We start from the raw sequence: 144,179 nt of genomic DNA on the forward strand, positions 1-144,179 counted from the left end.
GGCCCCAGTTATGTGCACAGTGAGTGGCCCCAGTTATCTGCACAGTGAGTGGCCCCAGTTATCTGCACAGTGAGAGGCCCCAGTTATCTGCACAGTGAGTGGCCCCAGTTATGTGCACAGTGAGTGGCCCCAGTTATCTGCACAGTGAGTGGCCCCAGTTATGTGCACAGTGAGTGGCCCCAGTTATGTGCACAGTGAGTGGCCCCAGTTATCTGCACAGTGAGTGGCCCCAGTTATGTGCACAGTGAGTGGCCCCAGTTATGTGCACAGTGAGTGGCCCCAGTTATGTGCACAGTGAGTGGCCCCAGTTATGTGCACAGTGAGTGGCCCCAGTTATCTGCACAGTGAGAGGCCCCAGTTATGTGCACAGTGAGTGGCCCCAGTTATCTGCACAGTGAGTGGCCCCAGTTATGTGCACAGTGAGTGGCTCCAGTTATGTGCACAGTGAGTGGCCCCAGTTATCTGCACAGTGAGTGGCCCCAGTTATGTGCACAGTGAGTGGCCCCAGTTATGTGCACAGTGAGTGGCCCCAGTTATGTGCACAGTGAGTGGCCCCAGTTATCTGCACAGTGAGAGGCCCCAGTTATGTGCACAGTGAGTGGCCCCAGTTATGCTGCACAGTGAGTGGCCCCAGCTTTGCTGCACAGTAAGTGGCCCCAGTTATGTGCACAGTGAGTGGCCCCAGTTATCTGCACAGTGAGTGCCCCCATCATGTTGCTGCTGCCGCTGCCTCCCTTACAAAAAAAAACAAAAACCTGTATGCTCACCTCAGTCGCTGCCCCCTGCTCATCAGCGTTGCGCTCTGCAGTAACTGTGCAGGCAGAGAGCAATAGCGCCCTCTGACCTGAATGTCACAGCAGAGGACGCAAGACAGCAGAGTGCAGGGACAGGTGAATATGCCTCCCAACCCCCCCTTCATACTCACCGGGTCCTGGCGCTTGTCTCTGCAGCTCCCCTGCTTGTTGTTCCATGTTGTCGGCGCTGCTCTCTTCCTGGTTCAGCGGTCACGTGGTACCCGCTCATTAAATATGCGCATATTTAATGAGCGGGTAGCATTTGACAGCTGAAGCAGGAAGAGAGCAGCGCCGACAACGTCGAACAAGCAGGGGAGCTGCAGAGAAGGGTGAGTATGATCTGACACCCCCGCTCCCCCTCCCCCGCCGATCACCCCCGGTATATGACTCGTGTATAAGCCGAGAGGGGGACTTTCAGCCCAAAAAAATGGGCTGAAAATCTCGACTTATACACGAGTATATACGGTATATTATTTGAGTTCTTTAGGGAGGTCTGCTATGTTTCCCATGGTGCGTGGGTTATTTTAATGCACTACTGAGCGCTGTTTTGTCCAGGTTCTGTTTACTTGTCCTGATAAAGATACATATAATTTTTTTTATATTGGATCTGTGGTCGTCTATTAGTGGTTTTCCACTCTCCCTTTTTCATATTTGTCTTTAGCGACTGATCTATATTTAGGTCTTACACAACAGAGGAGGCATCTTGGTGTAATTTATTATGCCAGGAATGTGTCCTCCTGGTCTGATTGTGTTTATGAGTATCTTGCTTTCTGTCTGCCGTACAAGTAGAGTTCATAGGAACATCTGACAGGAGGGACTCCAGTGTAACTCAGTACTGAGAGTACTTCACTATAGGCGCAAAAGGGAGACGTTCAGAGAAGGCATATGTTGGCGGAGTGTTGGAACAGAGTACTCCATCATGCCTGGAGGTTGGCTGAGCCCCTGACCTGAAGGACACAGCACGGATGCGGGCACCTGTATGCACAACAGACTGTGAGTAAAGCTTTGGAATACATGCCCTGGTGTCCTCCGCTTATTCCTGTGCCAACACACTCAGCACTGCTACATCTCCATGCTTAACACCACACCGCTCTCCTCTCCTCACGATCTCTCCATCTACACTGCCCTGGGACTACAGCCCTACCTGTGGAGGGCCACACCATCATTGCTGCACCACCCCATCTGTCCCAGAGGATCTGTCTGCAGCGTCAGGTTAACATCTTCATTGCCGAACACCACAGGTGGCGTCACGAATCATTCACTCATAAACTTTTATCATCACCATCCACTCTATTCCCCTTTTACAATGGACGCCCAGGGCCACGGACTGGATCACAGCTACCGTACAACTCCCATTGAAATCCACCGGGCCCGGCTCCGAGCACCCCACAGCCCTGTACGGGGCGATCCACTAACAGTGCACAGCTGAGAACCTTAATGCAGGAAAGCTTCCAGGAGCTCTCACCTGAGCAGATTAACGCCTGCCCTGCTAAAATAAACTTGCACCATTTAATATGAAGGTGAAGTACTTCTAATTAGTGCAGGAATATGAGAAATCAGACGCTGCGGTCTTCTGGCTCCTCTCTGTCATGGTAAACCCGTGACACTTACACTGCCAGCACCTATTGTAACCAGCAGCGATCAGAGCCAGTTGAAAAGTCTGGTGGAGGAGTGATAAAGCTATGAGGCTGTTGTTTTAGGGATCAGACTTGACTCCTGAGTCACAGTGAATGGAAATCTTAGTGCTTCAGCACAAGCAATTGTGGACACCAGCTTTGTGGGAACAGTTGGCCTTGTTGTGGCCCCCATGACTGTGCCCAAAGCACAAGGTCCATGGTAGGGGAAGATTGCTGTAGAACATGATCAGCCATATAGAGCATGGACCTCAGCCCCATCCAACAATTAAACCAGAGATTGTGAGCCAGGCCTCCCCCAACATCAGGGTCTGACCCCACAAATGCTCTTCTGGATGAAGGGGAAAAAATTCCCACCGACAACACAAAATCTTATAGAAATCCTATCTATAATAGCGGGAGCCATATTCTATCTGCAGAGAGGGGACCAAATGGGATGTCAAAAGCTGCTGTAGGAATGTGGATGGTGCCCAATCCCTTTGTCCATTGTGTTGTGCACTTTATATACTTCCTTACATTCAGTGCCGCACACACAGTTGTCCTGGATACTAAAAAGAGCATGCAATTAGGAGCAACTTAAAATTGAGCTGCGTGAGGCAATGCAAATAATGAAGGGCAAGTTGAGACTAACGATAAAAAAATAACAACTTTTGTGTTGGGTGTGACTGGAGACTAAACCTGGGACACAAAGAACATCAAGAAATATACAGTACTTGTCTATGAAACTAGTGAAAGTTTATATTTTCAGCTTTCTATGACATATGACAGACTAAAAAGTCACAGACACACAGTCCTGATCAGGAAATCCTGGCAGATACTTATTTCAAAGGAACAGTCTCTGACTTGTAAGCTCCTTAAAGTCTTTTCCCAGAAGGAAACGAGATTCCAATTTCAGGCACTTTTCTACAGAATGAAAGCTCTTGGGACGAGGGTCTTTATTTTCTATTCTAAATGTGCGTTTGAATTTTTCATGATGACAAACCTCACAGTATAAAGGAAAGCTCCCACCGTACTGAGGACTACATGAACCATGGAGACAAGGGGCTCAATAATTGGAGGCAGAAGCAAAAACACAGTTCTTCATGTGAACCAGAAAAGTAAGAGTGGGTGATTAGAAAGTTTGGAATAAGATTTAGAGGATAAAAAAGTTTAAATAGAAAAATAGTTATTGCCAAGGCTCATCCTCCTGGAATATGGAGAACTTTTCACTGAAATACTACAAATACGGGACTCCCCTTAATTTACTATTAGGTATTCTTTCCAAAATGTCAAAGAACCAATCATTAGCAAAAGTAAAGACAAAGTTGTTTTTTCATGAAATCTTTTATGTTCATTGTTACCAGTTTTGGAAAAGCATACAATAATAAACTGCCTCTATGTGCAAAATATAACTACTATAATACTGCCCCCTATGTACAAGAATATAACTACTATAATACTGCCTCCTATGTACAAGAATATAACTACTATAATACTGCCCCTATGTACAAGAATATAACTACTATAATAATGTCCCTGTGTACAAGAATATAACTACTATAATACTGCCCCTATGTACAAAAATATAACTACTATAATACTGCCCCCTACGTACAAGAATATAACTACTATAATACTGCCCCTATGTACAAGAATATAACTACTATAATACTGCTCCTATGTACAAGAATATAACTACTATAATACTGCTCCTTATATACAAGAATATAACTACTATAATACTGCCCCTATGTACAAGAATATAACTACTATAATACTGCTCCTATGTACAAGAATATAACTACTATAATACTTCTCCTATGTACAAGAATATAACTACTATAATACTGCTCCTATGTACAAGAATATAACTACTATAATACTGTCCCTATGTACAAGAATATAACTACTATAATACTGCTCCTATGTACAAGAAGATAACTACTAAAACACTGCCCCTATGTACAAGAATATAACTACTATAATACTGCCCCTATGTACAAGAATATAACTACTATAATACTGCTCCTATGTACAAGAAGATAACTACTAAAACACTGCCCCTATGTACAAGAATATAACTACTATAATACTGCCCCATGTACAAGAAGATAACTACTAAAACACTGCCCCTATGTACAAGAATATAACTACTATAATACTGCCCCTATGTACAAGAATATAACTACTATAATACTGCCCCTATGTACAAGAAGATAACTACTAAAACACTGCCCCTATGTACAAGAATATAACTACTATAATACTGCCCCTATGTACAGGAATATAACTACTATAATACTGCTCCTATGTACAAGAATATAACTACTATAATACTGCCCCATGTACAAGAAGATAACTACTAAAACACTGCTCCCTATGTACAAGAATATAACTACTATAATACTGCCCCTATGTACAAGAAGATAACTACTATACAGTTGTGGCCAAAAGTATTGACACCCCTGCAATTCTGTCAGATAATACTCAGTTTCTTCCTGAAAATGAGTGCAAACACAAATTCTTTGGTATTATTATCTTCATTTAATTTGTCTTAAATGAAAAAACACAAAAAGAATTGTCCTAAAGCCAAATTGGATATAATTCCACACCAAACATAAAAAAGAGGGTGGACAAAAGTATTGGCACTGTTCGAAAAGTCATGTGATGCTTCTGTAATTTGTGTAATTAACAGCACCTGTAACTTACCTGTGGCACCTAACAGGTGTTGGCAATAACTAAATCACACTTGCAGCCAGTTGACATGGATTAAAGTTGACTCAACCTCTGTCCTGTGTCCTTGTGTGCACCACATTGAGCATGGAGAAAAGAAAGAAGACCAAAGAACTGTCTGAGGACTTGAGAAACCAAATTGTGAGGAAGCATGAGCTATCTCAAGGCTACAAGTCCATCTCCAAAGACCTGAATGTTCCTGTGTCTACCGTGCACAGTGTCATCAAGAAGTGTAAAGCCCATGGCACTGTGGCTAACCTCCCTAGATGTGGACGGAGAAGAAAAATTGACAAGAGATTTCAACGCAAGATTGTGTGGATGTTGGATAAAGAACCTCGACTAACATCCAAACAAGTTCAAGCTGCCCTGCAGTCCGAGGGTACAACAGTGTCAACCCGTACTATCCGTCGGCGTCTGAATGAAAAGGGACTGTATGGTAGGAGACCCAGGAAGACCCCACTTCTTACCCCGAGACATAAAAAAGCCAGGCTGGAGTTTGCCAAAACTTACCTGAAAAAGCCTAAAACGTTTTGGAAGAATGTTCTCTGGTCAGATGAAACAAAAGTAGAGCTTTTTGGGCAAAGGCATCAACATAGAGTTTACAGGAGAAAAAAAGAGGCATTCAAAGAAAAGAACACGGTCCCTACAGTCAAACATGGCGGAGGTTCCCTGATGTTTTGGCGTTGCTTTGCTGCCTCTGGCACTGGACTGCTTGACAGTGTGCATGGCATTATGAAGTCAGAAGACTACCAACAAATTTTGCAGCATAATGTAGGGCCCAGTGTGAGAAAGCTGGGTCTCCCACAGAGGTCATGGGTCTTCCAGCAGGACAATGACCCAAAACACACTTCAAAAAAAACACTAGGAAATGGTTTGAGAGAAAGCACTGGAGACTTCTAAGGTGGCCAGCAATGAGTCCAGACCTGAATTCCATAGAACACCTGTGGAGAGATCTAAAAATGGCAGTTTGGAGAAGGCACCCTTCAAATATCAGGGACCTGGAGCAGTTTGCCAAAGAAGAATGGTCTAAAATTCCAGCAGAGCATTGTAAGAAACTCATTGATGGTTACCGGAAGCGGTTGGTCGCAGTTATTTTGGCTAAAGGTTGTGCAACTAAGTATTAGGCTGAGGGTGCCAATACTTTTGTCTGACCCATTTTTGGAGTTTTGTGTGAAATGATCAATGTTTTGCTTTTTGCTTCATTCTCTTTTGTGTTTTTTCAGTTAAGACAAATTAAATGAAGATAATAATACCAAAGAATTTGTTTGCAATCATTTTCAGGAAGAAACTGAGTATTATCTGACAGAATTGCAGGGGTGTCAATACTTTTGGCCACAACTGTAACACTGCCCCTGCGTACAGGAATATAAGTATTATAATACTGCTCCTATGTACAAGAATATAACTACTATAATACTGCCCCTATGTACAAGAATATAACTACTATAATACTGCCCCTATGTACAAGAATATAACTACTATAATACTGCTCCTATGTACAAGAATATAACTACTATAATACTGCCCCTATATACAAGAATATAACTACTATAATACTGCTCCTATGTACAAGAATATAACTACTATAATACTGCTCCTATGTACAAGAATATAACTACTATAATACTGCCCCTATATACAAGAATATAACTACTATAATACTGCCCCTATGTACAAGAATATAACTACTATAATACTGCCCCCTATGTACAAGAATATAACTACTATAATACTGCCCCTATGTACAAGAATATAACTACTATAATACTGCCCCTATGAACAAGAATATAACTACTATAATACTGCCCCTATGTACAAGAATAAAACTACTATAATACTGCTCCTATGTACAAGAATATAGCTACTATAATACTGCCCCCTATGTACAAGAATATAACTACTATAATACTGCCCCTATATACAAGAATATAACTACTATAATACTGCCCCTATATACAAGAATATAACTACTATAATACTGCCCCTATGTACAAGAATATAACTACTATAATACTGCCCCTATATACAAGAATATAACTACTATAATACTGCCCCCTATGTACAAGAATATAACTACTATAATACTGCCCCTATGTACAAGAATATAACTGCTATAATACTGCTCCTATGTACAAGAATATAGCTACTATAATACTGCCCCCTATGTACAAGAATATAACTACTATAATACTGCCCCTATGTACAAGAATATAGCTACTATAATACTGCCCCCTATGTACAAGAATATAACTACTATAATACTGCCCCTATATACAAGAATATAACTACTATAATATTGCCCCTATATACAAGAATATAACTACTATAATACTGCCCCTATGTACAAGAATATAACTACTATAATACTGCCCCTATATACAAGAATATAACTACTATAATACTGCCCCCTATGTACAAGAATATAACTACTATAATACTGCCCCTATGTACAAGAATATAACTGCTATAATACTGCTCCTATGTACAAGAATATAACTACTACTAGATAGAGGCCCGATGCTATCGCATCGGGAGGGTGGTAATGTCATGATGGGGGCAGGCTTTGCAGCATTGAGAATCTCTCCTCCCCATGTACTCACCCACCTATCCACTCTCTCTTTCCCCATGTGCTGACTTCTCCTGTCTGTGCTCTCTTCTTTGACCTGTCTACCCCATGTGCTATCCCCCTTTTCTGCTGTCTCTCTCCTTCCTGTGCTGTCCCATTTGAGCTGTCTCCCCACTGTGCTCTGTCTCTCTCACCCCTGTGTCTGACCGTGTACAAAACATACCACAGCTCCTGGGCAGGGGAGGAAGCAAAAGACAATACTGACATTACAGCAGGGGATCGCAGAGGATACATTTTGTGAGGTAAAATATTGCTTAAAAACAGTCAGTGAAATATTTTACCTCACGAAATGTATCCTCTGCGATCTCCTGCTGTAATGTCAGTATTGTCTTTTGCTTCCTCCCCTGCCCAGGAGATGTGGTATGCTCTGTACACGGTCAGACACAGACAATTTTTAAAATGAAATTTCGTTCATGGGAAAATTTAGGTTCTTTCTGTTACTGAATTTTACTGAGTAAAGTAAGATAAGATATTTTTTTTTCTTTAATGCACCGGAAAATATCCTGAAAGTTCGATGTCTGAAAAAGATTTAACACTAGTTGGAAATCTGCTTTGTGAATGTGACAACAGACTGAGAGGAGCGTCTCCGGATGGGGATTTGGAAGCTGAGACGATCAAAGCTGATTGAAATGATAATACAAAAGCAACTCCCAATTCTCTGCTATATACAGGATCGCGGTGTGGCTGGTAGAAGTCTGCATGCACAATACAGCACTAGATAATGCCAGTGTGACCAGAGGGTATCGTACCAGATCTGCTGAAAATATTCACAGTATCACTGACGTTCTGAAAGTGATCTGCACCCAAATGGACAAGATAAGAAAGCTCTTTTGCTACTTCTGTCCTGCTTTTTCTTCTGCCTCCTTGGCTGCTTCTCCTTCTTCATGACTGTTTGCTCCTCTCTTGCTGATTCTTGTTTACACCTCTTTGGCTGTTCCTCATGGTCTCTCCCTCTTCTGCCACCTCTTATGCTGATTCCCCTCATTCTAATTGGTCCCCCCCCTTGCATGGCTGTACCCCATCTCCTTCATCACTTTTCATTGTTCCCTGCTTTTGGCAGCCCCCTTCTCCTTTCTGATTTCTATCGTCTTGGATCCAGAAACTGATCATGTCTCTCCGTGTTACCCTCATTGTCTTTGACTGTTTCTACCTAATTGACTGCTCCTCCTTCTCCCTTTCTCCGTTTTCTCACACTTGACTGTGTGGCGCCCCCAGGAGTATGGTCGCCACAATGGCTTTGCCTTCCTCCTGGGAGGGTGATGTCATGCTTGGAGGCAATGAAGGGTCTCTCGAGCAGTTAACCATGTCATGCAACACAGTTCCCACTCCAGGCCAGCAGAGGGAGCTCTGAACCAGAATTGGGGGAGGAGTGCTCTCTGAGGGCCAGGAGGGGAAATTAGTTAGTTAGTGTGAGGAGGGCAACGTGTGTAGACGTGTGGAGAGAAGCTGGAGATTGAGCTGAGGATAGAGAGCTCCCTCTCAGTGATAGCTCATGATCTGGAGCCTAGTCTCCACGGTTGTACGGATACTGAAGGTCCTGCAACAGAAACCAGAGGAATAGGAAGCTTTAAATGCTTTATTCCCAACTAAGACTCGGAGGCACAACAGCGAAGGGTGAGCCAAGAGAGGTAGAGGGCTACAGCTGTCTGCCATGCGAGGTAGTTCTAAGAGAAGATAAGAAGGAGGAACTTCAGTGTAACACTGTACTGCATGTACCTCAAGCCAGCGCTAGGAAGGAGACTACACAACCCATCTGATAGAGAGATCCCTGAGTTGCTTCCAGGCTAGCCAGCTCCTGTGCCATCTGTAAACAGGACCCTGGACTGTGTTTGCCAAGTAAAGGTAAAGAAACTGCACCCTGTTGTGTCCTTGTCTCCTTCCTGCAACATCCTCAGCACTGCTACATCTCTGTGCCAAACACTGCACCCTCTTCCTAAATATTCCGCTACACTGCCCAGGGACCAGCAGCCCTACCTGTGGAGGGCTACACCATCATTGCTGCACCACACCATCTGTCCCAGAGGATCTGTCTGCAGCGTCGGCTTAACACCTCCCTTGCCCAACACCACAGGTGGCATCACAAATCACTTATAAACTTTATTCCTAACTCAACCCCTTTTACATGGGCGCCCAGGGCCATGGACCGGGTCACCACTGCTGTGACATTCCCCTCTGTGAGACCGGCCCGGAACCGAGTACCCCACAACCCTGGGAGGGCGACCCAACTGTTTTATTTCTGAAACCCTGTAAGGGGGTGAAGAAGAAGAAGAGTCTAAAAGGGGTTACCTTTCCTGCTCCGTATCTGGAATCACCTAGCCAGACAGCAAGGTTGCCGGTGGGAAGACATTTGGGCCTAGACCAACTGGACCATGTGACCATGTAGGGCTGTGACAAGAGAGGAGGGGTGCTGGATAGAAAGCTGTGCAGGGAAAGGGCGCCAAAGGAGAGTGTGCCATGCACAGAGCAGAGCACACCAGACAGAGAGCAGGCTTCAGCACCGCGCTCCCAGAGAGAGAGAACCCCGGGTCAAGGGACTGAGTCTGAAGAACGAGGCATTTAGAGCACCGCATGTGAGTACGTGGACCTGATAGCCTCCGTGAGTAGAGGAGACTTTCCCCCTGACAGTGCAGAGACAGTGACACGAGAGCACAGTCCTGGGGACCGCAGTGACAAGCCGGGGCCGCTGAGTGTGGTAATGAGACTTCCCAGTGTGTGCAACATCATTCCTGCAGAGAGACAGACGGTGTATCTTACAGAGACTCAGAGCAGGGGAGACTCAGGTTCTCAGGGTCTCCCTACTCCTTGCTTTAACCCCTGAGGTCCCAACTTCATTCAGAGGAGAGACTGTAGAGACTTCAAGCGCTGCTGTTGTCGGTGCCAACGTGGGAGGAGACCCTTCAATCAAGCTTTCCCTGTACTGATAAGTTGCAATTACCTCAGTTTTAACCATTTCAACACCTGCAAAACTGTCTTATTTCTTTCTACTGTTCCTTTGTGTTATATGACTGTTTTCTACTGTCACATTTATCCTCCTTCTGCTCCTCCCTGCGTGAAGAGAAAAATCCCTGTAAATAAACCTTTAACTCTTGGTCTGTCTCAGATCCGTGGCGACATCCTCAGTACCTGCAGTTTATTACAATCCCTCTCTGTCAGACTGTGCTTTCTTCTCCCTGACTCCGCCTCTCTGACTAGTCCCCTTTTCTCTGATGATTCTTTCTGCCAGATGCTCTTGCTTCTCCCTTTCTTCTCCTCCTCCCCCTGACAGTTTACTCTTCACTTTGATGACCGTGACTGCTCCTCCTCCCTGTCTACTTCTCACTCTTTACTGTTCATTATTCTTTCTGGTGACCCTGTCTACCAAGCTGTGCCTCCCTGACTGTTTCCCCTTTTCACCTATGGCTCTTCTTTCCAGGCCGCCTCCTCTCCCTGATTAGTTCCCTTTCTTTGTATTTATCTCTCCTGCCTGATAATTTCTCCTTCTTGAAAACTTCTGATTGCATCTTGCTTTTTCTTCTTTGCTCATGGTTTCCTCTTTCTCTCTCTGAAACATTTCCCCTCTTGGCTGGTCCTCCTTCTCCTTGACTGTTTCCACCTCTGTGACTGCTTCTCCTTTTTCCTGGCTTTTTTTTTCTACATCTTGGCTGTTCCAAGACAGGTCAAGAGTCGAAACGAAGATGTCAGACCATTCTTCAGGTCCAAAGGAGTAAGACAAAGTAAAGACTAAGATTAATGCACGGGTTGACTCCCTTCATTCACAGACGAATGTTCTTTTTTAGGTTGCCCAGAATGGACTGGTTGTCATACAGAACTAAGGCCGCCTGTGGTGCTGCATTGGGGTTAGGTGAATGAAGGACTCCATACTTATTAGAGGAAGGTTGGCATTACCCTGATTTTGGTGGGACCAATTGACTATCGCATGTGTATAGGGTCTCCCTAAATAAGTAATGTTGAGGGTAATAAAGATGAGGCATGTTGAATTTCCAACTTCCCCACCCTTTGTTTTTATGGGATAGGAGCCGCAGCCAAAGCTGGCAGTGTCATACTCCATTTTTTTTTCCATTAAAAACACTAGGATGCTCAGACAAACATGTTACTCACCTGCCCTGGCTCAAGCTCTGAGCTCTCCATCTGACCTGCTTCTTCTACTCTTGTGCATGTCAGTGCATACATCTGAGTTTGTGCATTTAGTATACAGTTGTGGCCAAAAGTATTGACACCCCTGCAATTCTGTCAGATAATACTCAGTTTCTTCCTGAAAATGATTGCAAACACAAATTCTTTGGTATTATCTTCATTTAATTTGTCTTAAATGAAAAAAACACAAAAAGAATTGTCCTAAAGCCAAATTGGATATAATTCCACACCAAACATAAAAAAGAGGGTGGACAAAAGTATTGGCACTGTTCGAAAAATCATGTGATGCTTCTCTAATTTGTGTAATTAACAGCACCTGTAACTTACCTGTGGCACCTAACAGGTGTTGGCAATAACTAAATCACACTTGCAGCCAGTTGACATGGATTAAAGTTGACTCAACCTCTGTCCTGTGTCCTTGTGTGTACCACATTGAGCATGGAGAAAAGAAAGAAGACCAAAGAACTGTCTGAGGACTTGAGAAACCAAAATGTGAGGAAGCATGAGCAATCTCAAGGCTACAAGTCCATCTCCAAAGACCTGAATGTTCCTGTGTCTACCGTGTGCAGTGTCATCAAGAAGTGTAAAGCCCATGGCACTGTGGCTAACCTCCCTAGATGTGGACGGAAAAGAAAAATTGACAAGAGATTTCAACCCAAGATTGTGCGGATGTTGGATAAAGAATCTCGACTAACATCCAAACAAGTTCAAGCTGCCCTGCAGTCCGAGGGTACCACAGTGTCAACCCGTACTATCCGTCAGCATCTGAATGAAAAGGGACTGTATGGTAGGAGACCCAGGAAGACCCCACTTCTTACCCCGAGACATAAAAAAGCCAGGCTGGAGTTTGCCAAAACTTACCTGAAAAAGCCTAAAACGTTTTGGAAGAATGTTCTCTGGTCAGATGAGACAAAAGTAGAGCTTTTTAGGCAAAGGCATCAACATAGAGTTTACAGGAGAAAAAAGAGGCATTCAAAGAAAAGAACACAGTCCCTACAGTCAAACATGGCGGAGGTTCCCTGATGTTTTGGGGTTGCTTTGCTGCCTCTGGCACTGGACTGCTTGACCGTGTGCATGGCTTAAGAAGTCAGAAGACTACCAACAAATTTTGCAGCATAATGTAGGGCCCAGTGTGAGAAAGCTGGGTCTCCCTCAGAGGTCATGGGTCTTCCAGCAGGACAATGACCCAAAACACACTTCAAAAACCACTAGAAAATGGTTTGAGAGAAAGCACTGGAGACTTCTAAGGTGGCCAGCAATGAGTCCAGACCTGAATCCTATAGAACACCTGTGGAGAGATCTAAAAATGGCAGTTTGGAGAAGGCACCCTTCAAATATCAGGGACCTGGAGCAGTTTGCCAAAGAAGAATGGTCTAAAATTCCAGCAGAGCATTGTAAGAAACTCATTGATGGTTACCGGAAGCGGTTGGTCGCAGTTATTTTGGATAAAGGTTGTGCAACTAAGTATTAGACTGAGGGCGCCAATACTTTTGTCTTGCCCATTTTTGGAGTTTTGTGTGAAATGATCAATGATTTGCTTTTTGCTTCATTCTCTTTTGTGTTTTTTTCATTTAAGACAAATTAAATGAAGATAATAATACCAAAGAATTTGTGTTTGCAATCATTTTCAGGAAGAAACTCAGTATTATCTGACAGAATTGCAGAGGTGTCAATACTTTTGGCCACAACTGTACATAGGAATGCTCAGGCGATGGCTCGCCACATGAGTATTCAGGTAATTGGCATGATAGTCACTAGTGGAGTTTTAACACTGGAATCTGCTACATATTGGGTGAGTTTTCTGACACTTTTTAATATGTATCTTCACTGGACTCTGCTATCCTGACATTTCCTACTCTGTATCTCCACTGGGCTCTGCTATCCTGACATTTTCAACTCTGTATCTTCACTGGGCTCTGCTATCTTGACATTTTCTGCTCTCAATCTTCACTGGGCTCTGCTATCATGACACTTCCTACTCTGTATCTTCACTGGGCTCTGCTATCTTGACATTTTCTGCTCTCAATCTTCCCTGGGCTCTGCTATCATGACATTTCCTACTCTGTATCTTCACTGGGCTCTGCTATCCTGACATTATTTACTCTGTCTTCACTGGGCTCTGCTATCCTGACATTTTTTACTCTGTCTTCACTGGGCTCTGCTATCCTGACATTTTCTGCTCTGTATATTCACTGGGCTCTGCTATCTTGATATTTTTTACTCTGCATCTTCACTGGGCTCTGCTATGCTGACATTTTTTACTCTGTATCTTCACTGGGCTCTGCTATGCTGACATTTTTTACTCTATATCTTCACTGGGCTCTGCTATCCTGACATTTTCTACTCTGTATATTCACTGGGCTCTGCTATCTTGACATTTTTTACTCTGCATCTTCACTGGGCTCTGCTATGCTGACATTTTGTACTCTGTATATTCACTGGGTTCTGCTGTCTTCACATTTTCCACTCTGCATCTTCACTGGGCTCTTCTATCCTGTATCTTCTAACATATAAAACTTTACATTTTCATTGTGATCTGCTTCATCACCTCTAGTGAGTCTCTTGACATACCAGGCTCTGCTGCACCATTTCTTTCTGCTCCAACATGATGCCACCTGACTTATCCGAATCTGCTGCACCATTTCACCCTGCAGCATTACTTCTGTCACATTAGTGAGTCTCAGACTTCCTTGTCGTTTTCTACTCTACGCTTCCAAGATGCCATCCGATCTCGTCAGCCTTCGCGTTTTCCATCAGCACCAACGTCATCTGTCTATGCCGCTTTATCTGAACTGAGGGCTTCATGAATCTGCCGCACCGGATGAAGACTGACAGAATTGAATGGGCGTGTGGATGAAATGCAAGTTACTTAGATAGTATCACTTTGAGAACCTCGATTGTTTGGCCAACTGTTTTTTTATCTCTTATTCATTAGCTAACAAATGGTGTTTAAAGGTAAACGTTCACTTTAAGGCATCCGCACCATTGCTGCACCTGTATGTCATCTGCATAAGGGGATAAGGAGCCACCAGAGTCATCCTCATAACTACTTTATGCTGCAGATCCTTAGGGAAGAAAATCCAAGTAAATCCCTCACTTATGATGCATTCTCCACTACTGTAAGACCCTATAGATATAATGTTGAGATGACGCACATCTGCCATAATGCCCATGAAATATATATATTCACCCTCTGAATATTTCAAGAACTCTACTTAGATATTGTTTTGTCATCTTCACTCAAGTTAATTTTCCTTTCCATGACAATCTGTGAGGATAAACACATCTGCCTTCAGCTTGTCATTCGGACGCACGATGAATTATACATTCCCACTAAACTTATGTCCGAAAAAGTCATTCACGGATTTCAGCTTCAGCGTAATTGCTCAGTGGGAGGACAGGAAAAAGTAGTAAGTAGAAAACACAAGAGAGGAGGCGGAGGAAGGGAGAAGTAGTGGTAGGGGTCAGGGTTACTAGTAAAAAAAAAATATGAAGCTGGAATAAGTATTTTCTTGGTGATGTATGAATTTATGGTGAAGCGTAAAACATTAAAAAATAATAAATATAAAAAGTGATACATGTTCTGATAAATACTTAATATTATGATAAATAATAATAAATATTTGTTTACTGTTCATACAAAATGTAACATATGTTAAACTGGAGTCATTTATTAATAATTCTATACCGAGCAGATATTGCTGTTACATACTGATTAGAGTTGAGCGAAACGGGTCGGTCAAATTCATAAGTCGGCGACTTTCGCTAAAGTCGGGTTTCATGAAACGAAACCCGACCATAGCGTGAGGTCGGTCATGAGGTCGGCGACCAGAGCGCCAAAGTCGCGTTTCAAATGATGCTTCCAGCGCCCTTTTTCAGCCAATGATGGAGGACGCACACTGTGGGCAACGCGATGACATAGGCATCGGTCACCACCATCTTTGAGAAGGGCATGCAAGTGATTGGCTGGCTTTGTGTGGCGTCACAGGGGCTATAAAAGCTGCTGATTCTGTAGGGAGAGCGTTAGGCAGGGAAGAAGAACAAAAAAACTGCTTCTGCTGTTAGCGATTTCCACTGTACAACACAACACTTTGTGTGCAGTGACGGGGAGGATATATTTTTGTGCATCAGCTCTGTTGGTTATTAGGCTGCCTTATAAGGCTCCCTGATAGCTGCATTGCTGTTTGCACACTGCTGTGCAAACTGCTTTTTTAAAAACAAAAATACTTTTCTTCCTCTTTTCAGCACAGTTACCAAGCGTTCATTTTTCCACACTTTTGTGTGCAGCAGTCCTGCTTATTAGGCTGCCTGCTGCCATACTTGGACTGAGAGCATCATTGTCAGCCTCCTAAAATCTCTAGGGAGATTCAAATTCTCCCCAATACCATATACACACCTTGTACTTTGTCATACACCAGCCAATTTCAGCCTGTTCAATTGAGGTGTAATCTATAGTGGGCCTGAGATAATAGTTCAGCCTCCTAAAATCTCTAGGGAGATTCAAATTCTCCCCAATACCATATATACACCTTGTACTTTGTCATACACCAGCCAATTTCAGCCTGTTCAATTGAGGTGTAATCTATAGTGGGCCTGAGATAATAGTTCAGCCTCCTAAAATCTCTAGGGAAATTCAAATTCTCCCCAATACTATATACACCTTGTACTTTGTTTTACAGTACCATATAGCCGGTGGTATTTTGGGTATATTTTCCTAAAAATGAGTAAGTATGGTGGAAGAGGCCATGGAAGTGGGCGGGGGTTGCCAGCTGGTACTGATGCTGGTTGTGGTGCATCTGCTGGTAGTGACAAAAGCACAATAGCACCTAAGGCAGGAGGTGTTGAGCCTGCGTTATTGTCTGGCTCCACAAGGCCTCGAAGGCTACCTTTTCTGGGAGTAGGTTAACCGCTTTTAAAGCCGGAGCATCAGGAACTGCTTTTGGCTTACATTGCCGAAACAGACTCCAGCTAATATGCCCTCCTCTTCTGAAGTTTCAAAAAATGCAAGCACTGAGTCATCAAGTGCTGGCTCCTGGTCAGGAAGAACCCCTTTCCTTGTGTCCTTCACCCCCACCAAAAGTGAATGATGCAGCAGGCCACACTTCACATTAGTCCATGTAGCTCTTTCTCACATACCATGCCTGGGTTATCAAGTCAAATCGTGAATTCCCCAGTCCAAGATGAATCTGACATGGAGTGCACTGATGCACAGCCACTGCTAGATTTTTCTGCTGGTACATTCACTCAGAGCACTACATTGTCCTCGCAGTGTACTGAGCCACAATCTGTGTGGATCGCCAGCCCGGGAAGTGGGGTTAATCGGTACCGGGCCGGTGTGTCAGAGGGATGAGTCACGGTGGTGGTGACCCGGTCCGTGGGCCTGGGCGTCCATGCAAAGGGATGAAAAACGCTTATAGGTGAATGATACGTGACGCCACCTGTGGTTTCTGATCAGATTGACCCGCGCTGCAGTGTCGCTTCTCTGGGACAGATGTTGTGGTGCAGCCAAGATGTAGAAGCCCTGCACAGGTATGGCCGTAGTCGCAGCCAGATGAAAGAGTTGGTAGATGGTGTGCAGTGCAGGATGTAGCATAGCCGTGCGCCAGGCGCAGGAGAAAGATGACAGACACAGTCGTGCAGTTCCTTTACCTGTACTTGGTAAGTGCCGTCCAGGACCCAGAGTACAGATGGAGAAGGAGTTGGTCAGCCTGGAAGCAAATTAGGAATTCTCTCTCTGCAGATAGGTAGTGTGGCCTCCGTTCTAGCACTGATCTGAGGTACTCGCAGTACTGAGTTCAATGAAGTGCCCCCTGTTGACACTATTTTGGAACTTTCTCGTATGGCAGGCAGCCGTAGCCTTTTCCTTCTGGCTCACACATGTCGCTGCTGGGGCCTCCGAGCCTTAGTTGGGAACAGAGCATTTACAGCTGCTACTTCCTCCGGTTTCTGCTGCAGGACCGTCAGTGTCCCTACAAACTCGAAGACCGGAATCCGGACCATGCGCTCCAGCTAGGAGTGAGCCTTAACTTTGCTCATCCTCCAGCTCCCCTTCTCATGTCCACACACTTCCCCTTCCCTTCACAGACTGCCCTAAGTTCCCTCCTCAAGACCACAGAGAGCAGCTCCTCAGCAGTCAGGTTCAGAGGTCTCCCTGCTGGCCTGGAGTGGGAACTGTGTTGTGTGTTGGTTTAACTGCTAGAGAGATCCTTCATTGCTCCCAAGCATGACATCACACTCCCTAGGAGGAAGGTAATGCCACAGTGGCGACCGTACTCCTGGGGGCGCCACAAGTGCACTGAGGCCCAGCCACTGCTAGATGATGCTGCTGGTACATTGACCCAGACCACTACATTCCCCTCACACTCTACACAGCCAGAATCCGACCATGATCAAACTCAGGTGCCCCTTCCCGCATACTATACCACCTTACACGGTAACAAAGAGGACGGTGCAGATGAAAGTGCAGGTTCCTTGAGCAGGTGAGGGGGGCATACTCATGGGCGACGGCACTGGCACAGGGCCCCTCATAGTGCGCAAAAGTGTCTCTGCCGGTGGGAGGGCCACCCGCCGTCAGACACACCGCCGTATTATGAGGGGCCCTCTGCCAGTGCCGTCGCCAACGAGTGGGACCCCCTGCTTGCTCAGGATCACAGCGCTTGCAAAGTTGAAATACTTACCTCTCCCTGCTCCACCGCCGTGACGTCTTCCGCATTTCCTGACCGTGACATTCTGGTCAGAGAGCGCGATGACATCACGTCTGTACGCCCTCTACCTAAACAGTCCAAGTGCAGAGAGATGGAAGATGGGGATGACGAGGAGTGCAGACTAGTACAGGGATTCCCTAGCGAGGAGACTTATTTAATTGTTTTAAAGGTTGGGAGCAATTTTTGGGGAGCACTATACTCTGGAGAATGATATATGTGGCCCACCATACACTGGAGCATTCCAAAGGTGGACATCAGACACTGGAGCAGCATTTACAGGGCCCATTATACACTGTGTTCCAAATTATTATGCAAATGATATTTTTCTCTGATTTTCCTAAATAGTCGGTACAAATGACAGTCAGTCTAATAAAAGTCATCACCGGTTAGAGTATACATCAAATTTTATTGAAGAAACCTCCCAATGATAACAGTATAATCTCCAAAATGAATAAAAACTCAAATTGCAGTGTTCCAAATTATTAGGCACAGTAGAATTTCTAAACATTTGATATGTTTTAAAGAACTGAAAATGCTCATTTGTGGAATTTGCAGCATTAGGAGGTCACATTCACTGAACAAAAAGGATATTTTGGAGTTAAATAGCTTAGCAGGCCAAGTTACATGTTAACATAGGAACCCTTCTTTGATATCACCTTCACAATTCTTGCATCCATTGAAATTGTGAGTTTTTGGAGAGTTTCTGCTTGTATTTCTTTGCATGAAGTCAGAATAGCCTCCCAGAACTGCTGTTTTGATGTGAGCTGCCTCCCACCCTCATAGATCTTTTTCTTGATGATACTCCAAAGGTTCTCTATAGGGTTGAGGTCAGGGGAAGATGGTGGCCACACCATGAGTTTATCTCTTTTTATGCCCATAGCAGCCAATGACTCAGAGGTATTCTTTGCAGCCTGAGATGGTGCATTGTCATGCATGAAGAGGATTTTGCTCCTGTAGTCACATTTCTGCTTTTTATACCATGGAAGACAGCTGTCAGTCAGAAACTCGATATACTTTGCAGAGGTCATTTTCACACCTTCAGGAACCTTAAAGGGCCCTACCAGCTGTTTCCCCATGATTCTGGCCCAAAACATGACTCCTCCACCTCCTTGCTGACGTCGCAGCCTTGTTGGGACATAGTGGCCATCCACCAACCATCCACTACTCCATCCATCTGGACCATCCAGGGTTGCTCGACACTCATCAGTAAACAAGACTGTTTGAAAATTAGTCTTCATGTATGTCTGGGGCCACTGCAACCATTTCTGCTTGTGAACACTTTAGGGGTGGCCGAATAGTAGATTTATGCACCACAGCATGCCTTTGAAGGATCCTACACCTTGAGGTTCGAGGGACTCCAGAGGCACCAGCAGCTTTAACCCCTTCATGACCCAGCCTATTTTGACCTTAATGACCTGGCCATTTTTTGCAATTCTGACCAATGTCCCTTTATGAGGTAATAACTCACGAACGCTTCAATGCATCCTAGCGATTCCGAGAATGTTTTTTCGTGACATATTGGGCTTCATGATAGTGGTATATTTAGGTCGATAATTTTTGCGTTTATTTGTGAAAAAAATGGAAATTTGGCAAAAATTTTGAAAATTTTGCAATTTTCAAATTTTGAATTTTTATTCTGTTAAACCAGAGAGTTATGTGACACAAAATAGTTAATAAATAACATTTCCCACATGTCTACTTTACATCAGCACAATTTTGGAAACATTTTTTTTCGTTAGGAAGTTATAAGGGTTAAAAGTTGACCAGCAATTTCTCATTTTTACAACAAAATTTACAAAACCATTTTTTTTAGGGACCACCTCACATTTGAAGTCACTTTGAGGGGTCTATATGGCAGAAAATACCCAAAAGTGTCACCATTCTAAAAACTGCACCCCTCAAGCTACTCAAAACTACATTCAAGAAGATTATTAACCCTTCAGGTGCTTCACAGGAACTAAAGCAACATGGAATGAAAAAATGGACATTTTAATTTTTCCAACCAAAATTTTATTTTAGCATCAGTTTTTTCATTTTCACATGGGTAACAGGATAAAATGTATCCTAAAATTTGTTGGGCAATTTCTCCTGAGTACACTGATACCTCATATGTGGTCATAAACCACTGTTTGGGCGCACGGCAGGGCTCAGAAGGCAAGGAGCGCCATTTTACTTTTTGAATGTAAAATATGCTTGAATGTTTAGCGGTTGCCATGTCTTGTTTTAAGAGTACCTGTGTGCCTAAACATTGGAGCTCCCCCACAAGTGAGCCCATTTTGGAAACTAGACCCTCCAAGGAACTTATCTAGATGCATAGTATGCACTTTGAACCCCCAGGTGCTTCACAAATTGATCTGTAAAAAAAAAAGTACTTTTTTTTTTCACAAAAATTTTATTTGGCCTCAGTTTTTTCATTTTCACATGGGCAACAGGATAAAATGGATCCTAAAATTTGTTGGGCAATTTCTCCTGAGTACATCAATATCTCATATGTGGTCATAAACCACTGTTTGGGCGCATCGTAAGGCCCGGAAGGGAAGGAGCGCCATGTGACTTTTTGATTGGAAAATTAGCTCCAATCGTTAGCGGACACCATGTCGCATTTGGAGAGCCCCTGTGTGCCTAGACATTGGAGCTCCCCCACAAGTGACCCCATTTTGGAAACTAGACCCCTGAAGGAACTTATCTAGATGTGTGGTGAGCACTTTGAACCCCCAAGTGCTTCACAGAAGTTTATAACGCAGAGCAGTGAAAATAAAAAAATAATTTTTTTTTCCTCAAAAATGATTTTTTAGCCCGCAATTTTTTATTTTCCCAAGGGTAACAGGATAAATTGGACCCCAAAAGTTGTTGTCCAGTTTGTCCTGAGTACACTGGTACCCCATATGTGGGGGAAAACCACTGTTTGAGAGCACGGCATGACTCAGAAGGGAAGGAGCGTCATTTGACTTTTTGAATGGAAAATTAGCTCCAATCGTTAGCGGACACCATGTTGTGTTTGCAGAGCCCCTGTGTGCGTAAACTTTGGAGCTCCCCCACAAATGACCCCATTTTGGAAACTAGACCCCTTAAGGAACTTATCTAGATGCATAGTGAGCACTTTGAACCCCCAGGTGCTACACAGAAGTTTATAACGCAGAGTCGTTAAAATAAAAATATTTTTTTTCCCTCAAAAAATAAATTTTTAGCCTGCTATTTTTTATTTTCACAAAGGTAACAGGATAAATTGGACCCCAAAAGTTGTTGTCCAGTTTGTCCTGAGTACGCTGGTACCCCATATATGGGGGGGACCACTGTTTGGGCACACGTTGGGGCTCGGAAGGGAAGTAGTGACGCTTTGAAATGCCGACTTGATGGAATGGTCTGTGGGCGTCATGTTACGTTTGCAGAGCCCCTGATGTACCTAAACAGTGGAAACCCCCCACAAGTGACCCCATTTTGGAAACTAGACCCCCCAAGGAACTTATCTAGATGTGTGGTCAGCACGTTGAACCCCCAAGTGCTTCACAGAAGATTATAACGCAGAACCGTGAAAATAAAAAATCTTTTTTTTTCCACAAAAATAATTATTTTAGCCCCCATTTTTTTATTTTCCCAAGGGTAACAGGAGAAATTAGACCCCCAAAGTTGTTGTGCAATTTTTCCTGAGTACCCTGATACCCCATAAGTGGGGGTACACCACTGTTTGGGCACACGTCGGGGCTCGAAATGGAGGGAGCACCGTTTGACTTTTTGAACGCAAAATTGGCTGGAATAAATGGTGGCTCCATGTCGCGTTTGGAGAGCCCCCGATGTGCCTAAACAGTGGAAACCCCTCAATTCTATCTCCAACCCTAACGCCAACACACCCCTAACCCTAATCCCAACCCTAATCATAACCCTAACCACAACCCTAATCCCAACACACCCCTAACGAAATCCCAACTCTAACCCTAACCACAAGCCTAACCGTAATCCCAACCCCAACCCTAATCCCAATTCCAACCCTAACCCTAAATTCAACCCTAACCCTAAATTCAACCCTAACCCTTAGTCCAACCCTAACCCTTAGTCCAACCCTAACCCTTAGTCCAACCCTAACCCCTAGTCCAACCCTAACCCCTAGTCCAACCCTAACCCCTAGTCCAACCCTAACCCTTAGTCCAACCCTAACCCTAACCCTAACCCTAGCCCTAACCCTAGCCCTAGCCCTAACCCTAGCCCTGGACCTAACCCTAATGGAAAAAAAAATATATATATTTTATTATTTGTCCCTACCTATGGGGGTGATAAGTGGGGCGGTGATTTATTTTTTATTTATTTTGATCACTATGAAAGTTTATCATAGTGATCAAAATAAATGAATGAATCTGCAGCATTGCAGATTCGATTCGGCGCACTGCGCATGCGCCCGCCATCTTGCAAGATGGCGGCGCCCATGACGCTGGACGGCAGGACACCGGGACGGATAGCGGGAGATCAGAGGCACAAAGGAGGGTGAGGGGGTGATCGGAGGGTGAGAGGGGATGATCGGAGGGCTGGGGGGGCGGAGGGAAGGCGGGGGGGCAGATCATGACGGCGGCTGCCGATCGGTGCCGTCAGAAGGTGGCGGCAGCCGATCGGTGCCGTCAGTCGGTGTGGGGGGGTCGGGTCTCGGTGTCCAGCCATGTCCGATGCTATTTCAGCATCGGCCATGGCTGGATTGTAATATTTCACCAATTTTCATTGGTGAAATATTACAATCGCTCTGATTGGCAGTTTCACTTTTAACAGCCAATCAGAGCGATCGTAGGCACGTGGGGGCTAAGCCACACCCCCAGGTGTTAACTCTGAAGGGTCCTTTGTGTGCGGGTCGGGTGACCTTTCAGTGACCCCGGTCACCCGACCCGCAGGGGGGCTATTTATAGCATGACGCCTACGTAGGCGTCATAGGTCGTTTGGGGCGGGCACTGATTTTCATGACGCCTACGTAGGCGTCATAGGTCATGAAGGGGTTAAATATCTGTTTGCTGGTTTGTAATGGCTTTTTAGCAGCCAATCTCTTAATCCAATGAACTTGCCTGGCAGAAACCTTCCTCATTCTGCCTTTATCAGCACAAACATGTCTGTGCTCAGAATCAACCACAAATCTCTTAACAGTACAATGATCATGTTTAAATTTTTGGGAAATATCTAATGTTTTCATCTCTTGACCAAGGCATTGCACTATTTGATGCTTTTCAGCAGCAGAGAGATCCTTTTTATTTCCTAAATTCCTTGAAACCTGTGCCCTGCTTAATAATGTGGAACATCATTCTTAAGTAGCTTTCCTTTAATTGAGCTTACCTGGTAAACTAATTATCATAGGCATTTGAGATTGATTTCAGTGATCCAAAGAGCCCTGATACACAATACCATCTATGAGTTTATTTGATAAACAAAAAATTACATCTTTATGACACTTAAATCCAATTTGCATAATAATTTGGAACACAGTGTACACTAGAGCATTAGAAATGGGGCCCATTATATATATGGAGCATTATTTGGGCACATATGACACTGGAGCATCATCCATGGGGCCCATCATATACTAGAGCATTGCCAATGGGTCAGATTATATATGGAGCATTATTTGGACCAATCGTACACTAGAGCATCATCCGTGAGGCCCATCATATGCTGGAGCTTTCCAAATGGGGGACATCAGACACTGGAGCAGCATTTACAGGGCCCATTATACACTGGAGCATTAGAAATGGGGCCCATTATATATGGAGCATTATTTGGGCCCATAAGACAGTGGAGGTTCATCCATGGGGACCAACATATACTGTAGCATTATGTGGAGCTCATCATATACTGTTTCAAACCTTATATGGGACCAATGATTCTGTATGGAGAAATAGATGGGCCTCATTACTCTGTATGGCGCACTATGCGGTGGCCATAATACTGTATGGAGTAATATACTGTCCATTTTTGGAGCTATTGGAGAATTTAAAATGGATATCAGTCATGTGATGTAAGAAGTGAAGTATTTTTCATTGCACTATACTGTGATTTCTCTGCCGTATCAGAGGATCATGAATTGTGGCACGTGTTAAAGGAGCCCAGGGACACTCTTTGGCCCTGGGCCCACAAAAATCTGGAGCCAGCACTATCCCCCCCCACAACTTTAGCCAAATAACCCCCAGTTTTCAATGCCGAACTATTATTATAATGTAAATTAAGGTTGACAAGCTTAAGTAATAAGAATTGATGTGTTTGGCATTAAAATGGGCATTGTAGGTGTGTTTCCTGGCCTCCACTCCCTGCCGACCTTGGTTCCCCATTGACTTGCATTGGGTTTTGTGTTTCAGTAGGCCTCCGACTTTTCACGGTAATTGGCCGATTGCGTTCGACCCGACTTTTGCGAAAGTCGGGTTTCATGAAACCGACTCGACCCGAAAAAAGGTAAAGTCGCTCATCTCTAATACTGATGGCAGTCCTACAGTCACATACTGGTTATGGTGCCCACTGTTGTTACATACAGTTGTGGCCAAAAGTATTGACACCCCTGCAGTTCTGTCAGATAATACTCAGTTTCTTCCTGAAAATGATTGCAAACACAAATTCTTTGGTATTATTATCTTCATTTAATTTGTCTTAAATGAAAAAAACACAAAAGAGAACGATGCAAAAAGCAAAACATTGATCATTTCACACAAAACTCCAAAAATGGGCAGGACAAAAGTATTGGCACCCTCAGCCTAATACTTGGTTGCACAACCTTTAGCCAAAATAACTGCGACCAGCCACTTCCGGTAACCATCAATGAGTTTCTTACAATGCTCTGCTGGAATTTTAGACCATTTCTTCTTTGGCAAACTGCTCCAGGTCCCTGATATTTGAAGGGTGCCTTCTCCAAACTGCCATTTTTAGATCTCTCCACAGGTGTTCTATGGGATTCAGGTCTGGACTCATTGCTGGCCACCTTAGAAGTCTCCAGTGCTTTCTCTCAAACCATTTTCTAGGGCTTTTGGAAGTGTGTTTTGGGTCATTGTCCTGCTGGAAGACCCATGACCTCTGAGGGAGACCCAGCTTTCTCACACTGGGCCCTACATTATGCTGCAAAATTTGTTGGTAGTCTTCAGACTTCATAATGCCATGCACACGGTCAAGCAGTCCAGTGCCAGAGGCAGCAAAGCAACCCCAAAACATCAGGGAACCTCCGCCATGTTTGACTGTAGGGACAGTGTTCTTTATGCCCCTTTTTTATTCTCCTGTAAACTCTATGTTGATGCATTTGCCCAAAAAGCTCTACTTTTGTCTCATGTGACCAGAGAACATTCTTCCAAAACGTTTTAGGCGTTTTTACAGGTAAGTTTTGGCAAACTCCAGCCTGGCTTTTTTATGTCTTGGGGTAAGAAGTGGGGTCTTCCTGGGTCTCCTACCATACAGTCCCTTTTCATTCAGATGCCGACGGATAGTACTGGTTGACACTGTTGTACCCTCGGACTGCAGGGCAGCTTGAACTTGTTTGGACGTTAGTCGTGGTTCTTTATCCAACATCCGCACAATCCTGTGTTGAAATCTCTGGTCAATTTTTCTTTTCCGTCCACATCTAGGGAGGTTAGCCACAGTGCCATGGGCTTTAAACTTCTTGATGACATTGCGCATGGTAGACACAGGAACATTCAGGTCTTTGGAGATGGACTTGTAGCCTTGAGATTGCTCATGCTTCCTCACAATTTGGTTTCTCAAGTCCTCAGACAGTTCTTTGGTCTTCTTTCTTTTCTCCATGCTCAATGTGGTACACACAAGGACACAGGACAGAGGTGGAGCCAACTTTAATCCATGTCAACTGGCTGCAAGTGTGATTTAGTTATTGCCAACACCTGTTAGGTGCCACAGGTAAGTTACAGGTGCTGTTAATTACACAAATTAGAGAAGCATCACATGATTTTTTGAACAGTGCTAATACTTTTGTCCACCCTCTTTTTTATGTTTGGTGTGGAATTATATCCAATTTGGCTTTAGGACAATTCTTTTTGTGTTTTTCATTTCAGACTAATTAAATGAAGATAATAATACCAAAGAATTTGTGTTTGCAATCATTTTCAGGAAGAAGCTGAGTATTATCTGACAAAATTGCAGGGGTGGCAATACTTTTGGCCACAACTGTACAAGTGCTTCTCTCAAAATTAGAATATCATCAAAAAGTTAATTTATTTCACTTCTTCAATATAAATAGTGAAACTCCTATATTCTATAGAGTCATTACACACAGAGTGATCTAATCCACGTGTTTATTTCTGGTAATGTTGATGATTATGGCTTACAGCCAATGAAAACCCAAAAGTCATTATCTCAGTAAATTAGAATAATTAACAATAAACACCTGTAAAGGCTCCTAAGGGTTTATAAAGGTCCCTGAGTCTGTTTCAGTGGCTCCACAATCATGGGGAAGACTGCTGACCTGACAGATGTCCAGAAGGCAGTCACTGACACACTCCACAAGGAGGGGAAGCTACAAAAGGTCATTGCTAAAGAAGCCGGCTGTTCACAGAGGGCTGGATCCAAGAATATTATTGGAAAGTGGAGTGGAAGGAAAAAGTGTGGTAGAAAAAGGTGCACAAGCGACCGGGATAACCGCAGCCTGGAAAGGATTGTTAAGAAAAAGGTCATTCAATAATGTGGGGGAGATTCACAAGGAGTGGACTGCTACTGGAGTCATTGCTTCACACCACACAGAGACGTATCCAGGACATGGGCGACAAGTGTCACATTCCTTGTGTCAGCCACTCATGACAGCGCCAGAAGCGTCTTACCTGGGCCAAGGAGAAAAAGAAACGGACTGTTGTCAGTGGTCCAAGGTGTTGTTTTCAGATGAAAGTAAACTTTGCATTTCATTTGCAAATCGCGGTCCCAGAGTCTGGAGGAAGAGTGGAGAGGCCACAATCCAAGCTGCTGGAGGTCTAGTGTGAAGTCTCCACAATCAGTGATGGTTTGGGGAGCCAAGTCATAACAATAATAATAATAATAATAATCTTTATTTATACAGCACCAACATATTCCGCAGCGCTTTACAGTTGAACAGTTTCAAACACAACAGTCATAAGTAACAACGTTAACAATACAATAATTAAAGCGAAATAAGACGACCCTGCTCGTGAGAGCTTACAATCTACAATGAGGTGGGGGAGACACAAAGCACAGGTTTGTATTTACAATGATTTATTTACAATGATGGTCCAGCCATCTTCAGGGGGTGCGGGATAGATGGAGATAGTGAATGGGCAACACACTCACACAAGCATAAAATGACTTTGATTACTGAATGTGATAGGCCGCTCTGAACAAATGTGTTTTGAGCGAGCGCCTAAAGCTATGCAAATTGTGGATGGTCCTAATATCTTGGGGTAGAGCATTCCAGAGGATTGGCGCAGCACGGGAGAAGTCTTGGAGTCGGGAGTGGGAGGTACGGATTAGGGCAGAGGTTAGTCGAAAGTCATTTGCAGAGCGCAGTGGTCAGTTAGGCCGATAGAATGAAATGAGGGAGGAGATGTAAGGGGGTGCCGCACTGTGGATAGCTTTGTGGGTGAGAACAAGTACTTTGAATTGTATCCTGTAATGAATGGGCAGCCAGTGTAACAACTGGCGAAGAGCGGATGCGTCCGAGAAATGATTAGCCTGATGGACAACCCTGGCTGCTGCATTAAGGATGGACTGGAGAGGGGAGAGTCGAGTGAGGGGGAGGCCAATTAATAGAGCATTACAGTAGTCCAGGCGGGAGTGGATCAGGGCGACAGTGAGGGTTTTTGTTATTTCCATGGTGAGAAAAGGGCGGATTCTAGAGATGTTCTTTAGGTGTAAGCGGCACGAGCGGGCAAGAGATTGTATATGGGAGGTGATGGAGAGATCGGAGTCAAACATAACGCCCAGACAGCGCACCAAATGATTTATAACAATGAATTAGCAGACACATGTCATCTGCTGGTGTAGGTCCACTGTGTTTTATCAAGACCAAAGCCAGCACAGCTGTCTACCGGGACATTTTAGGGCACTTCATGTTTCCCTCTGCCAACAAGCTTTATGGAGATAGACATTTCATTGTCCAGCAGGACTTGGCCCCTGTCCACACTGCTAAAAGTACCAATACCTGGTGTACACACAACAGTGTCACTGAGCTTGATTGGCCGCAAACTTGCCTGACCTTAACCCCATAGAGAATCTATGGAGTATTGTCAAGAGGAAGATGAGACACCAGACCCAACAATGCAGACGAGCTGAAGGCTCCTATCAAAGCCACCTGGGCTTCCATAACCCCTCAGCAGTGCCACAGGCTGATCGCCTCCATGCCACGCCGCATTGATGCAGTAATTGATGCCAAAGGAGCCTCGACCAACTATTGAGTGCATTTACTGAGCATACATTTCAGTAGGACAACATTTCAGAATTTACAATCATTTTTCAAGCTGATGTTATAAAGTATTCTAATTTACTGAGATAATGACTTTTGGGTTTTCACTGGCTGTAAGCCATAATCATCAACATTAACAGAAATAAACACATGAAATAGATCACTCTGTGTGTAATGACTCTATAGAATGTAGGAGAGTCACTTTTTGTATTGAAGAACTGAAATTAACTTTTTAATGGTAGTCTATTTTTGTGATAAGCACCTGCACTTGTTATGGCGCCCCCTACTGTTACATTCTTGTTTTATTGCCTCCTGCTGTTACATACTTGTTATGGCGCCCCCTGCTGTTACATACTTTTTATGGAGCCCCCTGCTATTACAAACTTGCTGTCCCTCTCAGAATGTCCAGCACTGATGGTAACACACTCTCAGTAGCTAACTCCTATTTTTACTGACCCCGAGTCATTTTTGCTACTGGTGCCGGAGGATGTTTTATCTACATCCAAGAAAAATAGTCATATTATACTGATCAAAGTTTGTTTATAGTGGCTTCAGTTTTTCTCGGAGATGGCGAGAAAGAAAAAGTCTTTCCACCTTCTCCTTTCTGTCAGTCTGTGAAAATCGGATCATACTCGAGTGTCATCCGAGTGCAGTCCAATTCTTTTTCATGGACCCATAGACTTGCATTGCCGATCGTGATCCAACATTCGGATCCAAATTGAATACGTCTCTGTATTTTTTTCCTTGGACTACTCGGTCCGAGGAAAAAATTGGACATTTGCACAGTTGATGAGTGAATATATTCAATTCTGCTTAAAAATTCACATTGGTGAAAATGCAGATTGAGCAAAATGGCGCTGCTGGTTGTCATTTTTTTTTAATTGTAAAGGGCCATGAAAAGGTTAAAAAATAAAAAAAAAACTTGATACTCGTCTCACCACTGTCTTCCCTGGTTCCTGTGCTTCTTACCGTCACCCGTACGGTCCTTGTTGCATCTTCTGATTGCCGCTGCTTGGGACGGTTCGGCACAGGTATGGTCATGGCCCCATGACCCTTTTCACGTGGGATTTCAGCGATGATGGTGTTCAGAAGATGTGAAGAGGAGCAGAGGGGCTGGAGAGGTGAGTGGTGAGATGAGTATAAGGATTTTTTTATTTTTTACATTTTAAGTTTATGAAGCTCCCAGGTCTGGAGACAATAATAGACCATAATAAGGTAAAATCAATTAGTGGAGAATAACATCTCTGTGAATCAAATTTCCCATGCAAATCATGGAGCAGTTATTGGAGTGCAAGAACCTGTGCAGGACTCCCCTCAGAGGAACGTAGTCTTGACCTTAGTCTTGCCTCTGGATTTTTGACTTCTCCTCAATCTTCTGATGTTGCATTTGTACAATTCCCTGGCTCAAAAAACCCTGAACATTCTCCCAGATACAACCTTTGCCTTTATCCTTGAATTCGTCACTGTTTCGGTTCCAGACATTACCACCATGCTATCCTCTTGGTGACTACAGCGTCGGACTGGAGCACCTTGGGCCCACCAGAGAAAATCATGCTTGAGGCCCACTATGTAGCTACATAGAAATAAATACAAGACCACCAATTGTGTGGTAAAACACGCTAATATCAGGGTATAATATAAGGTAGTACACATCTTAATTATGTAGCAGGGGTTGGGGTAGAATCATAGAGGGGTAGCCCCCTCATAAGATACAATGTTGCCCCCTCATAGAATATAATGTAGACCCCCTCATAAAATATAATGCAGCCCCCTCTCATAGAATATAATGCAGCACCCCACAAAATATAATGCAACCCCCTCATAAGGTATAACTCAGTCCCCACCATAGAATATAATGTAGCACCCTCATAGGGTATAATGCAGCCCCCTCATATAGTATAATGCATCCCCACCACAGAATATAACGCAGCCCCCATTGAGTCTACTGTAGCCCCCTCATAGGGCATAATGCTGCCTCCCTCATATAGTATGATGTAGCCCCCCAGAATATAATGTACTCCCCTGAGAGAATAATGCAGCCCCACCATAGAATATAATGCAGCCCCCCATAGAGTATACTTTAGCCCCCTCATATAGTATGATGTAGCCACCAGAATATAATGTAGTCCCCGGAGAATAATGCAGTCCCCCCACAGAATAGCCCCCTCATAAAGTATAATGCAGCCCCTCTCCACCCCCATCATTGTCCTCATCACCACCTCCATCATTGCCTTCTCCCCCACCACCCCTATCATTCTCCCCCACCACTCCCATCACTGCCCATTTCACCACCTCAATCATTGTCTCCTCCCCCACCACCATCATTGTCCATTTCATCACTCCATCATTGCCTCCCCCACCACCATCATTGCCCACTTCATCACCTCCATCATTGCCTCCTCCACCACCATCATTGCCAATCACCTCCATCATTGCTCCTCACCATTATTGTCCATCATCTCCATCATTGCCTCCTCCACCACCATCATTGCCAATCACGTCCATCATTGCCCCCACCATCATTGCCAATCACCTCCATCATTGCCTCCCCAATCACTATCATTGCCCATCACCTCCTTCATTGCCTCCCCCACCATCATCATTGCCCATCACCTCCATCATTGCCTCCCCCCACCACCATCTTTGCCCATTTCATCACCTCCTTCATTGCCTCCCCCACCATCATTGCCTCCCCCACCTCCATCATTGCCCATCAGCTCCATCATTGCCCATCTCCTCATCATTGTCTCCCCCACCATCATTGCCTCCCCCACCACCCTTGCCCATCACCTCGATCATTGCCTCCCCCCACCGCCATCATTGCCCATCACTTCCATCATTGCCTTCCCCCACCAATATCATTGTCCTTCCCCACCCCTCTCTCCCACACACACACAGCACTGCATCACTTTCTCACACTCACTCACAAAGCACCGCACCACATACACACACGCAGGCACACAGACACACAGCACAGCTCACCTCCCCGCAGCAGCAGCACTTCCTCGCTGGCAGCTTTCTGTCTTAGACAGCGTGCTGGATGATGACATCATCCAGCTGTGCTGTCTCGGACAGGAAGCGCTGGGCCGGAAGCAGGTGAGTTGGAGGATGGCACTCTCATCTGCAGACTGCAGTGCACACACAGGCACGCTGTGCACAGCTCACTGCTTAGAAGCCGGCAGTAGCAGCAGGTCATGTGAAAGAGCTGCCGCGCAGCTGCACCCTTTACATCATTTCCATAGCTTACTCTCTGCTGCCGGCTATAGAATAGAGTGTGCACTGCTCAATGCACACTTTGCAGGGCAGGAGCTGGGGCTGGGAGCGGGGCCCACTGGAGGATTCTCCGGTGTCCCAATGCCTCAGTCCGACCCTGGGTGACTATCCCGGAGAACATAGCTTTGTATTTTGACCAGTAAAGTAGATTATTATTATTATTTATTTATACATACATTGCATCCTTGCGAAAGTTTCTGGGTTAAGAATTAGTCAATTCTTTAGGTTCCACACTCCAAGGGTAGGATGGCATCAACTGAAATTTGTTCTAAGGAGAGAACTTTAAAAGGGTAGTTCCATTTTCTGGGGAAAAATGCAAAAAAAAGGAACTTTGCAATTTATCTCTTTTTCAAAATCCTGTCTATTCTTTGACGCATGGAACCTGGTACTTACAAACTCTTTGCTGTAAAACTTGCAAGCATTGCTCTGAAGTTGGCTGGGTCCTTGGATCTGGCCAGCTTCACTGTCCTTCCAAATGCCACTTGCAGCTTCCAAGAGCTTACAAACATGAGGAGAACCCTGCTTCCCCCCACCCAGGGCCAGTAAGAAGCCATGAAGTTAGGGAGCGATGTGCTCCTGAAGACCGTAGTTGAGTCAACCCCTCTAACATTTTCCAATAATGTGCTTTTGTAAATGTAAAACAACAAATCGACACCCTGAGGGTGATCTCCTCTCATGGCCGATAAACCATTTCTGGAGAATATCCGCTTTACATTTCATTGCAGAAAATTTTGGTTGATTTTTTGAAATGCAGCAAAAATCATGTTTTCCATGAACCATCTGATTTGGGAACTTTATTATGTTTTTCTCTTTTTTTATAATATGCACATGGTAAATAGTAATATCAATGGACATCCAACTTGACCTTCAAGTTTCCGTGACCACAACATCCGAGAAGAGCTGTGGAAGTAAAAGCAGCTAGCCTAAAGCAATGAGGAACATAGTCAACAGCAGGTCAATACCGCAGATCGGATTTCCTCGGTGGCTTTCGAGCCGGCGATAAACACTTCTCAGATGTTTCCAGCAAACGTCTTGGGTGAAGCTATTGCATCTCAGCCATTTTGCAGATAAGGCACACTTGACTTGACTCCTTCGACTTGATTCTTTGCCTTGATAAATCGAATGCAGAAGTTTTTCCCCCGTTTCTCCAGAAGTTTAAAGCTGTTTATCGAACGTAGCTTCTAAAAATACCGGGTTACATCAATCCACGCTCTGCCGACAAAACTTCTCGCAATGATAGGACCATTAAGGTAATGAGCTAGAATGAGTATCTAAGGCAAGTCAATATAATCCAAGTACGGAGAAAGTTTTAAATGTCTCAGATCAGTTTTATTGCCTGGTTAATGTTTAAAATAACTATGCCCCAGTGGATTCTCCTACGACAGATGGGATGGGAGTAGGAGGGAGCGCTGGAGGTTAACGCTCGGTGATCAATATTGTAAGGGGAAGTAAACTTCTGCTCAAAAATGGAGATTTCTCAATTTCAGTGGATTAAGCTGCAAATAATGGTCTGAAAAAAAGTAACACATTTTTTATTTAGGAAGAAATATGTGAAAAAAAAGCAATTCCAAAGAAATTTTTTGGGTTCACATGTTACATTTATTCTGGATTTATCCCAAAAATGTACTGACTTTTTTTATGTATTACTACTTTTGCATTGCCCTCTTAAGAGAAGATGACTAGAACTCTAGTGCCACCTATTAGGGCTAGCAAACCTAAGGCTATGTGCCCGCGTTAGCGTTTTTAAACATTCAGAAAACCGGACTCCTTCCCAGAAACCGCGCGTTTTATTTCCGCGCGTTTTTCTTGCGATTTTTGCACAAAAACGGCGCGTTTTTGATGCGTTTTTTCCCGCGCGGTTTCTGGAAAACTTGGAAACATCGAAAAAGGTGGACCTATGCAGAAAATAATGAGCATGCTGCGTTTTTAGCCGCTAAGCGTTTTCTGAGCGGAAAAAAACGCATGCATTGGCATAAAAAGCCAAAAATGCATTAAATTGAATGGGAAACTTATTTTAAGCGTTTCTGAAGTGTCTGATCCGGCACAAATGCTTCAAAAATGCTTAAAAAAAGCAATGTGGGCACACAGCCTCAAAGTCCATATATACCCTTTAATGAGCCTTAACATATGACTTAGGATAAGGAGCCAAACCAGATATTTGTAAGGCTCCTTACACTGGCTTGGCACTCTTCACAAGGAGAGACATTACAACTTAGACCCTCCAGTCACAAACTTTTCATTCAGCCAATCAGATCTCTTGCTTTGCACTGATGAGGGGCAGAAATCTAGAAACACGTATCTACAAATGGATTGTCTGGTTTGGCTTCTTATTCTAAGTCTTGTGATAAGGCTTGTTAAAAGGTTGATATTCACTTTTAGGATTGCTTCTTCTCTGAAGAAGCTATTTGCATATTTATTTTCTTAAAGGGAATCTGTCACTGGAAGTTGCAGGCATATGTAAATGCACTGGGCCCGGTCCGATGGGCGGTGTTTCTTTTTTTTTCTCCACCCCATCCGTGGCCTCGGTCCACACTCTTCTCCGGTATTCTTCTCCATCGTTTGCGCATACGCAAAGCAATCTTGCTTCACGTACACTATGTCCTGGAAGTATTTTGCTGTGTTCCGGGACATAGTGTACCGGTGCATGCGCAGTAATGATTTTCCGCTTTGCCCGCAGTTGGGAAAAGCATACTGCGCGTGCATGAAGCAAGATTGCTTTGTGCACGCGCGAACGATGGAGAAGAATACCGGAGAAGAGCGTGGACGGGGGCCATGGATGGGGTGGAGAAAAAAAGAAACACCGCCCATCGGACCGGACCCAGGCCATTTAAATAGGCCTGCAACTTCCGGTGACAGATTCCCTTTGAAGGAGCATTGCATGGCCAATAAGTCTCCTGACACCATCATGTCACTCTCCACATTGAGAAATCTTCCCCCTTCGAGTACTTTAGAATTGTAATACTTCTTTAAAAAGTTTGGATTTAAGACAACTTGCAGTTTTTATTTGCTTTCATATGGGTGTATATAGAAGATATTGATTTAAAGAATTCTTAGGAATAAATTCTTGGACTTTTTAGGTGCGCTGCCAGACAGATTTCATATCCAAACAAGGTTAATGAATTAACCCTTTATTCCCTACGCGTTTCGAAGTATAACACTTCTTCCTCAGGGGATGACATATGAGTACAGAGAGTTGTCTCCAGATTTATACATTCACGATGCAAACTTGGCGCCATAAAAGACATGTGATGCGCCACAGAGGTCAAAGATCAAAACAATTAAAATGTCAGAAAAAGTCAAAATCATCTCATCTATGGTTGATAAAATCAATTATACCTTTATTTTATTTTGCAGGTAATCTAAAATTGGAATTAAAAAAAGAAAAAAAAGAAGAAAGAAAAAAAGATAAAAGAATTAAAAAGTGAACCTGCGTTGTGAGGAAAATGAAAGGACCACAGTCCAATGCTCACACCATTAAGTCCAAGAATTTATTCCTAAGAATCCTTGTTGCGGTCACCGATGTGGACCGTTGGACGTGCAGCAGGCTGACATACCGACTATACAGGCTTTACTCTCTCTTGGAAAGGGTGAGTATAAAAACCTTTTTATCATATACGGTTTACCCAGATAAGACCCTATTGCGCTCTTGTTTCAACCTATAGTGTGTACAAGATTGATTTAAAGAAGACATGTCACCAGGACAAAGGTGGTCAATAAGTGCTCTTATTTTTTTGCAGTCGCTGCTAAAAAAATTAAAAAAATGATGCAAATGAAAAGAACCATGCCATGAAATGAACTTGATATCTGGATAAACAAACAGCCTTAAAAGGGGGCAACTTTTTTATGTTCATTACCCTCCCAAAAATGGAATAAAATTAAAGAGGACCTTTCACCAAGTCAGATGTGTCAAGTTTTTATTCTAAATTTTTTACTGTTGTTCCCTGAGTATTTTTTTTTTATCTTTTATTCTCTCTATATCCATCATAGAAAAATATTCAGAATTGAGAGTCCTCAGTGGTTGATACCTTTTAATGGCGAACTGAAAAGATGGTCGTAGGGAAGGTGACCTGACGGACGGACGGACTAGTCAGAGTGAAGAAGGAAAGGTTTGCACAGTGTAGGTAGGTGTCGGCTATTATAGTGGGGAAACAGCTAGGAAAGTGTAGTGGACGTGCAGTACCTGGGGTTGACCATTAGATGGCAGGGAGGAGTGTGAGCAAAGGACTTGACAACAGCTTAGGGCTTTAGAAACCGTTGGTCATGGGGGGCGGAGCTACAGTGACAGGGGACCGGGAGAGCTATAAATACTGAGGGAGGGTTCCAGAAGGTTCCAGTCCCCAGGGGGAGCTCCAGTGACAGGAGGACTGCGACAGTCTGTGCGATGTGAGGTGAATCCAAACCAGGGGGACTGAGGAGAGAGAACGTCAGGGGGGTGGTCCTGACAGGAAGAACCGCAGAAGGGACGAGGCAGAGGGTGTGGGACACCGTATTTGACACGACGACTGATCAGTGGAAGCGCTGTTGGTTTACGGGCCTAAGGCGGCCACAGTGACGGACCTGTCAGGAGCGTCGACGAGTGAGGAGGGGATGGTGTGTGCAGACACGTCCCTAGTATAAACTACGGTGTGAGAAGTGGCTCTGGAAACGGAGGGCCGACAAGGGAAGCTAAGTAAAGTGTATTGCTTTGGAGTGCGGTATACTGTGGAGGCTGTCAAGTGGACGGCCAGAGAATAAAGCTTGGACCTGTTGCACCCAGAATCTGCCTCCATCGTATCTCTGTACGTCTCTGCGCGGTATAACGAGGGATCACCCCCCTAGTCCGGCCCACCATCTCTACATGGTAACACATTGCAGCTTTCCAGACTACTCAGGTCTCTTCATCAGGTAAAGACTAATACGACATCTGAAGAGTGACATATTTATACACAAAACAGCACAGAAAAAATGCAATTTCTATGCTGTATTGTGCATAAATATGTGACTCTTCAGATGTTGTATTAGTCTTTGCCTGATGAAGAGACCTGAGTAGTCTGGAAAGCTGCAATGTGTTACCATCTTTTCAGTTCGCCATTAAAAGGTATCAACTACTGAGGACTCTCAATTCTGAATATTCTTCTATCTACTGGCTAACAAGGTACAAAGATATACATCTTTCCTGTATCCATCATATGGTTTTTATTTAGTGTGTCCAATATTCTATGAATTATTTATTGGGTAATTATGCAGAGCAGCCTTAAATACACCCCAGAGATCGATGGATCACCACCTCCTATATAAAAGCCATAAAAATTAGAAGTAAATAAAAAGGCCCCTATCTCCAAAACTGTATGGTGGATTAGAAAAAAAAAAGATGAGGATTTAATACTAGAGAGAGGATTGGACCGTCCCGATTGGGTGCACCTTGTCAGATTATTTTGATTAAAAAAAAGCGTAAAAGTAAAGTAAACTAAGTTCCCTATGTTATTTACATGTACTATTACTATTTACTTACTATAAAGGTACTGTATATGCTCATTTTTTTTCTGTTGTTTTGACATAGAAAGAAAAAATCAAAACCAAAAAAATGAATATTCAGGGAAGCAGCAGAAATAAAATAAATGCGTAAAGTGGCCACTTTAGTGAAAGGTCTTTTTTAATTTCACTCCTTGTTGGGTGGGTGTTGAGCATAAAAGCAGCATTTATATCCTCTTTTTAAGGCAGTTAATTCAAATAACATTTTAATTTTGCGGCAACATTAACATTTGCATCATTTTTTAAAATTTGTTTAGTACTTTCTTCATTGTTGCCTTTTATATATTTCTAAACACATTATGGGATCTGATACCATCACTTCTATAGTCCGCTGCTTTACTTCTGTAATGTAGTTCATTGTGCTTGTCAGTATCAGACCTTTGGAAGACCTGGCAGCCTTCATCAGGCCCCTGACAACCACAGCAACCTATTGGCCCCCACAGTTGTTCCGTCTTCTTACACGTGTAACGGTGAGCAATCTGACAGACAGCATTAACCTACTCTGTCTTCCAAAACAACTAGACTTTTTTCTGTAGTCTAACTTGTTTATTGGCCAACAGATGGATACACAGAACTGAAATGTAAAAATGTGGTAAAACTACAAGAATACAAATAACAGGTATAAGTATTGAGCTGAGAATATCATATAACTATGACATTTATAATTAAGAGTGAAAACACACAAGATGGAGCTTGTACATGTGAACACACGACCTAGTAACAATCACCGTCTGATTTAACAACAGTTCTGTATAACACAATACCACAGAACTGAGATTGTTCCCTTACTTTGTCCGAGATAATGGAGATCAAGTAAGATAATGCAGGAAACAATACTCACATATCTGGATACCTTCTGTATCAAAAGGACCTATACCAAGCATGCTTTAATCTCTCCCACAATGTAACGGACTGCTTTACAGAAAAACAACATGTAATACAATTAAACGTCACCAGCTGGCGTTAATACCACATTAGATGTCACTATCAGAGTATTACACCTTATTAAACTGACAACATGCAAATTGCCTCTTCAGAGAGGACTTAAACTCCATAGCGCCACCTGTTGGAAGCAGCAATCCTATATGTCATTATCAACCATTTAATGAGCCGTGAAACGTGACTTAGGATAAAAGCCAAATTAGAATCTCAATTTGTAGACACGGTGTTTTGGGGTATTGCTCCTCATCAGTGCAAAGTATGAGAATAGTTTTGGCTAGGTCAGAGGCTCTGGACTGAGGTCTAAGGGCTAATATTTCTTCTTTTGGAGCGTAACATACCGGCTCTGGCATGTCAAGGTAAGGAGGCTTATTCGCTGTGCAGTGATCCTCTGGGAAATGTAATATGTAAATTGCCTCTTAAGAGAGGAAAAGCACTTGAACTCTATTGTGCCACCTTTTGGAAGCAGCAGTAATTTAACCTCACATTTTTTTCCCTAATGGGCAGAACAATTTTCACATGTCAGAGGGGATTTCTGGCCACTTTAAATTATTTTCAAAACTATTTAGAATAATGTCCAGTAATAAAATAAATAATCCATTTTTTATTGATTGCTGGCTGCTCCAGTTTTAATGCTTTCAGAGTCCCTAATTGTTCTTTGTGCATTCTGCTTCACCCTAAACATTCATGTGACTGCTGCAGCCAATCACTGACATGTTAGTCATTGCTCCAGACAGTTATTGGCTGCATTGCTCACATGTTGCCAAAGCAGGGAGTACAGAGACTTTCCAATTCACCTGGATGGACCTAAGACGGATGCAGCCAATTATTGTCTTCAGTAGTGGCCAACATGCCAACACTATAGCCATTGATTGGCTGCAGCAGTCATATATCTATCCAGAGGGAGAAGTATGTAGAATGGTCGGCAAGAGACCTGACGTGGATTTAATTGTGAGCAGTGGGAAATGGGATAAGCTAGCAATAGCGTTGTTGCTTTTATTATTTTGCACTATTTTAAGCATTTTTTTTATTTAAAGTGGGCAAAGTCCCTCTAAGATCAGGGTCTGCAAAAAATGCATTAAGTGATCTTCAAATTAACACATCAATAAAGTAGCATTTATTAACCCCTTAACCCCCAAGGGTGGTTTGCACGTTCATGACCGGGCCAATTTTTACAATTCTGACCACTGTCCCTTTATGACGTTATAACTCTGAAACGCTTCCATGGATCCCAGTGATTCTGACACTGTTTTCTTGTGACATATTGTACTTCATGTTAGTCGTAACATTTCATTCATATAACTTGCATTTATTTGTGAAAAAAAACGAAATTCGGCAAAAATTTTGAAAACTTCGCAATTTTCCAAATTTGAATTTTTATGTCCTTAAATCACACAAAAAACTTAATAAATAACATTTCCCACATGTTTACTTTACATCAGCACAATTTTGCAACCAAAATTTTTTTTTTGTTAGGAAGTTATAAGGGTTAAAAATTGACCAGCGATTTCTCATCTTTGCAACACCATTTTATTTTTACGGACCACATCACATTTGAAGCCACTTTGAGGGGTCTATATGATAGAAAATACTCAAAAGTGACATCATTCTAAAAACTGCACCCCTCAAGGTGCTCAAAACCACATTCAAGAAGTTTATTAACCCTTCAGGTGCGTCACAGGAATTTTTTGAATATTTAAAAAAAAATGAACATTTAACTTTTTTTCACAAAAAAAAACTTCTGGTTCAATTTTTTTTATTTTACTAAGGGTAACAGGAAAAATTGGACTGCAAAAGTTATTGTGCAATTTGTCCTGAGTACGCTGATACCTGATATGTGGGGGGGAACCACTGTTTCGGCGCATGGCAGATCTCAGAAGGGAAGGAGCGCCATTTGACTTTTTCAATGCAAAATTGGCTGGAATTCAGATCGGACGCCATGTCGCGTTTGGAGAGCCCCTGATGTACCTAAACAGTGGAAACCCCCACAAGTGACCCCATTTTTGAAACTATACCCCCCAAGGAACTTATCTAGATGTGTGGTGAGAACTTTGAACCCACAAGGGCTTCACAGAAGTTTATAACGTACAGCGGTACAATTAAAAAATCATATTTTTTCCACAAAAATGATCTTTTCACCCCCAATTTTTATTTTTCCTAGGGTAACAGGACCCTAAAAGTTATTTTGCAATTTGTCCTGAGTACGCTGATACCCCATATGTGGGTGTAAATGACTATTTGGGTGCATAGCAGAGCTCGGAAGGGAAGCAGCGCCATTTGACGTTTTTGGCTGGAATTGAGATCGGACATCATGTCGCGATTGGAAAACCCCTGATGTACCAAAACAGTGGAAACCCCCCACAAATGACACCATTTTGGAAACTAGACCCCCCAGGGAACTTATCTAGATGTTTGGTGAGAACTTTGAACCCCCAAGGGCGTCACAGAAGTTTATAACATACAGCCGTACAATTAAAAAATCATATTTTTTCCACAAAAATGATCTTTTCACCCTCAATTCTTATTTTTCCAAGGGTAACAGGACCATAAAAGTTATTGTGCAATTTGTCCTGAGTAAGCTGATACCCCATATGTGGGTGTAAATGACTATTTGGGTGCATGGCAGAGCTCGGAAGGGAATCAGCGCCATTTGACATTTTTGACTGGAAGTGAGATCTGACACCATGTCGCAATTGGAAAACCCCTGATGTACCAAAACAGTGGAAATCCCCCACAAATGACACCATTTTGGAAACTAGACCCCCCAGGGAACTTATCTAGATGTTTGGTGAGAACTTTGAACCCCCAAGGGCGTCACAGAAGTTTATAACATACAGCCGTACAATTAAAAAATCATATTTTTTCCACAAAAATGATCTTTTCACCCTCAATTCTTATTTTTCCAAGGGTAACAGGACCATAAAAGTTATTGTGCAATTTGTCCTGAGTAAGCTGATACCCCATATGTGGGTGTAAATGACTATTTGGGTGCATGGCAGAGCTCGGAAGGGAATCAGCGCCATTTGACATTTTTGACTGGAAGTGAGATCTGACACCATGTCGCAATTGGAAAACCCCTGATGTACCAAAACAGTGGAAATCCCCCACAAATGACACCATTTTGGAAACTAGACCCCCCCAAGGAACTTATCTAGATGTGTGGTGAGCACTTTGAACCCCCCAGTGCTTCACAGAAGTTTATAACGCCCGGGCGTGAAAATAAAAAAATCGTATTTTTTCCACAAACATGATCAATTAGTCTCCAATTTTTTTATTTTCCCAAGGGTAACAGGAGAAATTGGACCCCAAAAGTTGTTGTCCAATTTGTCCTGAGTACGCTGATACCTCATATGTGGGAGAAAACTACTGTATGGGCACACGTCGGGGCTCGGAAGGGAAGTAGTGACGTTTTGGAATGCAGACTTTGATGGATTGGTCTGCGCGTGTCATGTGCGTTTGGAGTGCCCCTGATGTACCTAAACTATTGAAACTCCCCACAAGTGACCCCATTTTGGAAACTAGACCCCCCACAGAACCTATCTAGATGTGTGGTGAGCACTTTTAACCCCCAAGTGCTTCACAGAAGTTTATAACGCCTGGGCGTGAAAATAAAAAAATCATTTTTTTCCACAAAAATGATATTTTTGCCCCCAATTTTATATTTTCCTAAGGGTAACGGGAGAAATTGGACCACAAAAGTTGTTTTGCAATTTGTCCTGAGTAGGCTCATACCCCATATGTGGGGGTAAACCACTGTTTGGGCGCATGGCAGAGCTTGGAAGGGAAGGAGCACCATTTGACTTTTTCAACGCAGAATTGGCTCGAATTGAGATCAGACGCCATGTTGCATTTGGAGAGCCCCTGATGTGCCCAAACAGTGGAAACCCCCAATTATAACTCCAACCCTAACCCCAACACACCCCTAACCCTAGCCCTAACCCTAGCCCTAACCCTAGCCCTAACCCTAATGGGAAAATGGAAATAAATACATTTTTTTTATTTTATTATTTTTCCCTAACTAAGGGGGTGATAACGGGGGGTTTGATTTACTATTTATGGCGGTTTTTATGTTTGGCGGCTGTCACACACTAAAAGACGTTTTTATTGTAAAAATAGGTTTTGCATCACCACATATTGAGAGCTATAATTTTTCCGTATTTTGACCCACTGAGTCATGTGAGGTCTTATTTTTTGCGAGACGATTTGACGTTTTCATTGGTACCATTTTCGGGCACGTGACATTTTTTGATCGTCTTTTATTCCGATTTTTGGGACGCAGAATGAACAAAAACCAGCGTTTCATGAATTTCTTTTGGGGGGGTGCGTTTACACCGTTCCGCGTGCAGTAAAATTGATAACGCGATTTTATTCTTCGGGTCAGTACGGTTGCAGCGATACCTCATTTAGGTTGTTTTTTTATGTTTTGTCGGTTTTATGCAATGAAAACTATTTTATATAAAAAAATAATTATTTTTGCATCGCTTTATTCTGCGAGCTATAACTTTTTTATTTTTTCACTGATGATGCTGTGTGTTGGCTCGTTTTTTGCGGGACAAGCTGGCGTTTTCAGCGGTACCATGGATATTTATATACGTTTTTTTGATCGCGTGTTATTGCACTTTTTGTTCAGTGGTATGATAATAAATCATTATTTTTTGCTTTGTTTTTTATTTTTATTTTTTAAAGGGTTCGCTAAAGGGTTAACTAATGGGACAGTTTTGTAGGGCAGGTCTTTATGGACGCGGAGATATCTAATATGTGTACTTTTATTGTTTGTTTTTTTATTTTCAAAAAAATGAATTTATTGGGGAATATTTTTTTTTTTTTTACTAATTTATTTAGCGATTTTTTTAAAATTATTTTTACACTTTTTTTTTTTTTTTAACTTTATTACTTTGTCCCAGGTGTGACATCACTGTCCTGTGAGAGATCGCTGATCTGTCACAGGCACTGCTGCAGACTTCCTCATGCCTGCGCTTTGCAGGCAGTGAGGAAGTCAGCTCCCTACAGGCCCCCGAAGGTCCTCGTCGCCATCTTGGTTCCAGGGGCCTGTAGGGAAAGAGCCCCCCGCAGCAGCGCTGCACATTACGCTGCCATGGGGGGCTCAGGGAAGCAGGGAGGGAGCCCCCTCCCTGCCGATGCTTCCCTTTAACCCCCGGTACACCGCGATCGTGTTTGATCACGGTGTACAAGGGGTTAGCATGTCGGGGGCAGTCCGTGACTGCCCATGACACATTGTGCCGGGTGTCAGCTGACCCCCGGCCGCGATCAGCGGCGCTCACCACGTGAGTACCGCTGATCGCTATGACGTACTATCCTGTCCCTGGGAATTAAGTCCCAGGGCACATGGACGGGATAGTACGTCTGATGGCAGAAAGGGGTTAAGACATCAGTAACCAATTAAGTCCGATGATAATTCCAGGGGCCCATTTTCCTTGCTGCCCGTCCCAGCACATGATTAATCATAATCTTTATTTTTATATAGCACCAACATATTCCGCAGCACTTTACACACATTATCATCACTGTCCCTGATGGGGCTCACAAACTAAATTCCCTATTAGTATGTCTTTGGAGTGGGGAGGAAACCGGAGAACCCGGAGGAAACCTACGCAAACACAGGGAGAAGATACAAACTCCTTGCAGATGTTGTCCTTGGTGGGATTTGAACCCAGGTCCCCAGCGCTTCAAGGCTGCAGTGCTAACCACTGAGCCACTATGGGGAGGAGGACTCCCAGACAATGACTGGGCCGGAACCCAGGGGACCGCCATCAGGGTTCCTGAAGGAACAACACTGGGGGGACAGCAAAGGGAGACTCACGACTGAAGGTGTCAGGGCAACAGGGGGCGGGGCGAGGACAAAGGGAGGAGGGGGCACGCTCAGGTGGCAGTTGGCTGAGAGTGTGACAGGACGAGAGAAGCCGAGTGACTTAGAGAGAGACGGGGTGACGAGTGGGGTGCGTTAGGGGCACCGTCAGGAGTATGTGAGAAGAAAGCTACGCACTCACCGACAAGAGAAACGTGAGAAACTTTTACCGGAGGCCGCTCCCCGCCCACGGTCGCACACAGCCACGCCCGCGGTCCCCCGCCCTTTTGAGACAGGTCCGTTACCTCAAGTCGCCGCTGCGACGACACGTAAAATGGCTGCAGCGGCCTGGACACTGCCCCCCTGTCTCCTTCCTCAGCTGCGGCCCTGCCATCACCAGCCTCAGTGGATGCCAACTCACCATAGGCGGCAATAGAGGCCCACGTCCCGTCTACAAGGGGACCCTGAGCAGAGGCCGGCCGAACGTCATTTGGGGAACTGAGTCATCACTGCACTGTGAGACGAGAGCCAGTAAAAGACGTCCTGAAAGCCCCACCAGCACAGAGTCTTCAGGGCCTGTTGTGCCCCATCAGCACAGAGTCTTCAGGGCCTGTTGTGCCCCACCAGCACAGAGTCTTCAGGGCCTGTTGTGCCCCACCAGCACAGACACTTCAGGGCCTGTTGTGCCCCACCAGCACAGATCCTTCAGGGCCTGTTGTGCCCCATCAGCACAGTTTCTTCAGGGCCTGTCAAGCTCAAATCATCCCGGGACAACGAGACGTCAAGGCAGCCGCATTCAGCGACCTCTAAGCGGCCGCACCTGTGAACCCGACCGACGTCTGGAAAGATAAGTGAACTATAGGAAATAAGGACCCATAGTTTGTGCCATACGTGGCCTTCGACGCCCGCACTAGCTGGGTTAGTCACATTGAATATAAGAAAAGTATTGTTTATTTTGTTGACTCCCTGCGAGGACAGATTGTTGTTACCCCTGTTACTTGTTCAGCATAGCCCCAGTGGCTCCAAGTTATAAAAGTTGATTTCACAAGTCATACCTTGTCTCGTGTCTCGTCACTGCATCCTGAGAACCTGCTCATCACTACTCTTGGCGTAGTCGGCAGGATCCAGTCTCCGAGCACGGACAGTGGTGCCCCCGATCAGGGTGGAGCTGTCAACTCCACAAGTAATGAGGGTCCCCGCTCTAGCATTTCATTGGGGGCCATGCTGAACAACCTGCCTAGATTTTCCGGGTCTGATACTATGCTATGGAGCTGGACAGAGCGGATGCGGTGGCTCTTTCGGATGCACCCAATGACCCCTGATCTGGAAGCCAAGGGGCATTCATGGCACTCGACGGGGAGGTGCAGTGGTCAGTGATGTTGAAACCTCCGGGGCACCGCAACACTTTTGAAAAAATGTTATAGATAGTAGAACAGACCCATGGGGACCCTACTAATGTGGGAGATTTAAGAACCCGTTTGTTTAGTCGGATGCAGGCAGAGGGGGAGACGACCACTCAGTACATGAATGTCCTCCAAGAATTGCATATGGTTATTGAAAGAAAGGACGGGGTAGGGGTAGGACTTGTTGACATTACCCTACGTGACCTACTGGTGACTGGTTTGCGAGATCCATTAATAAAGCAGGCATTGCGGGAGCAGATCAGAATGAATCCCCGAATAGACTATTCAGAGGTGGGAAGTCAGGCACGGGTTCGAGAGCAAGAGCAGGGGATGGCGGTCCCCATGGGGAAGGTCCGAGGTGTGGAGGCCTCTGCAAACGCAGTCGAGGAGCCTCAGTGGGTGGAGAAGAAGCAAGAGTTAAAAAATATTAAGGGCAAGTTGGCCGAATTAAAGAGAAGGACCGAGACCGGGACTGGACGACCTAGTTTTAGCCCCGGCCCCTGGGGATCACGCTCCCCGCGGGGTGGTCAGCCTACACAGGCCCGGTGTTTTGAGTGTGGAGAATCAAGCCACTTCGCCCGAGAGTGTCCGCGGCGTGGGAGATACCCACCCCGGCGGCCATTAAACTAAAGGGCTCCGGGCTGGGGGGACGCCGCTCGGAGCCGAAAACCACAAATAGGGGTGGTAGAAGTCCCAAAGATTTGGTAGCAAAGTGTCCGGTGGTATGGGCAGAAGTGGAGGGCTGGGCCGTCCGGTGTCTGGTGGACACGTGGTCACAAGTAACCACCATGCCCGCAACGTACTTTCAACAAAACTTCCCGGAGACAGCAAGACCTCAGTGGGGGCCCATGAACAGACTAATAGCCGCCAACCAACTGCCGTTCCCGGTTGCCAAGGTAATGTGGGTGCAGGTGCATTGTGCGGTAAATCCCTTGGTCACAGAGGGGTGGTGCTAACTCAAGGAAAAGCAGATCAACGGCACCCCATCACCCTAGGCATGAATATTTTATGAGAGTTCGGCAACTTACTACTAAATGATACCACACAGAAGATTTTGAAGCAGTGGGGTTCTCGCACAGCTCAGGGACAGGTATTCCAGCAGCTGGTGCGAGGTGTGCGGTTGCATCAGGACTGCCAGGAGGGCGAGGCTCTGGGCAAGGTCATCGCGTCAGCAGCGCCCCTGCTTGTGCTACCTCCTGGACAGACTGTGGTGGCCATGCCAATTTGAGCCCCAATACCTTTGGAGGGTGTGGAGGTGCAGGTGGAGCCGTGTCACTCGGATCGCTTACCTCCTGGCATACTGGTGGCCCGTTCTCTGGCTACGGTGCAAAAAGGAACTGTCCTGGTACGCTGCGTTAACCTTAAAGACCGAGACACGCTTCTGAAAGCATGGACTGAACTTGCCAAACTAGTGAGGCCTTTAGAAGAAGTGCTGCCAGCTCTGGCGGTTCAATTGCGAGTACACCCCGAGGATCCTTGGGAAGTAACAATTCGAACCTTACAGGCCCACGAAGTCTCGGCACAGGAAAAGGGTCGAAATATTTTGGAGCAGATGCGAGCCGAGCTTTCTGGGTTAACTGCAGCCCAACTCTCACAGATAAAAACAGATAAAAACATTGCTTGGACAGTACCATGATGTATTTGCTAGTCATGAGGACAATTTTGACTTAACCACCGACATCAGTCATGAAATCCCCACAGCGGGAGCGGCCCCTATCTGGGAACGATATCGTTAGATTCCGCCACAACTCTATCAAGAGTTGAAAACTTTGCTGGCCCAGATGCTGCGAAAAGGGGTGATACGGGAAAGTCAAAGCCCCTGGGTGGCTCCAATCGTGTTGGTCCGGAAGAAAGATGGTACACTACGACTCTGTGTGGATTATCGTTAACTGAATGCTTGCACTATTAAAGACTCAAACCCACTGCCCCGCATAGAAGAATCCCTGTCCGCCATGGGGTAGGCAACATATTTTTCGACCCTGGATTTGGCCAGTGGGTACTGGCAGGTGCCCATGTCAGAAGAAGATAGAGCCAAGACGGCGTTCATATTGCCCATGGGACTGTTTGAGTTTAATCGAATGCCGTTTGGGCTGGCCAATGCCCCCGGGACCTTTCAGCGATTGATGGAGCGGTGTCTGGAAGATCTCAATTTTGAGGCCACGTTGAGCTACCTGGACGACATCTTTGTCTATGCCGCCACCTTCGAGGACCACCTAAAGCGGTTGGGACAGGTACTCAGCCGGTTGCAAAAGTACGGGTTGAAGGTGAAGCCTCAGAAATGCCACCTATTTCGCTCCCAGATTGAGTATCTGGGTTATGTCATTTCGGCAGAGGGTGTGAGGCCATCCCGGGAGTAGGTTGCTGCTATCCAGGAATGGCCTACCCCCGAGACGGTAAAAGATGTGCGGGCTTTTCTGGGGTTAGCCGGATATTACCGTCGTTTCGTAAAGAATTTTGCATGTCGAGCTCGAGCCCTGCACGACCTGCTGAAGGGGGCTCTCGCTGGGGCCAATGGGCGAAGAATCCAGTGGCAACACCCTCCGAGACCTCAAGGCTGCGCTCTCGGATGCCCCAGTGTTGGCTTATGCAGATTTCTCACAACCGTTCATCTTGCACACTGACGGGGGTCTTCACGGGCTGGGGGCTGTGTTGTCGCAGGTTCAAGATGGTCAGGAGAGGGTGATCGCATATGGGAGCCACTCAATCCATGACTCTGAGCGTAATCCTGACAATTACAGCTCCTTCAAGCTCGAACTCCTCTCTGTGGTGTGGGCCATGACGGAGAGATTCGCAGAGTACCTAGCGGGCTCCGAGGTGGTGGTGCGAACTGACAACAACCCGCTGGCTCATTTGGAAAATGCCAAATTGGGGGCTCTGGAACAGCGATGTGTGGCCCGGACGGCGAAGTACAATTATAAGATTATCTACAAAAGAGGGGCCGAGAATGTCCATACAGACGCCCTCCCCAGGATACGACATACAACTCAGGACAGAACCACACACAACTCCAGGACAGAACCGAGACGAAGAATTAGAAGGAGATGAAATACTGTTCGCTTTTACTGCTGCCGTGCTCACAACTGACAATAAAAAAAATATCTTTCCCCGAGACCCCAAGGGGCATGTTAGAACAATCCCGGGAAAAGTGGATACAACAACAACAAGAAAATGAAGAGGTTGGCCTTCTCAGGACGTGGGTCGCCGCTGGGCAATTACCCACTGACTCTCATCGACAAAGTTTGACTCAAGACCTGTTGCTGATGTTGCGACAATGGGAGAGATTGGTTATCCGAAAGGGACTATTGTACCGTAAAATAACATCACAAACAACTTCAATGGCGGCTTGGCAGGTGGTTACGCCAGGAGCCCAACTTCACGTACTGGCTCGGGAGGCTCACGAAAAAGGGGCCCTCTTCGGAACAAAAAAGACCTTGCAATGGCTGCAACAGAAAGCTTACCACCTGCGCTTGCCAGCTGTTGTGGACGAAATTTGCCTGACCTGCCACTGATGCGAATAGGCCAAACCACCCGCTCAGCGAGCAGCAACACAGACTATTGTGACCTCAGTGCCCCTTGAATTCCTGACGGTGGATTACCTGACCATTGGGCCTGCATTTCAAGGATATGAACACTGCCTCATTATGGTAGATCATTTCACCAAGTTCGCTGTGGCCACCCCCACTCGGGATCAGACCGCAGAGTCAGCTGCCTCCGCAATTTGTAGAAACTTTATACAAGTATACGGCTGTCCTCAACGGATACATTCTGATCAGGGAGCATGTTTTTTGGGAAAAGTTATGGAAGAACTACATCACCTCTATGGAATTGACAAATCCCGGACCACACCATATCACCCGCAAGGAAATGGGGCTTGTGAACGATTTATTTGGACATTGATTCAGATGTTGCATACTCTGGAGAGTGACAAGAAGGCCCGTTGGCCCGAATATGTTTCTGAATTAGTATGGGTCTATAACAATCGGGTACATCGAGTTACTGGCTATACCCCCTACTCCCTGTTGTTTGGACGAGAGGGTAAAGGGATCACGGAGGTGGAGTTGGACCCCGAAGAACCTCAGCCCTGGACCAGAGTGTCGTCTTGGGTCCGAAATCATCGGCATCGGCTGCAGACTCTTCACCGAATTGTACACACCAAGCTCCAAGACTGGGAGCACCCAGGGAGAAATGCAACCCCACCTCCTCACCTCCAAAGCGGGGACCGTGTGCTTGTACTAGATCAACGCCCCCAGAACAAGCTAGAGCCGCGTTGGGAAGAGAGTCCTTATCGGGTCTTACGCCGTATCCACCCGGAAGGACCTGTGTACGAAATACGACCCGAGGAGGATGAAACACTGCCCACTCGTATTGTGCATCGTAATATGTTATGCCCGTGTACTTCCACTGACCGAAGCAACTGGAGCCTGCCCCGTCGACATCTAAACCATCATCTATATGTTGGGATCCGGACGACAACGAAGATTTTCTCCCAGAACCCAGAGGCCCTCCACTCAGTAATGAACCAGCTGACACAATTAGCCTGCCTGCACCAATCAGCCCACCAATCTCCACCACCCGAGAAGACTCCACCCCAGTTGAACTGAAATGCTCCGAGCGGTCAAGAGCCGGCAAACCCCCTGAACGATATGAACAAGTTCAGTTCATATGGCAACGAACATTGAAACCCCTACAGACCGATCTCAATAGACTAAGGCCCTCGCCCGAGGACTGGCGAGCTTACATGGTGGGGGAATGTGGGGAGGAGGACTCCCAGACAGTGACTGGGCCGGAACACAGGGGACCGCCATCAGGGTTCCTTAAGGAACAACACTGGGGGGACAACAAAGGGAGACACACGACTGAAGGTGTCAGGGCAACAGGGGGCGGGGCAAGGACAAAGGGAGGAGGGGGCGCGCTCAGGTGGCAGTTGGCTGAGAGTGTGACAGGAGAGAAGCCGAGTGACTTAGAGAGAGACGGGGTGATGAGTGGGGTGTGTAAGGGGCACCGTCAGAAGTCTGTGAGGAGAAAGCTACGCACTCATCGACAAGAGAAAAGTGAGAGACTTTTACTGGAGACCGATCCCCGCCCACGGTCGCACACAGCCACACCCGCGGTCCTCCGCCCTTTTGAGACAGGTCCGTTACCTCAAGTTGCCGCTGCGACGACACGTAAAACGGCTGTAGCGGCCTGGACACTGCCCCCCTGTCTCCTTCCTCAGCTGCGGCCCTGCCATCACCGGCCTCAGTGGACGCCACCTCGCCATAGGCGGCAATAGAGGCCCACGTCCCGTCTACAAGGGGACCCTGAGCAGAGGCTGGCTGAACGTCATTTGGGGAACTGCGTCATCACTGCACTGTGAGACGAGAGCCGGTAAAAGACGTCCTGAAAGCCCCACAGAGTCTTCAGGGCCTGTTGTGCCCCATCAGCACAGATTCTTCAGGGTCTATTGTGCCCCCCCAGCACAGAGTCTTCAGGGCCTGTTGTGCCCCACCAGCACAGAGTCTTCAGGGCCTGTTGTGCCCCATCAGCACAGAGTCTTCAGGGGCTGTTGTGCCCCACCAGCACAGAGTCTTCAGGGCCTGTTGTGCCCCACCAGCACAGATCCTTCAGGGCCTGTTGTGCCCCACCAGCACAGAGTCTTCAGGGCCTGTTGTGCCCCATCAGCACAGTTTCTTCAGGGCCTGTCAAGCTCAAATCATCCCGGGACAACGAGGCATCAAGGCAGCCGCATTCAGCAACCTCTAAGCGACCGCACCTGTGAACCCGAGCGACGTCTGGAAGGATAAGTGAACTATAGGAAATAAGGACCCATAGTTTGTGCCATACGTGGCCTTCGACGCCCGCTCTAGCCGGGTTAGTCACATTGAATATAAGAAAAGTATTGATTATTTTGTTGAGTCTCTGCAAGGACAGATTGTTGTTACCCCTGTTACTTGTTCAGCATAGCCCCCGCGGCTCCAAGTTCTAAAAGTTGATTTCACAAGTCATACCTTGTCTCGTGTCTCGTCACTGCATCCTGAGAACCTGCTCAACCCTACACCACCATGCTCCCCTACATTATTATTAGTCTGTATATAAATTCATAGAATCATAGAATCATAGAATCGTAGAGTTGGAAGGGACCTCCTGGGCCATCTGGTCCAACCCCCTGCTCAAAGCAGGATTCGCTAAATCATCCCAGTTAGATGTCTGTCCAGCCTCTGTTTGAAGACTTCCATTGAAGGAGAACTCATCACTTCTCGTGGCAGCCTGTTCCACTCATTGATCACTCTAACTGTCAAAAAGTTTTTTCTAATATCTAATCTGTGTCTCCTCCCATTCAGCTTCATCCCATTGCTTCTAGTCTTTCCTTGTGCAAATGAGAATAAAGTTGATCCTTCTACAATGTGACAGCCCTTTAGATATTTGTAGACAGCTATTAAGTCTCCTCTCAGTCTTCTCTTTTGCAAACTAAACATTCCCAAATCCTGCAACCTTTCCTCATAAGACAGGGTTTGCAGACCGGTCACCATTCTGGTCGCTCTTTTCTGAACTTGCTCCAGTTTGTTGATGTCTTTTTTAAAATGTGGTGCCCAAAATTGGACACAATATTCCAGATGAGGTCTGACCAAAGAGGAGTAGAGGGAAATAATGACTTCACGTGATCTAGACTGTATGCTTCTGTTAATACATCCTAGAATTGCATTTGCCTTTTTTGCTGCTGCATCACACTGTTGACTCATATTCAGTCTGTGATCTATTAGTATACCCAAGTCTTTTTCACATGTGCTGTCACTTAGCCCTATTCCTCCCATTCTATATATGCTTTTTTCATTTTTATTGCCCAGATGTAGTACTTTGCATTTCTCCCTGTTAAAAACCATTCTGTTAGTTGCTGCCCACTTCTCCAGTTTATTTAAATCTTTTTGAATCCTCTCTCTCTCTTCTCTAGTATTAGCTATCCCTCCTAGCTTTGTGTCATCAGCAAATTTAATCAGTTTACCCTCAATTCCTTCATCTAAATCGTTGATAAAGATGTTGAACAATACAGGGCCCAGGACAGAGCCCTGTGGTACCCCACTTGAGACATTCTTCCAACTGGATGTGCAGCCATTTACGACCACTCTTTGGGTCCGATCACTAAGCCAGTTATGAATCCACCTAACAGTTGCCTTGTCCATTCCATACTTAGTCATTTTTTCAATAAGGATTGTATGAGAGACTTTGTCAAATGCTTTGCTGAAGTCAAGATATACTATATCTACAGCATTTCCTTGATCCACCCAATCAGTAATACCATCATAGAAGGAAATTAAATTAGTCTGACATGACTTATTAGTTACAAACCCATGCTGACTCTGTTTAATCACTTCATTCTTATCCAGGTATTGACATACATGTTGTTTAATAATTTGTTCAAAGATCTTTCCTGGTATAGAAGTCAGACTCACCGGCCTATAGTTGCCTGGGTCCACCTTCTTCCCCTTTTTGAAGATAGGAACAACATTTGCTCTTCTCCAGTCTTCTGGCACTTCTCCTGTTCCCCAAGAATTTTCAAAGATTATGGAGAGGGGTTCAAAAATTTCTTCTGCTATCTCCTTCAGTACTCTGGGGTGTAATTCATCTGGACCTGGAGACTTGAATACATTTAGGTTAGCTAAGTGTTTCCTCACTATCTTTCTGTTTATAGATATCCTGGATTCTTCTATTCCCTTAATAGGACAGTGAATAACAGTTGATGTTACATTTCCTTTCTGAGAGAAAACAGATGCAAAATAGGAATTTAAAAGTTCAGCCTTCTCAACATCCTGTCTTACCATTTCATCATTTTCATCCTGTAAAAATCCTATAGCATCTTTGACTTTTCTTTTACTTTTGACATATCCCCAAAATCCTTTATTATTGCTTTTGACATCTCTTGCAAGCCTCAATTCATTTTCAGCTTTAGGTAATCTGATTTGTGCCTTGCAGGTTCTGCAGACAGCATTATATTCTTCTTTAGATATGCCTCCTTCTTTCCATTTTATAAACATTTTTTGCTTCCTTTTTAGCATGTGCTTAAGTTCTGTGTTCATCCATCCTGGTTTCCTTAAATGCTTCCTATTCTTCCCTCTTTTCGGAATTGTTAACAACTGTGCTTTGAGAATTTCATTTTTCAAGATTTCCCATCCTTCCTGGACATTTTTGTCTTTAAGGATATCCAGCCATTGGATCCCTCCAATTCTCTTTCTGAATCCCTTAAAATCTGCCTTTCTGAAATCTAACCTTGACGTCTGAGTCTTCACAGGTCTTCCGCCTCTAGTTATCCAAAATTCTAAAATAGCATGGTCGCTACCTCCTAGGGTCCCAGTCACTTTTACCTCCTCAACCATTTCCTCCCTGTTTATAAGGATTAGATCCAAGGTAGCAGTTCCCCTTGTTTTCTCCTTTACCTTTTGGAAGATAAAGTTGTCAGCAAGAGAGGATAAGAATTTCCTTGACCTGTTAGTTTTGCCTGAGAGAGATTCCCAACAAATGTCTGGATAGTTGAAATCTCCCATGACAACTATGTCATATTTTTTGGAGAACTTGGCCATTTGATGCATAAAGAGTTCATCCATATCTTCAGCTTGCACAGGCGGCCTGTAGTAAATGCCTACAATGGTGTCCTTTCCATTGTTCTGTCCTTGTATTCTTACCCAAACAGTTTCCACAGAACTCCCAGTCTCTGAAGCTTCAATCTCTGTGCAGATATACACATTTCTAACATACAATGCGACACCCCCTCCTCGTTTATCAAGTCTGTTTCTTGCAAATAAGTTGTATCCTTCTAGTCTTGTATTCCAATCATGTGTATTGTCCCACCAAGTTTCAGTGATTCCAATGACATCATATTTCTTTTCCTGTGTTAGTAGTTCCAATTCTCCTTGTTTGTTGCCCATGCTTTGTGCATTAGTATAGAAACATTTTAGTTTGTGATTGGTTTCTCTTTCTCCAATATTTTTTTAATTAGATTCTTTCGTCTTTGTTCTTCCTTTCCACTTCTAATAGCAGAGTTCTCAGTAGCATTTGTCAGGTGTATGGCTTTTTCTGGTCTTTTGCTTCCCTTCCCATGTTGTTCTAGTTTAAAGCTCTCCTTTAATTGCTCTTACTGTTGGCTTCTTGGCCATTTCTTACGTCTGATATAAAAAGCTAAGGGTTCTCCTCTTCTTCATGGAATATTCGATACTGATTTATTGCAGATCCTATGTGGATCATCCATCAACAACACTGGAGCCACAGCTCAGGGACAAAGGAGAGATCTGGGAAACAATGACCAGGGAATACAGATCGGGGACCCAGCAGAATAGTAAATGTGCAGCTGACCAGTGCGGGATGATAAAGTGCTTAATGTATGAATGACGAATTTACTGTGGAAGTGACAAAATTTACCCCAACACCTCTACGATAGTTTGTTTCCATTCTCTCTTATGATGGATTGGCGGTGCCTAAAGGAAAGGTAAGAAGAATGCAGATGAGAGCCGCGTCCTACCAGCCCTGAATGCAAACGTGTATTCCTAGAGGTTTCTATAATCTGCCTCGTGTCCATGTCTCTGGACGATCAACGTAGGGCCCTAAATAGTATGTAATACTCATTTACTTATAGGCCAGGGGTGATATAAAAAGCTATGCTACATACTAACGGATAAGCAATTTTTTTTTAATCATCTGAAAATATTTTAAAAGAGGAGTCCACTCAGTAGTAATTACATTATATCAATAATTTCCTAAAATTGATTTTAATTGTATATACATATGCAATAGAGAAATTAAGTATTTGATATACGGAAGATTTTGCAAGTTTTCCCACCTACAGAGAATGGAGAGATCTGTGATTTTTATCGTAGGTACACTTCACCTGTGAGAGACAGAATCTAAAAAGAAAATCCAGAAAAACACATTGTAGGATTTTTCACATAATTAAACTACATTTTATTGCATGAAATAAGTATCTGATCACTGACCAACCAGCAAGACTTCTGCCTCTCACAGACCAGGTAGTTTTTCTGTAAGAAGCCTCCTACTCTGCACTCATTACCTGTATTAATTGCTTCGGTTTTGACCTAATTACCTGTATAAAAGACACCTGTCCACACAGTCAATCACACTCCAACTTATCCACCATGGCCAAGACCAAAGAGCTGTCTAAGGACACCAGGGACAAAATTGTAGACCTGCACAAAGCTGGGATGAGCTACAGGACAATAGGCAAAACGCTTGGTGAGAAGTCATACCAGCACATGTCCAGGTCTGTAGCTCAGCAATGACCAGATTCAGAGGAGGCATGGGAGATGATCATGTGGTCAGATGAGACCAAAATAGAATGAAGAAGAAGGAGGAGTACAACTCCTGGAACATCATCCCAACCATGAAGCATGGTGGGAGAAATATCATACTTTGGGGAAGCTTTTCTGCAAAGAGGACAGGATGACTGCACTGTACTGAAGGGAGGCTGGATGGGGTTATGTATCAAGATTTTGGCCAACAACCTCCTTCATTCAGTAAGAGCATTGAAAATGGGTTGTGGCTGGGTCTTCCAACATGACAATAACCTAAAACACACAGCCAGGGCAACTAAGTTGTGGCTCCGCAAGAAGCATTTCACAGTCCTGGAGTGGCCTAGCCAGTCTCCAGACCTGAACCCAATAGAAAATCTTTACAGGAGCTGAAACTCAATGTTGCTCAGTGACAGCCCCGAAACCTGAAACATCTGGAGAAGATCTGTATGGAGGAGGGGGCCAATATCCCTGCTGCAGTGTGTGCAAACATGGTCAAGAACTACAGGAAACATCTGACCTCTGTAATTGCAGACAACTGTTTCTGTACCAAATATTAAGTTCTGTTTTTCTATTGTATCAAATACTTATTTCATGTATTAAAATGCAAATAAATTTATTATGTAACAATCCTACAATGTGAATTTCTGGTTTTTATTTTTAGATTCTGTCTCTCACAGGTGAAGTGTACATACAATAAAAATGACAGATCTCTCCATGCTTTGTAGGTGGGGATACTTGCAAAATCACGAGTGTATCAAATACTTATATTTCCCACTGTATATGTATATATATATATATATATATATATATATATATATATATATATATACATACATACACACCGTAGGGGAAATTAGTATTGAACACGTCAACAATTTTCTAAAAGATAGATTTGTAAAGATGCTATTGTCATAAAATTCTCAGCAGATGTCAGGAACAACTCATCGAATTCTCAAGGGCAAAAAGTCGCAAAAGTTTGGAGAGATTAATTGATTTTTTCATTTTGTAGCATTTTGATCTAAGTTCAACTTTTTATCACTTTTAATGACGCTCATTACAAAGAGGATGAACAAAAAGCAGCAATTCTGTGATTTGACTTTCTATGTTGAGTTGCTGCTACCGATGGGACAATAAAAATGAAGTCAACTTTTTATTGTTTTGGATATGATAAAACAATTCAAAAAAGTTTATTTTTCTCTTTTCAAAAAGATGTTTAAACACTTAGTTTAGAATTTATCTTCCCCGTTCAGCAGTTTACTGGTGTAAAAAAAAAAAAACAGTGGCAAATCATGGAGCATTCCTTACTTGCAACATTCCTTTTTACTTATTCTAATGCTTGAAGAAATTTTCTACCTACAAAAAGAGTTGAAAGCTTAGAAGAAAGCGTCGTCGACAAATGTAATAAAATGTGTGCAAGAATCATGCATAGATCCAGAGATCATTGTGCAAACGACGTCAGCGTCAGCCACTAACGCTTTCTAACCGCTTAGATGCTGCAGTTGCTATTGACCACAGTCTCTAAGGGGTTAAATAAATAACCTCAGAATCATGTCCACTCAAAAAAGTGTCCTCTGTAATATATGTAATGTCTCCTGAACGCACACCGTCAAAGCACAGCACATGAATGGCAAATTACACATGTATGGAATCCGTTTGCAGCATGTCACCAAGCGATATAGTTCCTAAGCTCCCTCTAGTGGTGACTGCATGCAAGAAGAAATGTTATCATATCCTTTTATTGTGCTTTTCCTTAACAATCTTTTGCTGTGTATTATATATATATATATATATATATATATATATATATATATATTAGATGGTGGCCCGATTCTATAGTTATATACTCACCTTCCGATGGCCCCCGGACTCTTTCTCTCCTCTCCACGCTCCCGGCATCTTCCGGTTCCAGTAATGATTTGCGCGAAACACTGCTGATGACGTCACGCTCTCGCGAGAGTTAAGTCATCTCCGGTCCTTCTCGCTAAGCATTACTGGAATCGGAAGATGCCGGGCACGTGGTGACAGGAGGGACAGAGTCCGGGGTCCGTCGGAAGGTGAGTATATAACTATTTTTTATTTTAACAGAGACTCTAAAATACCCAATGCGATAACATCGGGCCACCATCTAGTGTATTATACTCCTGTTACACCCGGAGCTGCTGTCACTGTTCTGCTGTTACCTAATGTATTGTACTCCAGTTACAGCCAGAGCTGCAGTCAGTGTTCTGCTGTTACCTAATGTATTGTAGTCCAGTTACACCCAGAGCTGCAGTCACCATTTTGCTCTTACCTAATGTATTATACTCCTGTTACAGCCAGAGCTGCAGTCACTCTTCAGATCTTACCAAATGTATTGTACTCAAGTTACACCCAGAGCTGCAATCACTGTTCTGCTTTTACCTAATGTATTGTACTCCAGTTACACCCAGATCTGCAGTCACTGTTCTCCTGTTAACTAATGTAGAGTACTCCAGTTACACCCAGATCTACAGTCGCTGTTCTGCTGTTACCTAATGTATTGTGCTCCAGTTACACCCAGATCTGCAGTCACTGTTCTGCTGTTACCTAATGTAGTGTACTCCAGTTACACCCAGATCTGCAGTCACTGTTCTGCTGTTACCTAATATATTGTAGTCCAGTTACACCCAGAGCTGCAGTCACCGTTCTGCTCTTTCCTAATGTATTATACTCCTGTTACAGCCAGAGCTGCAGTCACTCTTCAGATCTTACCTAATGTATTGCACTACAGTTACACCCAGAGCTGCAGTCACTTTTCTGCTCTTACCTAATGTATTGTATGCACGTTACACCCAGAGCTGCAGTCACTGTTCTACTGTTACCTAATGTACTCCTGTTACACCCAGAGCTGCAGTCACTGTTCTGCTCTTTCCTAATGTATTGTATATGTACAGGACTGTGTCTGTGTAATCAGCAACGCAGCAGTGATGCCTTTAACGGCTGTAATGTGCCTTTACAATAAGCAATGCGGCCGTGTTGCCGCGACGAATAAGCGACTGTCGATGATTGGTTGCGGCAGTTAGGCCTCAACCAATCAGTGATGCAGGATTTCGGTTACAGACAGACATGATAAGACAATTATATATATAGATATATGTTTATATTACTCCCACCGTAAGCAGTGAAGTTTTTGTTTATAGAACACTGTGAACGTTTTACTCATTTTATAAAGTAATTTTTTTAAATGCATTTATTAATATAAAATCCCCACAAAATTCCCAAATTACGTTGTTTAACCCTTTCCTGACATTAGACGTACTATCCCGTCCATGGGACCCGGGCCCCTATGCCCATGGACGGGATAGTACGTCTCAGCGATAAGCGGCGCCCACGTGGTGAGCGCCGCTGATCGCGGCCAGGTGTCAGCTAATTATCACAGCTGACACCCGGCACAATGTGTCAGGGGCGGTCACATAGCGCCCCCGACACGTTAACCCCTTGCACACCGCGATCAAACATGATTGCGGTGTACCGGGGGTTAAAGGGAAGCATCGGCAGGGAGGGGGCTCTCTCCGTGCTTCCCTGAGCCCCCACAGCAGCGCAATGTGCAGCGCTGCTGCGGGGGGCTCCTTCCCTGCAGGCCCCCGAATCCAAGATGGCGACGGGGCCCTTCGGGGGCCTGCAGGGAGCCGGCTTCCTCAGTGCCTGCAAAGCACAGGCAAGAGGAAGTCTGCAGCAGTGCCTGTGATAGATCGCTGATCTCTCACAGTGATCTGTGATGTGACAGATCAGCGATCTGTCACAGGACAGTGATGTCCCACCTGGGACTATGTAATAAAGTTAAAAAAAAGTGTTAAAATAATTTAAAAAAAAAAAAAAAGAAAAAAAAAACCAAATAAATTAGAAAAAAAAAAAAATTCCCCCAATAAATCCATTTTTTGGAAATAAAAAAAAACTATAAAAGTACTCATATTAGGTATCGCCGTGTCCGTAACAACCTGCCCTATAAAACTGTCCCATTAGTTAACCCCTTTAGCGAACCCCATAAAAAATAAAAATAAAAAAACGAAGCAAAAAATAATGATTTATTATCATACCGCCAAACAAAAAGTGCAATCAAAAGGACGCATATAAATATCCATGGTACCGCTGAAAATGTCATCTTGTCCCGCAAAAAACAAGCTGCCACACAGCATCATCAGCGAAAAAATAAAACAGTTAGGCTGTGTGCACACGCTGCGGATTTTGCTGCGGTTCCGCAGCGGTTTTGGCCGCTGCGGACCCGCAGCAGTTTTTGCTGCGGTGTACAGTACAATGATCCCCTATGGGAATCAAAAACCGCAGTGCAGACGGTGCGGAATTTTCCGCGCGGATTATCTGCGGTTTTCAATCCGCAGAAAGAATTGACATGTCAATTCTTTCTGCGGATTCTCCTGCGGTTTGCCATCTCCTCCATTGAGGAGATGAAAAACCGCAGGGCAAAACCGCAGAGCAATCCGCAGGTAAAACCGCAGGTCTTTTGACCTGCGGTTTCACCTGCGGATTGTACAAAATCCGCGCGGATGAATCCGCACCTTTTCCGCAGCGTGTGCACACAGCCTTATAGCTCGTAGAATAAAGTGATGCAAAAATAATTATTTTTTATATGAAATAGTTTTCATTGCATAAAACCGCCAAAACATAAAAAAAGACCTAAATGAGGTATCGCTTTAACTGTACTGACCTGAAGAATAAAACCGCTTTATCAATTTTACCATACGCGGAACGGTGTAAACGCACCCCCCAAAAGAAATTCATGAAACGCTGGTTTTTGTTCATTCTGCGTCCCAAAAATCGGAATAAAAAGCGATCAAAAAATGTCACGTGCCTGAAAATGGTACCAATGAAAAACGTCAACTCGTCCCGCAAAAAATAGTACCTCACATGACTCGGTGGGTCAAAATACGGACAAATTATAACTCTCAATATGTGGTGATGCAAAAACTATTTTTACAATAAAAAGCGTCTTTTAGCGTGTGACAGCTGCCAAATATAAAAACCGTCATAAATAGTAAATCAAACCCCCCGTTATCACCCCCTTAGTTAGGGAAAAATAATAAAATAAAAAAAAAATGTATTTATTTCCATTTTCCCATTAGGGTTAGGGTTAGGGCTAGGGTTAGGGTTAGGGCTAGGGCTAGGGTTAGGGTTAGGGCTAGGGTTAGGGTTAGGGTTAGGGCTGAGATTAGGGTTAGGGGTGTGTTGGGGTTCGGGTTGGAGTTAGAATTGGGGGTTTCCACTGTTTGGGCACATGAGGGGTTCTCCAAATGCAACATGGCGTCTGATCTCAATTCCAGCCAATTCTGAGTTGAAAAAGTCAAATGGTGCTCCTTCCCTTCCAAGCACTGCCATGCGCCCAAACAGTGTTTTACCCCCACATATGGGGTATCAGCCTATTCAGGAAAAATTGCAAAACAACTTTTGGGGTCCAATTTCTCCTGTTACTGTTAGGAAAATATAAAATTGGGGGCAAAAATATCATTTTTGCGTAAAAAAATTATTTTTTTATTTTCACGCCCGGGCATTATAAATGTCTGTGAAGCACTTGGGGGTTCAAAGTGCTCACCACACATCTAGATAAGTTCCGTGAGGGGTCTAGTGTTCAAAATGGGGTCACTTGTGGGGAGATTCAATAGTTTAGGTACATCAGGGGCTCTCCAAACACACATGACACCTGCAGACCATTCCAGAGACGCAGCACAAAGAACAGCCTGACAGCCCTGATGAAGAAGGTCCGCAGACCTTAGAAACGCATTGGCTTCTAGTTTGGCCTGCACGCACTCCCGTCCCTTCCCTCCTGGTGACTTCACCCGGTTTCCCCTTCCCCACTTCAGCCGCTGCACACCGGCGGCGCCTCTCAGCCGGAGTGCGCCGCCACTGATCATCCACCCAGCGGCTGTCAGCATCCGAGACGCCTCCGCACCAATATCATAGGAGGGACGCCTCCTTGGTGCTGCGTCTCTGCCACCATCACCGCGACACAGCCACCTCCTCACGCGGCAATTGATGGATCTGTTTCCTGCCCCGCAACCAACATGAAGTAAGTGGTATACTTATCCACCTTCACTTTCATTGTTGGTTTCCATCCCATCTACCCATTCAGGTCATCACGTGGTTTGAGCATTCCCACCCCAGTTTAGGTTTTTCCTGGTTCCCCTCCACCTTGTTCACTCAGGGGATTTTTGCATATTATCACCATTGGATTCAGCTAGCCAGCGCAGGTATTCTTTCTTTCTGTCATTTTTTCCTTTCCTGGGTGTGCACAGGCCCAGCACGTATACCAGCAGCGGCTACCTTACAAATATCCTTTCCTTTCTCTATTTAGAAGCGCCAGTGTGTTTTTGTTATTGTACATCAAAAAATTCCTGTGACGCACCTAAAGAGTTAATAAACTTCTTGAATGTGGTTTTGAGCACCTTGAGGGGTGCAGTTTTTAGAATGGTGTCACTTTTGGGCATTTTCTATCATATAGACCCTTCAAAGTGGCTTCAAATGTGATGTGGTCCTAAAAATAAAATGGTGTTGTAAAAATGAGAAATCGCTGGTCAATTTTTAACCCTTATAACTTCCTAACAGAAAAAAAAATTTGGTTCCAAAATTGTGCTGATGTAAAGTAAACATGTGGGAAATGTTACTTATTAAGTTTTTTGAGTGCCATATTTCTGTGATTTAAGGGCATAAAAATTAAAAGTTGGAAAATTGCGAAATTTTCAAAATTTTCGCCAAATTTCCGTTTTTTTTTCACAAATAAACGCAAGTTATTTGAATGAAATTTTACCAATAACATGAAGTACAATATGTCACGAGAAAACAATGTCAGAATTACCGGGATCCATGGAAGCGTTTCAGAGTTATTGCCTCATAAAGGGACAGTGGTCAGAATTGTAAAAATTGGCCCGGTCATGAACGTGCAAACCACCCTTGGGGGTGAAGGGGTTAAACGTCAGCTGAGACTTGTGATAGATGTTATTGCTCTAGGTGTAATTATGGAGCAGCGGGCTTAGTTTCCTGGACGTGGAGATAAGTGATACCATACCTTGCCGTTATTATTACCCGCAATCTGCGTATTTAGCCTTAATGAAATTGTGTTATTTATACACAATGTTTCTTACTCCAGTTATATTCCAATTACATAATGGAAGTGACTCGATATCGTCACAAAACTGCTAATGACAATGTAAATGGGGATACAACGTCCGGCGCTCACGGGAACACGAATACTCATTGTCATTACTCTGATTTATGGCTGCAGATACAATTATAGTACGAGAGATAAATCACCACAATGAAGACCTTACCATGAATATATCTAAATTTCAGGTGCCTAAATTAGATGTCAGAGAAGCACAAGAGAGAATGTCCTGTGCCCAAAGGGAGACGGCACAAACCGGGCAGTAAGATGTCAGGTGAGCAATACTGTTGAAAAGAGTAAAGTTACACATTTGGTACAAATAATATATACAGCATCTAATGTAACCTATTATAGTAGTTATATTCTTGTACATAGGGGCAGTATTATAGTAGTTATATTCTTATACATAGGGGCAGTATTATAGTAGTTATATTCTTGTATATAGGGGCAGTATTATAGTAGTTATATTCTTGTATATAGGGGCAGTATTATAGTAGTTATATTCTTGTACATAGGGGCAGTATTATAGTAGTTATATTCTTGTACATAGGGGCAGTATTATAGTAGTTATATTCTTGTACATAGGGGCAGTATTATAGTAGTTATATTCCTGTACATGGGGGCAGTATTATAGTAGTTATATTCTTGTACATAGGGGCAGTATTATAGTAGTTATATTCTTGTACATAGGGGCAGTATTATAGTAGTTATATTCTTGTACATAGGGGCAGTATTATAGTAGTTATATTCTTATACATAGGGGCAGTATTATAGTAGTTATATTCTTGTACATAGGGGCAGTATTATAGTAGTTATATTCCTGTACATGGGGGCAGTATTATAGTAGTTATATTCTTGTACATAGGAGGCAGTATTATAGTAGTTATATTCTTGTACATAGGAGGCAGTATTATAGTAGTTATAGTCTTGAACATAGGGGGCAGTATTATAGTAGTTATATTCATGTACATAGGAGGCAGTATTATAGTAGTTATATTCTTGTACATAGGGGGAAGTATTATAGTAGTTATATTCTTGTACATAGGGAGCAGTATTATAGTAGTTATATTCTTGTACATAGGAGCAGTATATAGTAGTTATATTCTTGTACATAGGAGCAGTATTATAGTAGTTATATTCTTGTATATGGGGGCACTATTATAGTAGTTATATTCTTGTATGTAGGAGCAGTATTATAGTAGTTATATTCTTGTACATAGGGGGCAGTGTTATAGTAGTTATATTCTTGTACATAGGGGGCAGTATTATAGTAGTTATATTCTTGTACATAGGGGACAGTATTATAGTAGTTATATTCTTGTACATAGGGGCAGTATTATAGTAGTTATATTCTTGTATATAGGAGCAGTATTATAGTAGTTATATTCTTGTACATAGGAGCAGTATTATAGTAGTTATATTCTTGTATATAGGGGCAGTATTATAGTAGTTATATTCTTGTATATAGGAGCAGTATTATAGTAGTTATATTCTTGTACATAGGAGCAGTATTATAGTAGTTATATTCTTGTACATAGGGGGCAGTATTATAGTAGTTATATTCTTGTACATAGGAGCAGTATTATAGTAGTTATATTCTTGTACATAGGGGGCAGTATTATAGTAGTTATATTCTTGTACATAGGGGCAGTATTATAGTAGTTATATTCTTGCACATAGGAGCAGTATTATAGTAGTTATATTCTTGTATATAGGAGCAGTATTACAGTAGTTATATTCTTGTACGTAGGAGCAGTATTATAGTAGTTATATTCTTGTACATAGGGGTAGTATTATAGTAGTTATATTCTTGTACATAGGAGCAGTATTATTATAGTTATATTCTTGTACATAGGGGCAGTACTATAGTAGTTATATTCGTGTACATAGGGGCAGTATTATAGTAGTTATATTCTTGTTTATAGGGGCAGTATTATAGTAGTTATATTCTTGTATATAGGGGCAGTATTATAGTAGTTATATTCTTGTTTATAGGGGCATTATTATAGTAGTTATATTCTTGTACATAGGAGCAGTATTATAGTAGTTATATTCTTGTACATAGGAGCAGTATTATAGTACTTATATTCTTGTACATAGGGGCAGTACTATAGTAGTTATATTCTTGTACATAGGGGCAGTATTATAGTAGTTATATTCTTGTATATAGGGCAGTATTATAGTAGTTATATTCTTGTTTATAGGGGCAGTATTATAGTAGTTATATTCTTGTACATAGGAGCAGTATTATAGTAGTTATATTCTTGTACATAGGAGCAGTATTATAGTAGTTATATTCCTGTGCATAGGAGCAGTATTATAGTAGTTATATTATTGTACACAGGGGGCAGTATTATAGTAGTTATATTCTTGTACATAGGGGCAGTACTATAGTAGTTACATTCTTGTACATAGGGGCAGTATTATAGTAGTTATATTCTTGTTTATAGGGGCAGTATTATAGTAGTTATATTCTTGTACATAGGAGCAGTATTATAGTAGTTATATTCTTGTACATAGGAGCAGTATTATAGTAGTTATATTCTTGTACATAGGAGCAGTATTATAGTAGTTCTATTCCTGTGCATAGGAGCAGTATTATAGTAGTTATATTCTTGTATATAGGAGCAGTATTATAGTAGTTATATTCTTGTACATAGGAGCAGTATTATAGTAGTTATATTCTTGTATATAGGGGCAGTATTATAGTAGTTATATTCTTGTATATAGGAGCAGTATTATAGTAGTTATATTCTTGTACATAGGAGCAGTATTATAGTAGTTATATTCTTGTACATAGGGGGCAGTATTATGGTAGTTATATTCTTGTACATAGGAGCAGTATTATAGTAGTTATATTCTTGTACATAGGGGGCAGTATTATAGTAGTTATATTCTTGTACATAGGGGCAGTATTATAGTAGTTATATTCTTGCACATAGGAGCAGTATTATAGTAGTTATATTCTTGTATATAGGAGCAGTATTACAGTAGTTATATTCTTGTACGTAGGAGCAGTATTATAGTAGTTATATTCTTGTACATAGGGGTAGTATTATAGTAGTTATATTCTTGTACATAGGAGCAGTATTATTATAGTTATATTCTTGTACATAGGGGCAGTACTATAGTAGTTATATTCGTGTACATAGGGGCAGTATTATAGTAGTTATATTCTTGTTTATAGGGGCAGTATTATAGTAGTTATATTCTTGTATATAGGGGCAGTATTATAGTAGTTATATTCTTGTTTATAGGGGCATTATTATAGTAGTTATATTCTTGTACATAGGAGCAGTATTATAGTAGTTATATTCTTGTACATAGGAGCAGTATTATAGTACTTATATTCTTGTACATAGGGGCAGTACTATAGTAGTTATATTCTTGTACATAGGGGCAGTATTATAGTAGTTATATTCTTGTATATAGGGCAGTATTATAGTAGTTATATTCTTGTTTATAGGGGCAGTATTATAGTAGTTATATTCTTGTACATAGGAGCAGTATTATAGTAGTTATATTCTTGTACATAGGAGCAGTATTATAGTAGTTATATTCCTGTGCATAGGAGCAGTATTATAGTAGTTATATTATTGTACACAGGGGGCAGTATTATAGTAGTTATATTCTTGTACATAGGGGCAGTACTATAGTAGTTACATTCTTGTACATAGGGGCAGTATTATAGTAGTTATATTCTTGTTTATAGGGGCAGTATTATAGTAGTTATATTCTTGTACATAGGAGCAGTATTATAGTAGTTATATTCTTGTACATAGGGGCAGTAATATAGTAGTTATATTCTTGTACATAGGGGCAGTATTATAGTAGTTATATTCTTGTACATTGGGGCAGTATTATAGTAGTTATATTCTTGTACATAGGGGGCAGTACTATAGTAGTTATACTTTTGTACATAGGAGCAGTATTATAGTAGTTATATTCTTGTACATAGGAGCAGTATTATAGTAGTTATATTTGTGTACATAGGGGCAGTATTATAGTAGTTATATTCTTATACATAGGGAGCAGTATTATAGTAGTTATATTCTTGTACATAGGAGCAGTATTATAGTAGTTATATTCTTGTGCATAGGGGGCAGTATTATTGTAGTTATATTCCTGTGCATAGGAGCAGTATTATAGTAGTTATATTCTTGTACATAGGGGCAGTATTATAGTAGTTATATTCTTATACATAGGGGCAGTATTATAGTAGTTATATTCTTGTACATAGGGGCAGTATTATAGTAGTTATATTCTTATACAAAGGGAGCAGTATTATAGTAGTTATATTCTTGTACATAGGTGCAGTATTATTGTAGTTATATTCTTGTACATAGGAGCAGTATTATAGTAGTTATATTCTTATACATAGGGAGCAGTATTATAGTAGTTATATTCTTGTACATAGGGGGCAGTATTATAGTAGCTATATTCTTGTACATAGGGGGCAGTATTATAGTAGTTATATTCTTATACATAGGGCAGTATTATAGTAGTTATATTCTTATACATAGGGAGCAGTATTATAGTAGTTATATTCTTGTACATAGGGGGCAGTATTATAGTAGTTATATTCTTGTACATAGGGGCAGTATTATAGTAGTTATATTCTTATACATAGGGGCAGTATTATAGCAGTTATATTCTTATACATAGGGAGCAGTATCATAGTAGTTATATTCTTGTACATAGGAGCAGTATTATAGTAGTTATATTCTTGTACATAGGGAGCAGTATTATAGTAGTTATATTCTTATACATGGGGGCAGTATTATAGTAGTTATATTCTTATACATAGGGAGCAGTATTATAGTAGTTATATTCTTGTACATAGGGGCAGTATTATAGTAGTTATATTCTTATACATAGGGGCAGTATTATAGTAGTTATATTCTTGTACATAGGGGCAGTATTATAGTAGTTATATTCTTATACATAGGGGCAGTATTATAGTAGTTATATTCTTATACATAGGGAGCAGTATCATAGTAGTTATATTCTTGTACATAGGAGCAGTATTATAGTAGTTATATTCTTGTACATAGGGGGCAGTATTATAGTAGTTATATTCTTATACATGGGGGCAGTATTATAGTAGTTATATTCTTATACATAGGGAGCAGTATTATAGTAGTTATATTCTTGTACATAGGGGCAGTATTATAGTAGTTATATTCTTATACATAGGGAGCAGTATTATAGTAGTTATATTCTTGTACATAGGGGCAGTATTATAGTAGTTATATTCTTATACATAGGGGCAGTATTATAGTAGTTATATTCTTATACATAGGGAGCAGTATTATAGTAGTTATATTCTTGTACATAGGAGCAGTATTATAGTAGTTATATTCTTGTATATAGGAGCAGTATTATAGTAGTTATATTCTTATACATAGGGAGCAGTATTATAGTAGTTATATTCTTGTACATAGGGGGCAGTATTATAGTAGTTATATTCTTGTACATAGGGGCAGTATTATAGTAGTTATATTCTTATACATAGGGAGCAGTATTATAGTAGTTATATTCTTGTACATAGGAGCAGTATTATAGTAGTTATATTCTTGTACATAGGGAGCAGTATTATAGTAGTTATATTCTTGTACATAGGAGGCAGTATTATAGTAGTTATATTCTTGTACATAGGGGCAGTATTATAGTAGTTATATTTTGGTACATAGGAGCAGTATTATAGTAGTTATATTCTTGTATATAGGAGCAGTATTATAGTAGCTATATTCTTGTACATAGGGGGCAGTATTATAGTAGTTATATTCTTGTACATAGGAGCAGTATTATAGTAGTTATATTCTTGTATATAGGAGCAGTATTATAGTAGTTATATTCTTGTACATAGGAGCAGTATTATAGTAGTTATATTCTTGTATATAGGGGCAGTATTATAGTAGTTATATTCTTGTACATAGGAGCAGTATTATAGTAGTTATATTCTTGTACATAGGGGGCAGTATTATAGTAGTTATATTCTTGTACATAGGAGCAGTATTATAGTAGTTATATTTCTTGTACATAGGGGGCAGTATTATAGTAGTTATATTCTTGTACATAGGGGCAATTTTTATTGTAAAAACAAAACAAATACAAATAACATTCCTCCAATAATACAAAACTGAATTCACTAGGATTGTACATACATTCATTACATATCCAGGTTATACATATCAAATAAACTTAGAGTCCATACTCCTAGTTTGAGGAGAGAAAAAAAAAAAAAAAACTTTGCAAACAGAGCTCATCATGTTCCTACCCAGTGACTCATCCTTCTCTGTCTTAACATTTCCTAATTTCTCCTAATGATTTTCCCTATCTGAGTTTGGACATTATCTGGTTGACGGCGTCACAGATCTGAGTCGGAGTTATTCTGTTCACCACCGGTCTCCATCTTAGACTCTACCCGAGTGCCCTCAGGTAAGGGCTTCCGCTTTGGCGGAGGACAGTCCTCTGCGTCCCTATCACTCTCTGCTTCAATTCTTTTAAGATCATCTTCAAGATCGCCCTCAGACTCAGACAGAACATCAAACCTGTTAGATACGACCATTACACCTGCAGAGCTCTGGAATTTCTTCCCGGCTCCTTAGCCAGTGTCATACCCCTCAGGTTTACGGGAGGCCTTGTCGTTTTTCTTCCTTTTCTGATTATTGCTATACTCTTCAGACACAGATGGTAGCACTGAAGTAATGCCTTCCTGTGACCGCTGCCCCTGAGGTACAACCTCCATACTCCCCTGTTCTCTCTCTGAACCCTGCTGCTCTGGTGTTAGCTGAGTAGACCCCTGGTGGACCTCTGGTCTGGTCAGTATTTCCCCTGACAGTAAAGCTGCCTCCTCCAGAATCTCTGCCCCTGCCACCAAGTCCTCGTCAGGAAAGTCCTTACAGATATTGTGCCAGGCGTCTGGACAGTCCCTGTGAGGGTGACCGATCTTCCCACAGAGGTTGCACCTGATGTTCTGGCAGTCTGCACCTAGATGGCCGACCTCCCCACACAGGCTGCACTTCACCACAGTACAGGTATTTGCCAGGTAACCTGCCTTGCCACATTTAAAGCACTTACGAGGCTGCCCAGGATAGAAACACACACCCCTCTCCCTCCCAATAAAGAAGGAGTTGGGTAAATGGGCAGTGATGTTATTGCATTGGCGAAGTTTCACCAAAACCCGCCACCCTCCCGTCCAGATCCCATCACTGTCTCTGCTTTTGGTGAGGTCCGAGACCAGATCACAATGCCTCCGGAGCCACACCACAATGTCCTGCGGGGGAACAAACTCATTCCAGAAGATGACATTTACGGTGACAGTATCTGGCTTAGAGATAGGAATAAAGCTGAACTTACTCCATCCCTCCGTGTCTCTAAACTTGGGGAAACTAGACCAGAATCTGTCCAGGTCAGACATGAGCTTAAAGCTGACATCACAGCCCTGCCTGTCTGGAAGATTAATCACTGCCAGGATGCTGACTGGCACAAACCCCATCTGGTGGCACAAGAGCTCCCTGATGACAAACCTCCTGTCTGGCAGGTCCTCCTTGGCATCTCTGTGCCGGAAACGCACAATGTTTCTCCGTTTAAACGCCTGGCCTGTATAATTGGTACCAGAGGTAAAGGACGGAGCACCACGACTCCAGGCATTACTGGGGGGACCGTGCGGGGTCACATTGGGTTGACTGACGGGGTGAAGGTCTGCAGCAGGAGGGGCAGCCACACCTTGTGTGCTTGAAATTAAAGGTGGGAAATCACAGACATTATCATGCACATTGTTATCATCAGCATCAATGTCATTATCAGACTGTGCAGCGTCCACCAAAGATACTGTGCTACCCCAAGCCCCCGACCCCCCAGATACAGTGCGGTTATCCCCAGCATCAGAGCCCTGCTGGGCACCATCAGTAATGGCCGGCACATGTCCACTTCCCAACTGTTGTGCTTGGCATTCTGAGACTTGTAGTCCCTCTGCTGGAAAGTGCAGTCCATGCTGCTGCTTGGAATCTGCTACAGGCTGCTCTGCTGGGCATTCTGAGACTTGTGGTACACCTTCTGGAATCTGCATAACATGCTGCTGCTTGGGGTCTGCCGCAGGCTGCTGCGGCTGCAGTATTTGACCCTTTTGGAAGCAGAAACTTGCAGGCTGCAGCACTGGCCGCACCGGCTTCTGGGGCTCACCTGGGACAATGTCTGAGCTGGAACCTGCGGAGTCCTGCTTGTGTGCCATAAACAGTTCCTGGTTCCTATAAGTCTCTGCCAGGGGCCCCATCTTCTCTAGGACACAGTCCATGTCCGTCACCACTTTTGCCAGCTGTATACCAAGCATGTGCAGAGTCTGATCACAAAATGTGTGATCCCCACCAGGATTAGCAGCCTTTACCTTATAGCCCATGTCTATTTGCTTCTGCAGCAAGTCTTTGTGCTGCTGTAACTCACCGAGCCTCTTGACCAGTCCTGGGATCTCCTCTGCGACCTGAAGCTTAGGTGCACATGGCGTCTCCTCCTGGGATCCTGCTTTCAGCAATGTCCCTGGATGCTTGAAACCAGATGTCTCCTTAACTTTCACCACCGCTGGTTTCGTGGTTCCAGGCTCCACAGCACTTTTACTGCTGCCACCTGACTGCGACCTTGTGAGCCCAGAGCTCGCCATGCTGGCCACCACATGCTGCTGCTGCAGGTTCTCCTTGAGCATCTGTCTCTCCAGTGAGGTTCTCCTCTGTCTGCTGGGAGTCAGCTGCACACCTGAAGATGGTGATGGCACCTCCTGAGCTGCAGGCTGCTTTCCTCCATTCAGCTTCTCACCAGTAGATTTCTTTTGGATTTCTCCTAGTTGTCCTTCACTCTGCTTGCCTTGGCTGGCCAACTGCTTAACTGGAACTTTCTTACCCACAGCCATGGCTTTTCCTTGTTCCGTTACTTTTTGCACTTTCACAGCTTCACCTTTCTTGCTGCTGCTGCTACTTCCATTCTGAGCTTTCTTTCCCTCAGAAACAACTTTCGGACTTGCATCCGCCTTAGACACAACTTGAGCGTTACTTCCAAGTGTAGGCCTGGAAGCCTGGGCCTTGCTTGGGGAGTTACCCCGCCCAGGGTGGCCTCCCCCTGGGCTTGCTCCAGACATCAGGAGAGCTACAAACACACAACCTCACAGCTAGGAGGCAGTATTATAGTAGTTATATTCTTGTTTATAGGGGCAGTATTATAGTAGTTATATTCTTGTACATAGTGGGCAGTATTATAGTAGTTATATTCTTGTATATAGGGGCAGTACTATAGTAGTTATATTCGTGTACATAGGGGCAGTATTATAGTAGTTATATTCTTATACATAGGGAGCAGTATTATAGTAGTTATATTCTTGTTTATAGGGGCAGTATTATAGTAGTTATATTCTTGTATATAGGGGCAGTATTATAGTAGTTATATTCTTGTTTATAGTGGCATTATTATAGTAGTTATATTCTTGTACATAGGAGCAGTATTATAGTACTTATATTCTTGTACATAGGGGCAGTACTATAGTAGTTATATTCTTGTACATAGGGGCAGTATTATAGTAGTTATATTCTTGTTTATAGGGGCAGTATTATAGTAGTTATATTCTTGTACATAGGAGCAGTATTATAGTAGTTATATTCTTGTACATAGGAGCAGTATTATAGTAGTTATATTCCTGTGCATAGGAGCAGTATTATAGTAGTTATATTATTGTACACAGGGGGCAGTATTATAGTAGTTATATTCTTGTACATAGGGGCAGTACTATAGTAGTTATATTCTTGTACATAGGGGCAGTATTATAGTAGTTATATTCTTGTTTATAGGGGCAGTATTATAGTAGTTATATTCTTGTACATAGGAGCAGTATTATAGTAGTTATATTCTTGTACATAGGGGCAGTATTATAGTAGTTATATTCTTGTACATAGGGGCAGTATTATAGTAGTTATATTCTTGTACATAGGGGCAGTATTATAGTAGTTATATTCTTGTACATAGGGGCAGTATTATAGTAGTTATATTCTTGTACATAGGGGGCAGATTTCGGAAATCTCATATTTTGCTGGCACTTTAAAAAGCAGCTTTTGGCCACGTTCATATGCAGAATTTTTGTAGCTTTTTCTTCTGCAAATAAGAAGTTTACAGCATTTTACAGCACAAGCAAAGACTGAGATTTTCAGAGATCTCCTGCACACCCTTTTATTTTCTCCTGACTGAATTTCACAACTGCAGCGTTTTTTTTAAATCCGCAGCGTGTCACTTCTTTCAGCAATTTTTTTCACCCATAGAAAGCAATGAAAAAGTTTTAGAAAAGCTGCAAATGTCGCAACGTTGTTTTTCGCTGTGTTTTTGGTGAATAAAACTAACTTTATTAAACATGTACTGTAGACAAAATGCATATTGTAAAAAAACAAACAGCAAAAGCTCTAAGGGTCTGTGTGCACAATCAGTAAACTCTGGATGCTGCGTACATCCGCAGCATCCAACCCGCAGTGGCCAGATGTTACAGCATAGTGGAGGGGATTTCTAGAAATTCCATGTCCACTATGCGTGCACATACGCTCGCACTTCACCTGCAGAGATGGACATGCAGCACGACTCTGCAGACCGCAGCATGTCAATTTATCTTGCATAGATGAGAGTCTCCACAAGAGAAATCTCACCCCTACGATGTATTGGGTGTGGTGATTCCACACGTTTCAATGAACACATGCTGCATCACCTGCGTTCAACAGATGGCAGCACTTTGGATGGAGCACATGTCTGCTGTGGCCAAAGTGCTGCCATTTCTGGATCGTCTGCACATACCCTAAAAATGGGTTTTTGAAAGCAGTGTTTTACTGCCAAGAGAGCAGGCTTTGGCTTCAAAAAAACAAAACCGCTGATTCCTATGCACACCTGTACTGTATATGTGTATGGCTTACCCTTATTATTTCACATGGGAATTCATTTATTTCTATATCATAAATCCCCTGATTCAGCAGACAATGTCCCGGTCTTGTGTCATCCAGACAGTAGTGACAGGAGGTCGCCCTGTCACATTACAAGCAGGGATTAGTGACTGTGGTCAGAGCTGATGCTGATCGCTGCTGTATGTGGCTGTGAATCCTGATCCTGCAGTGATCAGCACAGAACTCCGGGCCACAGTGAGTAAATCATTGCTCTCTGACCTGTTATTGCTGCCCTTACCAGGTTCTGTGACTTCACTTAGGCATATCCATTCTCAGGCCAGTGCTAGGAGCAGCCATGATCAGGATTCGGAAGGAGACATACAGGGCTTCAGGCATCTTCCTGACTGTCACTGTGCTGTAATCAGCCCCTCCCCCTCACTCTCAACTTTTAACCTGACTGCAGAGAGAAAGAAACAGGGGGGCTCAAGGGGCTTTGCGAGAGACATTCCAAGACTTCAGAGCAATGCACAGCATTATTCACTGCTGTACACCCTCTGGGCTCTTCATAAATGGACTGCAGATGCAGGGGGCCCCCTTTGTAGGTGGGGGCCCCAGGCATCTGCCTCGCCTGCCTGGTCCAAACGCCGGCCCTGCATAGGGGGCAGTATTATAGTAGTTATATTCTTATACATGGGGGCAGTATTATAGTAGTTATATTCTTGTATATAGGGGCAGTATTATAGTAGTTATATTCTTGTATATAGGGGGCAGTATTATAGTAGTTATATTCTTATACATAGGGGCAGTATTATAGTAGTTATATTCTTATACATAGGGGCAGTATTATAGTAGTTATATTCTTATACATAGGGGCAGTATTATAGTAGTTATATTCTTATACATAGGGGCAGTATTATAGTAGTCATATTCTTATACATAGGGAGCAGTATTATAGTAGTTATATTCTTGTACATAGGAGCAGTATTATAGTAGTTATATTCTTGTATATAGGGGCAGTATTATAGTAGTTATATTCTTGTATATAGGGGCAGTATTATAGTAGTTATATTCTTATACATAGGAGCAGTATTATAGTAGTTATATTCTTATACATAGGGCAGTATTATAGCAGTTATATTCTTATACATAGGGGCAGTATTATAGTAGTTATATTCTTGTACATAGGGGGCAGTATTATAGTAGTTATATTCTTGTTTATAGGGGCAGTATTATAGTAGTTATATTCTTGTATATAGGGGCAGTATTATAGTAGTTATATTCTTGTACATAGGAGCAGTATTATAGTAGTTATATTCTTGTTTATAGGGGCAGTATTATAGTAGTTATATTCTTATACATAGGGGCAGTATTATAGTAGTTATATTCTTGTTTATAGGGGCAGTATTATAGCAGTTATATTCTTATACATAGGGGCAGTATTATAGTAGTTATATTCTTGTTTATAGGGGCAGTATTATAGCAGTTATATTCTTATACATAGGGGCAGTATTATAGTAGTTATATTCTTGTTTATAGGGGCAGTATTATAGCAGTTATATTCTTATACATAGGGGCAGTATTATAGTAGTTATATTCTTATACATAGGGAGCAGTATTATAGTAGTTATATTCTTGTTTATAGGGGCAGTATTATAGTAGTTATATTCTTGTATATAGGGGCAGTATTATAGTAGTTATATTCTTGTTTATAGGGGCAGTATTATAGTAGTTATATTCTTATACATAGGGGCAGTATTATAGTAGTTATATTCTTGTTTATAGGGGCAGTATTATAGCAGTTATATTCTTATACATAGGGGCAGTATTATAGTAGTTATATTCTTGTTTATAGGGGCAGTATTATAGCAGTTATATTCTTATACATAGGGGCAGTATTATAGTAGTTATATTCTTATACATAGGGAGCAGTATTATAGTAGTTATATTCTTGTTTATAGGGGCAGTATTATAGTAGTTATATTCTTGTATATAGGGGCAGTATTATAGTAGTTATATTCTTGTACATAGGAGCAGTATTATAGTAGTTATATTCTTGTTTATAGGGGCAGTATTATAGCAGTTATATTCTTATACATAGGGGCAGTATTATAGTAGTTATATTCTTATACATAGGGAGCAGTATTATAGTAGTTATATTCTTGTTTATAGGGGCAGTATTATAGTAGTTATATTCTTGTATATAGGGGCAGTATTATAGTAGTTATATTCTTGTACATAGGAGCAGTATTATAGTAGTTATATTCTTGTTTATAGGGGCAGTATTATAGTAGTTATATTCTTGTATATAGGGGCAGTATTATAGTAGTTATATTCTTGTACATAGGGGCAGTATTATAGTAGTTATATTCTTGTATATAGGGGCAGTATTATAGTAGTTATATTCTTGTTTATAGGGGCAGTATTATAGTAGTTATAGTCTTGTACATAGGAGCAGTATTATAGTAGTTATATTCTTGTACATAGGAGCAGTATTATAGTAGTTATATTCCTGTGCATAGGAGCTGTATTATAGTAGTTATATTATTGTACACAGGGGGCAGTATTATAGTAGTTATATTCTTGTACATAGGGGCAGTACTATAGTAGTTATATTCTTGTACATAGGGGCAGTATTATAGTAGTTATATTCTTGTTTATAGGGGCAGTATTATAGTAGTTATATTCTTGTATATAGGAGCAGTATTATAGAAGTTATATTCTTGTATATAGGAGCAGTATTATAGTAGTTATATTCTTGTACATAGGAGCAGTATTATAGTAGTTATATTCTTGTACATAGGGGCAGTATTATAGTAGCTATATTCTTGTACATAGGGGGCAGTATTATAGTAGTTATATTCTTGTACATAGGAGCAGTATTATAGTAGTTATATTCTTGTACATAGGGGCAGTATTATAGTAGTTATATTCTTGTACATAGGGGGCAGTATTATAGTAGTTATATTCTTGTACATAGGAGCAGTATTATAGTAGTTATATTCTTGTACATAGGAGCAGTATTATAGTAGTTATATTCTTGTACATATTGGCAGTATTATAGTAGTTAACACAAAAGTGTTTGCACCCCCAAATAGATTGAAAATTATTTGACTAAAGGGTCAAGTGAGATGAACATATGTACTGTAATGAGCATCACATGTTTCTAGGAACCTGTAATTAGTCAGTCTGCTTATTTGAAGGGTGAAAAGTAGTCACCATGCTATTTGGTATCATGGTTTGCACCCCATTACACATCATGGCCTGGGGCAATATTATAGAAATTATTGTTTTTTAGATTTGATTTAGTAATACAATTATTTCTCTGTCAGCATGTCATGTTCCTGCGTACCACACTTTACATGATGGTGAAAGTTTCTGTCCTGAACCTTGATCACAGCCTGCTATGAGCTGTATGCTGGATGCACAGTGGTAAGAGTGACAGCCATTTCAGTATATAGATCAAACTATCAGACAATTACAAGCAAAAGTTACCTGTTGAGCCAAAGAAAAAAAATTTAAAAAGTAAGAAAAAAGTTTTAAAAAAATATACTAAAAAAAAGTTTGAATCACGCCTTTTTGGCCTGTTTAGTACTAAAGATGTTAAAAAGTAGAAACGTAAACATATCCAGTACTGCCACGTCCACAAAATTCTCATCCATGATAACATACAATGATTTAGGTATTATGTTAAATACGATAAAGTGAAAATAAAATTATCCAAACTCCAAAAATTGCTGTTGTTTTTGTCAACTCCAGAAAATATGATGAAAAGTGATGAAAAAAATCATATAAACTTCAAAATGATGCCAGTAAAGAGTGCAAAAATTACAATTCTCCGCATCATCGTCATCAACAGAAAAATTGAAAAGTCATGACTTACGGAAATGAAGACACTAAGCTTTTAAAAAAAAAAAAATTGTTTTTTTTCTGATTTTTTTTTCCCACTAGTTACACTTACATCATAATCATATTGATCTGGAGAATTTTATTGTCAGGTTATTTGTATGCCACAATTAATACAGTAAAAACAAAATCCCCTAAAAACGAAAAGTTAAAAAAATTATGACTTTTGGAAGAAGGGGAAGAAAAAAAATGAAAGCTCAAAAAGTAAAATTATCTGTGAGTGGAAGGAGTTACTCAGGAAAAAGAAGCTAAATTGAAAAAAAAAGTTTACGTGCATAAGTATGGACGCCGAGTTTTCGTCTTTCTTCTATAAAATATCGTTGCGCCCATTCACGGGTATCTTGTATTTCAGCTCAGCCACCTTCCCTTCAATGGATCTGAGCTGCAATAACTGGAGAAAAGCTTCAATCTGTCCTTTTTATGTTCGGTTTACTGTACAATATTGTCACGGACAGCGCAGCCTGTGCCACCAATACGTGACGATCCCACCACTCACGGGTATGTCAGCGGACGGAGGGACACGACGCACTGCCGGCACAAGGCTATCACAGGCACAGTGGGGGCTTATCTTAGTTATCCCACCACCGGCACCATGTGACAAAAATATACAGCAAGCTAATCTTGCTCTAACAATTTACCGCAGGGGGGGGATTTTGGATGCCCCACCACTGCTAACAACCTTCCAAGAACTGTATATCCCACTTTCTCAGTTCCACTTTGGAACTAGCAGCTCTCCTGCGCCCCCCTTACCCTCAGGTCAGTCAGGGAACTGCACATAGGGTAATTGTCACGTCCGCCATGTCTGTTTGTCTCAAGAACTCCTGGAGCGATGTGCATGCGCATGTTTTGTCTGCTGTCCTGCATGTTCGCTAGAGCTGTGTGCAGACTCACCTCATGTCTGAGCTGCAGGATCCCTGCGTATCTGCTCTGCCTTCTGTGATCTTCTCGTCATGTCTGGAGTCCTTGATCATGTGATGTTTCTTAAGATCCTGCACTGTCTGGTTCTGCAATCATCTCGTCATGTCTAGAATCCCGGATCATGTGTTCTTCCTAGGATCCTGCACTGGTTGGTTCGGTGATCATCTCGTCATGTCTGAAACCCTGATCATGTGACGTTTCCTAAGATCCTGCACTGTCTGGTTCTGCTATCATCTCGTCATGTCTAGAATCCTGGAAGTGCTCCCCTGGTCCTGACCTGGAGGAGGAGGTGCTATGCCCTATATCAGGCCGCCTCTTCCTATGCTCAGGGCCTGATTATTGTGTTGCTTCCCTGCAAGGCTCTGGGTCTGTGGGGTTGCTCCCTCTATTCTGTGCCCTTGCACTTTGCTCTGTAGTGCGTCTCTGCACACGCTCCGTGCTCGTATTCCGCCTCTTGTCTTGTGCCATGTCTTGTGTTGTCTCTCGTGCCATGTTTGTCTTTGCCTTGCTTTGCCTTGTAGTCCTTCTGCTGTTCTTTGTCTTAGTCTGTTTTGCTATGTCTCGCCTTAGCTATGCTTTGACTTGTAGTCCTTCCTGTGTTCTCTGCCTCGCCTGTCTTGCCATGTCTTGCTTTTGCTATGCTTTGACTTGTAGTCCTCCCTGTGTTCTCTGCCTTGCTATTCCTTGCTTTGTGTTCCTCCCTATGGTCTCAGTCTTTGCTTGCTCTGCCTCGCTCTCTCCTATGGTGCTCTGTAGTGCTCCCTGGCACACGCACCATTTCTCCTCTCCTTAGTGCTCGTTTCTTTGTCTAGTCCCAAGGTCTTCCCTTGGCCCGGCTCTGGGCTTCTGCCTACGCTCCGCTGCTAGACTCTGTCCTCGCTCTGACCTGGCTCTGTTTCTGCCTGTATTCCTTGCCTTGTTCCCTGCCTTGTCCTTGCATTGAACCCTGGCGTGGGTTCCCCTTGGCCGTCTCCTGTGCCGTGGTAAGTGCCACGTGTTTGTGTACAGCCGTGTGTACTGGCCAGTGTGGCGTGCCCTCTGCGTGGCTCCTAGCACGCAGCCCTTCCTTGTGCCCTGGCGTGGCTCCTAGCACGCACCCTGCCTTGAACCCTGGCGTGGCTCCTAGCACGCACCCTGCCTTGAACCCTGGCGTGGCTCCTAGCACGCACCCTGCCTTGAACCCTGGCGTGGCTCCTAGCACGCACCCTGCCTTGAACCCTGGCGTGGCTCCTAGCACGCACCCTGCCTTGAACCCTGGCGTGGCTCCTAGCACGCACCCTGCCTTGAACCCTGGCGTGGCTCCTAGCACGCACCCTGCCTTGAACCCTGGCGTGGCTCCTAGCACGCACCCTGCCCTGAACCTGGCGTGGCTCCTAGCACGAAGGTTCCTTTGTCCCCTCCTGTGCCTTAGTCGTGCCTCGTGCTGGCGTTACAGCCGTGTGCATTGGCCAGTGAGGTGTGCGTCCCTGCGTGGCTCCTAGCACGCACCCTGCCTTGAACCCTGGCGTCGCTTCTAGCACGCACCCTGCCTTGAACCTTGGCGTGTCTCTACACGCACCCTGTCTTGTGCCTTTGCGTGTCTCAACACGCACTCTGTCTTGTACCTTGAACCTTGGCGTGTCTCTACACGCACTCTGTCTTATACCTTGTACCTTGGCGTGTCTCTACACGCACTGTCTTATTCTATGCTTTGGCGTGGCTACACACGCACCCTGTCTCGTTTGCGAATCTTGGCGTGTCCCCTACACACGCACCTCGCTTTGAACCCTGGCGTGTCCCCTACACACGCACCTAGTCTTGGACCCTGGCGTGTCCCCTACACACGCACCTAGCCTTGGACCCTGGCGTGTCCCCTACACACGCACCTAGCCTTGGACCTTGGCGTGTTCCCTAAACACGCACCCTGCTTGGATATCTGTCGTGCCTCCTTGCCTGAACCCTGGTTTGCCTGCCGGATGCCCGGAACCTGCCGACCGTTGCCAGAGGTCCGGAACCAGATGACTACGGCCTGATGTCCGGAGCTGACGTCCGCAGCCTGATCCCTGGACCCTGTCGGTTTGCCAGCAGTCCGGAGTCCGATGCCATCATGCCATTACCTGTGCCTAGGCGTGCCATCTGGCACGTACCATGTTATGGACCTTGGCGTGCCCATGCGCGCACCTTGCACGTTTTGCTTGTTTTCTCTGTATGTGATCTTGTGTTATTCTAATGAAGATACCTTGCACCTACGTCTAGTCTCGTCTTGCTTCCTGCTCGTCCTTGTCGTCAGACTCTCGTCTAGTGTCCCCTGAGCCGGCCGTCTGGTCCCAGCAGTCGTGGTGGCTCACCCCCTTGGTCTTGCCCCTGACACTCCCTGTATAGGGGGTGGATTCTCACAAGGTCAGCTCGCCCTCGGTGGGTGGGTGCCACGACCCAGAGGGTCCACTCAAAAAATGGGCTCAGCAGGAGCTGAGTCCGTCACAGTAATTAGTCGCCGGATGGGCTGCTTGCTGTGCACGGGCACTTAGACTACTGCAGTAAGGGAATTATCAATGCTGTGGCCGCAGATCCTCATTCAGCATGTAAGACCCGTCTGTACTGCCTGCTAGCCTAGCCAGGCAGGCAAAAAAACACGGCACTCCAGACAAAAAGGAAGGTTGTTCTGTGCTCAAGTAAGGTTTCCAACCCATAAATATGTACAAAAATACTTGGCACTCAAAAATGAAGCAGTATATTCTTTATTTAGCATCCAGACAAAAATAGACTCATATCTTATGAACGTTTTCGGTCCAACAACGGACCTTCATCAGAAAGGTTTTTTGGTTTCTTTTGGTAGAAAACTGCAAAAGATACCGATAGGGTAATAGATATCCTTAGGTTGTAGCAAAGTCTATGCTGCTGGTATTATATAGAGGCTGGAGCACGAGTCTATCTCGTTGGAATTAGATAAATGTGACTGGATAAAGCAGGGCTACAGGAATGGGTTAACAGTGCTAGGAGTGCAGGCTCTGCAAACAGATACAGCGCTTAGTGTCTGCAGGAGAAATCCAGGGTGCCGCCGTGTGAGGAGCATGTAAGACCCGTCTGTACTGCCAGCTAGCCTAGCCAGCCGCGCACACCACGCTGCCACCAGCCACGCTTTACTTAATGAAAGAATTAATTAAGAGGGTCCGCGGCAAACCCCTCAAATTAGTAGCGATTATCTAAAAAAAAGGCGCATAGTTCGTTTCTTAGAGCATGGAGGCAAACTAATAGATTTTATCATTTATTCCCAAAGTGGGCAGTGATTACATAAAAATTGTTATAAAGTTGAGACATTACATCTGTACAAATACAAATATAAAACAAAGTGGATGAAAGAACAGAAAGTAACACTCACATGTGCTTAGTTGGTATTAGGCAGACCATGTGGCTGGGGGAGGGGCGCTTAACCAAGTGTCCCCACTCATCGGCACGTCTCTCTGGCATGAGGACTTCGGCTGAACTGAGCTCATTGTCCCCTCGCATCCCTTATGGTCTAGGCTGTGTGACCTCAGCAAAAGGGGCCGGCTGGGGAGGTTCCACCCCCCTTCTCTCTAAGTTGAAACTTTACTAAAAACTTATACTAACTATATCGGGACGAGAAAAGCTCGTATAACCACCCGTAGGGTACCATTGTTTGTAATTTACCGAATAGAGTGAAACAACTCCAAGCATGCCATACTTAGGACACTCCATTTGGGAGCAATCCATATCTCAGTTTCTGGAAGTCCAAGAATCGTGAAACTTAGGGGTTTAGAAAGCTGGCTTCATTGCCTAAACAGTGATATGATTATTATATCTCGACGGTATATGGTTTTTGCGATACAGTCTCTTTAATATCACCTATAGCTAGATTGGCCTCGTGGTTTCAGACAAAGGGACATCCTTTCCACTTAGCCGTGCAGGTATGGGGGAAGGAGAGGGCTTCGAGAGGAAATGGACGGTTTCAGGTTTCACAGAGCTGCACACAGGAAGACACTGGTGTGTGTGTTGTGGGGGAAGAGGGGGGTTGCAGCTACATGACAGGCTCGTCTCCTCAGTGTGTAGCAATGGGAGATTCTAGAAAGTTCTGCAAAATCAAATCTTACATTACAAATATATAGAAAAATATTCAATATATACAATGCAATACAATGTACAATATATAGAAAAATGTTCTCTCCTCCAGCTGAATGCAGGACTCGGTCAGGGGCCTCCTGCCGCATGCGTCTCCCGATGCACATTCCGGGAATGAATGCAACTAATTACCAGTGAGATTAATTTGCATGTTGGCGCGCGTCAGGGGTGCAGACGGGCGTTTTATTTGCTTTTTAAATAAAATGACTGCAGCGGGTTTTAATAAAGCCATAAATACAAAACACCATAATAACATAATAACAATGCAATCAATTACCATAAGAGCCGTAATAACAACACTAACATTATAAAGGAAGCGCAAACAGCAGCACTCACGTAATAATAACATACAGTAACATATGACTCTAATTACAGCCAAAGCCCTTATCTGAAGAGCTCGATGAATTGTTACCCAGATTGCTGTAATTTATCAGCAGGAGCAGAGCTTCTTAAAGGGATTTCCTTTGTGAAAGGTAACACTTCATGTAAAACCATAAGGTCTTTCACCCAACTCCATTTGCTACTAAGGTTGAGTTCACACCATGAATTTTTGTCGCTGAGTATCTTCACTGGACAGAAAACACAGCTTCTTACGGTTCCGGAAAAATGGATGGTATTTATAGAAATCTCCTGCCCATGATGCTTTTTTTTAACACAGCGTAAACTGATCTGCGGTGCGAGTTTCAAGTCAGCAACATGTGAAATTCTCTTGCGGGTACGCTGAGATTTCTGTGCGGATTTTCTCCATAGAATTGCACTAGATGCTGAAAAACCCGTAGGTAAAATACGCATGTAATCCACACATGACTGTGTGAACAAGGTTTTATCAAAGCCAAATACCAGGAAGTATCAAAAAAACAGCTTAAAAACAGGATATGTCAATAAATGAGACAAAAATCGCAGCCGAAAAAATGCGATAAAAATGCAATGAAAAATGTAACTGTCACGGGGTCCTTCTCCGGTATCACACAATCAACAGAGCGAGGGAAGTGTGAACAATCCCAAGACTTTTATTATAGGCAAAACTAAAAGGTCCATAAACAATCCACCACACTGAGGATACAATAGTCCAGAACAAGTATGCAGTTCAGTAACAGGATAAAATGTCCAGGGAGATGAGAGTCCAAAAATCCAGCAGCCAGAGGATAAAAAGTCCATACGCTTCTCTTTCTCTCTGACGTGCTGTGTTCACATGATGCTCTACACACAGGAACTGACTTCCCCCCTCCTGTCCTTTCCAGCCCCCTCCCTATGTCCAGAAGTAGCCAGACAGGTTGGGGTGGTTTTCAGGCCTCCTAGACCTGACAAAGGTGCCTGGGGGATTAAGACACTACAGGAGATCATCAAGAGACATAGATACAGTCAGGCTGCAGACATACAAGGCAACAAGAAAAACACTATGAAAATCAGTGAAATAGAAATATACACAAAATGATATCCACATAGCATATCACACCATCACAGTAACCTAATAGATGCAGAAATGAAGCAGAAATTCTGCAAGATTCACCAATACCCAGCCTAAGGTCTCGCTCACACGGCTGTCGATTTTTTGGTGCGAGAGAATCTGGCCAATTTATGCTAATATCACTTGGCTCAAACTATATTGGAGTCTGAAACGAGAGTCATCTCCGTTTGACCCGATTCTCTTGCATGAGAAAATTGCAGAAGATGGAGAACCTTATGTCTCCATTGTCTCTGTGCGCGAATGTCGTACTGCACTCAGATGACATCTGAGTGTTGTCCGATTTTTGCACACTCACCCATAGACTTGTACTGGTGCTCGCGTTCCGAATGTCGGAGCCACGCGCAGTATACTGGATCGGCATAATTGCCGATTTGCACTGCTCCATAGTATAACATTGGTCCGAGTGCAATCCGAAAAAACATCAAATAGCACACGGAAGTGTTATATGCCAGTGTGACAGAGCCCTTAGGATATGTCCGCTTGATGTCTTCTTCAGGTGGTTTTCACCGGAACCTGCATTGTAAAAATGACTTGCTGTCCCCATGTTCAGATTTTGACCCCAAATCTGATTTTGCCATATTCATGCCGAATGTATGTCTTATGATTGGTTCCGGACATATTTGGTAATGTCTACTCCCATTGACTCTAATGACGTTCTGCTGTGTTCACCGAATATTCCAAAAAACAGTATTTAATTCCGATCGTATTTGGAACCGAATCCGAACAAATTTGCTCATCTCTAGTTGTGAAGCAGCTAAAAACTGTGACCAAAAAGGATGCCGGCGATGAAGCCACCAAAAAAAACGACTGGGAAGAGGCTTAAGGGAAAAGACTGCTGGTGTTCTCTTGAAGAATCCTTCATCTTGGAAAACTCATCAGACATGCCTAAGGCCACGTTCACACGATCAGTTTTTGGTCAGTATTTGGTCAGTATTTCACATCAGTATTTGTAAGTCAGAACCAGGAGTGAAACAATCAGAGGAAAAGTCTAATAGAAACACGTCACCACTTCTGGATTCATCACCCACTCCTGGTTTTGAGCGTGCCGATATCCTGACTTTAACCTGTGATTATACTATATTATATAGTGTAATATCAGGATAGTGCCGAGTCCAGTGTAGATGATGGTCTCATATGAAGCTCAGCCTGTAACTAAGCAGCACAGGAGGATCAAAATGGCCGTCAGGGGACCATGGCAACCGAAGAGGCCTACAGCTGCCATGGTAACTGACCATCACTCAATTTAAATGCTGCTGTCAGTGATTGTCAGCGGTATCTAAATATTTAATCAGCGAGCTCCGGCCGATGCTTACAGGCAGACGCCGGCTATGTCACACGGCCAGCATGGGCTCGATGTGGGACAGGCCCAGCTCCACGACGTACGCTAAACATCCTGCATGTGACCTGCGATGTGAAAAGTACGTCACAGGTTGATAAGGGGTTAAAAACATTAGCCATAATTAGTGATTCCCTAGGGGTTTTTTGGAATTTTTTATGTCTAGAGATGAATAAATTGATTTAATGAACTTATGTCGCTACAGAAACTGCCTAAAAATCCTATCAAAAAAACATTCAAAAGCATGATCATGAGCAGTGTTCACATGTCTAGGCTTTTGAATATCTTTTAACCGCTTTAGCTTTCTAAAAAGAAAGGGAAGAAAAGAAGTGACCTTCATTCTTCTCGCATTTTACACTCGAAAGTCGCTCGGTACTTTACAATGTAAGTCAATGACACAGTTTAAAGGGAATCTGTCACCAGAAGTTGGCGGCCTATGTAAATGCCCTGTGTCCAGTCCGATGGGCGATGTTTCTTCTTCTTTCTCCACCCCATCCGTGGTCCCCGTCCGCGATCTTTGCCGGTATCCATAGTTCGCGCATGCGCAAATCAATCTTGCTTGGCGCACACGCAGTATGCTTTGCCCATCTGCGGGCAAAGACGAAAATCCTTACTGCACATGCGTCAGTACACTATGTCCCGGAAGTATTTCGCTGTGTCCCGGGACATAGTGTACCGGCGCATGCGCGGTAATGATTTTCGGCTTTGCCCGCAGTTGGGCAAAGCATACTGCGTGTGCGCGAAGCAAGATTGCTTTGCGCATGCGCGAACTATGGATACCGGCAAAGATCGCGGACGGGGACCACGGATGGGGTGGAGAAAGAAGAAGAAACATCGCCCATCGGACTGGACACAGAGCATTTACATAGGCCGCCAACTTCTGGTGACGGATTCCCTTTAATATACCTCCGGACGTCTTTTTAGAGCATTGTGCCTTTGTTATTACGGTTTCTTAATTATTCAATGGAGTGAAAAAAGAAAACGACAGAAAAAAACTTCACAAAAAAACATGAAAAAAGCTCTCCCAAAAAATCCTGGTGGTTAAAACTGTCATAAAAATGCTCAGGAAATGACTGAATAAAAATTACACAAAAGACTCAACTGGAAAAAAACTTCCAAAATTTTTAAAAAACATTGTGTGTAGAAAGCCTAACCCTGTCCTTGTCCCAAGATAGTGTCAAGATATTAAAATCTCTTACTTTTTTAATCTTACCCAGAAGAATTGTCTGTGACAGAAGTTTTCCTTATATTAATGGTTGGAAAGGGCAAAAAAAAAAAGGGTTTCAATCTTATAACTTCTTTACTGGCACTTTTTTTTTTAAAGTCACTTTTCTTTTTTTGCTGACAGTGTTTGTGGCAAAATGGTTCACAAATGTATTTATTCTCTGTCTTTAACCATTTTTGCCACTTTTTAGAGCAAAAAGTTGCAAGATTTGCAAAATATCACCAAAAAATTGTTCACAATTTTTTTGGTGTACTTAAAATCCCTCCTTGGTGGGTGTGTGTGTGGGGGGGGGGGGATTGACATACATCAGCGACAAATTTTGCATCCATTTTGAAAAAAATTGCAAGTGTTGAATCAGTTGAAAACATCTGCAAACTATAGACCACGTCCCCACGGTGGCGACACCAAAAACAAAAAACAGACTAGACTAACACATATAATTAGACTTTAAAGCAAAGGTGCAAATGGAGATATGATTTTGGTACAAGCACAAAAAGAATCATAATACTCAAAAAACTCTCCGAAAAACTGGCGCACTTGCAATAATAAATTGGGGCCCTTGTCTCTACTCCAGATTACGACACAACTGTCCAACACTTTGGTCATCCAAGCCAACTAACCAGCTATCTTCGAAGATTATTATCTGTGTTTTCCTTTGATTCGGTCCCATGAAGCAGACGGCAGTCTAAGGAGACAGGCGGGAACTGCATGAGAAGCCAATTGTCACAAATTATACTTTCAACCACCTGTGTTTGGAGATGAAGCCTTAAGCTGGCCACACTCATTAGACTTATGTTGATATTGATGGATTTGTCAACGGTCTAACGTGTATGGGGTTGCAGGCCAAATGATGGTTGGGAGAAGTGTTGATCAACGATGTCCGATTTTGGACTGTCAATCGCAATGACAGCGGCTTTCACATAGAGATCCAGACCAAATGAGCACTCTTGTGTATGGCTGAGTCAACTGAGATGACTGTCAGCTAAACGATGTTTCGGCAAATAGCATCACGTGTATGGTCAACCTTCTACAGGTTTATTCATCCTATTGTTGAGAGATCTTTATGGACCAGATCTAGTCACGACTGATGGAGACCTAAATTGGATGGAACCCCACACAACCAAGATCGTAAAACTGGATCCGGCACATTTCCATTTGGGACCTAGTTTCGAAAACAGGTCTAAAGCCATTGGATGACCTCATCTGGAATATTGTGTCCAGTTTTGGGCGCCACATTTTAAAAAAGACATCAACAAACTGGAGCAAGTTCAGAAAAGAGCGACCAGAATGGTGACCGGTCTGCAAACCCTGTCTTATGAGGAAAGGCTGCAGGATTTGGGAATGTTTAGTTTGCAGAAGAGAAGACTGAGAGGAGACTTAATAGCTGTCTACAAATATCTAAAGGGCTGTCACATTGTAGAAGGATCATCTTTATTCTCATTTGTACATGGAAAGACTAGAAGCAATGGGATGAAACTGAATGGGAGGAGACACAGATTAGATATTAGAAAAAACTTTTTGACAGTTAGAGTGATCAGTGAGTGGAACAGGCTGCCACGAGAAGTGGTGAGTTCTCCTTCAATGGAAGTCTTCAAACAGAGGCTGGACAGACATCTGACTGGGATGATTTAGCGAATCCTGCTTTGAGCAGGGGGTTGGACCAGATGGCCCAGGAGGTCCCTTCCAACTCTACGATTCTATGATTCTATGTGCAACTTTTATGCTTCTCAATTAACCCAACTCAGAACTTTTTTTTAAGAACGTCCTTTCGCATATCCAATTGATTCTAGCTGTCTCCGACTTGAACTAACAAGACTTTTCAAAAGGAATGGGTTTTCACGTGTCATGCAGTTTTCCCATGGAAGCGTAAAGTTCACGGAGCCGACAAATTGTTCCAAATCCATCTTTAAATATCTCCTTTGAGACGACATCAATAGACGTGGCAAACGGCATAGTAACCGCTCCCTAAGAAATTCTGACTTCCTTTAATGAATTCTCCGACACAGCGAGCTCTGACATACGCCATCAGGCTTTGATTAAATAGAACTTTCAAAGCTATCGCTAAAAAAAAAAAAAAAAAATAACACACAAGCACAGATCTGTATTTTTTTTCTGTCCTGCTTCCAATGGGAGAAAAAAAAAATTGACGAAAAAAAAAAAGTGCGCGATTCATCATCTTAAATTTGCCAGCCAACGTCTTCCATTCATCCTCGGCAATTACTTGTCTTGGAGATAGCGTGAATGCTCCGAGCTAACAATGTAACATCTTTTAATTGTTACGGCGTGAACTCTGAAGTCCTTAATTTAAAGACGCGACGCTAAGACAATACAAACCGGGAACCTCAGCTGCAAATAAATGAAATGATATTGAATTTGATAAGGCAGCAAAGGACGTGATAATTTTATATGTCGACAGAAGGGAAATGAAAGCAGACTGTAATTGCATTTTTATCTCAAAGAGACTCTGCAAATTATCATTTCAAAGTATAATATGCACACATATAACACTAGCAAATTGCGGGTTTTCCTTTGATATTTTTTTTTTTTTTGCACCATTATCTCGAGGAAAGAGGGTATTGTCAGTTTGAAGATTTAAGATGTTTGTCATTTACTTTGTAAAACAGCTAAAATTACCACTCAGGTGTCCATAATGAGAGAAATGTGCCTTCTCCCTCCGGATTGGTCGATCTGAAGATTGTGATGGAATTGGCGCGGTGCAATAAAGGGATGCATGGTGATTTAGAAAAAGAAAAGAGTGCGATGAAAATAGTTTGTTTTGTAAGTTAATAAAATGGAGAAGAAAAAGTAATAGTAAAATAATAGAAAATTTAATTTATTGAAATAGAACATAAAACTCAACCAATACATCAAACTAAAAGCAAATAATAATAAAGATATATAATTGAAACAAATCTAGCAAATAATACATCAAAAGCAAATACAATAACAAATAAAATTAAAATTCAAAAAAGAAACATAACAGTAAATACAACAAAATAGAGTAAAACTAACATAAAAAAATAAAATTGAACATAATTTTGATCAAGACTTAGGATACTTTCACTCTAGCGTTTTTTGCGCAGCAGTCCAAACGCATCAAGCGTTTTGCATGCGTTTGCTTATTTTATGCGCATACATTTTAACTAGTTTGTAGCCATATTGACTCTTAAAACGCATTCGATTTTAAACGCTGACGTGCGCATGTCCATGCGCACGTCTGTGTTCCAATAGGCTGTAATGTGTTATTTTGTCGCATTCCATGCACATGCGTTTTTTTGAGACAGGTCGGACGGACCAAAAATGCAACAGGTTGCGTCCGGCGCACCTGGGCGCACACCACAAAAAACGCATGTGCACGAAAACGCATACGAATGCGTGCAAACGATAGACCATGCGCCCCCATGTTAAAGATAGGGGATCAGGACGCACGCGCATGTACGCGCACGATGCGCTGCGTTAAAATACGCTAGTGTTAAACCAGCCTTATTAAAAGGAATCTGTAACCTCAATTTGGCGGGCTAGTTAATTGTCTTGTGTCCGGTCCGATAGGCGGTGTTTTGTCTCCTTTCCTCCACCCCATCCTTGTCTGCCATCCGCAATATATTCGGGAATTTGAGTAGTTCTCCTCCATAGTCGGCGCATGCGCAATGCAATCTTGCCTCACACACGCGCAGTATGCTTTGCCCAACTGCGGACAAAGCCCAAAAGCATTACTGACCATGCGCCGGTAAGCTATGTCCCGGAACACAGCAAAATACTTCCGGGACATAGTTCACCGGCACATGCACAGTAATGCTTTTTTGCTTTTTGGCTTTGCCTGCAGCTGGGCAAAGCATCCTGCGCATGTGCAAGGCAAGATTTCCTTGCGCATGCGCCGACTATGGAGGAGAACTACTCAAATTCCCGAAAATATTAGTGAATAAATTCCAGAGGCGTGGGGGGGGGGAAGGAGAAAATGTGGCTGATGAGTAGGGAGAGATGGTAATTTCTCCAATGAGACACATTACAAAAAAAAGTTTCTAACAGTCCCACTGGCAGTTGAACGACAACGACCATATGACTTTAAGAATGCAAAGCAGAGTAAGTGATGGTACAGACACAAATTTCACCTAAAGCTTCCATATATCAAAGCAAAACACTCATGCATTGCATTTACTTGACCAGTGGTTTCGTCCTCTTAGCTTCTTCTGGGGCATGATGGTAAAAAGCAAGGCGTTTCATAAGTTTTATTCAGAAGATTCATGTCTAAATGGGACCTTGGTGAAAGTGGAAAAAAATTGCAGGCTCAGAGTAATTATTGTATGTGCTAGGTAGAATACAGCTTGTCTGAACACTATGTATTTTTTTTAAATAATTCTTGTTTTGCAAGATATCTAATATTGGAGAATGATGTGATTTTTCAGGGGAGGTTGGGGGCTTTGTATATTTTTTCTATTATTTTTTCTTATTTTATTTATTGATTTTTTTTTTTAATATCTGTATTAATCATTTTTCACTCTGAGAACTCAGAATAGCCGGAAATACATGATTTGCATATCCCCTGCTGTCTCCATATGCAAATCACCTGGTAACCCTAATCTAAAATTGATTTCTCCTACAAGTGATTGGTATAAACAGAGATTATGCAGGTTGCTTCTTCTCTATGCACCTCCAGGGCTTCTCTGCTCAGGTAATCATGAAGTTCCCTAGGCAAGAGCCTGAATGCTGAAGCATTGCTGCTTAATTTGGAAATTGTCTCTTCAGAGAGGAAGAGGACTAGAACTCTAGTGCCACCTATTGGAAGTAGCAATCCTAAAAGTCAATGTCGACTTTTAGGTTTCTACTTCCAATAGGTGGCACTAGAGTTCTAGTCCTCTTTCTCTCTGAAGAGACAATTTGCATATTTCCCAGAGGAGCATTGCGGCTTTAAGTCTCCTCATCTCGGCATGTTATTCTCCGCAAGGTGAAACGATACTTCTTGGACTTCTTATTTTGGGAAACTCACCCCTGGTTTTCGGGGGAGATTAAAGATTCCAGTACAGGTAAGATATTGTATTAATTCTAATACTGATTTCTCAGTAATGGAGGAACGCATCGGCCATGTAAAGGTATTGCTGGACTTGTCCTTGAGAAAGCTACACATACATATAAACAATTTGGAGGAAGAAGTCCTGCCAACTGATTCCCTTTAAGTGTAATATTCCACTAAGGGTGGATGAAACTACCAAGCGTTGTGTGTCACAAAGGGACTACAACCATCAAGCTTGTTGTGCCTCTGTTCAGAAATAAATTCACTTGTTAAATCTAAAAACGTTTCCTCTAATTTGGCCAAATAGGATTTGTGTTGAAGATACTTGAAATTGAAAGTTTCTTTTTATACTCCTGAGATTAATAAACTGTAGGTTGAAAAAAATAATTAATAGTGCTCACCTGTGCCACTACCACAGGACCTTGTATGAAGGCCCGTGAAGCTTCCTCCAGCCTCTTCTTTTTTTATCCCCTTCAGCCCCGAGCCTTTATTCACCTTCCCGACCAGCCAAATTTTACAATTCTGACCAGTGTCAAATTATGTGGTAGAAACAATAAAGGGGCGCAATAGCGCAGTTACCCAAACAATTAGTGGACTGTAAGGTAGAATTCTCACCTTTGCATGTTGTGAGTATGCGCAACACATATAATGAATTTGTCAGGAGGGCTGCAGAGGGCACCGGACCCACATCGGATCTTCAAGAAATTCTGGACAGGGTTGTCACGGGGTCCTTCTCTGGTATCACACAATCAACAGAGCAAGCGAAGAGTGAACAATTCCAAGACCTTTATTCAGGCAAAAATACGAAAAGGTCCATATTCAGTCCACCACACAAAGGATAAGATAGTCCAGAATAAGAATGCAGTCCAGTAACAAGATAAAATGTCCAGGGAAACTAGATTCCAAAACTCTAGCACCAGAGGATATAATGGGTCCTTCTCTCTGAAATGCAGTCTTTACAAGATCCTGTCCACACTGGGACTGACTGTCCAGCTGCTGTTCTTCCCCCCACCCCCTTCCTTGTCCAGGGGTAGTCAAACCAGTTGGGGTGGTTTCCAGGCCTCCCAGAGGAGAACAAGGGGCCTTAGGAATTAGTGCACTACAGGGGGTCATCAAGAGACAGATACAGTGAGGCTGTAGACTTACAATGTAATAAGAAAAACACTATGAAAATAACTGGAATTGTTAAAAATAGGAATATACAAAAAATGATATCCACATAACATATCACACCATCACAGGATATTCAAAATGCCGATAATTCCGCGCTCCTCCAAAATCAGGCGAGGGCACCACTGGGTTCAGAAGAGTTGCATACTTTATTCAGGGCTATAAAACGACGCGTTTCGTGGACGTCCTGTCCTCTTCCTCAGGTACATAGCCAATACTAACCACACGGTATCACTCACATATATATAAGGTGGGCTGGACTTAGAAAAAAATGGGCGTCAAACACACATGGCGCCCCGCCCTGTTTGGTGTAATGTTGAGGGCGCCAGGTTTGTTTGATGCCCATTTTTTTCTATGTCCAGCCCTCAATGTGTCCCAGTGATTCTGAGATGGTTTTTTCGTGACATGTTGGACTTCATAAATTTCAAAAAACTAACCGTCACATACAAACATGAACTAGATGTGAACAGGTGCTTACCTAGAGTCACCAACTCATATACAATCAAATAAATAAAAATGTTGGGCTTCATGTAAGTGGTAAATTTAGGCTGATATTTTCTGCGTTTATTTGTGAAAATATTGGAATTTTGTAAAAAAAATTCCCGATTTTCAAACTTTCAATTTTTATATCCTTAAGCTAGTTAGTCATGCTTTACAAAATAATTAATAAATAACATTTCCCACATGTCTACTTTATATCAGCATCATCTATTATGAATGTAATTTTCTTTTTGTTAGGAAATTAGATGGGATTAAAAGTTGACCAGCAATTTCTAATTTTTCTAACAAAATGTAGAAAACTGTTTTTTTACAGACCACATCACAAGAGATGGGCGGACACCTGGATGTTTGAGTTCGGCAGAACAGTTACAAAAAGTTTGGGTTTGGATACCAGAACAGTACCCTGACCCGAACCAGGACCCCATTCACTTGGATGGGGGGCCCGAACATCTAGTGTTTGCTGCACTGTCATGTGCATTACAATGCGGCAAACACTGCTTCTGATCGATGGGGAAATCATCCCCGCAGGTCAGAGATCCGCCGTTCCCACACTATCAAAAGACAGCACGAGCGCTCAGCTGTGATCGGAGGTATAAGCTTTACCTCCGATCACTTGTGTCAGAAGATGGGACTACAGCTCCCATCATCCGACACCTGCTGCCGCTAATAACAGTGAGAGCAATGATCTGACATGGATGGGATCGCTGGGACATAGTTAGCTGATCGCTGGTGAGCTGTCACAAAGACAGCCCCACCAGCGATCAGGACCAGCGAGCAAGCTGGTTTCAAATGCAAACATTGGGTATCCTGGAGCCGCGGCTCCTGGATACCCGATGTTTACATTTGAAACCAGCGTGCAGCGTCGCGGATTGCTGGTCTCTCGCTGCCACACGCAGCGATGTGTGCTGGTCAGCGGGAGACCAGCGATCAAAAAACGGCCCAGGACGATCCGCGATACCCGGCAGGGGCGCCGGTCGCTGATCCCCGTCACACGCAGCGATGTGTGCTGGTCAGCGGGAGACCAGCGATCAAAAAACGGCCCAGGACGATCCTGGACGATCAGCGATACCGGGCAGGGGGTCGGTCGCTGATCCCAGTCACACACAGCGATCTCGCTGGCAAGATCGCTGTGTGTGACGGGGCCCTCATACTAATAAAAACCAGCAAGTGAAATAATAAATCTAGCTTCTGGAATGTGGGATAATATCACAGGGCTTCTTCCCATCTCCCCAATCAGATACATTTTTGGATCCTTTTGTGCAGTGTAGCATTTTTATACTCCGTCAGTAGCGTCATTCATACTCTGTGCAGGCGCGAATGGAACAAATAAGTAAAAATCGTAGAAATTGCTCTTTGACGGAGAGAAAGAAAACTTCTGTGGAAATGAGTCTTTTGAGTCTTCTGCTCCTCGGAGATAGGAGCAGCAAAGTAAATGCATTTTCCTCCTGACTGATCACAAAATAAATAAATAACTAAATGGGACCATGAAGATTCTATTAAAGAATAAAAGTGTACCCGCAAAGAAAAAAAATACAAAAAAAAAAAAAAAATTTTTAAAAAGTCGCTCTGAGAAAATCCTTCAAGCAAATCCCCAGCTAATCCCCTCACTTCTGCAGGTGAGAAAACTGCAACGTTCCAACGTTTCATACATGGCTGACACCTGCTTGTATATTTATGAAAACAACCTCTTCATAATTCGCTTATCTGTCGCTTGTAAGTATTCCAGCTGTAAATGAAATTATTTTCCATGTAGTTGAGCCGCTAAAGAAATTTGCATGTGTTTATTATAACCGGGGAGCGCCACTGGAAGCCTCCCGAAAATGCACAAAGAGCCAACTAGACCAGACGAGGCGTGATCCGGCAAACAGAGTCAAGTGGCTAATGCGGCCTTGGTTCATCTTTCATGGATACGTTGGAAATGGACCAGTGATCACTGGAAGTTTGTGAAGTACATAATCGCTCATTACATTGAAACATATACAGTACTATATTGTAGGTTCTATTAAGTTTGCACAATTAATTTTTTTTATTTGTTTAGCTGGCCTGTATTTTTGTGAATTTTTAAATCTTTTTCACTCTTAACCAGGAATGAACAAATTTTTTGGTCCAAGTGCCCCAATGCCATACTGAACCAAGCCCAAGGGCCACAACAATGTAAATGGGTACTTACATGAATACATCAACAGAACCACCATCAGTACATTTATAATACATCACCGGAAACATGTTTTGAGTATTTGAGGAGGATTTGGAAAGATTCTGTTCAGTTCCTGCTCCAAAAAATAAGTGAACACACCCTAACTTAGAATAACTTTTTAGTGCAGAAACTGAGCAGAATTTCTCCAAATCCTCCTCATAATCTCAAAACTCTAAGCTGTCAGCTTTACCTGTGCTTGTTATCAAGATTAGTAGAGACCCCACATGTGTTTTTCTTATTTTTATTTTTGCTAGAAGTTCTCCCCCAAATTACCTGGTCTTATGGTGTGAAAATGCTCAGTTGCAATCTATAGAGAGTACTTACAAGATAACGAGCTTGAGTACAGCCTCCACTCTCCTCTGAGTCCCAGGAGTAGCTGATATCCACTGTCAGACTAGAATGCAAATACAACAAAAAAAAGAAGAAAAGTATTTTCAAGAGGTTGAGTGATGTTAGCCAAAAGGAGAACATGGAAATCCTACAGAGGTGCTGGTTTGGGTTATAATTAAGTAACGAGAAAGGAGTGAAGTGGAAAGGAGATGAGAAAATGAAGCATTCAGCTGCATCATCTTGTACTTTGTAAGTCTTAGGTATTGATGGTGTCGGCGAATAAAGTGAACAGACTGTTCATCCTCCACAAGACGACCCGATCCCTGATCGATTCCAAATGGATTATCATCTGCATTAATCAGCCTAATGTTTTCTCATTAAGCGTGCAAGACAAAATCCTTCAGCTACTTAGACACCTGGATGGATTCTATTGACAGGACACTACAAGAACCATGTATTATCTGGAATCACACAGCATGTTCCAACCATCTGTACAACAAGAGCCTTTATTATCGGGAGCCACCATCATTGTATCCAAATCAGTGCACATTACTAAATCATTGGTGTTAAAAGGAGCCATAACTGGAGTCCCATCGAAGTGGACAGAACCTCTAGTGTACGCATCTGGTTTCATACAGAACCATATAGGAATGTTTGCAGATAATCAGAAGGGATCTGCATGAAGATACGATAAAGAAACATCTCTGCGTTTACAGTACCCAACCACGCCTATATGCCAGCATGGGTTGTGTGACTCAAAGGCAGACAACGAAGGCACAAAGCATGACTATGGTGCAAAATAGAGGTTAGCAAGATTTACGAGAACAGGTTATTATACAAGGAATAAGGAGTAAAGGTCCTGTTACATTTAGCGATGCACCAGCGATCCCGACAACGATATGACCCGGTCAGATTCGCAGGTGCATCACTAAATGGTCGCTAGTGAGCTGCCAAACAGGCAGATCTCACCAGCGATGCAGCGGCGGCGGTCACTTACCTGTCAGACGGCAGCTCTGATGACGTCTTCCACCCGCTTTCATGCCTCTCTCGTCAGCGCCAGCGGGATGCCAGCAGGAAGCCGACGACAAGAAAAAGGCCCAGGACGTTCTCGCGCGATCAGCGATATCCATCGGGGGGGGTCGGTCGGAGGTGAATGTCACATGTAGCGATATCACTGCTGCGTCACAAAATCGGTGACGCTTTAGCGATATGACTAGCAATATCGCTATGTGTAACAGGCCCTTTAGGTGTGTAACTAGTGGTTTGATGAACTCAATTGTTGTAGATCCACACGAGTTCATGGACATACTCCAGCCACCTAGCCTTCCTATCGTCTTCAAGGGTCCTTAACATCTGGATTAGAGTACGGTTAAACGGCTCACAGACCCCGTTTCCCTGAGCGTGGTACGATGTGGTGTGCAACCGGTCGAACTAATAGATCTGCTGTAACTCATCCATTACTCTTCCCAAGAAACAGGCTCCTTGATCAGAATGGATCCACTGTGGGCATCTGGGTCGCCCTCCCAGGGCTGTGGGGTACTCGGTACAGGGCCGGTCTCTCAGAGGGGAATGTTACAGCAGTGGTGACCCGGTCCGTGGCCCTGGGCGCCCATGTAAAAGGGATGAAGTGATGGAATAAAGTTTATGACTGAATGATTCGTGACGCCACCTGTGGTGAAGATGTTAAGCCGACGCTGCAGTCAGATCCTCTGGGGCAGATGGTGTGGTGCAGCAGTGATGTTGTGGCCCTCCACAGGTAGGGCAGTAGTCTCAGGGCAGTGAGGATAGGTGTTGAGGAAGAGGGTGTAGTTTCTGACACCCAGATGTAGCAGTGCTGATGGGGTTGCAGGAAGAAGGCAAGAACACAACAGGGTGCAGTTTCATTACCTTTACTTTGCTTGGCAAATGCAGTCCAGGGTCCAGATTACAGATGGCACATGAGCTGGCTAGCCTGGAAGCAACTTAGGAGTCTCTCTAGGCAGGTGGGTTGTGTAGTCTCCTTCCTAGCGCTTAGTTTTAGGTACTTGCAGTACTGTGTTACACTGAAGCTCCACTTGCTTATTCTCTCTAGAACTCCCTCGTATGGCAGACAGCTGTAGACTTCCTCTTCTGGCTCACACGTTGCTGTTGTGCCTCCGAGTCTTATGTGGAAATAGAGCATTTACAGCTTCCTATTCCTCCGGTTTCTGTTGCAGGACCATCAGTGTCCGTACAGCCTTGGAGACCGGGCTCCAGATCATGCGCTATAGCTGGGAATGAGCCTGAACTCTCTGCTCAATCTCCCAGCTCTTCTCCTCATGTCCACACATGTTGCCCTCCTCACACGAACTCCTAATTTTCCCTTCCTGGCCCCCAGAGAGTAGCTCCTCCTCAGTTTTGGATCAGAGCTCCCTCTGCTGACCTGGAATGGAACTGTGTTGTGTGTTGTGGTTAACTGCCAGAGAGACCCTTTATTGCTTCCAAGCATGACATCACACTCCCTAGGAGGAAGGTAATGCCACTGTGGCGACCATACTCCTGGGGGCGCCACACAACCATATACTTGAATGAAATTTTTACAGATGGCATGTGCAGTGGACTCAGCCGTTTGGTCCCGGGTGGGTGTCACCACCACAAACTTTGTGAAAGACAGTGGTCGTATCCTTGGTGTGCCTGCCCGATGATCAAATAGTTGATGGTCAACAGCTCCAGGGGGGCTGAGGCCTCTATCGTTTGAGAAGGAGCTCTTTGTTCCAGGGGTTTGGTCAACTCACAGGCCCGACAGAGTCTTGAAGCCTCCTCAACCGCTGCTCTTAGCCGAGGGTGGTAGATAAACCGCTGTAGCCACTGGAAAGTTTTTTCAAGATCGAAGTGAGCCCCCTTTTCATGAGATTCAGTAGCCACGGTAGACAGCACCGTCTCTGGTATCACCACCTGCCAGGAGGCTCCCAACTCCTTCTGTAGTTGAACCTTCCGATATAACAGCCCGTTTCTCATCTGGAGGCGGTCCCACTGCCAGAGTATTTTTAATGTTTCTGAAGTAAGAATACTCCGCTGTTCCTGACTAGGCAGCTTCTTCAGTGTCATCCATTGTCTAAACAAAGCAAGTTCACGATTTTCCTGCTGCAACCGGACCCACTCATCCCGAAATCTTCCCAGCACTCCTTCATGATAGGGGTTCTGTATTTGGTCCAGCATGGCCACCGCCATCCCAGCCGTAATTCAGAACCGGGGAACCTCCTCCCCCTCTAGCATCTCATCTTTACTCTTTCCAGGTGGCGCATGTCTTGCTCTGGATAGGGCGTCGGCATGGGTGTTCTCCGCCACCCTTTTGTAAGCGATTCTGTATCGAAACTTCACCATCCGGGTGACCCAGTGTTGTTCCAGGGCCCCTAACTTGGGATTCTCCAGATGCGCTAACAGTTAGTATGCACCAGCAACTCTGAGCCGGACAGGTATTCAGTGAATCTCTCAGTCATTGCCCACAGCAACGCCAGCAACTCCAGCTTGAAGGAACTGTAGTTGTCCAGGTTGCGTTCAGAATTGTGAAGGGACCCACTATCATAGGCAATCACCTTCTCTTTCCTGTCCTACACCTGCGACAATACGGCCCCAAGTCTGAGCAAGCTTCTGTCGGTGTGGAGAATGAACATTATAGAGAAGTCCGCATAAGCCAATAGTGGAGCTTCGATCAGTGCCTCCTTTAAGTAACAAAATGCCTTCTCCACAGTTATAACAAGCGAAGGGCCTCTGGTGGCAGAACCTTCGGACCTCGTTACGGACATCTGCTTTGCCTTGGCTCCCGGCAGTGCACTGGCTGGCTTCAACTTTCTCCTTCACCTGAGCCAGTTCCCCTTGAATATTCAACAGCTCTTTTCTCATCTCTTCAACCCATTGGGGTTCAGCAACTAACTACACTGCTGCTTCACCACGCTGGACTTTCCCTACTGGGACCGTCACCCCCTGCTCCTGGTCACATGAGCGGGCCTCTTTCCCTATGTCAGCAAAAGTGATACAAGGGTCTGCCCGCACCTGCACTCTCAGGGTCTGCTTGGTCAGGGCATCCCGCAGGCCAGTCACCATCAAGTCAAGCAACACGACATCTGTCGGTCTTATCTCCATCCCATACTTTCTAACAATGGCGGTGTGTAACTCCTGCAGAGCATTCATATACTGCATAACCGTCTCCCCGTCTCTTTGCATTCGGCTAAACAGGCGAGTCCTAAGTTCTCCTATGTCAGTGGGGTCCCCATGGGCGCCTCTAAGATTAGGGGCACTTTAGCAAATGTATCACGGTCTTGGGGGGTACGCAGCATCACGGAGTCTTGAGCCTCTGCATCCAAAGCCATAATGACCATCTTGGCCTCGAGCGCGGGCATCATCGGGTGCATTCTCATCATACCGCTCATGCGCTCGGTCCAACTCCACAACATAGTACTGGACACTGTAAATTTCAGCAAGTTACTCAGCATGGCCCCCAGAGAGATACTGGTTCTGGGCCCAGCTGCCACCTACGTGCTATTAGACTGCATCCTACCGACTACGACAAAATGTAAAGGGAAGAGATTCGTTTGATGCAGTGAAGGCCCGGAGGCAGAAAAGGGGTTAACAGGATTTACTAGAACAGGTTATTAAACAAGGAATACTCCATACAGGGAGACGAGATCAGTAACGTCAACAACAGGAATTGTACACAAACACAATGCTTGAGAATATACAAAAAAAAGGCAAGTTATCGCTTGCAGTTCTTGTAGGGAAAGGCTGTAATATCTCCCGACGGCATCCAGATCATGGACAATGTCTCTGGCTCTGTTACGGTGAACAAAAGTGCACCGGAAACTGCTGACTCTGTCTCGGCTCACCTTCTTACACTACCTAGTAAACTACATAAGAACAACAAAAGAAATTGCGTGAGCAAAAAAAAAAGAAATTATAAAATAATATTAAAGTACAGAAACATTGCCAACCAATCTCAACCTCTCACTGCAGAAGGCTGGATTTTTACAGACTACCTGTGACATGTGGCATGCAGCTGCACAAGGCAGAGTCTTCAGCCTCTCCTGTGTCTTATCCTGCATCTATGTCTCTGAGGTATCCTGCTCACAACAGTGACATAATCTGCATCATCTTCTAATTTATGTCATCTGGCCACAGCTTTCTTTGAGATTCCTGGGCAAAAGTGTTAGGGTTTGCGGATCATACCAACTGTAAATTAAGAGAAGGTGCGATCGCAACGTGTGGTGATTGAGAAACTGCAGCTAGAGAGCAATGGCGAAGCGTGGCCACAAGTAAGCACCGTAAACACACCGAGTTAAACATGACTCGGTGTGAACAGAGTGCAAGGCACCTGACTCTGTTACTCCACAGAGCAGTACCAAAACTGAGAGCACTCTAAGCTATGCCCTGTTAGACGTCACAGGAGCATAGTGGAATTAACGCTAGTGGGGTCCCTATAGCTCACTCCCTAATAGGCTGGTGATTAAACCTGTTCTGATACATGGTGGCTTTTTTGAGCCTGCGCCTGAGGAGGACCGGTGCAGACGTTAAGTTCAAGCGGGAGTTTCCACTCTACACTACCTGTCTAGAAACACATTGGTAGTGCTATTTGCAGCACATGTGAACACAGGGTGGTAACTGACCCACCAACACACATACACACAGCAAATACGCATGATCTTAGTGCACCGACTGGCGCACCAAAGATCCTTTTATAGACTGTGCTAATCAGACAGGACCTTGCCCGTGGGCCAATCCGGAGCCGCCACAGGACCTGAGCAGGTGACGACCGACCAGCGACCACCAACGAGAGGTCGCCACCTCACGAGCATGCTCAGTAGAGCGAATCCTTGGCTTAGTCTCAGACTTGAGTGCCTGTTGCTGTTTATTGTCAGTTACCATAGCTGAACCTGGAGAGGCAGCGGTAACCATGCGCACAGCCCGAGTCTGAGCAAGATGCCGAGACTGACGTCTTTGCTGATTATCTACTGTGGTCAAGGCTGAATGGGAGACCACAGGAGAAGACAAGGCTTGGGATCCATCCTGCGCAGAGAGTGAATCCTGGCCCTAACATTACATCCCCCCGTGAGCCTTTCCATTCTCAAAGGCCGCAATAATCTGGTGGGCACGAATGTGCTCCACCGGCTCCCAGGTCTTATCCTCTGGCCCATGACCCTTCCAGTTGTCCAAAATTTTTTTTGCCATGCACCACCTTGGAACCGATAATCGCGTTCACCTCAAACTTGTCCGAAGACGTCCTTGAAGTCCCGGCAGAAGACACAGAAAACTGGGACATGTGAACGGGTTTCAAGAGGGAGACGTGAAAGGTGTCAGTAATATTCAGGCGCAGCAGAAGGGTCAGAAAATATACTGCAGGATTGACCTGCTCAAGGACTTTGAAAGGACCTAGATAGCGGGGAGCAAACTTAGTGGACTCTACGCGCAGCTTGATGTTACGAGCTGTGAGCCACACCAAGTTGCCGGGCATGAAGACAGGAGTGGGACGGCGATGTGAGTCAGCAGAGACCCTCATTCTCTACTTATAGTCCTTGATGGCATCCTGGGTGCAGTCCCAGATGTCATGAGCCTCCACAGCCCAGTCCAGCACCCTAGAGTTGTAAGACGAGAGGGGCATGGGGACGGGAACACGCGGATGCTGACCATACTTGAGGATGAATGGGGTCTGCACTGTTGAATCGGCGACCCCGTTATTAAGGGCAAACTCTGCCCATGACAGTAAGGACGACCAGTCGTCATACCTGGCAGAGACGAAATGATGTAGCTGCGTGACCAGGGTCTGATTGGCTCTCTCCACAGACCCATTCGTCTGTTAGACATCACACAGGGTGGTAACTGACCCACCAACACACATACACACACAACAAATACGCATGATCTTAGTGCACCTACGGGCGCGCCAAAGATACTTTCATAGACTGTGCCAATCAGACAGGACCTTGCTCACGGGCCAATCCGGAGCTGGCACAGGACCTGAGCAGCTGACAACCGACCACCAATGAGAGGTCGCCACCTCACGAGCATGCTCAGTAGAGCGAATCCTGGACTTAGTCTCAGGAATGACTGCCTGCCGCTGTCTATTGTCAGTTACCATAGCTGAACCTGGAGAGGCAGCAGTAACCATGTGCACAGCCCGAGTCTGAGCTAGACGCCGAGACTGACGTCCTTGCTGAGCAGCATCCGCTGCGGTGGAGACTGCAGGAGAATGCAAGGCATTGGGACCCATCCTGTGCAGAGGGTGAATTCCGGCGCCTAACAAAAAGAATGAGAGATACTCTATGTAGTTACCAGAGATGCAGCTTGCAGACAGCAATCCGTACTATCAAGAGGGTGGACAGGAACTGAATTATTCACTTTAAAATGAAAGGGTAGAGGTGATGATAATGTGAGCGAGATAGTAACAAACAACCTCATACTTCAGGAAAGATGCAAAAAAAATGCTAATTTTTATCTTGGAAGAGCAATCCACTCTTTAAATTGATGACGTTTTGGCCTACAATGAGACCTTCATCAGATACTGATACAGGAAAGATGTATATCTTTGTACCGTGTTAGCCAGTGGATAGAAAAATATTCAGGATTGAGAGTCCTCAGTGGTTGATACCTTTTAATGGCTAACTGAAAAGATGGTAACACATATCAAGCTTTCGAGACTACTCAGGTCATCAGATACTAGAATATACGAATTGTACATGAATGGCATAGAAAAGCTATGGGGTGCGCTCTCCGCTTAGTATAGGCTATTTATGCCATACCTCAACGCTGTTACTATAACATTTACCACCACACTAATTTTCTTAGTTGTACTCCACAATCAGTATATTCTAATAGTATCTGATGAAGATCTGATTGCAGGTCGAAACGTTATCAATTTATACATTGGATTGCTTTTCCAAAATAATAATTCCAATTTTTTTGCAGTTATCTTGTAGAGGCAGGCTCTTCATTATTTTACTTTTGGATCGGAATCCTACTTGAGCACCCACCTGCTAGGTGTACCGCACAATTTCATGTTTCATATTGCATGAGTGAGGTTTCGGGGAAGTGGAAGCGATTGAATGTGTCTTGTAAAACATCTCTTTAATAGTTTATTTCAGGCATCCGGTATTAATGAACTATCTTTCAAATAAGGTATCATTACTAGATTAGTGGAGGTCCGACACTGGGCATTCCACTGATCATCTGTCTTCAGCTATTCTAGGGATAGGATGTACACTAATACATCACTGTGGCTGTTATTAAATATTACAGCTCAGCACATATTGAAGTACATAAGAGCTGAGCTGCAGTACCCAGTATTGGCCACTGCACAGTGTACGGAGCTGTAGCGTTCAGCTCCCTTCACTCTTTACGTCCAGCCACCGCCAGAGGTGAAAATAGCTGATCCTTGGGTGCTCCAGTAGTTTACGACCACTTATAAGAGTAGGTCATCAATATTTTATGCATGGAAAATACCTTTAACAGTGGCCTTCATAAAGCTATAGGATAAAAATATATGATTTGTCTCTCTTTCCAATAAACAAGCAAGGCTCACAAGGTCTACGGCTGGCCATGGACACTGGTGGCGCCCAACATGGTGCACAGAAGTGATCGAAGAACACGATGCTGGTGTGAGACCCCTAAGTGGCTGCCGTTGGACAGATGCCTGATTCATAGCATTAATGATCTAGTCCTGTATTTGTTGTAGTAATATTGGTTCAATGGTGCCAAAGTGACTGATGCCACCAGGGCACATGTCCTGTAAACTCCATGTAAACCCCAACTACATGACATCCCTGCTAACATTTCAGCCACTATTTCTCTTCCATGACAATAACCTTTATTTTCCCTCATTTCAGCACAAATTTATGGATGAGAATTGTTCCGTTCACATCCATATCTTCATAAAACATAATAACAGCGCAGATTACATTTTTATGAGAAAATATCTATCCATTTAAATTTACTGAATATATTGTTTCATCTGCTTTGCCTTAAGGAATAAAAAAAAATAAATTACGGCGGTTATTAAATCTGAGCTGGCAGCGTCTTCCAATGGCACAAATTACTTGAACCTCAAAATAATCATTTGGGCTATCAAACCCATAATAGTTTCTTCCTGGGTAAAGATTGCATAAATTATATTGACTGGAATTATGCAAATGATTGTAAGAGACGTTCATGCAAAATAATTAAATCGCACTTGTTTCTCATTATTAAGTGTGAGCGTTTTATAAATTATTAAAGGATATTAATACTTTTGCAACTATTTATTTTAGCTGCAAATTATGCATATGAAAAATGTGGGTGATTACATACTCCCATGTCTGAGATTTGCATACTTGCGGTCACATGCTAACTAGTAGCACCCAGTTTCTCTCAATAGAAAAGAACTGAGAGAAGCTCTAAAGTCTAGTCGGCATGTGACCACAAGTATGTCAATTAGATACATGTGGGCACTTGACTGTTCACCTTCACAGGGAATACATCTCACACGATCACAATTTGGTAATCTACAGTCATATGGAATAAGAGCAAACTTCTCTTCTTAGACCAGATAGCCTCCTTAATTAAAAATATAATTGTTTTGTGCATACAGCTCCTGTGTAAACCTATGTGTCTCCATGATTTTAGACCACATGCAAAGTCAACATAGTCACGCAGCGTTGTCCTCTACATGAGGTGAGCTTCAGCTGTATCCCAGCAGTTCTTGGAGACATGTTCCATATGGTCAGGTGGTTCTATGAACTAGACCATAAAAGAGACATGATATATTTCAGTTTCCTCCAGTTGGGGAGATAAAGCTCCACTAGAGTGGAGCAAAAGGATTTCCAGGACCCTTGTATCTGATTTGAGAGCCTGTGACTATCAAATCAGAGGCAAATGAACCTCTTCCTATTGTTATGATAGTGTAGCAACTAATTTGGGAAAATAGGTAACACACTAAAAAATGCAATTGACCCTGCCATTACCGGGACAGACTAGAGATCCTGACCCTGACCTCGTGTTTCCTGAGTGAGAAGAGATAGCCTTAACCACAGACTAGATAATGGCAACTTAGACATATGCTGCTTGAAAGGGCATTGAGTGCTTCACGTTTCTCCTGAAGGACTGGAGGGCAGAGCAGAGTGCAAATTACCTACAGAAGGAAAAGTGTGCTGAAATAGAAAAAAATCCCAAAATAAAGGATTAAGTACATTGTATTAGAGAATATGCCACTTACCTCCTAAAAAGAAACAGAAGAGAGATGCAGGGTAAAGAACATAAAGAGCTGAGAGATAAACCCTAACTGGTCTTTTACTTACTGGCTTAAACTACAAATGAGACCATCATCAGAAGAAAAAAAAACAGCAGAGGGAAAGTGTATAAAGCCGCACCCAAAAGGTGATAGCGTAGACAAATGAGTAAATGAAAGCACCTGTTATCTAAAATGACTAAAGTAAGGATAAAAGAAACTAAACACCCAGAGAAAAGGTATATCTACTGCAACTCAGCAGACAGAGAATCTGACCAACCAGAAAGTGCAGGCTCAAGAGTTGGAACCCAGATGCATAACACCTGTTTGCTGACATCCCATTTCCCTCTTATGATTAGTAGACTCAATGCGACATCATGCGTGTGCTGCTCCACAATGATAATGTTGCTCCGAGCTTACAATTCAGAAGAAGAACAAAAGATGTCGGTAAATAAAAGGTCGTTTGCAAGGCTCTGATCTGATGGTCATGGATTATTGACAAGAATCCTACAAATCTTTTTGCTCAACACTAAAAAGACAAAGATTTTTTAATACTGTGACACCATATGAGTATGGGAACACTTTGAACTATTATTAAGAACCAGTCGGTTTGAAACGCGTAAGGCCATGAGTTTCCTGGGTTACTTGCCTTTTTTCTAAACTAATAGTTTTATATCATAATTTTAACCATGTTATATATTAAATATTTTTGCTTTTAAATATTTTTTCACCGATGGGTCTGTTGCTGGATACCTTTCCTTCTTTGACGTGATACCATATGAGTATGTACCTGATTTACCCAGATTTACCCAGATTATTTTGTGCATGTGCCAGTCCAGAGCTCACTTCCAGCCCATAACCCCTGTGCATGTGGCAAATAAACAGGTAAGTCAACGATCCAGCAGTGCTGACCCAGATATTATTTTTTCCCATCACATTCTCCATTTATTAGTTGACTCCAACGGTGCATTATCTGGTTTTCAGCTCTTTTGCTCCAGACTAAGATTTTGTGAGTCCATAAAGGAGGTCAATTCATCATCAACCTCAGTTAAAGACCACTTGTCTTTTTTACTTTGAGAAAGGCATTGGTCTAGCTCCAAAACACATTGCTATGAATAAAACACCTTGCTGATACTCTCTAGATCTCATCCTTTCCATGAGCACATCCCGAACATCATGATAATCGCCACGCTGCCAAAGACCAAGGAGACTTTACTCCATCCGCCATCTCATCTTCGACATGAACCACCACCGAAACTCCATCTGCTCCAGCGTCAGCACCTGCTACAACCCCAAGTTCTGCAGTGAGAACCAGCAATGATGCCACTGCTGCCTCACACAACCCTTTCAGATAAGTGACCATCAGAATATTCTGGCAAAGGGGAAAACCTTATAAAATATTTCTTTTCCAAGGTGGCGAACTTGGTATTTTTCTAATCATCCCATTTGGTTAGTGCTCCCCAAGAATGGGAAGATAAGTGTGCAAGTGAGAAAAAAAGTATTTTGCTGCACGGAGAGATCCAGTAATAGGGCAAAGAAGTCCGACAATATTTCCTAGATAAAGCCATGCCATAGAAAAAGCTTTTATCTAAGGGAATCTCTAAGTAGTTGAGGCCAGACGCCTTCTCATTTCCATGGCTGCAGTGCCGATCTGACCTGTAACCTCCAAGGATGTGGAGAATGGGGCTTTGAAATGAGTTTTCTCGTGTCCACTCATATGCACAACAGATCCATGTGGTGTTTACGAGATTGCCGGAGATAGCCAAGTGCTATCGGATACAGCGATGGGCGCATGTGCTTTATTCCAAATGGGGCATTTCAGAGCCCGATTCTAAGTATCAGTCAGATACTGTATATTGTTTGGTGAAAGATGGATGCAACATTGGGGTCACATTATTCTTCATTAAACCGCACCCGGCTACAAAACAACATAGAAATTGTTTGTTTCTAATGAGAAAATACGATTAATTGATAGAAAAAAAAAATCCTGCACAACCATTTGTTCATTTCATGAAATGTAATTAGTCAAATAAACGTTTTGTAAATCCTCTTCACATATGTAGAAAAAGGGAAATTCTGAGTCATCTGTATCCATATAATACATTGAGTGGGTAAGATTTAGCTCTTTAAAGAGTAAAAGTTTTAAAAATCTTTTGGTTTTGATATGTGTAGTGTTGCACCCCACAGGGCCGTGGGGTACTCAGTACCAGGCCGGTTCTGTTACTTCAGGGGATGTCACGGCAGCAGTGACACGGTCCGTGGCCCTGGGCGAGCAGTGAAATGATGAAGGAAATAGTTATTAAGGGGGATTAATTTGTGACGCCACCCGTGGTACTCGGCAATGAGAAGATGGCCGACGCTGCAGTTCAGGTCCACTGGAGTAGTTGGTGATGCAGCATAGATGTTACAGCTCTCCACAGGTAGAGCTAGGCCCCAGGGCAGTTGTATTTTTTATTTAAAATGGTGGTGATGGTTGTAATGCAGAATAGATGAAGCAGAAATAAAGCTGAGGACACAGCAGGGTTTCAAGTTCCTTTTACCTTTACTTGACAGTCCCGAGTGCAGACCAAGGGATCACAGATGGTGAGGGAGATCCGGTTAGCCTGGAAGCAGTTCAGGATCCACTGAGCCAGATGGATATGGAGGCTTCCCTACTGCCCTATCCTCTGAGGTCCTTGCTGCCTAAGGCTGTGCTTGGGCCTCTATTCCTACTTTTCTTTAAGCACTTGCCTGTATGGCAGGCAGCTTGAGCCTTTTTTAACAGTTGTCGCTCTGGGCTCTTTTATGCTACTGTGCCGCCGAGTATTTTATGGGGCCAGGAGGTCTGCAGTTCCTTGCCCTCCAGATTTAGCTGTCAGGCTTTCATTACCTGCGCAGCCACGGACTCTGGTGTCCTTTTTCCAGCGCCCAGCTCCGGGGTGAGCTTAGTCTCAGCTCCACTCCCCAGAGTCCCCAAATTTCTCCTTTCCTCCCCAACTCTCCTCAGACTCTGTCAGCCCTCTTTCCTTCTCTCACTCCCCTCTGACTGACTGACTGACTGACTCCTTCCAGAACAATCTCCTTATCTCAGCACTAACTCCTCCCACCAACTGTCACTCCCTTAAGCTCCCCCCGTGAGGGAGGCAATGCCACTGTGGCAACTGGACTCCTGGGGTGCCACATTCCCCCAGTGAAATTGAGTACTCCCGGACTGAGGAAACATAACATAAATAACAAGTGAACAATAATAACTATGGTATCTATAAGATTTCAAAACTGAAAATTACAAAAAAGCAAAGCTCAAAAATAGTCCTGGTGATGACTAGTCCATGTGTCATCGTCCATTGTTCCTTCCTGAGCCGTGTTGGTAAATATATACAAGTAAGGTCCTGGTCACACATAGTCCTTGGTCATCCTGTAGCATCTTAAAAGTCCTGTTGGTCATTGAGAGTCTGGGCCTTGACACCCCCAATAATTGCTCCAACCATTGTGGCAGAGCTGTTTGTAGGTGAAATAAAAAGTAGGGTAAAATGCCTTTGCCATGGTTTGAGCGATCAGTAGGGATCTAGACTCTCATTGATCAACTTTCTTTTAAGGGAATACAACAGATCAATAAAGTTTTGTTTTTTTACAGAAATATTTTGTTCTAGAAGATATCTCCATGGCAAAAAAAATTTGAAAAATAAGCAAAAAAATTTAAAAGTGCTTCCAGTCATCAGAATAGGTATAAATTATAATAAATATGTAAATCCCTCCAAGTCTCCACTAAGAGAGAAATACATGTGGACGTCCATTCAGTTGTGTTTTCATCTTAATCATAACAAATACGGTAAGAGGATCAAGAGTGGATGTGAAATGAAGTTTAACAAGGAACATAATCCTACAGGAAGACATCTCGTCAGCTGCCTTTACAATTTTACCCATTTCTTTAAAAAAAAATTAAGTAGTCAAGGATCAACTATCAGGAAAGTTGAAAATGCTAATTTTCCAAATGCAATAAATAGTAATTTTCCTATCATTTCACACATAAGCCATAATTCATGAATAGTCTGAATACTGACTTCTTTAGAAAGTTACAAATCTATTCATATGACCCATTTAAATGCTTGAAGTTAGTAACTTTGGAATAGAAATATGAGACAATCTTAAAAATAAATGTTATAGGCTACGCTTAGATGCCGGATGAGGGTAAGACTGAAGTGAACAATTTTTAGATTCACTTTTGCATTAATGTTAAAGTACAATTCTCAGAATAAGAAGTATTACTCAACCGTTGGAAGCTCCTGAGAATCTGAGAAGTCTCTCGAATACAAGAACTGGGATCTTCATAGAACTGTTTTGAATGGAGTGGAGGTGCGTATACTTGACCTCTCATTTACTCATTGTCCCGGGACTGTCGGAAATAGTGGAGCCCATAGATAATGATGTTAGAGGAGGTTGAGCATGTGCACATCCAACTCATTCAAGAAGGGTCACTGCATCAGGTTTCCGAGTTTTAGAGTCTACTTGTTGGGATCACTGGGAGTCCCAGTGATCACTACGTTATTTCCTATCCTATAGATATAGAATACCTTTCTCTTTTGGAAATTTCCCTTTAAAGGAGTTTTGGAAAAAAGTAATTTTCCAATATGTTTCTAGAGAAATAGGAGGAAGTTATCAATTCAGAAAACTCATTTATTAACCAGGGTTAAGAACGGCTCGCTATCTCGGTGGAGGGCATCATATTAACACATACCATCAGGGGCAGATACAGAGAGTAGGAGGAGGGCTGCAACTGCAACGCGGCGCAGGACACTGCCGCTCGATGACAAAGCAGAAAGCAAGCGCGATGTCGGACGCTAACGTAGTGGTGCGGTGTGCACAGTGGCTTAAGGCTTGCCACTGACTGGCGCTGACTACTAAACTAATTCCCCATCCACATGCGTATTATCAGAGGATTGGGGTTTCAAATGAGTCAGTCACCAGAATCATGCATCCATCACCATTGACACATAGCAAGTATAGTCTATACTAGCGCATGGCGGAAGGCCATGCACGCTTTTTATAGCCATGCGGGACCTTCCAGATCTCCGAGATGGACCAATGAGATCTGGAACAGGACCTGGGCACATGACTCCCGATCTCCAATGGGAGATCGTCTCGTGAGCATGCCCAGTAGGACAGAGGGACTTAGTCTCTGGAGCGGTCTGCTACAAAGAAATCTCCTCTGCAGTAGAAAGACAGCAGGAGACCGCAGAATGTGAGGCTCTGGATTCCTGCAGAGCAGACGCAGAAACCTGACGCCTAACATTACCCCTCCTCCTAGGGCCCCCTCCTCTCTGAGCTTTCCAATCCACCACCCTGTGCCCATCAGAGGCATAGGCCTCAGACTCGTCCGAAGGCAAGTCTGATGTCCCGGTAGGTGACACAGAAAACTGGGACACGTGGAAGGTATCAGAGGTGGCAAGATCGCCAGGTTTAAGAAGGGACACGTGGTAGACAACGGGAGAGGCAAAACCGCCCAGAGCATAAGTTGAAGTGGGACGTCGCGGTGTGTCGGCGGACGTCTCCACTCTCTGTTTAAGGAAGCTTACCCGAGCACGCGAGGCGCATGCCCGAATATATTTTTTAATGTCCCGAGCCCTGTGCGGCCACCAATACGACCCTGCCAGAAGTTTTGTGGTCTGCATGTAACCACAGTGACCACCCGCCCTGGACGCGTGTGCCCACGCGAGAACCTTCGGCCGAAGGCGAGGGGGGACAAAGGTTTTGCCCGGCGGCACAGGGTTTGGCCACTGCGGGGCCCCGTTATCCTGGTAAACAGAGTGCTGACAGTCGCAGCCGCAAGTGGAGCTTAGTGCCGGGTGCGCCTGGAGACTGGCGCGAGACACCTCCATGGGCTCTGGGAGTGAACACTCTGGCTCGGGTGATTCCATCTGGATTGAGCACGCTCCAGCCCGCGCTCCGAAAAACGGAGATCAATACGAGTGGCAATGGCAATCAGCTCCTCCAGACTTGCAGGAACCTCTCTGGTAGAAAGAGCATCCTTAGCATGCTCAGCTAAACCTCTCCAAAATACAGGAATGAGGGCTTTGTCAGACCACTCCAGCTCGGAAGCCAGTGTCTTGAAATGAACGGCATACTGACTAACCGAGAGGGATCCCTGAGTCAAAGCAAGTAGCTGCAGAGAGGTGTTGTGTGTGACCGACCCGCGGTCCTAGGAAGACCTGCTTAATAGGTGTTAGTAAGTGAGCAGCGGTCCGAACCTCTGGGGCACCACGCTCCTATAAAGGCGTAGCCCACTCCAACACCTTGCCCGACAGAAGGGAAACAATAAACCCCACCTTGGCCCGTTCCATAGGGAATCGCGCAGCCAGTAACTCCAGCTGGATAGAGCACTGGCTGACGAAACCCCTACAGGAGGCGCCATCGCCAGAAAATTTATTGGGCAACGGGAGGCGGGTAACTGTAGGCGCATGGGAGGACGTGGACATACGGGAAACCGCCTCGGCGATTGCCTGTACAGCAGCCTCCGAAGACTTCGCCGCTGCGATGACACTCTCAAGAGTAGCCAACCGGCCCTCTAGCTGGCGAATGCACTGAAGGAGTTGTTGCTGCTGATGTGCCATCACTAGCCAGACCCTGGCGCTAATATAATGTTCGGAACGGCGGAATGCACTAAATAAAATAATAATAAAGTGCGTTCGCAGCTCGGGGTCCACCGTGCAGTAGGTGGTATAACTGCTGCTAAGTGGTGGCAGACAAGCAATATGGCGATATAATGCACACGGGTTAAACTTCACCCGGGGTGCGCAGAGCGGCCTCTGTTCACTCACAGAGGAGCCGCAACAAAAAGCATACAAAACGCTGAACCTATTAGTGACACAGGCTTCAGGTAGATGCACTCACGGTATCTGGTCACAGGAGCAGGACCCAAGACAGAGGAGCTGCACCCCTCTAGACCTACCGTGTGTGCGGCGTCGCTTCTGCGGACGCCAAGGAGGGCTGCAACTGCAGCGCGGCGTAGGACACTGCCGCTCGACGACAAAACAGAAAGCAAGCGCGATGTCGGACGCTAGCGTAGCGGTGCAGTGAGCACAGTGGCTTAAGGCTTGCCACTGACTACTAAACTAATTCCCTATCCACATGCGTATTATCAGAGGAAGGGGGTTTCAAATGAGTCAGTTACCAGAATCATGCATCCATCACCATTCACACATAGCAAGTATAGTCTATACTAGCGCATGGCGGAACGGCCATGCGCGCTTTTTATAGCCGTGATCTCTGAGATGGACCAATGAGATCTGGAACAGGACCTGGGCACATGACTCCCGATCTCCAATGGGAGATCGTCTCGTGAGCATGCCCAGTAGGAGCACAGAGGGACTTAGTCTCTGGAGCGGTCTGCTGCAAAGCAATCTCCTCTGCAGTAGAAAGACAGCAGGAGACCGCAGAATGGGAGGCTCTGGATTCCTGCAGAGCAGACGCAGAAACCTGACACCTAACATATTATAGCCAGAAACAGTATCAATCCTCATGATAGTGTATTTAAAAAAAAAAAGCCAACTTATTCTGAAGAGTCATCTGAAATGACAGGTATGCCGCTTCTGTACTCACACCATCTTAGGAAAATGCAAGGATAAAAACCTTAACAGTCTCGGATGTGATGTCACTTTCTTATTAATACACCTGCTCCCTCTTGGCAAATATCTAAAGTGCAAGTTTAATGCGCAGTCACATCCATCTCCCGGCTGCATTAACTCCTTCAGCAATTAATCATTTCATAAACTTTGAGCAGAAATGGAAATAAATCAAAGCGGTCACCGTATATTCCATCAACGTTCACATAAAGTCTCATCACGCCAGGGGTCGCTCTGAGGGCAGACAAATAAATACAAATTTCCTACTGTACTAATTTATTGCAAGTAAGACTTTAGAACTTTTTTATAGTATCGCTGATTACTTCGGAGGTTATGTAGGTTCCAGGGGACTTCAGAACATATTTTACCATCTTGTTGTAATTTTCTTTTCTTTCCTTAGCGAATAAATGTGGAATTGACGTTTCACGAGTCGAAAAAAAGTTAGACGTGGTGAAGCAACAAGTCACTGCTATGAATAACGCTTCTTATAGTAAAGACAATGGTTACTTATACAGTATAAGTAGTCTAAGAGATATGATAGGACCAGATATATGGACCGGTATAGGCTTATAGTAGCAGACTTATGCCAGCACAATGGGATCGAGAGTAAACTCCATTCTTTGTGCATTGGAACCTTTGGACATGAAGTTAAAGTCTATATCCATAGACTCCAATTCACAAAAGGTATGACGGGTTCATTTAAAATAAATTTTGGTACTTTAAAGTAAATTTTCATACGTTTTCAGAATAAGCTGTCCCTTATGTCTGCATGAAGGACAACATTCATGGCCAATATATGTGTTGTATCCTGCATTTTCACCTGTTTTACCCTCTGCAGACTTTAACTGTAATTTACTGTCCACTCTGAGCTGGTGGGAGTAGACCATTAAACTATTTGCTATGATGTCTCTCATATCCAGCATATACAGGCATGAGAGATTCACTTTTTTTGTTCCTTTTTAGCACACACAGACAAGCAGCAGTGACATGGAGGAATTTGCACAGAAATAGAGATCAATGTAGATGAGAATGTAGCATTGAACAGATGTAGAAGTAGAAAGTTCAGCACGATCTTTCTGTGTCTCTCTCTGCTTGTTTCTTCACTCTGCACCCCATTCACCCCTCTAAATTGAATGTAATGGGCTGCGTTACCTGACACTATAGTGAGGTGCCCGTCCATCTTGTCTGTGAAAGATGGACTTGAGCTATTTTTTCAAAGTGGCTGGAGGAAAGGGAGAGGAAAAGTGTCTTATAAGTAAGGAATGAAGCAAATGTATCTGATAAGATCTATTACAAAGTTTTTTATATATATATATTTACCTCTCGAGTCACTACCATAAGTTTTGAGACTTATACAAATTTAGCTTTTTTTTTTTGCAACGAGTACAAAGTGTTTTTATATCTATTAGTCAGATCTTTCTATGGTAATAAAGTACAATTGTAAGCATTTTATATGTTTTAAAACTTTTATTGACAAATATATTAAGTTTGTGCAAAAAATTAATGTTTAGCGTATACTATTGACCCTTATTTTTTGAAGATTTCTATGATTCATCCTGGCAGCTGGATATCATCTTCTGGCAACCCATTCCTGCCTAATCAGTTCTTGAAGTTAATCACTGACACCAGCCTGCTACCATTACTGGGCAAGCTCTGCAATGCTGTTGAACTGATTCTATGGCTGGATCCACTTTATGAGACAGTCCTGGCATTTGCTGGACTTTCTTGGAGGCCCTGAAGCCTTTTTCATACCAATTGAACCTCTATTTGCAATATTTTTGATTATCCAGTAAGTAGTTAATTTGAGGGGCAATCTTAAAAGCAGCAATGTTCTTGCCTGTAAACCCCTTTTAATGCAAAGCAATGGTGACAGCACATGGTTCCTTGGAGGCAACCTTGGTAAACAAAAGAAACTAATTATTTCAAGCAACCAGTAAGCACGACAGAGTGATATCAGCTGCCTTGTCCTTGTTAACACTTTCTCCTGAGCTAATAAGAACATAAAATAAGGTAAGCAGATTATTTTGTGGAAGGGGTTGAAATTCGGTGGAAGTTGTTTTTGTGATTAAGTTAATGACGTTGCAATTTTTTGCAATTCATCTGATCATTCTTCATGACAATCTAGAGTCAATGCAAACTGACGTTATAAAAACTGAAGCAGCAACCTATGTAAAAATACCAAATTTGTGTCAGTCGCAAAACTTTTGACCATGATTGTACTATTGATTAGTTCCTGTTTACTAATTAGGAGCTTTCATTGCTCAGACATGGCAAGTGTGTACTGCAGATGCACATGTGAACGTGCGCTTACACGTTGCACGTATACCAACAACTTATGCTGCGGCTCATTTCTTTGGTTTTGCTGTAGTTTCTTGTACGTTGTACAAACAGTGACGTGGCACCCCTGTCTGATCTATATAGCTTCCCATTGGCAGGTGTCTGAACAGTTGGGTCCCTGTCCTGACCTGCCCTTATTCACAATGAGGTCGGCTGACACAAGGAAAGGTTTTAATACTAGGGACACGATAGGACCATCCCCAATTGGCTACACCTTTATCACTTTTTGATCAAAATAGCCTTAACTAAGTCCCCTATGCTATTTACATGTACTTAGAGTTGAGCGAAAAGGGTCGAAAAAATTCAAAAGTCACCGACTTTTGGCAAAGTCGGGTTTCATGAAACGAAACCCGACCTTAGGATGAGGTCGGCCACGAGGTCGGCGACTTACGCGCCAAAGTCGCGTTTCAAAAGTTTGTTTTGCGCTCTTTTTCAGCCAATCAGGATCCACGGACACTGTGGGCAACGTGATGACCTAGGCACGGGTCACCACCATCTTTCAGAAGGGCATGCAAGTGATTGGCTTGCTTTGGTGGGCGTCACAGGGGGTATAAAAGGGCGTGCACGCCGACCGCCATCTTACTTCTGCCGATCTTAGTATAGGGAGAGGTTGCTGCTGATTCTGTAGGGAGAGCGTTAGGCAGGGAAGAAGACAAAAAAACTGCTTCTGCTGCTAGCGATTTGGCCTGCACAACACACAAGTCACTGTGTGTGCAGTGCAAGGGGAGGCTATATTGTGGTGTATCAGTGGTGTTGGTTGTTGGGCTGCCTTCTAAGGCTTCCTGACAGGCTGGCATTGCTGTTTACCCACTGCTCCGCAAACTGCTTTTTTAAAAGCAATCCAATCTCCCTTATCCTCTAGTCACTTTTGTCACAGCTGTGCCATCGAGCCTGTCACATAGCGCTCAGATATCAGTGGGCCTCACACAATCCACAAGTGTCCAGTGTCCAAAAGTGTGCGCAGAGATTCAAAATCTCCATTATCCTCCCGTCACTTTGGTCACAGGCAGCTGTGCCATCGAGCGTGTCACATAGCGCTCAGATATCAGTGGGCCTCACACAATCCACAAGTGTCCAGTGTCCAAAAGTGTGTGCAGAGATTCAAAATCTCCATTATCCTCTCGTCACTTTGGTCACAGGCAGCTGTGCCATCGAGCGTGTCACATAGCGCTCAGATATCAGTGGGCCTCACACAATCCACAAGTGTCCAGTGTCCAAAAGTGTGCGCAGAGATTCAAAATCTCCATTATCCTCTCGTCACTTTGGTCACAGACAGCTGTGCCATCGAGCGTGTCACATAGCGCTCAGATATCAGTGGGCCTCACACAATCCACAAGTGTCCAGTGTCCAAAAGTGTGCGCAGAGATTCAAAATCTCCATTATCCTCTCGTCACTTTGGTCACAGGCAGCTGTGCCATCGAGCCTGTCACTTAGCGCTCAGATATCAGTGGGCCTCACACAATCCACAAGTGTCCAGTGTCCAAAAGTGTGCACTGAGATTCAAAATCTCCATTATCCTCTCGTCACTTTGGTCACAGGCAGCTGTGCCATCGAGCGTGTCACATAGCGCTCAGATATCAGTGGGCCTCACACAATCCACAAGTGTCCAGTGTCCAAAAGTGTGCACAGAGATTCAAAATCTCCATTATCCTCTCGTCACTTTGGTCACAGCTGTGCCATCGAGCGTGTCACATAGCGCTCAGATATCAGTGGGCCTCACACAATCCACAAGTGTCCAGTGTCCAAAAGTGTGCGCAGAGATTGAAAATCTCCATTATCCTCTCGTCACTTTTGTCACAGGCAGCTGTGCCATCGAGCCTGTCACATAGCGCTCAGATATCAGTGGGCCTCACACAATCCACAAGTGTCCAGTGTCCAAAAGTGTGCGCAGAGATTCAAAATCTCCATTATCCTCTCGTCACTTTGGTCACAGCTGTGCCATCGAGCCTGTCACATAGCGCTCAGATATCAGTGGGCCTCACACAATCCTCAAGTGTCCAGTGTCCAAAAGTGTGCGCAGAGATTCAAAATCTCCATTATCCTCTCGTCACTTTGGTCACAGGCAGCTGTGCCATCGAGCGTGTCACAGAGCACTCAGATATCAGTGGGCCTCACACAATCCACAAGCGTCCAGTGTCCAAAAGTGTGCGCAGAGATTCAAAATCTCCATTATCCTCTCGTCACTTTGGTCACAGGCAGCTGTGCCATCGAGCGTGTCACATAGCGCTCAGATATCAGTGGGCCTCACACAATCCACAAGTGTCCAGTGTCCAAAAGTGTGCGCAGAGATTCAAAATCTCCATTATCCTCTCGTCACTTTGGTCACAGGCAGCTGTGCCATCGAGCGTGTCACATAGCGCTCAGATATCAGTGGGCCTCACACAATCCACAAGTGTCCAGTGTCCAAAAGTGTGCGCAGAGATTCAAAATCTCCATTATCCTCTCGTCACTTTGGTCACAGGCAGCTGTGCCATCAAGCGTGTCACATAGCGCTCAGATATCAGTGGGCCTCACACAATCCACAAGTGTCCAGTGTCCAAAAGTGTGCGCAGAGATTCAAAATCTCCATTATCCTCTTGTCACTTTGGTCACAGGCAGCTGTGCCATCGAGCGTGTCACATAGCGCTCAGATATCAGTGGGCCTCACACAATCCACAAGTGTCCAGTGTCCAAAAGTGTGCGCAGAGATTCAAAATCTCCATTATCCTCTCGTCACTTTGGTCACAGGCAGCTGTGCCATCGAGCGTGTCACATAGCGCTCAGATATCAGTGGGCCTCACACAATCCACAAGTGTCCAGTGTCCAAAAGTGTGCGCAGAGATTCAAAATCTCCATTATCCTCTCGTCACTTTGGTCACAGGCAGCTGTGCCATCGAGCGTGTCACATAGCGCTCAGATATCAGTGGGCCTCACACAATCCACAAGTGTCCAGTGTCCAAAAGTGTGCGCAGAGATTCAAAATCTCCATTATCCTCTCGTCACTTTGGTCACAGGCAGCTGTGCCATCGAGCGTGTCACATAGCGCTCAGATATCAGTGGGCCTCACACAATCCAAAAGTGTCCACTGTCCACAAGTGTGTGCAGAAATTCTAAATCTCCCCTGTCCTATAGACACCTTGTACCTTGTTTTACATTACTATATAGTTTGTTGGATTTTGTCTACATTTCTACCAAAAATGAGGAAGGCTGGTGGAAGAGGCCGTGGAATTGGGCGGGGGTTGGCAGCTGGTAATGATGGTGTTGGTGGTGGATCTGATGGTAGTGGCAAGAGAAAAATAGGACCGAATGCAGGAGGTGCTGACCCTGCGTCATCGTCTGTCTACATAAGGCCTCGAACGCTTAGTTTTCTAGGAGTTGGCAAACCGCTTTTAAAGGCAGAGCATCAGGAAAAAGTTTTGTCTTACATTGCTGACTCAGCCTCCAGCTCTATCGCCTCCTCTTCTTCAGTTGTAAAAAGTAAAAGCACTGAGTCGTCATTGGAGGCTCATGTTCATGAACCACACCTTTCCTTGTGTCCTTCACCCCAACCAAGATTGAAGGATGACGCAGGCCATACTACTGATTACTCCATGGAGCTGTTTTCACATACCATGCCTGGATTATCAAGTTAAATGGTGAATTACCCAGGCCAAGATGAATCTGACATGGAGTGCACTGATGCACAGCCGCTGATGGATGATTCTGCTGGTACATTCACTCAGAGCACTACATTGTCCTCGCAGTGTACAGAGCCAGATTTTGACCCTGATGAGACTCAGGTGCCCCTTCCCGCACACTATACCACCATACACGGTGACACAGAGAAAGGTGCACATGACATAGAAGAGGAGGTGATGGATGACCCAGTTGTTGACCCAGATTGGCATCCATTGGGGGAAGAGGGTGCTGCTTCCAATAGCTCAGATGAGGAGCATCCACAGCAGACATCGACATCGCAACAGCTGTTATCTGGCAGGCCCGGAGCACTCCAAAGACAGGTTCCAAACATCAAAAGAGTTGCTGGACAGCTTGTCCAGAGGGTCAAAAGATCACAGCGTGCTAGGCCGCAAAATGTCTGCCAAAGTAGGAAGAGTGCAGTGTGGCACTTTTTTGAACAAAATCCTCATGATCAGGCCAAGGTTATCTGTAAGAAGTGCGCAAAGACCTTTAGCCGAGGGAAAAATCTGAAAAATTTGAATACCAGTTTAGACATTTAACCAGCATGCACTTGCAAGCGTGGACACAACACCAAACCTCAAGTGCCACATGTGCAACTGATCACAACGAAGGTAGTCAGCAACGCTACATTGTTTCCCCCACTGTAAGCCCACCGGTTAGCACAGCAGCAAATGTTGAGGTGTCGTTGCAAGACCACAGCAGTCAGGGAATCCCACTGTTATATCAACGAAAGACTGATTCTAGGCCATCAGAAAGAACACCAACTCCATCACCATCATCAACCCTCTCTCAGTCCGCCCTGTCCACCGCTACTTCCACCATATGCAGCTCTCAAGTCCAGCTCACCCTCCCAGACACTATGAGTAGGTCAAGAAAGTACTCAGTCTCTCATCCGCGTACACTGGGTTTGAACGCCCACATTGCCAAACTAATCTCGTTTGAGATGATGCCCTTTCGGTTGGTGGAAAGCACAGCTTTCCGCGAACTCATGGCCTATGCAGTACCATGCTATGACCTACCCAGTCGCCACTTCTTCTCTCGCAAAGCCATCCCAGCCCTCCACCATCATGTGAAAGACCGCATTGTTCATGCACTCAAGCAGTCAGTGAGCGGAAAGGTGCACCTCACAACTGATGCATGGTCCAGTCGGCAAGGCCAGGGCCGTTACGTGTCCATCACTGCGCACTGGGTTAATGTGGTGGATGCAGGGTCCACAGGGGACAGTGGTGGTGGGACAGTGCTGCCTAGCCCACGGTATAGGAAACAGTTGGCTGTAGGCGTTCGACCCTCCTCCTCCATAAGCGAAAGCTCGTCCACAGAGCGCAGTCGTACGAGCACTCCATCTGCAGCTGCCACTGTTGCACACGATGTGTCCCCCTATCGAGCAGCTAGTGGAAAGCGTCAGCAGGCTGTGTTGCAGATGATGTGTTTGGGCGACAGACACACCGCCGAGGTGCTGGCCGAGTACTTGAAGCGACAAACTGAGTCATGGCTGGGCAGTGTACATCTTGAGGCAGGCAAGGTAGTTAGTGATAACGGCCGTAATTTTGTGGCAGCCATAGCCCTTTCAAAACTCAGCCACATACCTTGCTTGGCTCACACCTTGAACCTGGTGGTGCAGTGCTTCCTCAAAAATTATCCGGAGTTAACAGCCCTGCTCCAGAAGGTGCGAAGACTGTGCGCGCACATCCGCCGGTCGCCTGTACACTCCGTTCGTATGCAGAAGCTGCAGCGATTGCTCCACCTTCCCAACCACCGCCTCATTATCGACATTGCAACAAGGTGGAACTCCACCCTGCACATGGTGGAGCGGCTGTGCGAGCAGAGGCAGGCCATAATGCATTTGTGGGAGGATACACGGCCAGGCACTTTGAGAGCAGACATGGAGTTGACAGGCGTGCAGTGGTCGAAGCTGAAAGACCTTTGTAAAGTCCTTCAGTGTTTTGAGGAATGCACACGGCTGGTAAGCGCAGACGACGCCATCCTAAGCATGAGCATCCCACTTATGCGTCTGCTCATGCAAACTTTGACGCACCTTAAGGAGCAGGCGTCTGCAGCCAATGTTGACGAGGAGGAAGAGGAGGAGGGAATCCTTGATGACATTCAGCCATTGTCTGCTCAGGGACCTCTCCTGGACGAGGTGGAGGAAGAAGAGGAGGAGGAGGATGATGATGGGGATGATTACTTAGGGGAGGAGGATGCATCTCGTGGGGAAAGTGAAAATGTTGGCGTGGCAAGGTCTGGTACAGGGTTTGTGCGTGACTGGAGGGATGTGGATTTGCCAGAAAGTGCTCCTCCACCCAGCACTCGCAGTGCATCATTGACACCTGGAACATTGGCCCACATGTCAGATTATGCCTTGCGGATCCTAAAAAGGGACCCCCGCATTGCCAAAATGATGAACGATGATGACTACTGGTTGGCCAGCATCCTGGATCCACGCTATAAAGGCAAATTACAAAACATCATGCCACAGGAGAACCTTGACCTAATATTGGCTAAAAAACAAGCAACTCTGGTAAATCGGTTGCTTGAGGCATTCCCAGCACACAGCAGCGGTGATGGTTCTCACACGAGCCGTACGGGCCGGGGGCAGCTTGGCAGAGGTGTTCGTGGTGCACACAGCAGAAGTGGCGTTGGAGACAGGGGTTTCATGACAATGTTGTGGACTGATTTTTCAAATACCGCTCACACAACTGGTAATACTGCATCGATGGAAAGTGACAGGAGACAGCAGTTGTCAACTATGGTTACAAACTACTTTTCCTCCCATATCGATGTTCTCCCACACAGGTCATTCCCCTTTGACTATTGGGCCGCTAAACTGGACACCTGGCCTGAATTGGCCCAATATGCCTTACAGCAGCTCGCTTGCCCAGCTGCAAGTATGCTATCGGAAAGAGTCTTCAGTGCAGCTGGATCAATCCTGACAGAAAAAAGGACCCGTCTGTCAACCCAAAATGTGGATGATCTAACCTTCATTAAAATGAACCACGCATGGGTTTCCAAGGATTTTGTCCCACCTTCCCCTGATGACACATAGGGTGACAGAAAAATGGCTTGCTTTGGTCCACCTCTTCCTGGTACTTCACCTATTTCGCCTTTTGCATCAGCTGAATGTCCAACATCAACATATGCCACATTCTAAAACTCCCTAACTGTGCTGCCTCCCCCCCATGGCCGGGGTCACCACCTACCGCACGACACCGTGCGAGTGCCGTTTCCCTGGACAGGTGGGTAGGCCAACTCTTGGGCGCGGGCACTCGCACAGGGTCCCTCATAGTGCAATCAAGTGTCTCTGACGGTGGTGGTGCACACCCGCCGTCAGACACACCGCTGTACTATGAGGGGCCCAGTGCCAGTACCGACGCCCACGAGTGGGCCCCCCTTGCTTGGGCAGGGCCCCAGCATTTGCAATCTTTACCTCTCCCTGCTCCTCCGCTGTGTAATCTGGGCCGTCAAATCCATACTGTGCCTGACACCGTCTGAGCCTGCCTCCTGAGACATATATTTTGAATGTGTACGCTATCCATACATGTTATCCGGGGATACGGTACCCTTTCTAACCTTTGTGCAATCACGTGCAATCCATTCTGTGCCTGACACCGTCTGAGCCTGCCTCCTGAGACATATATTTTGAATGTGTACGCTATCCATACATGTTATCCAGGGATACGGTACCCTTTCTAACCTTTGTGCAATCACGTGCAATCCATACTGGGCCTAACACCGTCTGAGCCTGCCTCCTGAGACATATATTTTGAATGTGTACGATATCCATACATGTTATCCGGGGATACGGTACCCTTTCTAACCTTTGTGCAATCACGTGCAATCCATACTGGGCCTAACACCGTCTGAGCCTGCCTCCTGAGACATATATTTTGAATGTGTACGCTATCCATACATGTTATCCGGGGATACGGTACCCTTTCTAACCTTTGTGCAATCACGTGCAATCCATACTGGGCCTAACACCGTCTGAGCCTGCCTCCTGAGACATATATTTTGAATGTGTACGCTATCCATACATGTTATCCAGGGATACGGTACCCTTTCTAACCTTTGTGCAATCACGTGCAATCCATACTGGGCCTGACACCGTCTGAGCCTGCCTCCTGAGACATATATTTTGAATGTGTACGCTATCCATACATGTTATCCAGGGATACGGTACCCTTTCTAACCTTTGTGCAATCACGTGCAATCCATACTGGGCCTAACACCGTCTGAGCCTGCCTCCTGAGACATATATTTTGAATGTGTACGATATCCATACATGTTATCCGGGGATACGGTACCCTTTCTAACCTTTGTGCAATCACGTGCAATCCATACTGGGCCTAACACCGTCTGAGCCTGCCTCCTGATACATATATTTTGAATGTGTACGCTATCCATACATGTTATCCGGGGATACGGTACCCTTTCTAACCTTTGTGCAATCACGTGCAATCCATACTGGGCCTAACACCATCTGAGCCTGCCTCCTGAGACATATATTTTGAATGTGTATGCTATCCATACATGTTATCCGGAGATACGGTACCCTTTCTAACCTTTGTGCAATCACGTGCAATCCATACTGTGCCTGACACCATCTGAGCCTGCCTCCTGAGACATATATTTTGAATGTGTACGCTATCCATACATGTTATCCGGGGATACAGTACCCTTTCTAACCTTTGTGCAATCATGTGCAATACATACTGGGCCTGACACCGTCTGAGCCTGCCTCCTGAGACATATATTTTGAATGTGTACGCTATCCATACATGTTATCCGGGGATACGGTACCCTTTCTAACCTTTGTGCAATCACGTGCAATCCATACTGGGCCTAACACCGTCTGAGCCTGCCTCCTGAGACATATATTTTGAATGAGTACGCTATCCATACATGTTATCCGGGGATACGGTACCCTTTCTAACCTTTGTGCAATCACGTGCAATCCATACTGGGCCTAACACCGTCTGAGCCTGCCTCCTGATACATATATTTTGAATGTGTACGCTATCCATACATGTTATCCGGGGATACGGTACCCTTTCTAACCTTTGTGCAATCACGTGCAATCCATACTGGGCCTAACACCGTCTGAGCCTGCCTCCTGAGACATATATTTTGAATGTGTACGCTATCCATACATGTTATCCGGGGATACGGTACCCTTTCTAACCTTTGTGCAATCACGTGCAATCCATACTGTGCCTGCCACCGTCTGAGCCTGCCTCCTGAGACATATATTTTGAATGTGTGCGCTATCCATACATGTTATCCAGGGATACGGTACCCTTTCTAACCTTTGTGCAATCACGTGCAATCCATACTGGGCCTAACACCGTCTGAGCCTGCCTCCTGAGACATATATTTTGAATGTATACGCTATCCATACATGTTATCCAGGGATACGGTACCCTTTCTAACCTTTGTGCAATCACGTGCAATCCATACTGGGCCTAACACCGTCTGAGCCTGCCTCCTGAGACATATATTTTGAATGTGTACGCTATCCATACATGTTATCCAGGGATACGGTACCCTTTCTAACCTTTGTGCAATCACGTGCAATCCATACTGGGCCTAACACCGTCTGAGCCTGCCTCCTGAGACATATATTTTGAATGTGTACGCTATCCATACATGTTATCTGGGGATACGGTACCCTTTCTAACCTTTGTGCAATCACGTGCAATCCATACTGGGCCTAACACCGTCTGAGCCTGCCTCCTGATACATATATTTTGAATGTGTACGCTATCCATACATGTTATCCGGGGATACGGTACGCTTTCTAACCTTTGTGCAATCACGTGCAATCCATACTGGGCCTAACACCGTCTGAGCCTGCCTCCTGAGACATATATTTTGAATGTGTACGCTATCCATACATGTTATCCGGGGATACGGTACCCTTTCTAACCTTTGTGCAATCACGTGCAATCCATTCTGGGCCTAACACCGTCTGAGCCTGCCTCCTGAGACATATATTTTGAATGTGTACGCTATCCATACATGTTATCCGGGGATACGGTACCCTTTCTAACCTTTGTGCAATCACGTGCAATCCATACTGTGCCTGACACCGTCTGAGCCTGCCTCCTGAGACATATATTTTGAATGTGTACGCTATCCATACATGTTATCCAGGGATACGGTACCCTTTCTAACCTTTGTGCAATCATGTGCAATCCATACTGGGCCTGACACCATCTGAGCCTGCCTCCTGAGACATATATTTTGAATGTGTACGCTATCCATACATGTTATCCGGGGATACGGTACCCTTTCTAACCTTTGTGCAATCACGTGCAATCCATACTGGGCCTAACACCGTCTGAGCCTGCCTCCTGAGACATATATTTTGAATGTGTACGCTATCCATACATGTTATCCGGGGATACGGTACCCTTTCTAACCTTTGTGCAATCACGTGCAATCCATACTGGGCCTAACACCGTCTGAGCCTGCCTCCTGATACATATATTTTGAATGTGTACGCTATCCATACATGTTATCCGGGGATACGGTACCCTTTCTAACCTTTGTGCAATCACGTGTAATCCATACTGGGCCTAACACCGTCTGAGCCTGCCTCCTGAGACATATATTTTGAATGTGTACGCTATCCATACATGTTATCCGTGGATACGGTACCCTTTCTAACCTTTGTGCAATCACGTGCAATCCATACTGGGCCTAACACCATCTGAGCCTGCCTCCTGAGACATATATTTTGAATGTGTACGCTATCCATACATGTTATCCGGGGATACGGTACCCTTTCTAACCTTTGTGCAATCACGTGCAATCCATACTGTGCCTGCCACCGTCTGAGCCTGCCTCCTGAGACATATATTTTGAATGTGTACGCTATCCATACATGTTATCCAGGGATACGGTACCCTTTCTAACCTTTGTGCAATCACGTGCAATCCATACTGGGCCTAACACCGTCTGAGCCTGCCTCCTGAGACATATATTTTGAATGTGTACGCTATCCAAACATGTTATCCAGGGATACGGTACCCTTTCTAACCTTTGTGCAATCACGTGCAATCCATACTGGGCCTAACACCGTCTGAGCCTGCCTCCTGAGACATATATTTTGAATGTGTACGCTATCCATACATGTTATCCAGGGATACGGTACCCTTTCTAACCTTTGTGCAATCACGTGCAATCCATACTGGGCGTGAGAACGGCTGGCGAGCTGTTAAGCAAGCTACAGCACCTGTCCAGACAAGTACAGGGATTCCCTAGCGAGGAGACTTATTTGATTGTTTTCAATGTTGGGACAGCAATTTTTGGGGAGCACTATACTCTGGAGAATGATAGATGGGGCCCACCATACACTGGAACATTCCAAAGGTGGACATCAGACACTGGAGCAGCATTTACAGGGCCCATTATACACTAGAGCATTAGAAATGGGGCCCATTATGTTTGGAGCATTATTTGGGCCCATAAGACAGTGGAGCTTCATCCATGGGGACCAACATATACTGTAGCATTATGTGGAGCTCATCGTATACTGTTTCAAACATTATATGGGACCAATGATTCTGTATGGAGAAATAGATGGGCCTCATAGAATCATAGAATCGTAGAGTTGGAAGGGACCTCCTGGGCCATCTGGTCCAACCCCCTGCTCAAAGCAGGATTCGCTAAATCATCCCAGTCAGATGTCTGTCCAGCCTCTGTTTGAAGACTTCCATTGAAGGAGAACTCACCACTTCTCGTGGCAGCCAATGAGATGTAAAATCACGTCAGCCTCGTCACGTGGCAGCCTCGTCATGAGATGTAAAAAGTGAGGTATTTTTCATTGTACTATACCGCTATTTATCTGCCGTATCGGAGCATGATGAGTTGTGGTTAGAGTTGAGCGATACCGTCCGATACTTCAAAGTATCGGATCGGAATGGATCGGCCGATCTTAAAAAAACGTATCGGTATCGCCGATTCCGATACCGGAAGTCCCATTCAAGTCTATGGGACTTCCGGTATCGGAATAAGAAAAATCCTGTTTTTCCCTTGTACAGCCTCTCTGGGGTCTGTACGGGCCTTTCGGGGGGCTGTGCCGGCCTGCCAGGGGGTCTGTGCAGGCTCCGGTGGTCTGTGCCGGCCTGCCGGGGGGCTGTGCCGGCCTGCCAGGGGGGCTGTGCAGGCTCCGGTGGGCTGTGCCGGCCTGCCGGGGGGCTGTGCAGGCTTCGGGGGTCTGTGCAGGCATCGTCCGATGGGACTACAAGTCCCATCGGGCGATGCCTGCTACCATGACAGTGATTGACACATTAGCCAATGATGGGACAGTAGTAGTCCCATCATCCGGCTAATGTGTTGAATGTAAAAAAAAAAAAAAAAAAAAAATTACATGCTACATACATACAACATGCATACTACATACATGCTACATTCATACTACATACTACATACATGCTACATTCATACTACATATATACTACATGCAACATACATACTACATACATACTACATGCATGCAACATGCATACTACATATATACTACATGCTACATACATACTACATATATGCTACATACATACTACATATATACTACATGCATGCTACATACATACTACATACATACTACATATATGCTACATACATACTACATATATACTACATACATACCACATACATACTACATACATACTACATACATACTACATGCTACATACATACTACATATATACTACATGCATGCTACATACATACTACATGCTACATACATACTACATATATACTACATGCATGCTACATACATACTACATACTACATACATGCTACATTCATAATACATATATACTACATGCAACATACATACTACATATATACTACATGCATGCAACATGCATACTACATATATACTACATGCTACATACATACTACATATATGCTACATACATACTACATATATACTACATGCATGCTACATACATACTACATACATACTACATATATGCTACATACATACTACATGCTACATACATACTACATATATACTACATACATACCACATACATACTACATACATACTACATACATACTACATGCTACATACATACTACATATATACTACATGCATGCTACATACATACTACATGCTACATACATACTACATATATACTACATACATACTACATACATACTACATGCATGCTACATACATACTACATGCTACATACATACTACATATATACTACATGCATGCTACATACATACTACATGCTACATACATACTACATATATACTACATACATACTACATACATACTAAATGCATGCTACATACATACTACATGCTACATACATACTACATATATACTACATGCATGCTACATACATACTACATGCTACATACATACTACATATATACTACATGCATGCTACATACATACTGCATGCTACATGCATGCTACATACATACTACATACATACTACATGCTACATACATACCACATATATACTACATACATACTACATACAATACATTCATACAATACATACATAGACATACAGTACATATAACATAGAGTAACATACTTACCAATACTTGTCACATTGTTCCCCGAAGCCATTGTCTTTTACGGAATAAATATTAACATAACAAACCACAAAAATAATCACCCACGATCCGAAGCAGTCCACGAGTGTGTCCCACGACGATCTTGGGTAGAGAACTGCTGCATCAGCTGTTGCTGCCGTTCTCTACGGGCTGCAGGAATCCAATGACGGAAGGTAGGTATCCTTCCGCACTGTATTCCTCTGCCACTTAAAAAAAAAAAAGTCCCTAGTCTCACTTTATGCCATTGCTGTGTGGGAAATTCCCACGCAGCAATGGCATAAAGTGAGACTAGGGACTTTTTTTTTTTTTAAGTGGCGGAGGAATACAGTGCAGAAGGATACCTACCTTCCGTCATTGGATTCCTGCAGCCCGTAGAGAACGGCAGCAACAGCTGATGCTGCAGTTCTCTACCCAAGATCGTCGTGGGACACACTCGTGGACTGCTTCGGATCGTGGGTGAGTATTTTTGTGGTTTGTTATGTTAATATTTATTCCGTAAAAGACAATGGCTTCGGGGAACAATGTGACAAGTATTGGTAAGTATTACTCTATGTTATATGTACTGTATGTCTATGTATGTATTGTATGAATGTATTGTATGTAGTATGTATGTATTATATATGTGGTATGTATGTAGCATGTAGTATGTATGTAGTATGTATGTAGCATGCATGTAGCATGCAGTATGTATGTAGCATGCATGTAGTATATATGTAGTATGTATGTAGCATGCATGTAGTATGTATGTAGTATGTATGTAGTATATATGTAGTATGTATGTAGCATGTAGTATGTATGTAGCATGTAGTATGTATGTAGCATGCATGTAGTATATATGTAGTATGTATGTAGCATGTAGTATGTATGTAGCATGCATGTAGTATGTATGTAGTATGTATGTAGTATATATGTAGTATGTATGTAGCATGTAGTATGTATGTAGCATGCATGTAGTATATATGTAGTATGTATGTAGCATGTAGTATGTATGTAGCATGCATGTAGTATGTATGTAGCATGTATGTAGCATGTAGTATGTATGTAGCATGCATGTAGTATATATGTAGTATGTATGTAGTATGTAGTATGTATGTAGCATGCATGTAGTATGTATGTAGTATGTATGTAGCATGTAGTATGTATGTAGCATGCATGTAGTATATATGTAGTATGTATGTAGTATGTATGTAGTATATATGTGTTATGTATGTAGTATGTATGTAGTATATATGTGGTATGTATGTAGTATGTATGTAGTATGTATGTAGTATGTATGTAGCATGTAGTATGTATGTAGCATGCATGTAGTATTTTTTTTTTTTTTTTTAAACATTTAACACATTAGCCGGATGATGGGACTACTACTGTCCCATCATTGGCTAATGTGTCAATCACTGTCATGGTAGCAGGCATCGCCAGATGGGACTTGTAGTCCCATCGGACGATGCTTGCACAGACCCCCGGACATCAGCACAGCCCCCCGGCAGGCCGGCACAGCCCCCCGGCAGGCCGGTACAGACCCCCACAGGGTGCACAGACCACCGACAGGCCGGCACAGCCCCCCGGCAGGCCGGTACAGACCCCCACAGGGTGCACAGCCCCCCGGCAGGCCGGCACAGCCCCCCGGCAGGCCGGTACAGACCCCGGGCAGTCCACACAGCTCCCCGGCAGGCCGGCACAGCCCCCCGGCAGGCCGGCAGAGACCCCCGGAAGGCCCGAAATGACGGCGCATCATGATGCGCACACACTGCGCATCATGATGACGTCAGGCTGTCAATCAACTTTGAACTTCCGATTCCGATGCCGACTTCCGATATTGAAAAAATATCGGAAGTCGGTATCGGAATTCCGATACAGCAAGTATCGGCCGATACCCGATACTTGCGGTATCGGAATGCTCAACACTAGTTGTGGTATGTGTTAAAGGGGCGCTCTTTCGCCCAGGGCACATGAAAACCTGCAGCCAGCCCTCCCCCCCCACAACTTTAGCCAAATAACCCCCATTTTTCAGTGCGTAACTTGTATTATGAAGTTAATTAAGGTTGACAAGCTTAAGTAAGAAGAATTGATGCGTTTGGCATTCAAATGGGCGCTGTAGGTGTGTTTCCTGTCCTCCTCTCACTGCCGACTTTTATTCCCCATTGACTTACATTGGGTTTCGTGTTTCGGGACGACCCCGACTTTTCCCTATAATCGGACGATCTTGCTCGACCCGACTTTTGGAAAAGTCGGGTTTCACGAAACGAAACGCGACCCTAAAAAACCAAAAGTCGCTCAACTCTACATGTACTGTCACTATTTACTTATTTACGTACTATATGGTATATACTCATTTTGCGTTTTCTTCTTGGGTTTGTTAGGCGTCGGGTTTCTGTGTCTGCTCTGCAGGAATCCAGAGCCTCACATTCTGTGGTCTCCTGCTGTCTATCTACTGCAGAGGAGATTACTTTGCAGCAGACCGCTCCAGAGACTAAGTTCCTCTGTGCTCCTACTGGGCATGCTCACGAGACGATCTCCCATTGGAGATCGGGAGTCATGTGCCCAGGTCCTGCTCCAGATCTCATTGGTCCAACTTGGAGATCTGGAAGGTCCCGCACGGCTATAAAAAGCGCGCATGACCGTTCGGCCATGCTCTAGTATAGACTTTTCAAGCTAAATGTGTGAATGGTGACGGATGTATGACTCTGGTGACTGACTCATTTGAAACCCCTTCCCTCTGATATTACGCATGTGGATAGGGAATTAGTGCAGCAGTCAGCGCCAGTCAGTGGCAAGCCTTAGGCCACTGTGCACACCGCACCTCAACTCTAGCGTCCGACATTGCGCCTGCCTCCTAGCTTTGTCGACTAGCGGCCGTGCCCTATGCCACGCTGTAGTTGCAGCCCTTCTTGGCATCCGCAGTAGCAACGCCGCACACACGGTAGGTTTAGACGGACGCAGCTCCTCTGCCTTGGGTCCTGCTCCCGTGATCAGATACCGTGTGTGCATTTCCCTGTGGTCTGTGACCCTAACAGGCTCAGCGTTTTTCATATGTTTATGTTGTGGCGCCTCTGTGTGTGAACAGAGCCCGCTTTGCGCACTTTGGGTGAAGTCTAACCCGTGCGCATTATACCGCTATATTGCTCGTCTGTCATTACTTAGCAGCGGTGTAACATCTACTGCACGGTGGACCCCTAGCGGCGAGCGCACTTTATTATTTAGTTTTATTTAGTGCGCTCCGCCGCTCCTAACAGGGTTTTAGATGCAAAAGTAAATGAATAAGGAACCAAGTTGTATTTCAGCCAATAAGAATGCAATAACTGTTTTAGGAGTAGATTAAATTTCAACCACTAAGAACCTGAGAACGGTTATGAAAATAGACAAGATTTTAGCCAATCAGAACCTGGGGACAATTATAAAACTAGGCTATATTGTAGCCAATTAGATGCTAGAAAAGTTTTTGGCCAGATGAAATTTCAAGCAATCAGAGGAAAGAAACAAAGAACTTTTTTTTAGCCAGTCAGGAAGTAGAAACATAAAGAACTGGTCAAATATGAGCCAATTAGAATACATAAACTATATATAATTGTCTTATTTATACCAATCAGAAGGCAAGACATTTTTTTTCAAAAGATCAAATTTCACCCAATGGAAAATAATAATAAACTATAAATGGAACCGTGACAAAGTCCTCATTAGCTTCAGCCATCCCTGCTTCTCTGGGGTGGCAGCCAAAACTCTAGAGAGAACGTAAGTTCCATTAATAGAATCTAAATGTCAAATCACTTTACTTAAAAAATTAAACTGTTGCAGCCCCCCCCAAAATAATCAACCCGAAGTTTCAACCACTAGGTGTCTCTCTTCTGAGCAACTTGCTATCCGCTGCCTGTTGTCAAGTGTAATCCGTCTCCAGCAGATGAGCTGTATTGCAGGAAATGAAGGCAATTCCTTGTTGTTCTATGGAAAGTTTAGCAGGTCTTTATCACTCCATAGGAAGTGTTGGCTGGTATTTATGTCTCTATAGGGAGTAGAGGTGTTTTTTTTGATGATCTACAGGAGCTGTGGGTAAATCTTTCCTCCTATTCTACCATCTGATAAAATGTATACGGACATAAACAAGAGGTATGTTTTCAGCTCCGGACAAGAAAATACTAGATTAATGGAAGAAGCAATGCATTGCTGGGAAGTAAGTGACGGAAGTTCCTGCTCCAATAGTGCTGGCAGAATGCTGATGAAGATGCTGATGGCAGATTACAAGCTTGAGATTCAGGACAGTTCCTGTATGTATTAGACAGGTAGGTGAAACAAAAGCAGTTTTATGTCCCTATGGGGTATGAGGGCAGCAAAATAAGCTTTTATAGGTTTTGCCTAAAGGGGGAGCTACAATTTAAATTAGAAAGACGTGGAGAGATTGTATGTGACAACAGCCTTAACGTCATTCTTCTATTATTATTGGTGACATTGGACTCATCAATGAAAGGTCAAACACGCTGAACCAGATTTTAAGACAAAAACTTTCTTCCAACTTTGCCAGGGGCTTTCATCTCCTGGAACTTGTTTGATTTTTTATTTAGGAAGATCCAGCGAATTAAAGTTTCCTGAGACTTCCGCAGCGACAGAATCAAAATGAAATCAATTTTCTCACTTAGGTCTCTGTGGACGTCGAATCTTCTACTTCTGCTTTGGAGGCGAAAGAGGTGAATATTTTGGCTAGGAACGTTTTCATGTTTTCAATGTCATAGATTATTTAGTACGGCCTGAAACAATGCATCATCTCATTAATTTACCAATCACAATGGAAACAATGTATTTAGGCTTCCGCTGAAATAATTCATGGCCGGTTGAAAATCAATTTCAGCAGACGAGCCGTCACATTGCGTATAATTAATGGTCAGCATTTAATAGAAGGACAAATCCTGACTGAATACAGAGTATCAATCACAGGAACACAAGGCGACGACCAACAGGAGCAGTGCAGGGACGACTGACAGCTCCAAAACACAAGAGGAGGATGGGAGTACTGCTCCCAAGAATCTCAGGATCAACTCACACCGGCAAAACAAATAGGAGACATCCGGGTTATACCAGCTGCACATATATAATTATATACAGGAGATGCCCAGGTTATACCAGCTGCACATATATAATTATATACAGGAGATGCCCAGGTTATACCAGCTGCACATATATAATTATATACAGGAGATGCCCACGTTATACCAGCTCTACATATATAATTATATACAGGAGATGTCCAGGTTATACCAGCTGCACATATATAATTATATACAGGAGATGCCCAGGTTATACCAGCTCTACATATATAATTATATACAGGAGATACCCAGGTTATACCAGCTGCACATATATAATTATATACAGGAGATGCCCAGGTTATACCAGCTGCACATATATAATTATATACAGGAGATGCCCACGTTATACCAGCTCTACATATATAATTATATACAGGAGATGTCCAGGTTATACCAGCTGTACATATATAATTATATACAGGAGATGCCCAGGTTATACCAGCTGCACATATATAATTATATACAGGAGATGCCCACGTTATACCAGCTCTACATATGTAATTATATACAGTAGATACCCAGGTTATACCGGCTGTACATATATAATTATATACAGGAGATGACCAGGTTATACCAGCTGCACATATATAATTATATACAGGAGATGCCCAGGTTATACCGGCTGTACATATATAATTATATACAGGAGATGCCCAGGTTATACCAGATGCACATATATAATTATATACAGGAGATGCCCAGGTTATACCGGCTGTACATATATAATTATATACAGGAGATACCCAGGTTATACTGGCTGTACATATATAATTATATACAGGAGATGACCAGGTTATACCAGCTGTACATATATAATTATATACAGGAGATGCCCAGGTTATACCAGCTGTACATATATAATTATATACAGGAGATGCCCAGGTTATACCGGCTGTACATATATAATTATATACAGGAGATGCCCAGGTTATACCACAGCTGGTCATATATAATTATATACAGGAGTTACCCAGGTTATACCAGCTGTACATATATAATTATATACAGGAGATGCCCAGGTTATACCAGCTGTACATATATAATTATATACAGGAGTTACCCAGGTTATACCAGCTGTACATATATAATTATATACAGGAGATGCCCAGGTTATACCAGCTGTACATATATAATTATATGCAGGAGATGCCCAGGTTATACCAGCTGTACATATATAATTATATACAGGAGATGCCCAGATTATACCAGCTGTACATATATAATTATATACAGGAGATGCCCAGGTTATACCAGCTGTACATATATAATTATATACAGGAGATGCCCAGGTTATACCAGCTGTACACATATAATTATATACAGTAGATGCCCAGGTTATACCAGCTGTACATATATAATTATATACAGGAGATGCCCAGGTTATACCAGCTGTACATATATAATTATATACAGGAGATGCCTAGGTTATACCAGCTGTACATATATAATTATATACAGGAGATGCCCAGGTTATACCAGCTGTACATATATAATTATATAAGGAGATGCCCAGGTTATACCTGCTGTACATATATAATTATATGCAGGAGATGTGCAGGTTATACCAGCTGTACATATATAATTATATACAGGAGATGCCCAGGTTATACCAGCTGTACATATATAATTATATACAGGAGATGTGCAGGTTATACCAGCTGTACATATATAATTATATACAGGAGATGCCCAGGTTATACCTGCTGTACATATATAATTATATGCAGGAGATGTGCAGGTTATACCAGCTGTACATATATAATTATATACAGGAGATGCCCAGGTTATACCAGCTGTACATATATAATTATATGCAGGAGATGTGCAGGTTATACCAGCTGTACATATATAATTATATACAGGAGATGCCCAGGTTATACCTGCTGTACATATATAATTATATGCAGGAGATGTGCAGGTTATACCAGCTGTACATATATAATTATATACAGGAGATGCCCAGGTTATACCAGCTGTACATATATAATTATATACAGGAGATGCCCAGGTTATACCGGCTGTACATATATAATTATATACAGGAGATGCCAAGGTTATACCGGCTGTACATATATAATTATATGCAGGAGATGTGCAGGTTATACCAGCTGTACATATATAATTATATACAGGAGATGCCCAGGTTATACCAGCTGTACATATATAATTATATACAGGAGATGCCCAGGTTATACCGGCTGTACATATATAATTATATACAGGAGATGCCAAGGTTATACCGGCTGTACATATATAATTATATGCAGGAGATGTGCAGGTTATACCAGCTGTACATATATAATTATATACAGGAGATGCCCAGGTTATACCAGCTGTACATATATAATTATATACAGGAGATGCCCAGGTTATACCGGCTGTACATATATAATTATATACAGGAGATGCCCAGGTTATACCAGCTGTACATATATAATTATATGCAGGAGATGTGCAGGTTATACCAGCTGTACATATATAATTATATACAGGAGATGCCCAGGTTATACCTGCTGTACATATATAATTATATGCAGGAGATGTGCAGGTTATACCAGCTGTACATATATAATTATATACAGGAGATGCCCAGGTTATACCAGCTGTAAATATATAATTATATACAGGAGATGCCCAGGTTATACCGGCTGTACATATATAATTATATACAGGAGATGCCAAGGTTATACCGGCTGTACATATATAATTATATAAAGAGATGCCCAGGTTATACCAGTTGTACATACATAATTATATACAGGAGATGCCCAGGTTATACCGGCTGTACATATATAATTATATACAGGAGATACCCAGGTTATAACAGCTGTACATATATAATTATATAAGGAGATGCCCAGGTTATACCAGCTGTACATATATAATTATATAAAGAGATGCCCAGGTTATACCTGCTGTACATATATAATTATATGCAGGAGATGTGCAGGTTATACCAGCTGTCCATATATAATTATATAAAAGAGATGCACAGGTTATACCAGCTGTACATATATAATTATATACAGGAGATGCCAAGGTTATACCAGTTGTACATATATAATTATATACAGGAGATGCCCAGGTTATACCGGCTGTACATATATAATTATATACAGGAGATACCCAGGTTATAACAGCTGTACATATATAATTATATACAGGAGATGCCCAGGTTATACCGGCTGTACATATATAATTATATACAGGAGATACCCAGGTTATACTGGCTGTACATATATAATTATATACAGGAGATGCCCAGGTTATACCAGCTGTACATATATAATTATATAAGGAGATGCCCAGGTTATACCAGCTGTACATATATAATTATATAAGGAGATGCCCAGGTTATACCAGCTGTACATATATAATTATATAAAGAGATGCCCAGGTTATACCAGCATGGTCCATAGCACTACATGTAAGAAGAGATTATAAAAATGCCATATATTACAATAAATTATCAGTTTAATGTGTGGGTGAATCATGATAATTACCCACTTTAGGTTTTGCTGGCAGTGTAATAGGATGACAATTTCATACATTGGGGCCATCGATGCTTTCCACGCTGTGTATGTATTAGGGAGTAATCTGTAGAGAAGCGCAGACATTAGCCGTGTACACTCACAACTTAGTGGCAGCTTAAAGTGTTGCTGGAAGTACCAGATAAGTGTTTGAAGTGGCGCCGCCGCCGTCCACTGCTGCTGCCTCCCGATGTACTCTGTCAATATTTGTAAAATCTGTCATATTTTAAATTATGCAAATAGGAATTAAATTAGTTTAAGAAAGATCTGAAAAGTCTTCAACACTGAAGAGCCGCAGAGATTTAATACATCTCTCCTTGTTCGGCATCTCTCGCAAGTTTTATATTCATGAAGTGGCTCGTGGAATTAGCAAATCTCTTTCATTTGCTTTTAGGAAAATAAATGGTTTAGCAGATGTCAGAAGAGCTTAATGTGATCTATTAACGGAAAAATAAGTTCAAGAACGGACGGAATTTTATAAGTTCATAAAACTTTTTCCATCAAATAAACCAACAACTTAAAAAAAAAATTTAGAGAAATTATTATTTTTGTTACATTATTTTAAAACATATATAACTTATTTAAGCAATTTTAACTTCTTATCAATCTATTATGTATCTATCTATCATCTATTATCTATGTATCTATTATCTATCAATCTATCTATCATCTATCTAATCATTGTCTACACTCCTCAACATTGAAATTCCAAAGCTAACAATCAAATGTTGTGGAAATATGGAACTCACAGGATGGATAGAATTGTTATTTATATCAATACAATTAAAAATGGAAAGAAAAACAATTCCATACATCTGGAGTATCTGGAGTATTAGAAATCGTCACACATACACATCTTGGCTGCTATCAATCTGATTAATGTTCTGCTACGCTGAATACTGTTTTAGCAAATCATCAAGATCCGCTGCTGGCAGCGCCTTTTTGCAATTTGTTTTTACTAATGATGTCCCAGATGTGCTCATCAGGAGACAAGTTCAGAGATGCGGAGGACGTGGGAGTCTAAATCCAAATAATTAGGCACTCATAGATATGAGATACAAAAGTGAGTGTATAATGTTCGTGTCATTGACTCTGATTTTCATTAGTTACACGGGGGATTTTGCAGGAGACATGGATCAACTGCTCACAGTAGCACTAGCAACATGTGGGCTGGTGTTTTTGTGTTGAAAAACAGCTCTTGGGACATTTTGGAAAAATGGCTGCACCACTGGTTACACCACCAAATTAGTGCAAGAGAAGAGTCAGACAGTCATTTAGCTGGGACGAGGAGTGCAACGCAATGCCTGACCTGCATCTGTCTCTCTACCACCCCTGACCTGTATGTGTCTGTCAGTCCGTACCGGCCTGTGTCTATGTTCCTGTATGTATGTGGCTACCATGGTCAGACCGTTAATATATTGTAATTAGCTACTTATGAATAAGCCTAACTGATTAGCTTCACATCAACTTCAAGTTGAGTTTTCTTATTCCAGACATTTTGGTCTGAGTATTGTATAAGAATATAAGAACCTGTGTACACCTGAAGTTGTGTTTTTACCCTGTCGAACCTTGGATACATAGTACTAGCTGAAGAGCCCGGCGCTGCCCGGGCATAGTAACTAACTGTGGTTAGCTATAGCAAATTATAATTATCCTCCATCCCATAGTCCCGTGCCCATATACCCATCATACATATCCACGATCCCATAGGCCCGTGCCCATATACCCATCATACATATCCTCCATCTCATAGTCGAGTGCCCATATACCCATCACACATCCTCCATTCCATAGTCCATGCCCATATACCCGTCACACATATCCTCCATCCCATAGTCCAGTGCCCATATACCCATCACACATTGTTATGAATGAGTCACTGGAGGAGGAAAAAACAAAAACACAAGCTAAGTCCAGAAAACCGGAGAGGTTGGTAGCTAGCGGATTGCAGACCCCTGATCCTATTCACCACAACTAACAGTAGCCGTGGGGGGTTCCTACGGTGCCCTAGACCCCTCGTCACAGCCGGAGCGCTAAATAAGCCTAAAGAAAGAAAGGGGACATCTAAACTGCACCAGAGCAGACACCAAAGCAATAGACAGCCCCCAACATGTATTGTCGGTGAAAAACAGATGAAAACACAAACACAGACAGAAAGACAGGCTGAGCAAATGATGGGGCCCAACTAACTAGATAGGAAAGGACAGAAAAGATGCTGGCTGCAATCACGCAAAAAACCCTGCCAAAAATAATGTCCTACAGGTCTGATAGAAAAGGCCCTGAAGTCACTAGACTTCAAAATCACTATATCAGCACTCAGGTATATTCTGAAGACAGAGCAAAGAGATCAACTGATCAGAGGAAAAAATGGAGTTCAGCCCGTCCCAACCAGTGAACACAAACACTAAGTAAACAGACAAAATCTCATGGAAAAATAGCAGAGCAAAAACTTAGCTTTTAGTAGACAGGAACTAAACTGGAAGCCAGAGCTCAGAGCAGAAAGGATCACCAGCAACCCTGCAGGGCGTCGGCTGCCTTATATCCACTCAGAAATTCCGGATGTCCAATCACACTCCACCTGTGCAGGTGACAGGTTTTCCCATCCAGATCAATTTCACTACCTCCTTTCACCAGCAGAGGGAGTTCATCAGACATCAGAGGTGAAGGAGAAAATGAACTCATAACAGTACCTCCCCCTTGAGGAGGGGTCACCGAACCCTCATCCACGCCACCAGGGCGATCAGGATGGGCCCGATGAAAAGCACGAACCAATCTTTCGGCATGAATATCAGATGCAGAGACCCAAGAAATATCCTCCTGGCCATAACCCTTCCATTTAACCAAATACTGGAGTCTCCGTCTAGCCAGACGAGAGTCCAGTATCTTCTCAACCTCATATTCCACATTACCTTCAACCAATACAGGGTCAGGAGGTGCCACCACAGGAACTACTGGCTCAACAAACCTCTTTAAAAGAGACTTATGAAACACGTTATGGATCTTGAATGTAACAGGAAGAGCCAATCGAAACGAGACTGGATTAAGAATCTCCAAAATCTTGTAAGGTCCAAAAAATTTAGGTTTAAACCTTGGAGAAACCACCTTCATAGACATATTCTTTGATGACAACCAAACCATATCACCCACCTTAAACCGGGGACCAATGGTCCTATGCCGGTTGGAAAACCGCTGGGCCTTTTCCTGGGAGAGAGACAACTTATCCACCACTTGGTCCCAGATCTGGTGCATTCTCTCCACCACAGTGTCAACACCTGGGCAGGCAGAAGACTCCACCTGCGCTGAAGAGAATCGAGGATGAAACCCAAAGTTACAAAAAAAAGGTGACATCAAAGTGGCAGAACTAGCTCTATTATTTAAAGCAAATTCGGCCAAGGGCAAAAATGAGACCAAATCATCCAGATCAGCAGAGATAAAACATCTCAAAGCAGACTCCAAAGTCTGGTTTGTTCTCTCCGTCTGTCCATTGGTCTGAGGGTGAAACGCAGAGGAGAAGGACAACTGAATTCCCAGCTTGGAACAGAAAGTCCTCCAAAATCAAGAAACAAACTGGACTCCTCTGTCAGATACAATGTTCTCAGGAATCCCGTGCAAGCGAACCACCTGTTGCAGAAACAAGGGCACCAACTCTGAGGAAGATGGCAACTTAGGGAGTGGTACAAGATGGACCATCTTAGAGAATCTAATACAAATCACCCAAATAACAGTCATTCTCTGAGAGACAGGCATATCAGAGATAAAATCCATTGAAATATGGGTCCATGGCCTCCTGGGCACCGGCAAAGGCATCAACAACCCACTAGAGCGAGAACAAGGTTTAGACCGGGAGCAAGTCCCACAGGACTGCACAAAATTCCTGACATCACGAGACAAGGCGGGCCGCCAAAAAGACCGACTCACCAAATCGCTAGAAGCAAAAATACCTGGATGACCAGCCAATGCGGAGCAATGAACTTCAGACATTACTCTCTTCCTCCACTGGTCAGGAACATACAATTTTCCAATGGGACAACGCTCAGGTTTGTCCTCCTGAAACTCTTCCAGAGCACGTCTCAAATCGGGCGAGATGGCAGAAAGAACTACCCCCTCACCTAAGATGGTAGCAGGCTTGGTCACAATAGGAGAATCAGCAAAGAAACTCCTAGAGAGGGCGTCTGCCTTGACATTCTTAGTGCCCGGAAGAAAAGAGACCACAAAATCAAAACTTGTGAAAAACAAGGCCCACGTAGCCTGTCTAGGATTCAAGCGTTTGGCCGACTCCAGGTAAATCAAATTCTTGTGGTCAGTAAGGACCATGACTTGATGTTTAGCTCCCTCCAACCAATGTCTCCACTCCTCAAATGCCCATTTCATGGCTAACAGTTCCCGATTCCCCACATCATAGTTACGTTCGGATGGGGAGAACTTTCGGGAAAAGAAAGCACAGGGTTTCATTTTAGATGTTACAGGATCTTTTTGGGACAAAACAGCTCCTGCACCAATCTCAGAAGCGTCCACCTCTACCTGAAACGGGAGTGAGACATCAGGTTGCCGCAAGACCGGAGCAGAAGTGAACCTTCGCTTCAGCTCCTGAAAGGAAGAAACAGCCTCTGGAGACCAATTCAGCACATCAGCACCCTTCTTAGTCAAATGAGTCAAAGGTTTGGCAATACCAGAAAAATTAGCTATAAATTTATGATAAAAATTAGCAAAACACAAAAACTTCTGGAGGGCCTTCAAAGAAGTGGGCTGAACCCAATCATAAATGGCCTGTACCTTGGCCGGGTCCATTTCAATAGTTGACGGAGACAAAATAAATCCCAAAAATGAAATCCTCTGTACCCCAAAAAGGCATTTCGATCCCTTGACATACAGGGAATTCTCCCTCAAAATCCGGAACACAGTCCGAACATGTTCCACATGAGAGTCCCAATCCCTGGAAAAGATCAAAATATCATCCAGATAGATGATCAAAAATTTATCCACAAAGTCTCGGAAAATATCATTCATGAAGCACTGGAAGACAGAAGGGGCATTAGTGAGCCCAAAAGGCATCACCAGGTACTCAAAATGTCCCTCCGGAGTATTAAACGCCATCTTCCATTCATCCCCATGCTTAATGCGAATAAGATTATACGCCCCCTGAGGTCAAGCTTGGTAAACCAGCAAGCACCTTTAACTCTGGAGAATAGATCAGAAATCAGGGGTAACGGATACTGATATTTAACAGTAATTTTGTTGAGGGAACGATAGTCAATACAAGGCCTTAATGAACCATCTTTCTTGGCCATGAAAAAAACCCAGCACCTAAGGGTGAAGAGGATGGTCTAATATGACCCTTCTCCAATGACTCCTTAATATAGGATCGCATAGCCTCGTGTTCGGGTACAGATAAATTGAAAAGTTGACCCTTGGGAAATTTACATCCAGGGCTCAGCTCAATTGCACAGTCATAACTCCTATGAGGAGGCAAAGACGCAGACTCATTCTCATTAAATACATCATAAAAATCAGCCAAATAGTCAGGAACATCATGCGACTGGGGAGAGGTGGAGAAAACAGGAGCGTCACTAAGGGCACACCGACAACCCCAACTCACCACAGACAAAGATTTCCAATCCAAAACTGGATTATGGATTTGCAACCAAGGAAACCCCAGAACAATGGTATCATGCAAACTATGCAACACCAAAAATCTGCAATTTTCTTGATGGTCTGGGGTGACCCGCATTACCACCTGGGTCCAAAACTGAGGTTTATTCTTCGCCAAAGGGGTAGCATCAATACCCCTCAAAGGGATAGGCGTCTGCAGAGGTGTCAT

General features: G+C 43.6%; 1 long non-coding RNA gene across 2 annotated transcripts; it reads right to left on the bottom strand.

The window, feature by feature from the left end:
- Positions 1-33,005: 33,005 nt before the first annotated feature.
- On the bottom strand, positions 33,006-96,440 carry LOC141101389 (uncharacterized). Of its 2 annotated transcripts, XR_012234964.1 has the most exons (4): positions 78,998-79,039; positions 63,469-63,586; positions 38,593-38,666; positions 33,006-33,750 (listed from the first exon to the last, which is right to left on the bottom strand). It is a non-coding gene; the product is annotated as an uncharacterized lncRNA (long non-coding RNA). The 2 variants fall into 2 exon arrangements; XR_012234965.1 differs by lacking the exons at positions 38,593-38,666; positions 63,469-63,586; positions 78,998-79,039 and adding an exon at positions 96,370-96,440.
- Between the last annotated feature and the right edge of the window lie 47,739 nt (positions 96,441-144,179).

This window comes from Dendrobates tinctorius, unplaced genomic scaffold, assembly GCF_039654945.1.
Source record: "Dendrobates tinctorius isolate UK_male_01 unplaced genomic scaffold, ASM3965494v1 ptg000116l, whole genome shotgun sequence".
In the NCBI taxonomy this organism is placed as follows: Eukaryota; Metazoa; Chordata; class Amphibia; order Anura; family Dendrobatidae; genus Dendrobates; species Dendrobates tinctorius.